Source organism: Erythrolamprus reginae, chromosome 1, assembly GCF_031021105.1.
Source record: "Erythrolamprus reginae isolate rEryReg1 chromosome 1, rEryReg1.hap1, whole genome shotgun sequence".
Taxonomy (NCBI): Eukaryota; Metazoa; Chordata; class Lepidosauria; order Squamata; family Dipsadidae; genus Erythrolamprus; species Erythrolamprus reginae.
In genome coordinates this window covers 310,684,055-310,828,233 of record NC_091950.1, presented here as the reverse complement: position 1 = coordinate 310,828,233, position 144,179 = coordinate 310,684,055, and the positions used below count along the sequence as shown (strand labels likewise).

Genomic DNA, 144,179 nt, shown 5'->3' with positions numbered 1-144,179 from the left:
GATTATTTACATAGGTACATAACAATGGGATTTCTGCTGGAAACATTGTTTAGCTATTGAACGGCCTGGATTTTCCTTTCAATGGAAATTTATAAAGTTGAAAGCTTTCTTTAAAAATAGTAAAAGCAAAATCTGGCTTGACAAAGAGACAGAAAGGAGAAGTTGCTCCTTTTTTGAAAGAACAGAAGGAATTTATCTCTGTGTCTGTCTTTCACACACACACTCTCTCTCCGTATGTGTGTGTGTTTAAGAGAGTGAGTGTTGGCAGGAACATTATAGTTCACTCAGTAATTAGATTTGTGCACATTTAAAGATGTTAACTATTATTAATAGTGGCTGTGTAATGGAGTTTCTGCCAGCAATATGAGTCCCCAGAGTCACTGAAATAGAAATCAAAGTGGGTTTGCCATATGGTTTCATACAAATATAAAAATAACAGGAAGAAATATGTGCAGCCAACACTATCTCATCAAAAATTCAGAGATATGACCTAATTATTCTAATTTCTATTTTTGCTAGGAGGCAAATAAGAATTGGCATACATTTCAAATATAAAATATCCATGATGATTTCCCACCAAACAGGATAGATTAAGCCTGTGCTTCTCAACCTTGACAAGTTGAAGATACGATGTGGACTTCAACTCCCAGAATTCCCCAGCCAGCAAATCTTCACTTATGAAGATGTTGCATGCAGACTTTCTGCAGTAAAACTGATTGTTTGCCACTGCACATTGGCTCCTACCAAATTGCTTTCATCCACAAACTCCGAGACATGCTCCAGCTGACTTTGTTTAAAAACATTGATCATAAAATCAAAATTTTAATAATAATTAAATAGAAATAGGGTTGATTCCGGAAATGTATTGCCTTTGCTCAGAACCATGTATTCAGATGAAGGGGTTGGAAATCCCAGACTTATGCATGCAATATTTCATGATTGTCAGAATAAACTCACATCTACCTAAGAATTTGAAAAGTAATTTGATGGAGAAATGAGTTTGACTGCTGAGTTTTTAAAGAGGGAACTGGTTATGTTAGAGGTGAGAGGACTCGGTGAAGAGAATATTGTAGATAACAACATTTGTTTCAATTACATTGTTCTTCATGCACTGGTGGATCTTGACAGTATGAATATGGACAGCATACTTAAAAAAAATTGTCATATTATCTCTATATCCTGCTAGATATATCAGTTGGGAACTATAGGTTTATGTCAATTGACTTGGTATAAAAGGGAATGAAAGAAAAAAACTTGCTCAAACGTACGATGGGGAAGAATTGAGGAGGAGGGGGCTCTAGGAAGCAAATGAATTGGAGATAGCTTTAAAAATCATTTTACACAGCTACCCAGATGTAGTGCAAAAATATCTATTTATTCTCTTACTCTCTCCTACTAATCTCTCAGTGTTTCCTCATGATTGTCAGTTAACGAAGTCTTAAACAGGCATATTGAATTATTTTTAACACTGGGTGGTATAATCCTTGTGTACCATTTGTTTGAAGCTGGCTGCAAATGAGGATCCCCTAACGAGAAGCAATACTGACTAGTGTATTCTCTTTTAATAGTACCACCTTCTGTTTCTATGGAAACAGCACAACTTGTTTGCAGCTTGCAAGACATGGATTCGGCCCTTATTAAAATAGATTGTACACTGTTAAACATAACCTTTAAAATTCAGAGCTGCTTCCTGCTTTAGGATACAATTATTATTATTCCATACATACGAAACAAAATCTACAAGTCAGATGTGACCCATCATTATTGGTAATGAAAGATTAAGAAGTTCTTGTCCAGGCTAATGGTCTACCACAAAGCCACTAAATTATTTTATCTACTGTCACACTTGGGAGATTCCTGATAATTCAAATGGAAACAAGAGTTTATAAAGGAAGTCACAAAGGGCATATGCCTGCACAGTCTCACATTTCTAAATGAATTCTTCTACGTCATTTCACTTTTTTTCCTGCAAAATTCTCAGTATTTTGTTTTAGAATTATATACAGGAAATAAATATGCTGAACTATTTTTAAGCTTGCTAAACAGCGAACATATTTAAATAACAACTCTTTTCTTGCTATGATACCAAAATATAATACACTGTATATGTGTGTGTATATGCGTGCGCGTGTGTGTGTATGTGTGTAACATATTTTTGCAGAATTTGAAAATGAAGGGATATGTATGTGTATATATGTGTGTGTTTTTTTTCCCTGTAGAATCAACCTGGTATATCGAAGGAGCACCACAGCTTTTTGCCTCTCGGCCCAACCCAGGGCCATTTCCAAGGCAGTTAATTTATTCATAGCTGACAAACTATATTCTGTATGTGTCACATGTTTTTGCTGAATTTGAAATTTCAGGATTTCAAATCCCAGTGAGGATATGGCTAGCTGATGAGGCCAGAACAAGGCTGAAATAGATCTATCCTATTCTCCCTTAATTTTCAAATTCAGCAAAAAAACATGTGACACATACAGATAGAATTGTCGGCTATCAATAAAATTAACTGCCTTGGAAATGGCCCTGGGTTGGGCCGAGAGGCAAATAAGGAGCTGTGATGTTCCTTCAATACACCAGGGTGATTCGACACAAAACTATGTAACTCTTCCCTGGTGCAGAGCTAAAGGGATTGGATACTGTAGCCTAGAGGATAATTCTCTGCCTTGCAAGGCAAAGGTTGCAGGTTCAAGTCCCAGTGGGTATGGCTAGCTGATGAGGCCAAAATAAGGCCAAAATAGATCTATCCTAGTCTCCCTTAATTTTCAAATACAGCAAAAAAACATGTGACATATATATATATATATATATATATATATATATATATATATATATATATATATATATATATGTTTTCGTAGATTTTCACGGGTACAGGTATGCTGGTCTTGGTATATTCGGGTTTCTTCCTGTGTAGGATTTGGAAATTTCTGGTGACGTTTCGACGAGGTCCCACTAATCATCTTCAGGCTGGTGTTTCTGTCCTACATACATACATATACATAATTATCCTATTTTATAAAGCAAAAATAGAAGATCAATTATATGGGAGAAAAAAATGGAAAAGGATGAGGGCGGGGAGGAGATTCACCCAGCAGCTGGTTACTGAACCAATTTAAAATACTTGAGCTGAACAAGTAAGCTTGAAACTGCTTCCATACCCCTTTTACCAGTTGGACGTCTACAGAAAACCTCTTCTATAGCAAAAGTTCTGCTACAGAGATGAGTCCTTCTTTTCTGTTGACACATTATATAATAGGAATACTTGAAAAAGAGCCTCCTCTGAGGCTTGCCGGCATAAAGAGAACTAGGTCTGGAGATAGTTATGTCTTTCCTAAGAATCACTAGTTTGGCCTGTGAGGATATACGCAACCAGCACAAGTTTTTTAGTTTTGGAATAAAATGATGGTCCCAATTATGATCAAAGCAACTACATTCAACCCAAGCTGAAACTTCAAGTTGTCTTCAAGACTAAACATCAACATAGCTGGTGGATAGCTCTTGTTTCATTGTCTCTGCTAGGAAGTTTAGTTTTTCATATGCAGGGGTGGGCTGCTGCCCGGACCGGGGGGGGGGGGATCGCAGTGGGGTCACAAAAATGGAGTTCCACCCCGAGCACCCAATTTGCATTGAAAGATGTTGAAAGAAAATGTAGGGCATCCTGCATAAGCCATGGCCACAGTGTGGTAGTAAAAATCACTGATCATACGGAATGAATTGAAATGAAGAATCAGCCTTCTACTGATACGATACAGAAAAGCAGAGTAGCTGTCATCAAAGAACATTAGCAGCTGTTGTATATCAAACACAAACTTCGTTTCTAACAATTAATGCTCAAAGCTCTTCTGCTCTTCTTCTTCTGCCCACTCTGTGTAAAATGGTAAAAATAAAAACTATTTTTTCGGGGACACAACTTAATTTGGGGGGAGGAAAACAAGAAAAAAAGGAAAATCTGCCTCTGCCTACCAGCATCAGGATTAGTGGCATCCTCACTTCCACTTGGATATTGATAGCTCAAATATTAAATATATACATGAATGAATGAGTGAGTGAGTGAGTGAGTGAGTCAGTGAATGAATGAATGAATGAATGAATGAATGAATAAATAAATAAATAAATAAATAAATAAATAAATAAATAAATAAATAAATAGCAGCACAGATCTTTTTATCTGTTAATCACCCTTTCTGCATTTAACTGGAGTGGGTGGGGTGAGATGGGGGATGGGGTATGATTTTTCATGGGGGCTCCGCATGCTACGGTTTTGGATTCGGGGAGGAAAGTATTTTGCATAGAAGGAAAGGAGGTGGGGGGGTTGATTGGTTGTTTGAAGGAGAGGTGGAAGATGCACACTCTTAACTTTGCACGCCGTGGTTGGTGATGTAGGAGGAGAGGCAGAGAGGTGGAGGAGCTGGGCATGCTGATGCTTGGCCCTGTACCCTCTGTCACACCGCTCAGGCTGCCCCTACAACTTTATCTCCCTGAAATGGATGCATCAGTGGCTGGACAAATCAACGTCCTCCCCCAAAGCAGCAGAGATCTCTGCTGGAGAAAAGAGTAGGCGAATCTTCAGAGAAGGAGGGCGCGCAGCTCTATGATATGAACTGGGGAGGGAACCACCCGCCACCTGAAATGTGATGCACTTTTTGGGCCTCCACATGTGCCGTTTTTGGAATTGGGTGAGGATCGTGGTGTTGTCACCCCAAAACATTTCATTTAAAAGGCTTGTGGAAGGGAGGATCCCCGCCACCAGGAACCACCCAAAAATGTGAGTGGACAGCACTACATTCGGTGTATAAGACACACCCAGATTTTCACTGTCTTTTGGGGGGGAACAAGGTGCATCTTATACTCTGAAAAATATGATTTTGGGTAAAGAAATCAAATTCATATCTGTTGATTGTTTTTTTTTAAAAAAATATATTTTTATTGATTTTTTTAACAAGTTTAATATACACACAACATAAAACAGTGCATATTTTTTAAAAAATGCCCACCACCCTGACACACACACATACCTCACCACCATATCGGGGGTGTTTCTTATATAACCCACTGTAAGCCAAGAGCAAATTATCTATTTACATATTATAGAGTGATTCCAATTTGTTTCTTGTAGCTTGGTCTCAGATTTTACTCATCATATATCTTCTTACTTTGTCCCACCATCCCATCAGTTGATCTCTTGATTGTTTTGACAATGGCTTAATCTATTTATTTTTAACCATCACTATATGAGAACTAATTTTCACCTGTAGAGTTCTACATTAATAGGATATATACTTCCCTATCATATGGTTTAGACTACCATCTTCATAATTCCAAACCAGAATTGTGTCTCAGTTTCCCCTTTTCCTTTCCTTCTTATCCATTAGGGATCAGGTTTTAGTTATATGGAATATGGAATAGTTAAAAGATATTCACGATTGGAGAAAAAAATATTAGATTGTGTACAGATTTTACTCAGTTGAGTCCTATTAATGTAGCATAATGTCCTGTTGAGATTATGCAGAAAACATAAAGGACAGCCACAAATTATTTTTTGAAGAAGTTGTTTTCCCTTGATTACATTGGCAGAAATGTTCTGTTCTATTTTGTACCCTGTGAGATAGAAAATAAAATAATAGTGAGCATACAGGCCTTTTCAAAATAATACAATCTGAAATCCATCCCACTTTCACTAATGCTTGACTTTGCTTGTAAACAAAGAACTAAGGCACCTCCTGTAAAGGCAAAGACATTGTTTGAAATCCTTTTTTTATAAATCATCTTACAAAGGAGGATTTTCTTCTACTTTCTTTTTACTGGCACATGTCTGATTCATCTGATTACCTCTTTCTTCCTCCCCACTCCACTCCATTTCTCCTGATCCTGTTAAAAGTTCATTGTGCAAAGAACAAGTTAAATGGTGGCGCCCTTAAATTGGTCATTGTACACCCACAGTCGGAAGCCACAGAAATGTGTTCACATGTGGCTGCTTTGCCTTTCAGATGTAAATTCTTCAACTGGGCTTTTATGCCGTTGAAGTCTTTCAGCAAGAAAAAGGCTTTTCAGTTTTTGCAATGTCAAATTGATCAGCTTTTTCTCTGTCACTCTTGTTCAAAAGTTTCTTTTGGCGATAGGGCCAGACTTTACGTTCATCCGTTTAGCCAGGCTTCCTTTTTATTTAGAGCAACAGAAAGGAGGGGATCCTTCCATAACGTGTATGCAAAACTTCATTGAAGTCAGAAGTTTCCAAACTTGGCAGTTTTAAGACTTGTGGACTTCCTGAATTCCCCAGTCAGCATTCCTCAGTTGAAGTTCACAAGTCTTAAAGTTGTCAGGTTTGGAGATCCTGGATTTAAGTTAATAAGAATGTCTAACTGTACACAATTAGATATGCTAGGAAATATTAAAAAGGCAGAATATTATACCTCCCTGCACAGAGGGCTTCTAGCTGGAATGCGAAATTGGGCTCGCCGTCACGGCTCGTAAGTGCTTGCTGAGCCAGCTCGATTTTGCTTCTGTACCTGTGGAGGTAGCAAAATTGTGCATGGAGCCACAGGTGCACCCGTGTTTTGGTGAGGGTTTTTTTTGCGTCTGCACATACCGAAACATGGGCACACCTGTGGCTCCATGAGTAATTTTGCTACCTCCACAGGTGCAGAAGCAAAATCACGCTGGTCCCGCAAGCAGTGTTCCCTCTAATTTTTTGGGGGGGTAGGCAGAAAAGTATAGTGTCTGAGTGGCAGTCCCTTTGGGACTGGGCGGCACAGAAATAATAAATAAACAAACAAACAAACAAACAAACAAATAAAAAACCCACCCTGTTTTGCCTCAGAGAATTTCAAAATAAAATACTGTACTGTGTGTCTATAACAGTGAGCTCATAATAGGGCAACCCTATTGTTGTGGTTCAGCCTGGGACCCCTCCGGGAATGGCTGATTTGCTGTCGGTGTCCGGCTCAGAGGATGAGGACCAGGAGGGGCAGACTGATGAAGAAGCTGAATCCCAGGCTGAAGATGAAGGACAGCCAGAGTTCCACCAGGGGGAGCTCTCCCCAGCAAGCAGCCTGGATTCCCTGGGGGAAGATGCTAGTGACTTCATAGATATGCGACAGAGGAGAGCTAACGAGAGAAGAACGCAATTGGCCAGATATTTCCAGCATTAGGGGTCGCAGCTGGGTTTGGGTGTGGTGCTTGGGAAAGGATAAAAGGCGGCCCCACCCTTCCTGGCTTGTGGAGTTTTATCTTGGAGATTCGTGAGACCTGTTTGTGAACTTTGGTGGCTACAATCCTGGTTTGTGCCTTGGACTCTTGAAACCTTGGGGGGGTGTGCCAGCAAGAAGCTTTTGGAATTGACTGGACATCAGGACCCTGTTGTAAAGTATTGTAACCTGTCTGCTGTGAAGACAGGTTCTCCTTTGTGCTTATTTTTTCCTGCTATAAATTACTTTTGGATTTTACCAGAGTGTCTGGCTATTTTTCAGTGGGTGTGGAGGTCTGGGAAAACCCAGACAGAACACCTATCAATATCAAAATGCCATTTAAATAGTTGAGCTAGTTTCAAACTAGATTTTGATTTTCTTTCTCTCTTCCTTACTCCTATTCTTTTTCTTTCTCTTTTCCTTCCTCTCTTTTTTCTATCTGTTTCTCTCTCTTCCTCTCTTCCTCTCTCTCTCCTTCCCTCTCACTCTTTCCCTCTCGGCTTCTGGGCAGGTTTGGAAAACTCTGAGTTGATGATGATTTTTAAGTGAGCGATTGCTCACTGCTCAGCTTAAAGGGAACTATGCCCGCAAGTACTCATGAGCCACAACAGCAAACCCAATTTAGGGTTCCAGCTAGAAGCCCATCCTTGCCTCCCTGGAAGAAAAAAGGAGATACAGCCCACACTTTTGTTAATATCCCCAGAAAGACTGGTGGCAGCCTGCAAAAGATCTTCACCCTCAGGCAGGGGTGGGTTCCAACTTACCTCACTGCTGGTGCACTACCTCCCATGCCATGTGGATGCACCTCATGGGTGTGTATGTGAAGAGTGCGTGCGCATGCACAGTAACAAAAAATCCAGGAAAAAAACCAAAAGCTGGAAAAAAGATGGCGACCGCATGTATATTGCTGGAAATCAGATTCTGTGCATGCTCACAAGGAAAAAATAATATTCTTTTTTAAAAAAATGGTGGTGCCCACGGACCGGCACCAACCAATCTGGTTCAGTGACATCACTATGACATCACCAGCAGGTCACTACCGGTTTGGGCAAACTGCTCTGAACTTGGAGGAACCCACCCCTGCCTTCAGGACATACTGTACAGTGATACCTCGTCTTACGAACTTAATTGGTTCCGGGACGAAGTTTGTAAGGTGAAAAGTTTGTAAGACGAAACAATGTTTCCCATAGGAATCAATGGAAAAATGATTAATGTGTGCAAGCCCAAAACTCATCCCTTTTGCCAACCGAAGTGCCCATTTTTGCACTGCTGGGATTCCCCTGAGGCTCCCCTCCCTGGGAGACCCCACCTCCAGACTTCTGTGTTTTTGTGATGCTGCAGGGGAATCCCAGCAGTGTAAAAATGGGTGCTTCGCTGGCAACGGAAGTCCGGAGGTGGGGTTTCCCAGCGAGGGGAATCTCAGCGAAATTGCAGCATTGCAAAAACATGGAAGTCCTCCAAACCCCACCTCCGGACTTTCGTGTTTTTGTGATGCTGCAATTTCGCTGAGGCTCCTCTCACTGGGAAACCCCACCTTCGGACTTTCATTGCCAGCGAAGTGCCCGTTTTTGCACTGCTGGGATTCCCCTGCAGCATCGCAAACAGAAGTCCGGAGGCGGGGCATCCCAGTGGCAGCGGCTTGGGTTTGTAAGGTGAGAATAGTTTGGAAGAAAAGGCAAAAAAATCTTAAACCCTGGGTTTGTATCTCAAAAGGTTTGTATGATGAGAGGTTTGTAAGAGGAGGTATCACTCTACTAGGATTAGCCCTCTACCCATCTTACCACATGTCACCAGAAAGATTGCATCACTCAGCAAGATTCAACCAAGCCTGGGATTCAAGACAACCTACAAAGTTACCCCTGCATGACCCCATGGGAGTTTGACAACCAATCAGAATACATTTTTACACAGGAACAGGAAGCTCCAAGGTGGGGCCCAAGAGAAGTATACATCTCTCTCTTTCACCCATGTGCTCATTTTACCCAGGACCTCAAGACCTCAAACCATGTGGTCCTGTCCACCATTAAACCATCTTTCCAAATAGCCTCCATTTTCCAGTGTCTTTCTCCCCACTTGGAACTGAAACCAGATAGACATTTTTTCCAACACAAGATATAACTGGAAAAAATAAGTCCTGGAAAACATCTGAGACATGTTTCTTGACTTTTACTTAGTTTTAACATACAGACTCAGAGCAAAGTGAGATCTTTTAAAAATCTATGAATAAATCCCAGAGGATTGCACTCCATTATTTCTAGAGCAAATATGCTCTAGTAAGTGATATTTTCAGTCCTTGGAGAAAACGTTTACATGGAAATACAATTAATAGAATTAAAGCAACATTCTGAAAGAGACTTTTAAAATCTAACACTAATGAAAACCTTTATATTCCATTAAGTATGTAAATGTGTGATTGAACTACTTGATTCAAAACAGCAGCTAGGAATGCTTTCCTTCTGGCAAAAGCTTTCTGGAACCAAGTTTCAGATTGAACAATTTCAGAAACAAACGTGGCTTTTGTTAGATATATGGTATCTCAAATTTTGAGTCATGAGAAGATACCTTGACATATGTAAATTCACTTTTTTTAAAAGCAATAAGGAACCAAAGAGATCCACCAGTTAAAAAGTTATTGATACTATGTGTGGATATTGAAGCTAGGGAAATGAGTTTGGATTTAGAAAAGACTATTCTATAAACATAAATTTGATGAAACAAACAGGCTGTATGAGAAATTGACTACAACCAGTCTGCTAGATAAGGCAAGTGAAAGAGACAGCAGCTGAAATGTAGGGTAGCAGGGTATGTATATTTGTGTGTATGTATGGAAGGATAGAAACTTCCCTGATCATACATAGTTTCCTATTGAGGTTGAGTCTCAGCCCTTAATTTCTTTAAGCTAGGGCCTATGGATAGTCAAGACCCCCTTAGGGGCGAGCCTAAGACACCACGGCCATCTCACCACAGCCAACTCACCACATCATCATCATCATCGTCATTTATTAGATTTGTATGCCGCCCCTTTCCGAAGACTCGGGGCGGCTCACAACACAATAAACAATATACAAATCCAATATTAAAAAACAGATTAAAACCCTTATCATAAAAATTAATCACACAACCCAAGCAAACCATACATAAAACATAGTAGCTATGGAGAATATCAACTTCCCCAAGCCTGGCGACACAGGTGGGTTTTTAGGAGCTTGCGAAAGGCAAGGAGGGTGGGGGCAGTTCTAATCTTCAGGGGGAGTTGATTCCAGAGGGCCGGGGCTGCCACATAGAAGGCTCTTCCCCTTGGTCCCACTAGACCTCATTGCTTAGTCGATGGGACCCAGAGAAGGCCAACTCTGTGGGACCTAACCGGTCGCTGGGATTCGTGCGGCAGAATGCGGTCCCAAAGATATTCTGGTCCGATGCCATGAAGGACTTTATAGACCACAATCAACACTTTAAATTGTGACCAGAAACTGATCGCAACCAATGCAGGCTGCAGAGTGTTGATGAGACATGGGCATATCTGGGGAGGCCCGTGATTGCTCTCGCAGCCACATTCTGCATGATCTGAAGTTTCCGAACACTTTTCAAAGGTAGCCCCTAGGTAGAGAATGTTACAGTAGTCGAACCTCAAGGTGATGAGGGCATGAGTGACTGTGAGCAGTGACTCCCGGTCCAAATAGGGCCGCAATTGCTGCACCAGGCGAACCTGGGCAAACACCCTCCTCGGCACAGCCGAAAGATAGTGCTCTAATGTTAGCTGTGAATTGAGGAGGACGCCCAAGTTGAGAACCCTCTCTAAGGGGGTCAGTAATTCCCCCCCCCCAGGGTAATGGATGGACAGATGGAATTGTCCTTGGGAGGTAAAACCCACAGCCACTCCGTCTTGTCAGGGTTGAGTTTGAGCCTGTTGACACCCATCCAGACTCCAAAAACCTCCAGGCACTGACACATCACTTCCACTGCTTCACTGACTGGACATGGAGTGGAGATGTATAACTGGGTATCATCAGCATACTGATGATACCGCAACCCATGCCCTTGGATGATCTCACCCATCGGTTTCATGTAGATATTAAATAAAATATTAAATATTAAAGTATCCAATTCCACGCAGAATAACTCAACACAATTAGTGTTATCTGCCACTGTTTCTTTAACATTTTTTTCATTTTTGCCAGTGAAAATAAACAGCATCAAAGAAACAGATGGCAGATAACATTTATCATGTTGAATTATCTCGTATGGAATTGTCCCATGTCATGTTGTCCTGTGGTGACTTGGCTGTGGTGAGTTGTCCTGAGCGAACTGACCACAGTGAGTTGGCTGCGGAGGCTTGTCCATATTGAGTTGGCTATGATGAGTTAATCTCATTCTATTGGGGACAATTATATCCAAGGGTGTGATCTTTTAGTCTCCTTTTTTCTTTTTTTCAGGCATGATTTTTAAATTTATTTAGTATTTTTATTAGCAGATTTTGATTATGGGATTCATTAGGATTCTAGTTTTCGTTTTCCTTCTTCAATTTTTTGCTATTTAAAATATGATTCCCCCCCCCCCCTGTAGACCTTTTAGATTAGTTAATCGTTCAGGGATGGTTATTTAGCCCCCATGTAGCTCCGAAAAAATAAATTCTTCTAGTTTTCTAAGATTAATTTTGATAAGTGTCATATTGTATTTTATGTTTTGGTTCTTTTTGTCTTTGAATTAATTTTCCAGACTGGTTTGTGAAATTTCATCCAAAACTAGAGGAATCTGTTCCTCAAATCTTTGCAGTGAATTACATTCCCTCCCTCTTTACGTTTTAAACATATTTAGAAGAAGGTAAATTTATCAAGTGAAAGTTGAGATAGAAATGAGTCAATTATAAAAAATAAACTTGCTGTTAATACAACTCATCATAATTTTCTAGAACAAAAATTAAAAGTCAATTAATTGTAATTGTTGCATATTAATACTTAATTGATATTTAGAAATGCAATGCTCTTTTTCATTTCTCTTACCTGAAATTCACTTGGGTATAATATTCTTTAATTTCTTTTCCTAATTATTTATTCTATATAATGCATTCGCCTTTCCTATCTTGAAGGCACCCACTGTTTATCCAGTTAAAATTTTTAAATAATATTTTCCAAATGTTTGGTGAGAACTGATTACATATCTAATCCACAGGGGCAGATGGGAAACTTCATTTTAATTTACTGCTAGAAAATAAAACCGGGAAGCTGTTCATGAAGCAACATATAAGAGGCCCTGTAGAATCATTAAATGCAAAAGAAAAGACTGTAATCATTAGATACTAGGAAAATAAATAAAGCTATGCATTATTTAAGTCAGTGTTGCTATAAAGTTGGAAGTAAACAAATCAGGTTATTAGTGACCTATTTTAAAATTATGGCTGTTTTGCTTTAAGAAATATTTTACTGGCTGGGGATGGTCATGACTACAGACACTTGCTGTACATTATAACTACAAAATACAGTGGTACCTCATCTTACGAACACCTCTTCTAACGGACTTTTCAAGATACGAACCCGGTGTTTAAGATTTTTTTGCCTCTTCTTCCAAACTATTTTCACCTTACGAACCCAAGCCGCTGCTGCTGGGATGAAGGGGTTTCTTTTTTCCCCCTTTTTTGAAGAAAGAAAAGGGAGGGGCAGCTTGGAGGAGTAAAGATTTTGCATGCTTGCAAAGGCACTGAAACTGTGTCTTTTGAAAAAAGAAAAGGGAGGGGCGCCCCCTTGCCTTTCTTCCTTCCCACTCACCCTTTAGCCTAGCCTTGCTTCTTCCACCCGCCCTCTTTTGCTGCTCCTCCCTGCCCTCTGTTCGCCTCCCTTCTAAAGTTTGGGATTTTCCTGAAGGATTTGCACGCATTATTTGCTTTTACATTGATTCCTATGGGAAACATTGTTTCATCTTACAAACCTTTCACCTTACGAACCTCCTCCTGGAACCAATTAAGTTCGTATGATGAGGTACCACTGTATACTACTTTAGTACTTAGAACCTTTCTGAGATTAAAAACTAGATTAATAAATATTGGCCTAAATAGTGTTATGCAATAAAAAGAAAATGTGTTTTGTTTCAGACATGAAATAAAATAGCTCTATTTGAAAATTCCATTGGAATAGTCTGAGTTACTTATATTTTGAAAGAATAAAACTAAAACTATATTCATTGTTCCATATTCTGATAGAGCAAAACTCAAAAGGAGGGGGTCAACCTATTTTCCAAAGCCAGACAAGGAATAATGGATGGAAACTGATCCAGGGAGGCCATTTGAAGGCCAGATAAGGAATAATGGATGGGAACTGATCCAAAGAGAAATTCAACCTAGAAATAAGGAGAAATTTTCTGACAGTGAGAGTAATCAATCAATGGAACAGCTTGCCTTCAGAGGTTGTGGGAGCTTCAGAAGTTCTGGAAATTTCAAGAAGGACTGGACTGCCAGAAATGAAAGAGGGTCTCCTACTTAGATGGGGGGTTGGACTAGGTCACCAACCTGTGGTTCACGGACCACTGGTGGTCTGTGAAAAAAAAATTGGTGGTCTGTGGAGAAATCTTGGCTCCTGGGCCACATATAGCAGACAGCAGTTAATCCAGTCCAGGAAAGGAAAGGAAAGGAAAGGAAGAGGAAGAGGTAAAGGAAAGGAAAGGGGGAGGGAGGGGAGGGACTACAGCTATAACTCTGGAATACGGGACTGGCTTTGAAAACATGCTTGTGGTGGCAGGCCTGGGGCCGTTGAGCGATGGCATTCTGCTCCAGCCAATAGTATGAATGAATGATTGATGGTTGTATGCTTATTTTATATTGGATTTTAAATTTTGTATTCATTTTATTTTATGTACAGTACTTGATATTTTTTAAAATCTTGGTATTCATCTTACTGTTGTAGGCCGCCCTGAGTCCATCAGGAGAGGGGCGGCTTACAAATTTGAATAAATAAATAAATAAATAAATAAATGAATGAATGAATGAATATGATTTTGTTATATTAAATAGGTGCATTTCGTATTACTGGTAATGAAATTGAAGTTCTCTATTTATTATTTAACAAATGTATTTATCTTTTTAAAAAATCAAAAATTAAAAAAGTTTGGGGACCCCTGGACCAGATAACCTACAAGGTCCCTTTCAACTCTATTATTCTGTTCTGGGTGCATTGTTTTTACCCCTTTGCTTTCAGGGTGACAAACTGTAGCCCATGTTGACTGCCACTAGCTAGCAATTATCAGAAAAATTAATGTAGCAAATTATTTTGGAATAAGCCATAAGTGACGTAGTAGTTAGAATGCAGTACTGCAAGCTATTTCTGTTGACTCCTGGCTGACTGCATTTTGGCAGTTCAATTCTCACAGACTCAGCCTTCCATCCTTCTGAGGTGGGTAAAATGGGAACCCAGATGGTCGGGTATTAGATTCACATGCAATTGAAGATGCGAGCCGCAGTAACAGGTCAGCACTTTATTTTTCTCCAAGCTGTAGCGGTAGCAGAACTGCCGGCAGGTTCCAGGCAAGCTGCTTTTAAGGGTTTGCCTGAAGGCTGCTGGCCATTGACAGTCATTTAAAAGTTCCTGCCCCTTGATTAGCCAATCAGTGGCTAATATGCAAATAACCCGCATTGGGGGCAATATGCTGACTCTGTAAACTACATAGAGAGGGCTGTAAAGCACTATGAAGTGCTATATAAGTGTAAGTGCTTTTGATTTGAATCCATTAAAATATCCTATAAAAATATGAAAGCAGTACACTGTTTCCTATACTAGCATCCAGAGTTGTTGTTGTTTTTTAAATTGGGAGGATAGTAAAACTAAAAAGAAAGTGGAGTTTCTTTCAAGAACCCAGAGAGCAGATCACCTAAATTTAGTCCCAGTCAGTGCACTTAAATCCACTTTCTTTTTAAAATGTTTCTTTTTAAAACACCACTTTAATCTGTGACTCCCTTGCACTTTCAGCCAGCAGTTCAAGTGTTTTAGGGCAAGCTGACCATCATCTGCACCACTCAATGTGTTTATTTTATTTGCTATTTTAGTCTATATAGTTACTTGCTTGCCATACAACTCATGGTAGCTAACAAGGAAACAAACAATGCATATCAAACCAAAGTATCAAAATAGATCATATTGAAGATAGTGCATACATTCAAACAAAACCAATTCACATTGTCTCCAGAAAAACAACTAGTCTTAAAAGCTATTTGAATGGCAGGATATTTATTTATTTATTTATTTATTTATTTATTTATTTATTTATTTATTTATTTATTTATTTATTTATTTATTTATTTATTTATTTATTTATTTATTTATTTATTTATTTATTTATTTATTTATTTATTTATTTATTTATTTATTTATTTATTCATTCATTCATTCATTCATTCATTCATTCATTCATTCTATGCCACCCAATCCCAAGGAGACTGCCGCTCAGACACTATATTTTTCCGCCCACCCTGAAAATAAATTAGAGGGAACATTGCTGGGCGCAGTGCCAAAGGATCTCAGCGGATACTTGAAAACCATAGGAATTGACTAAATCTCCATCTTTCAATTGCAAAAGGCCGCTTTATTGGGATCGGCGAACATAATTCACTGCTACATCACGCAGTCCTAGGTGCTTAGGAAACGCCCGACTGGTGATGAAATACGAAATCCAACATAGTGATCTCATTTGCTGTGTCGTATTGACATAATAATGATGATGATGATGATAATAATAATAATAATAATAATAATAATAATAATAGACGAAATCCAACATAGTGCTGTGTTGTATTGACACAATAATACATGGAATCATGCATGGAAGCAAAAAATTGCCCAAATCACATGTGCATGAACATCCCCTTGTGAGATTCGCGAGCTACCGAATTAGCAGGGTGCATGCACAGTGCACCGATATTTGGCTAAATGGAACTCACTGCTGATACTGCCCCATAATGTTTTATGGCACTTTCGGAGTTGTTTACAATGTCAGCATATTGCAGGTTTCCTCCCACCCCAACAATCTGTGTCCACGTTTTACCACTCTTGGAAGAATGGAAGGTTGAATCAACCTTGAGCCCCATCAGGATCAAACTTCAGACTGTGCTGGAGCTCAGCCAGAATTGCAGCTTCTATAGAACCAGCATTAGTGATATATTAGTGCTGTTACATTGGTGTGCCAATGTATACCTGCAGCTGGCAGCTGCATTCTAGACCAGCTGCAATTTTCAAATGGTCTTCAAAGGGAATTCCGTGTATGGTATATTACAATAGTTTATATGAAAGATGACCAAGACACAAGCTTCCTGATCCACAAATTGTACACAAAATCCCTCCTATCCATAGCTGCAAATTGCTCCTTGAGCAGAAGCCATGAATCTTGGAGGACCTCAAACTTTCCCACTAGAATTAAAAATGGAAAATCTCCAGATCTAGGTGACTCCAAAGTCTTCAGCTACATATTCTTGCTGGGGTTCAGCTTGAGCCTTTCCCTCCCCATTCAAACCAACTGCCTCTAATTGCAGAAGAAATAACTTTGGTTATTTGGTTCTATGGTTCTTCTAAGAAAGAACCACAAAGACATCACTCGACCAGTCTTGACTTGAGATGTGTCATTGGCTATCATCAGCACACCAATGAAACCTAACCCTATGCCAATGTATGACCTTATTCAGCAAATTCGTGTAAATATTAAGTAGGAGTGGAGGGAGAATCTAGCCCTCAGGCATCCTATGAAACAAGCACCTAGAGCTGGATCTCTCTCTCTCTCTCCTAATTCCAAATGGAAACAGTCCCAGATGAAGGAGGAAAGATTCCCAAATCCCACTGGTCAATCTAGAAGGACATTGGGATTGATGATATCAACAATCCCCAAAAGAGCATGGAAGATCAGAATGGGTGCATAACTCTTATCCTGAGCCTGATCTAGCTCATCAATAAGCACAATCATTGATGTCTCAAGATTGTCCCCAGGGCTAAAACCTGACTAAAAATGATCCAAGGGTTTCCTCTAGAGCAGTGATGACGAACCTACGGCACGGGTGCCACAAGTGGCAGGCAGAGCCATATCTGCGATCTGTTGCCCTAGCTCAGCTCCAACATGCATATATGTTCTGGCCAGTTGATTTTTGGCTTGAACAGAGGCTGTGTGAGGGCATTTTTGGCTTCCAAAGAACCTCCAGGGGGATGGGGAAGGGCGTTTTTACCCTTCTTTGGCTCCAGAAAAGCCTTTGGAGCCTGGGGAGGGCAAAAGACGCATCTATTGGGGCCACCAGAAGTTGGGAAACAGGCTGTTTTTGGCCTCCAGAGGTCCTCCAAGGGGCGGGGGAAGCTGTTTTAACCCTTCCTAGGCATTGAATTATGGGTGTGGGCACTCGTGCATGCGCAATAACAGACACACATGCTTTTTCGGCAACCAAGGGAAAAAAAGGTTCACCATCACTGCTCTAAAGTATCCTGAATGTGCCTGTGTCAACTCTGAAGCTGACCTGGTTGAAGCCATTTTGGACGTTAGTGTTACCACACTGGAGTTGAGGGTTAGGGAGGGGGGAAATAGAGAATAGATGGGGTTTTGTAACCAAAACAAAATATTTTCTCGTGGGAACCAAGGACATTCTCACACCTGGTCAGAGAGAGAGGAGTGACGTTACCAGGCAACCAGACAGCACCCTGATTGGACCATGTGACTGACTGGGGAAGGGGATATTTTTTTTACTTTTTAATTGGGTGAAAACCGTGGGAACCTTCAGAATCAGTTTTCACCAGAACTGCGCCAATATGATATATCCAATAATATTCTTTGAGGAATTTACATGCCTCAGAGTTTTGCTTCCTATTCAATTATTACTTGGAACCCTGACAGCCTGACCACTTTCTCAACAATCTTTTGCTGGAATAAAAACTAAAGAAGTAACTCACAGCAAGTGTTAGTTCCCTACCCTGGAGACCAAAAAGCCTCCATGTCTGACTATGTGCCTTAACATCCTGAGAACTGAGAACAAAAAAAGCAATAATGAATCATGCACCCCCTTCCCCAAAACTATTATACTTGAATTGCCCTAGTGTTAGAAGAACTCAACAAACAAGCGAAACTAACACATTCAAACATGCCTTTGCAACAACATTCATTATGGACTGCATCAGTAGTGCACAACAGCATGAACAATGGAATGAAAGAGCCTTCATTTTTAAATGCACTTTAAAATATCTACAAACAGCATGTCACAAGATAATTCAAAGTGCAGTAAACAATGGAAGCTTAGCAAGTCAATCAAACACAATATAGGGCATTTTATCTTAGCTTTTTAAAAATGCATTCATGCTCCAAAAGAGCCAACACTCAGCCAGCCAGTTCTTTATGTAGTCTTCTATCATGTTGGTTGTACAGGTTTCAGAATGCTTTTGAAGACGGAGACTACTTTATTTTTCAAGGCATCCTAAAGCTCAACAACAACAGAACAGAAGAATGTAACTAGTTCACACGTGGGCAACTGATCTGAAGAAGCCAAGGTCATGAGTATTATTTGCTTTTCCATACGACATTAGATGTATTAGGTTGATTAGAGCAAACTGTAGATTTATTGGGACTATTCTGTAAATATCAGAAGGAGAGTTAGCACCTGTTTCTGAAGTTGTATCAACACTTTTGGGTGTTGGTAATAATAATATAGCTTGGGGCTATTACAAGATCTATTGACACAGACCATGCTGAACTTCAGCTCATATTATTAATTTCTGATAGTGTTGAAAAGTTGGGCAAGGCATAAATATGATTGATTTCAAGCTGATTCTTGCATCACATTTTTGGCCTTTGAATTCTTCCTGCTATTGTCTTGAGGTTCTGTTTTAGGAACATTTGATATTTTTAAATGAATTATGTATGAAGTTTGCAAGGATGGGGATAATTAAAAATGGAGTGTTGTAGGAGATGCGCCTTACATCAAAACATTGGGAGAACCTATCTCTCTCATTTACTTTTTAGATGCTTAGGGACAAGTCAACACACAAGGAGCAAAGCAAAAAATGATAGCCAGGGAAAGAAGAGAGGATGGCTTAGGAATGACAGGTATGGAGATATAGAAGCAGAGATGGTCTGGGACAAAAGAGACAGGGGTGTAATATCTACTCTCAGGATAAATAGGAAATAGGGGCAGGAGAGTAAACGGAGAAGCAAGAAATAGGGACACATGTAATAGGGATAGACAGATATTCTGATACTATTTATTTATCTATCTATCTATTTATCCACCTACCTACCTACTTACTTACTTACTTATTTATTTATTTATTCCAATACACAATGAGGGTTTTAGTGGGTATATATATATTCAGCTTAAACATGTGACACATATATATATATATATATACACACACACACATAGTAAAATACATGATGAAGGTTATAGAGGAGATACTCATAGTAAAATATATCTAAGAAAGAATAGAAAAGAAGATATAGTAATAGAACATATCAATGAAAGAATAGAAGAAGAGATATAGGAATAGAAGAAAGGTATAGGAGGTATAGGAGAGCAAGAGGACAGGGGACGGAAGGCACTCTAGTGCACTTGTACTTTCTTGATACCCAAGAAAGGAAGACCAGGACTGGCATTTATTCAGAAAATCAGGAAAGGGATGGTTTTGCCTTCCTAGTACAAATCAGTTGAGGGGTTTTCAATGGCCACTGTGACTAAGGATTCTAAAAGCTGCATTTTCAACACAACTAAGACCTATCCTGGTAGGTAAAGCAATATGATCATGCTGCTATTCAAACATTCTTTATGATTCAACCACCACAGGTTTATTGGACAATTGGTGACTGCTGCTTTGAGTTTTTGTAAGCATACCCTCAGGTGATAGTATCTACCATATCTACATTCCCGTCTACAGGTCTGAATTTTGACTTTGTTTTCATTTTTTCCAGGCATCAGAATTTCTCCAGTGATGCTTGCCTTTGATCTACTTGTCTATTTTTTAACTACAGTGTTCCCTCAATTTCCGCGGGGGATGCGTTCCAAGACTGCCGCGAAAGTTGAATTTCCAAAAAGTAGAGATGCGGAAGTAAATGCACTATTTTTGACTATGTACAGTATCATAAGCCTTCCCTTAACACTTTAAACTTCTAAATTGCAATTTCTCATTCCCTTAGCAACCATTTACTCACGTTTATTTATTAAAGTTTATTTAAAAAAATATTTATTAAAGGTGGATGAAAGTTTGGTGATGACATATGACATCACCGGGCAGGAAAAACCGTGGTATAGGGGGGGAAAACCACGAAGTATTTTTTAATTAATATTTTTGAAAAACCGTGATATAGACTTTTCGAGAAGTTCGAACCCGCAAAAATCGAGGGAACACTGTATTATGAATGCTTCCAGTAAAAAGTAACAAAATATACCAGAGTGTTGAATATAAGAGTTTCCAAGGCCACATAGTAATGAATTGCGTGGAATTTCTTAGATCTTGAAACATGAATGTTTTTGGTTAAGGATATTTTTTTGTTCATTGGCACAATTGTTTTTGGTTTGTTTGTTATTGTTAAAGATAAATCAAAATTATTATAAACAAGGTTGTGAAATCATGCAAAGCACAGCTTCTGGAATTATTTCCAGCTCTATAATATAGAATCATAAGAGGATTCAGTGTTTTCTTAGATGTGATTATGAGGCATGTTGTGCTCTGTGAATGTGGGATTTCTGTTTTTTCCTTTTATTTCATGTTCGTTTGTGCACATAAATGTGCAGAGAGACACAAGGAAGGCTGTATATGCTCTTTTCTGAATTATATGAGCATCTGAGGATTGTCCATACTGCTAACCTGATCCATGATACAAAACGTGGTTTTAGAATTCTTTCCACTCCTTTAATAGAAAGCAATTGATATATTGGTTAAGGTTCAGGACTACAAAGAGGTTCAGATACCACTCCCTTCATGAAAACTCATTGGCTGACTTTTTCTCCCAACCCAAACTTCCTCACCTTCTTCTGGGAAACAATGGGATGAAGAAGCACAATGTATGCTTTGAGCTTTGTAGGATAGTCAAGATTTAAATGTGACAATAGAGATGTTTTGGTCACCTAGTAGTAGAAATAGTATTTAGACTTATATACCACTTCACAATGCTTTACAGCCCTCTCTAGGGCTGTACAGAGAGTAAACATATTGTCCACAACAATCTGGGTCCTCATTTTACTGACCTTGGAAGGATGTAAGACTGCGTCAACCTTGAGCCTACTGAGATTCGATCTGCCAAACTTCTGGCAGCAATGATCAGCAGAAGTAGTCTGCAGAGCTGCACTCAAATCATTGCACCATTGAGGTTCACATGACCCAGAAGAAGGAGGGGGATGGAATAGAACAGAGGTGTCAAACTCACTTTGTCATGGAGGCATCACACAACGTATTGGAACTTCCCACCCTTTGCTAAACCAGGCAATGACATAGCTACTGTATAACTCATCCAGGCCACGGGTCACAAATTTGACAACCCTGGAATATGAGGATCTTTTTCTGGAATGCTTTTCTCTGTAGCTCCTTTGCATATTTAGACCTACTTTCAAATCAAGATTTCTTTTCTTGGCTTCTCTCACCCCAAGCATGGTTCTATTTTGTTCAGTTTCAGGAAGATTTGATTGGATTTGATTGGATTTGTATGCCGCCCCTCTCCGTAGACTCAGGGGGGGGGGGGCTAACAACAGTAGTAAACAACATATGACAATCCAATATAAACAGTTGAAAACCCTTATTGTAAAACCAAACATACATACAGACATACCATGCATTAAAATTGTAAAGGCCTAGGGGGAAAGAGTATCTAAATTCCCCCATGCCTGGTGGCAGAGGTGGGTTTTAAGAAGCTTACGAAAGGCAAGGAGGGTGGGAGCAATTCTAATCTCTGGGGGGAGTTGGTTCCAAAGGGCCGGTGCCGCCACAGAGAAGGCTCTTCCCCTGGGTCCCGCCAAGCGACATTGTTTAGTTGACGGGACCCGGAGAAGACCCACTCTGTGGGACCTAACTGGTCGCTGGGATTCATGCAGCAGAAGGCGGTCCCTGAGATAGTCTGGTTTCTAAGATGATTAGAAATAAATAAGAGAATAAATAAATGAAGGGCTTTATAGGTCATAACCAACACTTAGAATTGTGACTGGAAACTGATCGGCAACCAATGCAGACTGCAGATTACTTTACTGAGGGACAGCTATACCAACTACACCAAATTATAAGGGCAGGAGTCCCTTATAATTTCTTTCTCATGTTCTATTGTATGGGAAAAATTAAAAACCAAAAAGAAAATTTTCAGGAATACTATTACTACTATCATTATAAAATCACTATATTTGCATGTATAAATAAATAAATTAGCCAGGAGGAAAGTTATATGTCTCACATGACTGGAAATATTTGCTATTAATTCTTGCAATCTTGCTAAACTGAAACTTTTATAATGTCAAACTTTTAAATCCATTGTTTTGCACTTTAAAAAAAAGTAGTGAGAGCAAATTCTATAAAAAAATTCCCTGAACAATAATTCTGCAGACTAGCAATTTCTAATTAGCCTCCTCTGCATCTCCCCCCAGTTGCTCTATCAAATTGTCTCAGTCCTGTCCATGTTCTTAAGGGAGAAGTAGAAGTTTTGATTGTCAATTTAATTCTTGGATTCTCACTGCTGCTTCTAGCTGGACTGCAAATTAGTTCAGCATGTGATAAGGTTACTCTTGTCCTGCCATCACTGGCCACTAATGCAGCCAACATCTTTCCCCAAGAAATTGAATTTCTCTCATTAAGTGAATTGGAATAAGCCCAGATGTATGGGGTTGCATCCTGTAGGACAGAGAAAATGAATCATCCTCATCCTCATCATCATCTGATACTGAAAAATTGACAGGTACTTTGTGAAAAATTACCGTAAACTTTTTGTTCCTAATCTGCATGCAGCACAGGCAATTTATTCTGTGCATTGAGGCTGTTCTCTCTGTGTGGTTCTCTTTTTAAATACCACTTGAAGAGCATTTGCACCCTAAGAGCCAATAGTATACAGAAATAAACACATCCCTATTGAAAATGAATGGCTCCGTGTCAATCGATTTCTTTCTTCTTTTCTAGCTTCAAGTGGCATCAAATAAATGTCAATCATAAAAAAAGAAACAGGAATATTATAAAAAAGACATATATAACAGCAGGAGGTTGCAAACCAGTGCGCTGTGCACCTATCCTCTTGATTTGGGCATGCTCATGCATGCACCTGTACGCACATCCTGTGTGTGCTCACATGTGCATCCCTAATGCCATTTTGCTTTTGTGCATGCGCAGGAAGCAAAAATGTGCCAAAATCTCACACACGTGAGCATACCCTCATGAGATTTTGCTTCTGCGCATGCACAGGAAGCCAAAAAGTCAAAAAATTCAGGAAAAAAGATGGTGCCACTGATGAACCAACATTGGAGCGGTCGCGCTTAAATTGCACAATCTAGCGGCCACTACCGGAACGGAGTTGCCTACTGCACCGGTAGGAGCCCACCACTGATATATAGCATCTCTGCTGCTTTGGAGCTGTGAAATTCATTTCAAAATTGGTTTCTCTGTGATGAGATTCCTGAACCAAAACATACCACACAGTTTGGTTGTGTTGTGTGTTCCACCCACCAGTTTATTTGGGACTTATGTTGCATCGGACCAGAATATCTCCAGGACTGCCTTCTGCTGCACGAATCCCAGCGACCGATTAGGTCCCACAGTGTGGGCCTTCTCCGGGTCCCGTCAACTAAACAATGTTGGTTGGCAGGCCCCAGGGGAAGAGCCTTCTCTGTGGCGGCCCTGACTCTCTGGAACCAGCTCCCCCCAGAGATTAGAACTGACCCTACCCTCTTTGCCTTTCGCAAACTCCTTAAAACCCACCTTTGTCGTCAGGCATGGGGGAACTGAGATATCTCCCCTGGGCCTATATAATTTATGTATGGTATGTTTGTAGGTATGTCTGCTTAAAAATGGTTTTTTTTAACTATTTTAAATTTTAAATTGTAAATTATTAGATTTGTCAGGAAGTGTTTTTATTGTGTTATGAGCCGCCCCGAGTCTACGGAGAGGGGCGGCATACAAATCTAATAAATAAGTAATAAATAAATAAATAAATGTTTTCACTTAGGATCCATTCTCAGTTGAAGTACTGGTTTATACTTAAATTTAGTCTGAATTATTGTTGGATTAAAACTGAATCATGCACCAGTCATTCAGCCATGCCTATTGAGATCTTACTTAAATCTTGTGCCATTATGATAGTCATGACACCCACAGAAGTAATTATAGTTATAGCCAGGGGTGAAACTCCAGCTGATCGGCAGCAGTCACTTCCTGGATTACCAGTCTCGGCTCAGCTCTCCTTTTATTCCCTGCTGCTGCTGCATCTGCACTCCTTGCTTTTTTCCTCTTTCCTCCTTCCTGGCCTTGGATGAGCTTCTCTCTCTCCTGCCCGGCTCCCCTCCAACCTCCCGCAGTCACCTCCCGCTTGAGGTGCAAGCAGAAGGCATGGGTGGCAGCGGCACTGGCAGCATTTATGCTCTGGCAGCACCCGTTCGCCTAGCTACCAGCCTATGGCAGGGGGCCTGACCCAGGAAGGAGAGCACAGGAAACACAAAGCAAATTGTCACCCCAGCGAGCAACACTGGTAAGGTTGTAAGTTGAGGACTTAACATTTCACTTGAACGATGATGATTGTTCAAGCCACTCCCACCTGATCACATGGCTGACAAGCCACTCCTACCCAGCCACATGACCATTAAGCCACACCCACAAAATAAGCCACACCCACAGTGTGGAAGTAAAAATTTTGGCTGCCCATTACAGAAATATAGTCAGAAATACTGTGACGCCAGCAGTGGGTTCCAACTTACCTCGCTGCTAGTTTGCTTCCTCCCATGCTGTGTGGCTGTGCCTCATGGGGGAGGGGCATGCTTCCTATGTATGTGCAATGCAAACCTCTATGACAAATGCAAAGAAAAAAGGCTGACACATGCAAAGTGCCGGAAACTCAATGTCTGCGCATGAACAGAAGAAAACATTAAAAAATGCAATAAATAAATAAATAAAAGATAGCGGCACCCATGGACTGGCATTGACCGATCTGGTTCAGTGACATCATCATGACATCACCAGCAGGTTGCTACCGGTTCAGGTGAATTGGTCCAAACCAGGAGGAAACCACTTCTGTGTGAAGAATATGTTTTATTCTTCTTATTTGAAATTGATTTCACTTTTCATAATTAAATTAGCTTTACAGGGTTCTTCAGAGACTGCTAAATTGTACAAGATGTTATGAGGAAAAGATAAGCAACCAAATATAGGACACAAATAATTATATTAATTTGCTAGAATGCAAAAATATCAATTTATTTTTAAAAAATCCAAAACAGATTTGACTGCAGTTGCATACATTGTTCTTCTAATTTAAATTATTTAAAGTAAACTATAAGCTCTTTAATGTAACCCAGAAATGCTAGCTGACTTATCTCCAAAAACTGGAAACCTGATTTCAATCTTGAGTCAGTTTTACAAACTACTCTCATTTATTTTATTTATAATAGCAATCCTACATTTTATTGTAAAACAATCGTATAACATTTCTGTATATGATCTCTGTTGACCATGCAGTGAAGACTTTCTTCTTTCCATACCTGGCAGCTAGAACAGCAGTATTGATTTAAAATAAAATATATATTTTAAAATGATGCATAGGCAAATGTGTGATTTGTATGAAAATATTAAAATTTCAGGAGATACTTGTAGAATAGATGCCCAAGATCAGAAAATATTTCCAACCTCTTTATATTTTACCTTCCTTATATTAGCTTTTCCAACCAATATGGTCCCGAGCTTTATTTTGTCAACTGGGTTGAATCATATTTGTAGGAAACATGTGGAAGAGACCTTCATCCTGCTGTGGATAAACAATAGTGGCATATTGTTCCACCTGGCTATTGTAATTAGCCACCCATGAGCCTATAACTAAGTCAAACACACAGCAGGAGGGCAGTTGAATCAAGAAAGTCTCTTTTATATACAAAGGCTAAACGCTTGCTTGAATGCAAGACCAATTACTGTTTTACAAGTCCCAAAAGGTTAGAGCAGGGAAAATAAAGCAGAAGTCTTTCAGACCCTATGATCAGATGGGTTTCTGAAAAGTCATTCTCTGCAGCTTGTTAGCTGCCTCAGATGTCCTTAAGTAGACTAGGGGAGTGGCCAATTTATCCCCCGCCCCCATCTTACTCCTGAGGAGACTTCCTCTGGAGTAACCATTCATGTCTCTTGGCAGCTTTGCAGGATCTTGCATCAAGAAGAAGAGAAACCTCTTCTTCCTCATCACTCCTCTGAGGTGCTGAAGATTCCGAAGGTCCTGGTTGAACCTCTGCCTCTGGCACCGAGTCCTCGCCATCCTCCCCACTATCCAATTTGGGTGCCAGGTGCACAGGCCACTGGCACATCACCAGCTGCATGGGCTTCTGGCGGGCTACAACAATGGTTCCCATAACAAAGAGAACTTATCTACATGGACTATGTGAGAATCTGGTGGTTTGGCTGGAAAATTTCTGTTTAATCAGGGGTAGGCAATTAATTTTGCTATGGGGCTGCATGAGAAATTGGGATGGTTTTAGAGGGCCGGACTAATATAATTAACTCAGTTCTACCCTCTTCCTTGTTTTCTTCCTCCCAAATTAATTTAATAATAATAATAATTTATTGGATTTGTATGCCGCCCCTCTCCGTAGACTCGGGGCGGCTAACAACAATGATAAAAAACAACATGTAACAATCCAATAATAAAAACAACTAAAAGCCTTTATTGTAAAACCAAACATACACACAAACATACCATGCATAACTTGTAATTACCCCCCCAATACACACACACACAAAGAACGCAAACTTTCCCCCTATTCCTTATTTATTTATTTGCCTCAGCAATTGACCCCCCCCCCCAACCTGCTGCCTTTTGTCTGGCACCGCAGAGAGGAGAGAGTTGTGAGGAAGGAGGGATTGTTGCTTTCCTGTGGCAAAATGGGACCAAAAAGAGCGACCCCGATTTGTCCCGCGATGATGGGGCTCTAAGAGAGCCTTGTTGGTGGGTGCTTTTTTGTCCTGTTCATTTGAGGTACTTGTTCCCCTCCACTCCATGGCTTCCTCCTCCAGGAAACCGGTCACAGACAACAGGCGGGCCGCATATGGCCTGTTGGCCGCCCCTTGCCCAGGTCTGCGTTTAATTCTACAAATTGGTGTTTTGTAACCTGAGACTTAGTTTTTCCCTCAATATTACCATGCAGTGTATTCAATAAACAGTAAGTTATTCTAAAGTGGAAATGATCTTAGAGTTTCATTTGGATTCTCAAGCTGGATGTTGACATGATAATGACATTAGCTTTTAAACAGCATGTATGAATGTCCCACCAGTTGTATACAGTGATCTCTCGGTTAGCGCGGGGGTTACGTTCCAAGACCTCCCGCGCTAACCGATTTCCGCGTTATACTGGATGCGGAAGTAAAAACCACCATCTGCGCATGTGCGCCATTTTTTTCATGGCCGCACATGCGCAGATGGTGGAGTTTGCGTGTGGGCGGTGGGGAAGACCAAGGGAAAGTTCCTTCAGCCACCCAACAGCTGATCTGCTCCGCAGCGCGGAAGCAGCGAGGAGCCGAAGATGGGGTAAAGGCAAAGGGGAAACCCCATCTTCGGCTCCTCGCTGCTGCCGCGCTGCGGAGCGGATCAGGTGTTGGGCGGCTGAAGGAACCTTCCCTTGGTCTTCCCGCCGCCCAGGCAAAGGGGAATCCCCAAGATCGCTTGCCGCTTGCCGCTTTGCAGCTTGGAGCCTTGCTTCGCCTCCTTCGCTGCAATAGGCAAGCGGCAAGCGATCTTGAGAAAGAGAGAGAAAGGAGGGCGACTTGCCAGTCCACGCCCCCCTGGATGAACAGCCTCGCATGGCCCCAGCGCCGGGCTCCGCTGTTGCCTCCGCCCCCATTCGGCTCTGCAGCTGAGAGGCCTTCCCGGCAGAGCCCTCCCCAACAGCTCCCCAACTAGTTACCAGTTTGGAAAATCAACAAAAGAAAGCACACAGATCCCTAGAAAGAGACCTTGCTACGTGGGGAAGAAAATGACTGCTGGGGAAGGGGGGATCCTGCGCGTGTCTCCCGTCTCCCAACGAAATCTCTCCTGGTGACACATTCCATTTAGTGGAGGGGGGGGGTCAAATGAAAAGAGGAGTTCTTGGGACAGCAACGTCCGAAAGAGGGGGCACAGGGAACCATAAAAATGCAGCCACCGCTGCTGCTGCCCTCATAAAAGTAGATTTGGGAGAGTTAATTGTTGAAGAAATGTGTAGTTTATTTTTTAAAAAGGCTGCTTTGGGCTCAGCTGCTCTGTCCAGCCCCAAGGACGACAAGCCCTTCCTCAAATTAGTTTTTAGCCTATCAAATCCGAAACTGCTTGGAATGTCAAAATCGAACATCCCGAATTGGGTTTTCAGATCACATGAATTATAATCCCCAGGTGTCCATCTGCTGTCCAATTTCAAGACTGGAATTACTCTGGACACAATGTAAACATTTATGTTGCCTCACACAAGGAATAAGAGTGTGAGAGAGGAAGAAAGAGAGAGAGAAATGATAGAAAAAAGGGGAGAAAAAAGAGAAATGAGAAAATGATTGAAGCATAGTGACAGGAAAGAAAGAGAAAGAGACAGAGAAGTGACTCTTGGTGATGACGTATGACGTCATCGGGTGGGAAAAACCGTGGTATAGCAAAAAAACCGTGGAGTATTTTTTAATTAATATTTTGTGAAAAACCGTGTTGTAGCGTTTCGCACTAATCGAGACCGTGCTAATCGAGGGATCACTGTACTAGTAATACAGAAGTGAGATGTAAATAGTCTAAGTAAGCCATTCATGACCAATGCAAGTTTTATATTCTTAGAGTATTATTGATTGATTGAAAGAGATGACTTCAATCTGATGTCTGAAAATATCTGAGAACCATTGTTATCTCCTTTTGACCGGAAAGTTAGCTGATTGTGGAAGAAGTGCTGGAAAAGAGCTGAAGGGTACTTTGCTGAGAGTAGAAGTTCAGCAGGGGGGGATGCTTTGCCAACTTAACTTGCTGCTGGTTTGCTTCCTCTCGCTCTGGGCGGTGCATGCATGCGCAGCACAAAAATCCCCCCAAAATGCAAAAAAAAAACCACCCAAAACAAAATGGTGATGTATGTGCAGTGTCGAAAACTTGGCTTCTGTGCATGTGCAGAAGAAAAATTTTTTTTTAAAAAAAATCCCATTTTTTAAAAAAATCAAAAAAAGATTGCAGTGCCCATAGACCAACACCGGTTCAGTGATGTAATTGTGACATCACAGCGGATTGTACCTCTTCATGTGAACCAGTCTGAACCAGGATGAACCCACCTCTGCACCCAAGAGAAGAAAGCCAGCTATGCTGTCAGAAATAACATCCTTGAAGTCTGAGGCAAAGTCTCTGCTTTTCTAAATGGGTTGATTGTTGCACATCACATTACATTTCAGATGTCGCTCGCAGGCTCTTCCTGTCATTGCTTTCTTGTATATTCTATTTCTTCATCAGGACATCAAAGGCAAGTAGCACCTCTCAGTATTAATGAGCAGGATGTCTATAGGTTTTCATACTTATAAATTGGATTTGCTGGGATTTAAGAATGTTAAGAGAACAGGAGGAGTTGTCTTGAAAGAATTGGGTTTGTGTTAGGCAACCTGAAATAGAATTTTCAGCTGAAATGAACTTAGAGATAGTGGGAAAAGGCACTACGGGTGGAAGTATGAACTGTGGAAACTCAGTCATGACTAGCCAGTACATATTTTCACACATAACTATTGTTTAGCACATTTATTGGTAAATAAAATGCTATTCCAATTGCTCTTGATGGTTAAACATTGTTAGCAGAGCAGTGCCATTCTTAGACAAGTCAGTTCTGTGTATGCATCTGTCATCCAATATACTCTCCAGGTTAATTCATGTAGATATATTAAACCAAGTGCTGGATTTGTAAACTTATTTCCCCACTAATACATTCAATTGAAAGCTATTTGTTTGCATATTGTATGGTGGCTCGCCTCAGGCATTAGGCATCTCAGGAAATAAGGAATAATTCTCTGCCAGGGATTTGTTTCTGAAATTTCTTTTGTGGACCTAATGCATCTGGGCTTTAAAACTCCGGAAGACCCCTAGATAGCAGCAAAGAGCGAGAGTTCCTGTGTCTTGGTGCTGCCACCCAGTGGTCATCTGGAATAGCTTGCCTTCAGAAGTTGCAGGTGCTCCAGCACTAGAGGTTTTCAAAAAAAGTGAAGGAAGTATACCCCAAAAGGACAGTGCCCGGAACCACTAAAACAATGCAGAAAACAGCCATTCTCCTTTTTTTTAAAAAGTCAACCCCAAAGCAAATGCAGCAGCTGAGAGGGAAACTAAGAGCAGCTGCTCAGGCTTATTGAAATCCTGGGCATGCTGCCCCATATTGATCTCTGAATGTACAGGGATAAGCCCATGATTGTCATAGAAGCCATGAACTCCCACTCCTAGAAAGGCAGATTGAGGATTCCCAGCACTATAGGCCTAGGAAACTCCATCACCAATCCAGAAATGGAGTTGAGCAGCTCAGGCAAGGAGATTTCTATGCAGCAAGGAGGTTGGCATGTGTAATAACTCTCTGATCAAGCTGAGTTTGTTAACAGGTTTATTGTTCTGACAGGAACAAGGTATCTTAACAGGGTCTATTCAGTAAGTGTGTATTGAGAGCGCAATACATAATCTGTTTCAGTATTTATACAAACTAGCCCAGCAACAGGCAACTTTTACTTTTGCTACAATTTTACTGCCAAAAGAGGTTAACCAATCAACAAGCAATATGCAAAAATCAGAACTTTTGACTTTACCCTAGCAACTGGGCAGCATATCTAACAGTATGTATTGTAATTCATGGCATTTATGTGATGGCGTTATAAAATACTTGCTGTCATTTGTCACACCTTACTCCATGGTGGATGCTGCTCTTAGCCAAATAACTAAATATGACAGATGTACCTTCTGGCTGACAAGCTTCATCAACACCTCTTCTCCAGTCAGGATTGTACATCCCAGCCAGGATACTTTCTCTAAAAGTAAAAATTAAAAAAAAACGAAAGTTAGGTTTGTTTTGTTTTAGTGGCGTATACTGTAGTAATCCTTCCATCAAGCTACTAAGTTACAAGGTATTGAAGCATGATTCAACTTTTACCAACATGATGCAAACTGTAAAGTCATCATGGTATTAATCATCTCCAAGGTGATCTGTATTTCCATGGAAACTGTGATGTTTGTATTCTGTATGTTGGCTAGTGTTCAAAGTTTGGAATCTTTCAGGAAGTAAGCCAACTGATTAAAAATGTTAAATCCTCATCATGAATTTTTCAACGCATCTGTAAAACTGAGTCAGTCATTTAATAGAATAATGACTAAATCATAAGGAAAATTAAGTAAGTAGATGGGAGAAAAAGTCTTCATACTGAATTTATCCATAAATAAGCAGACATGCGTATGCAGTAGCACACAAGGTGAAATTGTCAATTATAACTGTTATCTCTTAAAATGTTTTGGATATCCTTCAGGCTTCATAATCACAGCAATAAGAAGTTATTATTTTCCCACCCCCCAAGGAGTGTATATGTTCTGTCTGGGTTCCCCCAGACCTCAACACCAACTGGAAAAAACAGCCAGACACTCTGGTAAAAGCCAAAAGTATTTTATAGCTGGAAAAAATAAGCACAGAGGAAAACCTGTTCTTCCCAACAGACAGGCTATAATACGTTACAGCAGGGTCCTGATGTCCAGACAATACAGCAAGCTTCTTGCTGGCACACCCCCCTAAGGTTTCAATAGTCAAAGGCACAAACCAGGATTCCAAGACGCCAAAGTTCACAGCCAGGTCCCACGACTCTCAAAGATAAAACTCCACAAGCCAGGAAGGGTGGGTCTGCCTTTTAGCCTTTCCCAAGAGCACCACACCCAAACCCAGCTGTTGCCTCTTTAATGCTGAAAGTACTTAGCCAATTGATTTCTTCTCTGAGTAGCTCTTCTTTGTCGCAGATCAATTATGGCTTGTGCATTTTCCTCTAAGGAATCCAGGCTGCTTGCTGGGGAGAGTTCCCCCTGGTGGGACTCTGGCTGTCCTCCCTCTTCTTCAGCCTGGGATTCCTCCTCCTCGTCTGTCTGCACCTCCTGTTCCTCAGCCTCTCCCTCTGAGCTGGAAACCGACAGAAGATCAGCCGTTCCCTGAGGGGCCTCAGACGGAACCACAACAGTATATACAGACAAAGAGGCAGTTCTACTGCATCAAGAATTCAGAACCCACATCCATGAAAGATAATTACTTGGGCTACAAAACTTAAACTGGTTTTGATTGGATCCTGCAATATGTTTATTGTTGTAATTACACAGATTATTTTACTAACATTTTGATGAGCCTTTAAAACAAATAAGCAAATATCCTAGCTTAGATTAATATTAAAACTTAAGCAAACAGTTTTAGCTGCAGATACTGTATATAAAATCTAGTGTTCTTTCCTGTAATATACTGATTGCATGGCATTTTCACCTGTCAAAAGTGAATTTTAAAAAGTGAAGTTAAACTTTCAGTATGCATATACACATAAACAAATACAAAGATATGTTTTTAATATATGAACGTTACAGGAATTTTGGAAGGATTGGACTGATTCTTTAAAGCTGCTTCATGCAGAAAAGTCTATGCCTAAAGAGGTGAATGCGTTTTAATTTATGAATTTAACTGCTTTTTATTGACAGTAATGAATAGAACAGAACAGAATTCTTTATTGGTCAGGTTTGATGGGACACACAAGAAATTTATCTCTGGTGCATATGCTCTCAAAGTACATAAAAAGGCAAGATACATTCATGAAGAATCATAACTTAATGACTTAATGATAGCCATAGGGTACAAATAAGCAATCTTTTTTCAATGTATTTTTCTCTCTGTTGCAAGAAACAAAGTAAGCTAATCTGACTGAAGCTCATATTAAATAATCCCGAGGTGCCTACTTTTCATCAGACTGGCTGACAGGGAGGCATGATACAGAAACTGAATGTAAGAAATAATGTGCACATCAATGGCATCTTTGAGTCCTACATTCTGTTCATGTTGCAATTAAATTGGCCCAAATCTGACCCTTAGCTCACCTTGGCTTTCCCAGCCTGGATGCTTGTTGTACATAAAGGCAAGGAAGTCTCATTTACACCAGATACCTGCATTTGCTTATCTTTGTTCAGTGCAAATAGATGTGCTGTTAGAGAAAATCACCACTTTTCCATTTGATGACTTGGTCTGATGCTGACTGGTAGGGCTGAAGTTCTTTCAGGGCCAATCCAGTTTGGTAGAGAGGTATAAATATATCTGGATTTTCCCAAGGCTTGTGATCAGAATCATCAAAGTTGCCATCTAAGATCCTTTTTAATGTGATAGAAAAGAGAAACAAGGAAATGAAAGAGGAACTGCCCACATTTCTGTATCCTAGCCCTGTTTGCGTGGAAAACGCCATACACTTTTGTTTTAAACCAAAGGGTACATGTTGTTATTTATACTTTTGTAAAATGCAGGTTTGAAACAGGGTCCCTTTTATTTGGATGGGAAAACCTTTGTGTTAACTCCCAGCTACAGTCTTGGGTCATGTAATAGTTTACCTGGGTTTTCATCTCGCCCTAAATGCATGGTTTCAGGGAAATGCCATTCAGGCGAAAGAAACAAACAAACACATGAAGATCAGAAACTGAACTTCAAGCAGTGTCCGGCATGGCTGGTTTGTTTAAAAAGAAAGTGCCAATTGAAATATGTTCATTCATTGCCAGTCTTTTCCCTGAATGTAATAGCACTTGTATTTCTATTATACAAAGTTACTGGTATATGCAGATTAACAATGTTCTCAAAACAACAAAAACATTGCTTGCCTTTAAGATCAATTTAATTTCCTGGGAGAATCTGTTCTGGATACTCAACATAAGTCCTCATGGCAAATTTAGAAATATCTTTAATAGTAATGTTGCTATAAAATTGACTAAACAATTAAAGGAATAAAGAAAATATATATATAAAGTGCGTGCCTTCCGTTCCCTGTCCTAATGTTTCTCTCTTACTAGTATCACATATATAAACATTGTTATATCTTTGTATACCACCAATATGTACTTGACAAAACAAATAAATAAAATAAATAAAATTTTAAAATGTAAAAGAATGACTAAGAATTTACAGGTAGTCTTCATCTTATAATTACAATTGAGCCCAAAATGTACAGTTGCTAAGTGAGACATTTGTTAAGCGAGTTTTGCTACATTTTATGGCTTTAATTGGCCACCATTGTTAAGTGAATCACTGGAGTTGCCAAGTTAGAAACATGGTTGTTAAGTGAATGTGGTTTTCCCATTGACTTTGCTTGTCAAAGGTTTTACAAAAGATAATCACATGACCCCAAGACACTACAATGATCATAAATATGAATCAATTGCCAAGTAACTTTTGTTCATGTGACCAGAGGGATTCTGCAGAGGTTGTAAGTGTGAAATGGTCATAAGTCACTTTTTTCAGTGCTGTTGTAACTTTGAACAGTCACTAAATGAACTCTTGTAAGTTACATGCAAAACTTACAGGTCTTTTTCTGCTGTCAACCTTCTATGTTTCTATGTAAATTGAGAACTACCTGTAGTATAAAGAAATACAGTGACACCTTGTATTACAAACTTAATTGGTTCTGGGATGAGGTTCTTAAGGTGAAAAGTTTGTAAGACAAAACAATGTTTCCCATAGGAATCAATGGAAAAGCGATTAATGTGTGCAAGCCCAAAATTCACCCCTTTTGTCAGCCGAAGCGCCCGTTTTTGCCCTGCTGGGATTTCCCTGAGGCTCCCCTCGCTGGGAAACCCCACCTCCGGACCTCCTTTGCCAGCGAAGCGCCCGTTTTTGAGATGCTGGGATTCCGCTGCTGGGATTCCCCTGCAGCATCGCAAAAACATGGAAGTCTGGAGATGGGGTTTCCCATGGAGGGGAGCCTCAGGGAAATCACAGCAGTGCAAAAATGGGTGCTTCGCTGGCAACGGAAGTCCGGAGGCGGGGCATCCCAGCAGTGGCGGTGGGTTGTAAGGTGAAAATAGTTTGTAAGAAGAGGCAAAAAAATCTTAAACCCTGGGTTTGTATCTCGAAAAGTTTGTATGACGAGGCGTTTGTATGACGGGGTATCACTGTATTTTAAAAATCACTAAATCACAAGCAGCGCAAAAACATTAGTAAGTTTTCACCTCTTAAAGTACAACTAATCACTTCCCTCATATCTCTGATTAGTAAAGTTTTTTATGGGTTATCAGAGATAACAACATATCTTTTTAAATCTTAATCAAATAAACCAACTTTATATCCCTCTCTTTTGCTTTTAACAATTTTGGTCTTTAAATAAATCCCTAGAACTTGATTTTTTTTTCCTTTGTCACTTCACACAAAATTCTTCAAAGCTTTAAGTCTCTGTTATAAATCCTTTGGAAACATTTGGAAATATCAAATGAATATTTGAGTACATGTTCAGCTGAGCGATGCTCGCCTGTAGCAAAGAAATGCCAATGGTTGGCATTTGTTTATTTCCAAGACCACAGTAGGCTAGGAACAGCTTTAAATAAAAATGCTGGGTGTCTGATTCATTCAAGGGCATGTGATCAAGACAGACTTAATTACCATTCTTGGGCACACTGAACAGGTCATAAATCAAACAGGAAAAACTCATTATCAAGATACTGTACAGAAAGCAATGCATCAAAGTTGAAAAATTCAGGTTACTTCCTAATGAGTCTCATGTATTTTCAGAGGAATTTCAGTGAACGTATGATGATGTCCCTTCTCATCAATTATGAGGAGAAATACATGTGGGAATTGGAATTAGGACCTCTTTGTTAAAGAAGCATTTACACGTCTGTATTATATTTAGAGGAGTCTATGCGCATATCAGTGGCGTGGTAGATTCTTTGCACTTCTTCAATCTGCCTTAGATGATGTAGGAAAGCCATTCCCCACTATTTTGGGAACAACGGAGCACCTTTTGAATGCTGAATGTACCTTGCAAAGTGAGCCACAGTGGCACAGGGGTTAGAATGCAGTATTGAAGGCTACTTCTGCTGACTGCCAGCTGCCTGCAATTTCACTGGCTCAAGGTTGACTCAGCCTTCCATCATAGGTGGGTTCCTCCCTTCCTTCCATCCTTCTGAAGTGGGTAAAATGGGAACTCAGATTGTTGGGGGCAATATACTGTTCAAAGGTTCAGCTGGGGTGGTGGTGGTGAAGAAACATTTTTTTTAAAAAAGCAGTACCTGCACAAATAGCCTTGTTGAGGGATATTGAAGGAGGTGTTCATCACTTAACATATCTTCATTATGTAGCAGAGGTAGCTTAGATCCTGCTGTCTGAAGAAGAAAGGCAAATAACTTTCTCTCCTCCAGGTTAACATGCACAACGTTTTAACTCCTGGGAAAGAAAATACAGATACTTCTCTTTAAAATATGAGTGCTAGAATAATGATGCCATCATCTCCATAACCAAAATATCTCACAAAACATAGTTAGTCCTCATTTAGTGACCACATCTGAGACAACAACTCAGCTGTTAAGTGAAGCGGATGCTATGTGAAACTATGACAGTACTTAGGATATTACTGTAGTTTTCCCTTGCTTTAAAGACCTGAGAGCATTGTAATACAAGGATTGCGATGCAAGGTGCAGTAGTTTTGTGTGTAGTACTGCAGTCTACTTCTGCTGACTGCCAGCTGCCTGCAATTTGGTATTTCAAATCTCACCAGGCTCAAGGTGAGGTGGGTTCCTCCCGGTTCAGACTGGTTTTATGGAACTGGTAGCAACTTGGCAGCCTGGGGCACTGGAACCGGCAGCAATCCAGACTGTGATTCTCTCGGCAGTGCCATTTAGCTTTTTGCTTCTGCACATGTGCAGAAGCTGGGGTTTTAGCACTGTGCATGGACCCTTATGGCATGCAACTTACATGTGACCACAAGGCATGTCAGGAAGCAAAGCAGCAGCAAAGAAAATCAGAACCTACTCATGCCTTCCATCCTTCCAAAGTGGGTAAAATGAGGACCCAGATTGTTGGGGGCAAAATGCTGACTTAGAGAGGGCTGTAAAGCACTGTAAAGCGGTATATAAATCTATGTGCCATTGCTATATGCTATTTATGGTAGAGTTATTTTTTTCACCACTACTGTAATAGGTTCCTGAATAAAGTAGTTGCTACCTGTACTGGGCAGAAAGACAGCTTTCTATGAAAACTGTTATTGTCTTAAAATCTGCTTTCTATTTGCTAAAAAAGATCTAAACCAAAATTCCCATGTGGGGCTTTTTATTTGTAATTAAATAATACATGCAGCAATCAAATTTTCCCCCTCAAATGTCCACAAAAGAAGTGAGCAGATAATTAGACTTGCCACATGTTTAATTAAAGCTCTAATTATATACAATCTTTTCAGGCTAAAACTGCAAAAAACAATCCACGCTGCGTAATGGAAGCAGCTCTCACTTCCAATCAGTAGTCTGATGATTCACTCATTCATTTCTGTAAAGGTTAATAGCAATATATTACCCCACTCTCAAACACTGGCTGAGGGTGATCTGCTGGACGTTGTGAACCTTAACAAAATCGTTTATCCAAAGCTGTTAAGTAGGAAACATGGATTGTCAACTGGATAAAAGAAAAAAAGGAAAGCAGATGACGGAATTAAATTGTCTATTTTCACAATGAAGGGATGCAAAATTTACATTTTATTCATGAAAGTTTTGAAGATGGAGGGAACTACAGGACTAAATAATTAACAATGATTAATAACACAAATTTATTGATGATGGTGATAATGATACAGAACATTGTGAAATGTGTTTCAAGATTTTTTCCAAAATGGCAACAATGGTTTTACTATTGTGATAGGGCCCACGTCTGAATTATCATAGAGTGCTAAGTCAAAATTTAATAAGCTTTATTAAATTTAAATGATTATTAAGTTTTAGCAGGTGACCAATTTTTTCTCTTTAAAAATACCACATACAAACTCCCTCACAATGATGCCATTGTATAGAATCTCCTATAGTCCTTGGAGGTTAAAATATTCCAGGAAAAAAGGAAGCCTAAACCAGAACAAAAAATGTTTTGCTTTCCTGCCTCTTTGGAGTTTGCAGGTTATTACACAAATATAAACAAGCTGTGTGTCCTCAGCAGTTGGTACTGACAGAACTGCTTCCACAAAATACAATGATACTTTGGTACTCAACAGCTTTGAAACTCATTGAATTTGGTCCTCAATGCATTTTGACATGAACATTTTGTTCCCATACTCATTTGTTTGGTACTCAGGACACAAGCTTTAATTTGTCCATGTCAGTTGTCTCATAACTAGCACATTATTCCTTACGGGAAAAATTGTTTGATGCTCATTGTTTTTGATAGTCATCTCACTTCTTCTAGCTCAGGGGTGTCAAACTCAATTTAATTGAGGACTGCATCACATTTGTGTTTGACCTTGCGGATCTGGGGAGGGGCATGGCCAGGGTGGGCGTAGCTAGGGGGGCATGGCCAGCTTGACATCACTCATGTCAGGACTCCTGTGGCAGCCTGAATATGTGGCCCTCCTGAGCTACATTTTTGCTGGCAGAGATACTGTGGGCTGATCCTTTGCTGTTTCCAGGATGGCCCTGAAGGCCAGATCTAAGTACCCCGTGGGCCAGATCTGACCCCCAGGCCTTGAATTTGACACCTCTGTTCTACCTCATGCTTTTGAATGATTTATGGTCTTTGATTCTCTCATGTACAATAAGTCTTAACTAGTGCAAACACTGCCTAATGCAACTGAAGATCTATAGCTCTCCATGGTAGGTGGAGCTAGCCTCCAAGAATGGGATGACCTTTTCCTATGGCCAAACAGGACTGAGTCTGAAACAATATAAATATCGTCCTCATATCTCTTTTGACTCAGTCCTAGTCCAGGACGCGTGCTTTTGCTGCCAAAGGAATTTCAGTCAAAGAATTTAATCTGTCAATCATCTGTCAATCTTATTGTGAGTGCCATTCCCCCTATGAGCTCCCAAATGAACATGTGTCCTATTGTTGGGTTGAAGGCAGTCTCGGGCATCAGCCAAGCTGTTGCTTGCACTCAAGCTATGATTTATACCTTGCTTGCCAGCATACTGACATAGACAGCTGTCTACATCTATTCACTGCCCATCATTGTTTCCATTTTCCAGTTTTTTCATCTCAGAAGGTGTTTAAAGCTTCGTCCATAATGCTAGTATAATATCTGATACTGATGCTGTCTGATTTATCCTTTTATTCTATAATAATTATGCCCTATGATGATTTAAACTGACCCCTATTCTCAGATCTCTACTAAGGCAAATAGATATAATTCTGTTTTGGTGTCTATGTGAATAGGTGAAGGTCCAGAAAAAAAGCAATTGCTACAAGGTATATTTTACAACTTTGTTTTCTGTATCTTGAATCCTATCATAATATTTGATTGGATGGCATTTTTTAGTACATAAGAACATAAGAAGAGCCATGCTGAATCAGGCCAAAGCCCATCGAGTCCAGCATTCTGTGTCACACAGTGTCCCACCACTTGTCCCTGGGGATCTTGAGCAGAAAGAGAAGCCAAAAACCTCCCTTTCCCTTGTCCCCCAACAAGTGGTACTCAAGGGAATCCTGCCTGCCTCAACCAACATAGAGGCAGCACTTGGACATCCGTTTCAATAACCATCTATATGCTTGGCATCCATGAATCTGTCTAATCCTGCCTTGAAGCTATCAAGGCTGACACCTGTCACAACCTCTTCTGGAAGTGAATTCCATAAACCAACGACCCTCTGGGTGAATAAATATTTCCCTTGATTTGTCCTCACTTTCTTACCCATGAGCTTTAGGGAGTGCCCCCTTGTCCTAGTATTGTGTGATAGAGAAAATATTTTTTCTCTATCCACCTTTTCTATCCCATGCATGATTTTATACACTTCGATCAAGTCACCCCTCAAATGCCCCCTTTCAAGGCTGAAGAGACCAAGGCGTTGCAACCTGGTATCATAAGGGAGGTGCTCCATTTCCTTTATCATTCTTGTTGCCCTTTTTTGCACCTTTTCCAGTTCCAGTGACATAATATTATGTGAAAAGCTTGTGCAGTGGGGAGACATTCATTAACCACTTTCTCTGCTTGCTCTTAAATATCTGTGATATGCCTTTATACTATCATTATAATTTTTTTTTGAAAAAAACTATAACATTTGATTCTTTTTATTACTATTGTGAATGATTACTGGATGAAAATGATAATCATGATATCAGATTCTGCTATATGTAGAGCTGCTAATTCTCTTTAGCTTTGTGTCAGGCTGGAAGAAGTGCTGTAAGAACTGTAACCATGCATGTTTCCTTTCTTGTATCCTTAGAAAGGGGATTTGTAGCTTACAAATAGAAATGAATAGCTGAAATCCTTCCTGGTTGCATATACTGCTGAGTGGAAGAAGCCTGTGGAAGAAGCCTTCCCCAACCTAATCACTCCCAGATGCATTAAACATCTGTCCCCATAATTTTGCAGTTGCAATACAACTTGTGGCAAAAAGACAGCAAGTATTAAAACTGGGAGGGGCAGGCTTAGCAATAATAGGCAAAGTTTGAAAACAGTCAGGGCACCGACATAAACCACCCCCTGGAATAAAGAAATTTAATGTTCATCACCCACCAAGTCCTTTTCTGACCCTTCCTACCATTGAATCCTGATCTGCCCTCTGGTTAAAAGCAATACAACTATGCCAGTGAATGAAACTGAAATCTTGGTTAATTGTTAATATGTCGGGTTTATTTCTTTCTGAGCATTTATCTGGGGTGGGCTGCTGGGGTTCGCAGGGATTCAGAAGAACCTCTAGTTAAGATTCTGTGCAGTTCAGAGAACCCCCAAATCCTACTCCTGGCTGGCCAGTCCCACCCCACCCCTCCCAGGAGTCCCCACATGGCCCATTTTGAATGCAGGTAAATGCAGTCCATGTGTGGAAGCTTGGGGAGAATTAAAAACAGGCCTACTGGAAGTTCAGGTCCATTTCCAGCCTCCAGAGGGCCTCCTGGCATTTTTTTATCCCCCGAGGCTCAAGGAAAGCCTCTGGAGCCTGGGGAAAGCGAAAACAACTCCACATAGTGCAGAAAGCAGACTAGGCCACACCTATCATGGCCACACCCACCCAGCAACCGAGCATAGAACCCCTTGTTAAAATTTTTGAAGCCCCCCTCCATTTATCTCTGTAACCCAAACCAAGAAGCAAAATAAATATTTGATGGAAGAATTGGAAAGTCTCTTTCCATCCATTATATATATGGCAGGGGCAAGCAAATCCCTTGGAATATTTAATAAAGGAAAAGATGAGCTCATATGTTGTCAGTACAGTGACAAGTTCTCTTTGTGATGACCTATAGCCTTTATTTGCATATACATCCCCCTTGTGCAAAGTGGGAGGCTGCCTGGTGTATTCTAGGTGCCTATTTGAGAACACAGCATGTTGTGAACAAAGAAATCCCTCTGGGTAGCAAAGTTCTGCTGGAAAATACAATCGGTTCCAATTGCAATTTAAATAGGTCCCTTAATATTTTCATAGCTCTGTGCGATAGTTTTCTGCATTCATCATACAAGACACTGTGGTTAGCTCTTCCAGGGTAATAATCTCTAATGTTACACAAAAATTTGCTTCTGGCCATAACATGGCCCAATAACTGAGCAGTTGAAAAATAAAAAGCTTCACACGTGAAGATGATAAAGAAATGCAATATATTTTCCTTCAAGTCACAGGACTTGAGGTCTCACAGATCAAACCCTGGTTGTCTGAGGCCTCACAGTGATGACAAAATAAAATGGAAAAGTACAAAAGACTTCACAAACAATGCATGGAATAACTTAAAAAAACAATACTGCAAGAATTGGGAAAAATAGGATTAATTAATGGAAAACAGTAAACATCCAAACCATCTTAATTTTATTCAATTACTAACATGAAGTAGTTGAAAATAACCCATTCTTCTAGCTAAATGAAAACAATTTCTTCCAAATATAAAGTGTTGTATTATATCAGGTAGAATTATAGCAATTATATCAAGTAGAATTACATCAAGTAGAATCCACTGACAACTTATTAATATATTTTTTTTATTGAGGAACCTAAATGTATATGCTGTATTAAATATAAGGACACCTAATACATGCTGGCTGGGGAATTTTGGGATTCACACATATCCCAAATTTGCCAAAGTTGAGAAACATTTCTCTAGGAGAATAATTGTCTGCATTTGCTTACTTGGCTGCTGATGTTAAAAAATGATGCAAAACATTTGCCATCAGCACATGATAATAATTATGTTGAGTTGTGGGAATAACAAAAGGAGACAGGCTTCAAAGAAACTTCTTTTACTAGGCAACTTCTCTCTACAACCAGCAGCTTGCAGTCTCACAGCTAGTCCTTTAGAGCAGTGTTTTTCAACTATTGTGCTGCGGCACACTAGTGTGCCATGAGACATGGTCAGGTGTGCCGTGGGGAAATTAAATATGGGCCCCCAAACTACAGCCTGCGTGCTGGATACGGCCTGCAGAGGCCATTTATCCAGCCCACTGCCAGCCGCCTCCATCCGAACATAAACATTCCCCTCACAATCCCTCCAGCTATCAGTGACAGGAAGAGTGGAGGCACAGGGAATGCTCACTGACCAATCACCTTCTAGAATTCATCCCGACCACTAGCGATGAACCAATAGCAGTCTGCCTCTCATCCACATCCAGGAAGGTCCCTGCTTGGGCTGTCGCACACTTGTCATTGCGTGGTTGCAGTGAGTAGTTGAAACTGCTAATCCTCCCCATGGTCCTGATTTCTAATCCTGGTCAGGACTGGAGGTAAATGTTGCCACCACTAGATGAAGCCTCAGCCTCAGCTGGTTATGTCTATCCTGATGGGGTATATAGATATTTGACCTTTTTCTTTTTATAAGAGGCCCTTGCAGAGGGTGATATACAATGCATCACAATGTTATCTATACTGTGTTAGAGTGTCATTTTGTGTCATTTTGGTTGGTGGTGTGCCCCAGGATTTTGTAAATGTAAAAAATGTGCCACAGCTCAAAAAAGGTTGAAAATCATTGCTTTAGAGCAGTGGTTCTCAACCTTTCTAATGCTACGACCCTTTAATATAGTTCCCCATGTTGTGGTGACCCCCAAACATATGCCTAGCCCCAATTCTCCCAACAGAGCTCTAAGCTGATTGGCAGGAAGATCAGAGGGACACCCCCCACTGTAAACGCCTGATTGGTTGGATTGTAAAAATATGTTCCAAGGCGCCAGAATAGAAGCTTTAGTTCCTAACACCAACAGAAATTTGTTTTTTTCCCATGGTCCTAGGCGACCCCTGTGAAACAGTCATTCGACCCCCAAAGGGGTCCCGACCCCCAGGTTGAGAACCACTGCTTTAGATGGACCTGTCAGATGCATCAACGTTTGGGTATTCTCCTGCTTAAATGCTGAACCTAGGGCGAAACCATGTATACAGTTAATACATAAGAAATTATTTTAAATATTATGAAAAAAGAGAAACTATATTAAAGAACTGTACATTATCCCCCCGCCCCAGCAAGTGCACACTTCACCTAAATTTATTTCTCTGTGCTTATTGTCTCTGAATAGTTCGGGGGGAAACTTCACTTCTAAGTAGGCACCCAAAATAAAACGTGCAAATCAAACAAACACAAATTTGCGATGCATTTTAATCACAAAATAAATGACAGGATAGGCTGAGATAGTACCAGAAAAACATATGTCATTTGAATATATCCATATGCATAAATCAAAACAACAATATTTTTATAAGGTTGGGTTCTTTCCTTTAAAACAACATTGAGAGTTACCACTGGCTCTGTGTTTGTTTTATTAAACTTTGTAAATTAGATATTAAACAAACACTATCTGCTGTATAAAGTAGTACTTTTTGACTATTGAACAACAGCATCAAAAATGAAACAATACCAAACAATTCCCAGATATTCTTGAATTTTGTGTCTGAATTAAATGGATGCATAGATAGATCTTTAAGATACTTTTCAATTCTATCTTTCCTTGACTTTATGATAGGTAGTTCCTAACTTTAGGGCTTTATTGAACTTTCTTACCTGGATTTATGATCCTTGTCATTAAAATGTAAATGTTCATTAATAATATTAAATGTTAGTGTTTCACATTCATAGTCAGACTTTTACCAAATAAAGTGGACTTGAATGATTTGGAAATTCTTTCAAATATGGGCTCAGCTTCTTATTAACAGGAATGGATACTTTATTATCGGTATTTTGTGCTGCAGATATGTGACTTTCCTTTAAATAGAGGCCACATGGGAGCATTTCCATTTGCACCCTTCGATCTTTGCAAGTCACCCTTGGAGCAATGTCATTCCATAACCCTTCTTGGTTTATAGCTCTTTCTACACATTTATCACCACCATTCTTTCTCACAGACTGCTTGGGACTCAAGAGGCTACATGACTGGCAAAAATTGTAACTTAGTGCAGTATATCAGAAGGGTTTTTAAAAAAATTTAAATGATAATAAAACTTCAGTGGGAACAGGGACGGTTTCATTACAACCCGCTCTCAAGGTCAGCCTGTACTTAAAAAGGCAGGCAACATTATTTTCCGATGTGTGTTGACTCAGTGACCGAAGCCCTTGAAAAAGATGCAGCAGTGGGCTCTCTAAACAAGTAACAAAATCAGATCAAGTGCACAAAGAATGCCTGCGTCAACCTAGCAATAGCTCTTTAGAGATGCAGTGTGTGAAAAGGTAAAACAAATACCCAGATGAAGATGCACAAATGTCTGTTCTTGGTCCATGATGAGTTTCAAATTAGCAAACAGTCATGTGATCCTGGGGCAGCAGTAGGTTGCTACCGGTAGCAGCTACCAAATTGCACAATTTGCACGCGGCTGCTACCAGTGCCAGTCCTATGGGCACCGCCATCTTTTTTCTTCAATTTTTTGTATTTTTCCTTCATGTGCATGAGCAGAAGCAAAATCTCATAAGGAGACTCATGTGCACATGAGATTTGGGTGGCTTTTTTGTTGCTGTGCATGCGCAGAAGCAAAAAAAACCCGCTGAAATCTCATGCACACACATCCCGTCATGAGATTTCAGCATGTTTTTGCATCCTGTGCATGCGCAGAAGCAAAAACATGCTGGGAGGCACACGCATAGCACGCACACACATGCAAGAGAACTGATGCATGCACAGTGCACTGATAGCAGCGGTAATGGCAATCTGCCCCTGTCCTGGAGTCTGTGTTTTGGGAATGATGAGTGGGATTTAAGGCAGTGGCTCTCTCAAATGGGCAAGATATGTTGTGAGCCGCCCCGAGTCCACGGAGAGGGGCGGCATACAGATAATAAAATAAAATAAAATAAAATAAAATAAAATAAAATAAAATAAAATAAAATGAAATGAAATGAAATGAAATGAAATGAAATGAAATGAAATGAAATAAATAATAAAATAAAATAAATAATAAAATAAAATAAAATAAAATAATAAAATAAAATAATACAAAAAACAAAACCACAATCATATCTACTGATTACTGGAACTCCTCGACTTACAATCACAATTGAGTTCCAACATTTCTGTTGTTAAGCAAGACAGTTGTTAAATAAATTTTGCCCCATTTTACAACCTTTCTTACCACAGTTGTTTACTGAATCACTGCAATTAAGTCAAAAACAAGAACTACGTAATGTGTATCTGGCTTCCCCATTGATTTTGCTTGTCAAAAGGTTGTAAACGGGGATCACGTGACCTTGGGACACTGCAACTGTCATAAATAGATGCTGGTTGCCATTTTGATCACGTGATCATTTGGATGCTGCAATGGTGGTATGAAAAATCATCATAACTCACTTTTTTCAGTGCTGTTGTTATTTTGAGCAGTCATTAAATGAGTTATCATATGTCAAAACTAGCTGTAATTGTCATTTCTTCCCATGTCTTCACTTTCAGTGGAAACTGTTGCAAGGAAAGGACAATGTGGAATAGATTTTACACAATTTTAGGTATTTTATCCACAATTTTATGTACACACATAAACCCACAATTTATGTGTAAACACACACACACACACACACACAGATATACACACAACATCTGTGTGTGCTGTCAGTGGTGGAATTCATTTTTTTTTACTACTGGTTCTGTGGGCGTGCCTTGGTGGGCATGGTGTAGCTTGGGGGGCATGGCAGGGGGAGGATACTGTAAAGTCTCCATTCCCTTCCCACTCCAGGGAAGGTTACTGCAAAATCCCCACTTCCTCCTGATCGTCTGGGAGGCAGAGAATAGATGAGGGTGGGGCCAGTCAGATGTGATATTTACTGGTTCTCCGAACTACTCAAACTTTCTGCTACTGGTTCTCCAGAACTACTCAGAACCTGCTGAAACCCATTTCTGGTCTCTTTGTATGTGTGTGTGTACTATCCCAACACAATTTATGTACTTTACTATGACCCTAGTAGGCAACTCTGAGTTGTCATATTTTTGTGTTGTGACTCATATTTCAATATTTTCTCATCATTGCTATCTCTGCCTGAGGCATAGGCCTTACACTGGGGTTAGAAAAGGGATGAAAAGGCTGGTCACACACATAAGACGGTCAAGATTACTGGATGTTATTTTGAAACAGTGATTTCATTGTTGTAGTTCATGGACTGATATCTTTCCTTGCAGATTCTTTTTTTCTATCCGCTTCCCTCTGAAAGATCTCAACAAAGTTAAAAACATGAAAAAAGAAAAGAAATAAAAAGGATATCTATTGAAAAAAAATGGTTGAACATTCTAATTTCTGACAAAGCAATTAATAAAAACCATAATGAAAGTTATGCAAATCAGTTGCTTTTATCACTGGTTCTTTTGTTAGGAGAATTAATAGGAATAATTAATAGAAGGAAACTCAAAAGCAGACCACTTACAATTGATTAAAAACATTCACATTTAACAGGTAGGCCATTGAAAGGAAAATCATAGGTCTAAGTGAGATGGTAGCATTAGCCTACCCAGGAAGGGAGCCAAAAATCAAGATGGCAGCTATGCCCATGCGATCCAAATTCCCATCCCTTTGATTACACCCTGGGTGGTGGTCCTTTCTCCGTATAAGATAAGTACTACAAAAGCAGCAATCTGGCTTAGTTCACTAAGGAGTACAGAACACAGTATTCATCCCATGAGGCATTTTCTGTTAGTTTTGAGGCCTCCACTAGCGCATTCAGTAGAAAAGATTGAGTGCTCCAGGAAGTAACCAGAGTGGTGTAAAATAATGTAATTGTGTTTGTTCTTTTTGAAATGGGAAAAGGAGATTGCTTTGCAACCTAGCTTCAAAGCAGTGGTGAAATGCTACCGGTTCAGCCCAGTTCAGGCATATTGGTAGCAGGGGTGTACTGCTGCCCAGATGGGGGGAATGCAGTGTGGTAGCAAAAATGGAGCTCCACCCCAGAGCACCCAATTTGCACTGAAAGACGTTGAAAGAAAATGCAGGGTGTCCTGCATAAGCCATGCCCACAGTGTGGTAGTAAAACTTTTGGTAGTCTTTCACTAACTGGTAGTGGTGGCCACTGGTTGGCCACTGGTGGTTTGGAGAACCGGTAGCGGAGGTAGGGCAAAGCCCCGCCCACCCACCTAGATGCCACCATTTTCTTTTTTTAACCCTCTGTATATGCGCAGAAAAGGCGCTTTGGAACTGGTAGGGAAGGTAAGTAGATTTCACTTCTGCTTCAAAGGCTACTTTGCTCAAAGCTGTTCATGCTTTCATGCTACTAACAAAGCACAATTAAAGTCCAATGGTAATTGTAAAGTATTGTTGGCCGTGTCAGAATTCTGATCTTAAATTGTTTGAAATTGAACATAAAGAGCAAAAAGACCATATAGATTTGCAGAACATCACACTATCTGAATGTAATGATGTTTTCCAACATCACTCAAGTACTAAGACCACAACAGAACAGATTTTTATGATATTTGGCTTGAATCTAGAGGTACTAAGAATAAGTCTCGGTTCACAACAGGGTGCCCCTGGCAGAAGGGCAGAGAGGCAATTTTAGGCAATTTCCTTCCAATTTATCAAAAAATTAGTTCTGAACGATTGGGAGGATCTTTTCATAACAGAACACAAGGTGCCATGGAGGGAGTCAGCAAAAATCTTCTTTTTTAAATATCTGCCAGTGGGAGTTCTTGCTTCACTAAAAGCCTTTCCATTTATAGAAAGAAATCAAGATGAAGTCATAGACAACTTTGAATGGTATACAAGTTTTCACTTAAATTCTTATACTCTCCTAAAAGCTGCCTTTGCAGGTGTATTAATTCTGGAGGACCAGAAAAACTAAATTGTACATCTGAAACCAACAAGGCTACAAGGATACTAGTATATGTTATTAAAGTAACTCTGGCCCTGATCACTTCCCGTCTTGATTATTGCAATGCGCTCTACATGGGGCTACCCTTAAAAAGTTTTCAGAGACCCCAAATTGTCCAGAACGCAGCTGCGCGAGCTGTCATGGGTGTACCAAGGTATGCCCATATAATACCTACACTCCGTGAGCTGCACTAGTTTCCTCCAGGCACAATTCAAGGTGTTGGTTATTACTTATAAAGCTCTACATGGCTCAGGGCCAGACTATTTATGGGACTGTTTTTTGCCATATACCTCCCAGAAACCTATAAGAGCACACAGAGTTGGCCTCCTTCAGGTCCCATCAGCCAAGCAATGCAGGCTGGTGAGACCCCAGGGAAGGGCCTTCTCTGTTGATGCCCCGGCTCTATGGAATCAACTCCCCCCTGATGTCCATACTGCTCCCACCCTATTGGCCTTCCGTAAGGCCACAAAGACCTGGCTTTGCCGACAGGCCTGGGGGCCATGAACCAACAACAACAATGGCCAAATTGTATGAATGTTTAGTATGCATGTTGGGTTAGTTTATTATGTTTATTAGGGGCTTTAATTAATGGTTTTATAACTTAGTTTTACATTTGACTTCTTTTTACTGTCTTGTATTTTATATTGTTGTCAGCCGCCCTGAGTCCTTCGAGATTGGGTGGCATAGAAGTCGAATTAATAAATAATAAATTAATAAATAAGTTTGTTGCAAACATCAAAATGGTGGAGGGATTATTGGTGTTGGGCACACTTTTCTTTAAGCTTTTTTTCTTTTTCTTTCTTTTTCTTTTTTTGTTTGTTTGTCGTGGAAAAATTTAATAAAAAAACTTATTAAAAAAAAAAGCAAACATCAAAACCAAAAATGCTGGATGAATTGGAAATAATTGTGCAGTCCTTCTAGTACAACTCTTGCTAATAAGAAGCTATTGATCCATCTGCAATAAATGACTTCATTTGAAAACTTCCAACCAGGAAATCGACCACTGTTATAGACAGACCTCTCCACCGTAAGAGCTCTCGTGGTTAAGAAATTCCTCCTAACATACTCAAAAGTGATTTACATTTCTTTTAACTGCTTGTTCTACTTCTGCTCACCTTGCTCTAGGTTCAAAGTTCAGGAAATGATTTTAGAAAATGAAAAAAAAAAAACCCCATTGACTGCCATCTTTCCATTTGTGGTACTGTCAGTCCAATGTAATTATTATTTGGAGTAAGGTGGCAATGCAAAACAAGCAAATTATTGCAGTAGTAATTAGGTTTCATTCTTGGTAGTTGGTTCAAATTCCCGGAGTGATTTGGCAAAGATATGGGTCTTTACATAATGTGTTTTTCAGGTTGTAAATTGTCTAGATTTGTTGCCACTTTTTTGTCTGCTTACTACCGTTTATAGTTATTTGGATATTATTATGTCATCTGCACCTCTATAACTGTCTGGTTTGGTGCTGCAACCCAACAGGACCGACACAGACTTCAGAGGATAATCAGAATTGCAGAAAAAACAATTGCTGCCAATCTGCCTTCCATTGAGGACCTGTATACTGCACGAGTCAAAAAGAGGGCGGGTAAAATATTTACTGACCCCTCGCATCCTGGACACAAATTGTTTCAACTCCTACCCTCAAAACGTCGCTACAGAGTACTGCACACCAAGACAACTAGACACAAGAACAGTTTTTTCCCGAACGCCATCACTCTACTAAACAAATAATTCCCTCAAAACTGTCAGACTTTCTACTAAATCTGCACTTCTATTCTACTAGTTTTTCTCATCATTCCTATCACCCATTTCCTCCCATGTTGACTGTATGACTGTAACTTGTTGCGTATATCCTAAGATTTTTATTAATATTGCTTCTTCATTGCTTATTTGACCCCTATGACAATCATTAAGTGTTGTATCACATGATTCTTGACAAATGTATATTTTATTTTATGTACGTTGAGAGCATATGCACCAAGACAAATTCCTTGTGTGTCCAATCACACTTGGCCAATAAAAATTCTATTCTATTCTATTCTATTCTATTCTATTATTATTTTGTTCAAAAAACCCAGTAATACACAGCAAACAAGATTGATATGCTGGATTTTGTATCACAATATCACAAGTCGAACACTTCCCAAGCATCTAGGACTATATGATATATTTTGGTATGATGCGTGCGGTGACCTTTTGCCACTGACATATCACAATTTTGTCAATGTTTATTGTTTTCAAATGCTAGCCGAGGTCCTTTGGCACAGCACCTAGTGTGCTGATTACTACTGAGACCACCAGTACTAGTTTATGCCAGAGTTGTTGTAGCTCGATTTTAAGATCCTAATATCAGCTACGTTTTTCTTGTTGTTTTTAATCAATTCAAAGGTCCTACAAGATCTTCCCCTTATTTTTGATAACTTTTCCCACTTTATGTTCCTATGACTTTTTGGATACAGGTAAGTTGTATTTTTTACATAATGACCAGTGGATTAGTTTAGCAACTCCGTCATTTCCAGCTTTGTAATTAGTTTGTGCAATTTTGCTGCATTCACATATTAAATGTGAAACAGTTTCAACTTTGTTGTTGCAAAGTAAACAGTTTTGATTGTGGGTGGTTTTTTTGTATCTTCACTTTCATGGCATTTGTTTGTAGTGCTTGTTCTTGAGCAGCCAGTATTAAACCTTCCATTTCTCTCTTGATAGTTCCCATCTTAAGCCGTGCCCATGTAAAGTTGTCACCACATTTTCTTTATTTTTATTTTTTATATTATTATTGTTGTTGTTGTTATATTTTTATTTTTAATTGTATTATTTTTTATTTGCACAAAAATATGAAATCAAGCTGCCAGAGCTTTAGCCAGGGTTGGCTTAGAAGTGAATCAGGTTCTTCTGAAGAACCTAAAATATCATAAGGTATTGATGTAGTATAAGTGCAAATCTAAGCAGTATTGCCTTTTGTTATTGACAGATGAAATTTTTGTCAATACACCAGAATTTGATATTTGGCAATCTTTTCTAATAATTTGTGTTCTATTTTATTATCTTCTAGTATTACCACATCCGTTATTTCTTTCTTCCTTTCAACCACAGTTAAATCTGATATGTTATGAACCAAGACTTTATCCATTTGTATTCAGAAATCCCACAATATTTTAGCATGATTAAAACTACTCTTTCTATGCCCTAGAATTTTTTGCACATGATAATTTTTGCAAATTTTGCAGTGAATCATTTTTGGCAACTATGTTATGTTGTTGTTCATAATCAGTTTATGCAATACTTTTTCACAAGCTATGTATATGGTCTACATTTTCTTTTGCCTCTTTATATAATTGCACTTTGAATTTGACAATTTTTCAGTTCTGGGCTTGATTGCATTATTTTGAATAGCTTGCTCTTCAGCAGCCAAAATCAAGCCTTCAGTTTCTTTTTTTAATATTTCAGTTATAAACCATAACCAGGTTTAATCTTTATCCACTTCCCACTCAATCTTTTAGAGAAATTGACCATGCGATGCTTTTCCTTGCCAGCATTCTGTTCTTGTTTTATGTTTTATTTCCTGTACATTCAGTAAGTTCCAATATTTAACTTACAAACAATGCTTGTTCTTACCTTTTAGAGTATCAGCCAATTCATCCTATTCTTCTTCAATAATTTGTTTGACTTGGAAGTAAATCTCTGCCTCCATTTCTGCAGGGCAGGTATAATAAATATATCAATATCACTATGGGGAAGTAATACAGAGTGAATAATTAATTTCTTCTTTTTTCAATCTAATCTGTACAGTCCAGTTGTGTCCTATTAATAATTCCAGCCGTCTATCACATTGACTGATGGGATTTTGTCAATCCCATTGGTGTTCAAATGGTGGTTCAGGTATTACTATGTGTTAGATTTACAGTTAAATTTAGAGTCTAAGATGGATGGAAACTTAATAATTCACATTTTAGCCAAGGATCTAAGAATCATTGAGTTATTTTAAGCAGGATGCGTTTTTGGAAAATTACAGTGTTCATGAAAATTCAATATCTTCACATTTCAAGGAAGTCTTCGCTATTGCTCTGGGGACTCCAATCATTTTGGTGTATCAAGAGATTTCTGCCTCCATGAGTGTTTCCCTTTGATCTGCAATTGTAATTTTCTTTAATTGTCTTTCCTAGCATCACCCAGAACAGCAGAATCAATGAAAAAGAGTCTGTTTTCAATAACTGTTATGTGAATTCAATAACAAGGTACTGTATGTGAAATTGAATCTCTGTAATGTGTGGAAAAACAATAAAAATTTATAACAACACCCCCCCCCCCAAAAGCCATCAATGAAACAGAAAGTCTGTTTTCCATAACTGTTATATTAAGTATGTTATGAATGAGATGCCTTTCTGTTTGGATCTTAACCCACTTATTTTCCAAAACCTTCTCAATTTGATGGTCCCAGTAGTTTTTCCTGCATTCAAATAAAAATATCTGACAAAGTTTCCAAAGAATAATTCTGGCGACTCAGTTATTATAATTATATATGGGTTAACTATAGTTAAATTCAAGGTGTTATTTTGGGATCACAAGGGAATAGCATGCCCCTAGATAAATCTACTGCTCTTATTTTGATGTTATTTTTTTAAGTTGTAGAAAGTAGTATTTTCTAGAACTTGTTAATGTTTTTATAGTACAGTACTGTTTTTTTCCAGACCTAGTATGGCAAATTGAAAAAGATTTATTGCTTTTCTTAAACTGTATTGATGATGGAATTGCTTACACCTCATTTTTTTTTACATAAGTTATCACTGTTTTTTTTCCATCACTGTTTTACTAATTGCTTTTTGAAAATCTAAATAAAGGTTTTATTTTGCTTTTTGAATAGAACAAAGATAAAAGAAGATAGGGATGGATGTTGTACATGTTTTCAGTTACGTTCAAAAATAAAAATACGGTAGGTTCTGGCAGAATTCAATAAAAATACAATATGAATAGAGTAGAATGGAATGGGAATAGGGTAGGGTAGCGTAGAGTTGGAAGGGACCTTGGAGGTCTTTTAGTCCAGCCTCCTGCTCAAGCAGAAGAACCTATACTATTTCAGATAAGTGGCTGTCTAGTTTCTTCTTTAAAATTTCCAACAATGGAGCACCCAGAATTTCTGAAGGCAAGCTATTCCACTGGTCAATTGTCCTGTTAGGAAGTTTCTCCTTGATTCCATGTTGCTTCTCTTTGGTTAGTTTCCAACCATTGTTTCTTGTCCTGCTTTGGTATCCTGTAGAATAATTTGACTTCCTCTTCTTTGTGACACCCCCTCAAATACTGGAATGCTATCATGTTGCTTCTAATTCTTCTTTTCTTTAGACTAGCCAAGTCCAAATCCTACATTCACATGTTTTAGTCTCCAGGCCTTTGAACATCTTGGTTGCTCTTCTCTGAACTTTTTTTTGAACTATTTATTGGGCTTTACTTTGTCAGATGTAGAATTTTATATTTGGGACTATACTTTTAGCATATTTTTCAACTTCTGAAACCAGAAGTCCTGGCTTTGGTTTCCCATTCTAATATTAACCAATTTTAACCATTCCTATCTTTTAAGGTATCTTAGGATAGAAATATGCATTTGAATGGTGCAGCCACCTAGAAGTGAAGATACTCACCTCCTACTCAGGTTGAGAGTTCAATTCTCAGCAGTGATAGATGTTTCTCTATCAAGGCATAAAGAGAAAATATCTGCTGTTAATTCCATGTAGGCATCAGGAAGGGCATCCTGCCGGTAAAAGCTCAATTCCATTCAGTTGCCCCGACTCCACCCCAATAAAAAGGGATTGCAAAATAGTAAAATAAAGAAAAGGGTAGAAATGTGCATTATAAAGAACATCTCCTTCAGATCCACATGTTTTTCTTCCTGGGAATTCCCAGAGATATAATCCAACATGGTCAGAAGGTATCAGATTGGAGAAGAACTTCTAGTTCATTGAAAATTGACACATCAATGAATGGATCAAGTTGAAGAATATGCAGTGATGGGCTCCTACAGGAACACAGTTCCAGTAGCAAAATCTGGAGCTCCACCCCAGAGCACCCAATTTGCACTGAAAGATGTTGAAACAAAATGCATAAGCCACGCCCACAGTGTGGTAGTAAAAATTTTGGTAGCCCATCACTGAGAGTATGCTACTGGATAATGTGCCTTGATAGAATCATCTTCAGGAATAATTTTTGCACTATTACAACAAATTACATTGGGAAAGAGTAGGCAACAAGAGCATATATCAAAGTGAGAAAAATGAGCCAGTCCTTCCCCTCTATTAATGTAACAGCAGAACTACTGAATACTAAGGAAACACACATTTACCATACATGCAGTGTTGTATGTTTTGCTTTTATTTAAAAAAATAGTAAATGTAATAAGAACACTGACCAGAAAGTTATTAAAAGCTTCATAGCAAAATATTGAGTCAACTCTGTTACAATATTTAGGCTTAAAATTCTAGTAAGTTAACACTATGCCTCAATTCACTGGGCAACTAATGCTTTTGTCACAAAAAGAGTTAATTATTAGAATACAGAGCTGGACAATCATAGAAAAAATATCTTTCATCATCAATTAAAGTACAACATTTTGACATACTGTATAGCTATTTTGGGAGACACTAGTAAATCAGTTCCTGAGTTATTTATATTACGTCCAACGTCTTTTAACCAATTAATACTGTGATCTTGTAGGCAAAACCACGAACAAGGACGGACTACTGCCTATTAAAGAATAGGGTAGCCTTAATTTGATGCCATATAATTTTAGGCTTCTAATCTCGGATAGCATGGACTTTAATTTGCTGGCTGGAAAAGCATCTACAGAGCACCAAATTGTGAAAAGCTTCCCAGAGGGGCATATGAATTTATTTCTAATGAACATTCACCTTACTAATTTAACAATATTTTTCAGTGCCACTGAGTATTGCTGTCTTTGTGGAATTTCACAATCTAATCTATCACTTAGCTGTGTTTCAATACAGAAACATGGTCTACAGGAGCTTTATAATGAATGGCGGTAGGCATCTTGAATTTCTTTTTCATGTTCAGAAAAATGACACTGGGCAGCAGTGTTGTTTAAAACATTCATCTGGATTCACTGTCTTTGCATCGTTTCTAGGAACACTTTGTGTAGGGTGTCTGCATTATAGAATAGATTGAACCTGTCACAGGAATCAACTGAGGTTCTTATTTAGCTATTTGGAAGTTACAATAGCAGGCTTAATTTTGGAGTGAGGCAACTGTATTCAACTTGGGGGGGAAAATGGGGGGGGGGAGATTTTTAAAAAAATCTGAACAGCGATCTTCCATTAAAAATTATGAAAAGCCAGAAAATCTGAACATCTATGATCTTCCACTGGAAATCATGAAAAGCCAGAACTAGACAGAATTCTAGACAGAATATACACTTCTCAACACATGAAGCCTAACAAAATTTCATGTAAATAATTGTAACAATAAAGGAGAATAGCTCAGTGTTGAAATGAAGGGCAGTCTCTTAGCTTGGTTGTTTTCTTGCAGAAGTTTCACTAGCCAAACTAGATAACATCATCAATGCAACCAAGTTCAGAGAGAACCGAGGACCTCCCTCAAATAACTGTAAGGCTATATATGTTGTTATGGGTATGAGTCCTAAAGTACTTTAAGCATTATTTCTATATTCCAAAAGGACAAGCTATGTAAACACTTTTAAAATGCAAAATTCCCTTCCCTGGAGTTTATATGGCCCTCCTGAGGATGAACTCCTATAATCTTCGAGACTTCAGAGAGAGGCGGCATACAAATCTAATAAATTATTATTAATTATTATTATTATTATTATTATTATTATTATTATTATTATTATTATTATTATTATTATCTTCAACCAACTTGTGGATTCTGAGTTAAAGCTGTATGTTTTCAATAAACAGATTAATATGGTGGATAGGTGGCATAGGGTGGAAAGAGATAATTCAGCAGGAAGTAGTGATAAAGTAAGAAGAGATTAAAAAAACATTTGTGAATACCTCTCTGTTGGTCATTTTTACCAGAACAATAGATATTGCTCCTTGATAAACTGCTAAATAAAGAATACCTTTAAACTGTTAAACTGCATCAGAAATAATTTTGGGAACAGAATGATAAAATTGTTTCAATCTTCTTCCACCCAGACCTGATCTAGTTGTATGTCCTTCGATGTAATAAATCCAGAATAATGGATCTTCGTTCACAAAATAGGAATTTGATATTTTCAGAAGATGTACATATTATTTTTAATTTTCATATTTCTCTTCATAAAAATCACAATTATCTAATGGTATTTCATTGTAACAACATTTTCCCTCTATATAAAATAAAAATGGGTGCAACCCATTTTAATAAATGAAAAGTAACTGAATAGGTGATATTTTGGCATTCTCCAACCATATGCCTTCCAGGTGTGTTAGAACTGCTACTTTCAATGCTTGCTTAATATTCCAATGAATGTAATGGGGAAATTATTATTATTTTGGTGAGTTTTTCAGGATAATAATTTTGGGTCCTCTGCTTGTAACATATTTGGCTTAAATTCAATCCACTATGCAATTCTCCATGCTCAGACTAGATGTGGACTATTGTTTTTTGAACAGTAGCAACTGAGGCAAGTGACAATTCTCTCTAGTAGCAGATGAAAACTTTTTGATACAGAAGAGTGGGCAAAACAAAAAACATCCAGAAATTTGTTCTGAGTTCACCTTAAGTACCTTTGTTGATACTATAAATACCAAATACAACCTTGTTGCTGCAGACTTTATATCCATTTCCATCATAAGCCAAAAAACATCATTCTTAAAATTGCAGTCGCTGATGGTTTTGAACACTGAAACTTATTTATTCAGCTACAACTGTACCTTTAACTGTGAAAAACAAAGCAAAACAAAATATCTTTATTCAGAAGCAAAGAAGAAATTACTAGAAAGCAATCTGCATTTAGATCACTCAAATATGTTGACCGATGATAAGTGGCATAGTAGCTGTAAATTAAGACATTATCATTTCTTAATCCACCATAGAATTACCACCCAATGCAATCACTAACCAAATAACATTATGTCAGGGACATGTTTTCATGAACAAAACACTTAAAATTAAGCTTTTGGCATTGTGGTGATGAAAAAAGTAGTATTTGCAAACACAAGTTTAAACCAGAGAGAAATATTAGACAAAAAAAATGCATTGAAAAGGAATGAAAGAGAGAATTTTAAATGTTTATTTTATAAAATAAATACTGTCAAATATATTAACCGTAGTCATCTGACCATCAAAATCTTGTTTCTGAAGTCCCACGCTTTAAATTGTTACTCAAAAATTCATCATGCTCAAAACTCAAATTATTGTGAGATCTGGAAATCATCAACAATTTTTCTTTATTAGTAAAATCCTTCTTCGCTGTAGCTGGTGGTACGAGAAGCCTGTCCATAGGATCTTCCTTGTTTTCTAGTTTCACATAACCTTTGCTGTTACTCCGGTCCAAACGTGGCCAGCTTGGATGTTTCCTTTGTTCAACTTGGACAGTGAGAGTAGAGGGGCCTCTGTCCAAGTCTAGGGACTTTGAATGTGCAGATAAGAGATTCAAAGAGGTGTTGGACCCAAACTGTTTCCTGGCTGCACCAGGTGATAAAAGCTGTCCAGTGCTGGCTCCAAACGTCATTGAAGATTTGAACTCACTGAAGTCTCCATATAAATTGTTGCGTGGTAACAAAGCATTGGCAGATTTGTAGCTATTGCTGGTATTCATTAATGGGAGAGCTAAAGAATCCATGGACAAATTTCTAGGTCTGTCTCTGCTCCTTGATGAATCCTCAGTGATGTTGTCAATACTTGGCTCATCAATAACACAGTTATTCAGTTTGATTACAGGTAATGTGAAAGCATTAATGGAAGATGACACGATCGATTTTGTTTCACACTTCAGAGAGCCACTACTCCTTTCATCCTTGGCTTTCCCAGAGTGAGGGTAAAGGCCAAAGACTGAACCAGATTGTTCCATCAGCAAAGGTGACATAAGATTTGGGATTGATTTTTTGGTCTCAATTCCAGCAAATTCATCCTCTCCATCATTGCTAACCATGTGGAAGTTGCTTGCAAAGCCCGAGAAAGGAGCAATTGTATTTGCAGCCAGCCGTGATGCACAAGAGCTTCCACTACGCTTGACTTCATTCTCTCCTGCTAATCCAGTGTAGGCACCGTTCAGCTGCCTTTGCTCACTGATTCTCAGAGCATGGATGTCAATTACAGTGGAATAGATGTCCCTCATGTGTATAATTTTTGTCTCCTTGTCCCGGTTTTCATGGAGCATGGCATTTGCACAAATAAAAATAAATATTCCAATCCCCATAGTGAAAGGCCCCAGCATCTTCATTTTGTCGGAATGTAAATGCTGCTCGAGGAAGCGCAGAACAAATCCATCTCCTTTTCCTATTAACTGAGTCCCATTTAGTGACAAGCTGTCTTCAGGCTCTAGGAATGAGTCTTTTGGAGGCCAGTAACCAAGAATAGCCATAGCAATTCCTAGGAAAGAAATCAGCACTCCCAGGACAAGGAAGAATCCCGATGGGGAATATAGACGGATTTTGCCTCGGACCACAACCACATCTGTCCTTGGTCGACGTTTGGCTGGTTTCTGTTCCTCGGGAGCTGGTGATGTTGCACGATTCAGATGGTGTTGGGACCTGGCAGAATCTTGCCTTTTTAAGGCAGCCAGTCCTGTTATGACTCCCCCGGTAGCTATCATAATTCTCTATTTTGATCTGAAATTGAAAGCAAAAACAAAAGCATTCAAAAAGTTACAAATATGAAGCATTCAGCACTTCTAACCCTTCAAAACTGTGTAACTCTAACCTGTAATTTACTATACTCAGAACTCTTCACAATACAAAGATTGAGTGTTTCACATAATATATGCTGAATCTATTATGAAACTGCCTTATGTAATTATAAAAAAATACATTTTAGTTGTAAATCACTACAGGTATCCCTCAATAATTGAGCCCAAAATATATGCTGTTAAGTGAGAAGTTTGTTAAGTTTTGCCCAGCTTTATAACTTTCTTGTCATATTTGTTAAGTGACTCACTGCCATTATTGCAATGTTCCACGGTTGTTAAATGAATCTGGTTTTCCCATTGACATTGCTGGTTAGGAGGCTACAAAAAGAGATAATATGATTTTGGAACACCGCAGTCATCATAAATGTCAAGCATTTGTGCTATGTCTAACTGAGGGTAGTAACTGAATCTTGACTCATAACTGGGTTCAGTCACATTTGTTAAACACGATAGAGAACAACTCATGAATAACATCCGAGTTACAGCTCTTGACAGCTCTTTAAATAGGCAGCTGTCTGATGGAACAACCAATCACTATTCACCAACAATTCCGCCTCTAGAGCGGTCTCTAAAGGAACACCAGAACACTGCAGTTCGAATGTAAATTATGTGACCATGGGAATGCTACACTGTGCATGTGTGAAAAATAGTCATAGGTCACTTTTTTCAGACCCATTGTAACTTTGAACAATTGCTAAATAAACTGCTGTAAGCTGAGGACTATCTATACATGGATTTCCAGCAGAGCAAAGAAGCAACAATAGAAATAGAATAGAAATAGAATAGAGATAGAATAGAAATGGAATAGAAATAGAATAGAACTCTTTATTGGCCAAGTGTGATTGGACACACAAGGAATTTGTCTTTGGCGCATATGCACTCAGTGTACATAAAATAAAATATACACTTGTCAAGAACCATGAGTTACAACACTTAATGTCCCTAGTAAATGAAATACCAGGTGAATAGAAAAATATCTTATCTAGCAAAATCAGTAACAAAGAAGAATATGGCCTTTCGATGCCAGTCCGGAAAAGAGTTGTAATACTATTTCTTGTTTATTTCATAAGATCCAAGTCATTAAAATAATCAAATCATTTTTATGAGCATTGGAAAACCACTAGGAAATTTCTATTTCATACAAGATGAGACCACACAGGTATAATAGTAGTAGTACAAAATCAATGGATATTTCTTTCTCTTCAGGGATTATTTGCACAAGTAATGTAAGCCTATCTCACCCAGCAAGGAACAGAAACCTATTAAGAATCGATTTAGGATTGCCAAGCTATTCTAGTAAACAGTGGCTAATTAATCCAATTAAGACTCAGAACCAAGAAGCAGAAGTTGCTTTAAAGAAAAAAGCAACAAGATACCTCTACTTAAAGGGCTACCTGGAACAAAAAGTATAATAGCATTTTGGAAATTAATGTCAGATAACTTGACATTGCATGAGGTTTAAGAGCAATATCAGCTTAAATTAAGACTAAAGGAAGCAAAAAACAACACCCTTAGAATATGAAGTTATCTGGGTTCTTTGTAAAAATTTTCATTGTGATGAAATGAGTAATGAGAAACTCACCATTTAAAATTACACAACAATCCAAGCCCAAACATTATCCTTTTAAAAAGCAAAGAAGATTTTGTGGCTGAAGCCATAAACATGTCAGATGGCATGGAGCTGATATAATAGATTGAAATGAAAGCACGCTTCAATGATTTATACTAAAAATGAAAATAGGAATAACCCAATTTGCAAGGAGATGTAAAAATAGAAAAAGACAGTGAGCAATTGGCATGTTTGGGGAAAAGATTTCTATGCTGAAACAACTTTTCAAAACTTGAGACTCTTTATCTCTTTGCACAGACTTTTATTATATGAAGTACAAAGAGCAGCCGATCTGTGAATTCATAAGATGGGCTGGATTCTATGAAGTGAATAGCAGGTTGCGGCTCAAAAGGACTTTTAAGAAAACACTAATGCTGCCTGGAGCAAGCACTGCAGATGCTTAGCAACAAGAGAACACCAACACGGAGCCTACAGGCCTCTTGGTAGGCCTGGTGGTACAGCAGGTTGCCATGACAGCAGTAGCACAAGAAGAAGAGGTAGGTATACTACTGTTGGCCAGCCTCACAGCAGGGGCACAGATTCAGAACTTGGCATATCTTCTACAGAATTACTGAGACTAAAAACAGAGCTAAGGGTGACACATATAATCCTAGCACTGCATGGATTCGGGCTAATTCACACTTTAAGTGTGTCAGTATACGTCAGGACTTACAAGAGAGGGGGGAGGGAGGGGGGAAGGGACGAGGGAAAGGGAGGGAGAGAGGGATGGGGAGAGAGTGAGGAGGGGAGAAGGAGAGAGGGGGGAGGGAGGGAAAGGGAGAGAGGTGTAAGGATGGTGATAATTGATCATGCACCTTTGAAAAGTCAAAGACTTTCCTGACAGGCCACACACTTTACACAGAGAAATCTTGGTAGCTCCTGATGAGGGTGAAAAATCCTATCTCAAACCTGAGGGAGATGTACTAGCCAGTATATATAGCACTGGATTAGATAGATCAGTAATCTGATACACTCTTCCTAAACTCTGAAGACACTTGCTGTGTCCTTTCTTTGGACAAGTCATTGTCCCATCTAATCTGCAGAACCCTCGATGGCCAATAGATGGGAGCAAAGTGTTAAGATTATGTCTTTGTTGCCATTTCATGGTCATCTGGATCACTTCATTTGGTCTTGTCACAACAAGACATAGACCCCAAAACATTAATGTGCATCTCTAACTGAATTCCTCATGCTAATTCAGTAGTGAATTACTGGATGAAAGATGTCTAATTGAGTCATTCAAAGTAGATTCTGAATTTGCTCTGTTTTCAAACAACCTGCAAGGAATAAGACTATGTGTACATACCAAAAATGCAGGAAGCCTTGACACAGGTTAAATTTGTATGGTATCAGTTCAGTGATTACAATTTAAAATCTAAAGACTGGGATTAAAGCTCCAGTCCTTTGGAATCAATTCCCCCCAGAAATTCGCACTGCCCCTACCCTCCTGGCCTTTCGAAACAATTTAAAAACACATCTCTGCCGGCAGGCCTGGGCCCATTGAGCACTGACATTCTGCTCTGGCTGATAGTATGATTGCAATTGGATGAATTTGGTTGAATGGTTTTAATTGGCTGGGGTTTTAAACTTAAGGTTTTATGTTTGGGTTTCACAAATTTTGTATTTTGTATCCAATTTTATCTTGTAAGTTGCCCTGAGGCTGCTGGAGAAGGGTGGCCAAGAAATCCAGATAGATAGATAGATGGATGGATGGATGGATGGATGGATGGATGGATGAAGGAGGGAGGGACAGAGAGAGAGAAAAAAATTCTGCAAATGAAAGTCATAGGTAAGCCTTGATCCCAATGTATCCAGACCAAGGGCTGTAAGGGATGTGGAGACTAAATCCTATAGGTATGTTTAGTCTAAAAAAGCCAAAGCTAAAGGGAGATGTATCAGTTTTTTAATACATGACAAGATGTCACAGGTATTTGTTTTACAAAGCAACCAATAGATGGAAGCTCTACAGTAAGAGATTCAAACTTGAAGTAAGAAAGAATTTCTTGTCTGTGAAAGCTGCCATAGATGCTCCATCAGTTAATGTTTTCAAGGAAAGACCTGATAGCCATTGGTCCAGGATGGTATGAGGATCTTGCATTGGGCAGTGTAGTCAGTGAAATTCAACATTAAAAAATTGAAAGAATGCTATGATGCCATGATGTACTGTTCTTTGTATTACATAGTGATACCAAGGAAGGAAGGAAGGAAGGAAGGAAGGAAGGAAGGAAGGAAGGAAAGGAAGGAAGGAAGGAAGGAAGGAAGGAAGGAAGGAAGGAAGGAAGGAAGGAAGGAAGGAAAGGGATGGTGAAATTATTATTTTTACCTGGAGGCTAGTAATTTGAGGAAAGCTATTACAATGATAGTCTTATTTCACATCCATGCTAATACTTGGTTCATTGGAGACCAATTTTTATGGGCCATCCTTGACATTCAGCATGAAGGCATCCATCTCTTTTCAGTCCAATGAGATCACATTATTTCAACTCCAGTTTATCTATGCCCATTATAGAAATTCTTATTCTCATAGCTGAATAAGGTGAAAAGGAAATGATGGCTTGGTTGCCAAAATTCATTAGCAGAAAGATGTTCCTGAAAAGAAACAACTTTCTCCTCCTCTTCTCTCTTTCTTGCATCTAACTGAAAAAGATGAATCTCGGAATAAACAAATCTCAAGAAAACTACAGTATTTCCTCTGTGCATTCGAATTGAAAAACTCTGTAATATTATTTACTCTCTCTTTTCTCTGCATGTTAGACTGTCACACAGAGTCAGGAGAAGTTGTGGCTCTTTATTTCCCTTGTGCCCAGCAAGCACAGTCAATTGCCTGGAATTATTCTAATATATTCTACATCCCATGTATATAAATATTAGCAATTTCTCCTCATTTTCTTTTATTTTTGTAATTTTAATTTTAGAGTGAAACAGGGAGACCATGAGTTGTAGTCACTCTTTGAGCACAAACCACCTTGTGTAAATTTGGGCCAATCACTCTCTTAGTCCTAGGAAGAAGGCAGTACCAAAGTGAAGGGACTAGTCCAAGCAATTGCCTAGAGCAGTGATGGAGAACCTTTTTTCCCTCGGGTGCCAAAAGAGTGTGTGTGTGCGCACTATCGCACAACCATAATTCAATACCTAGGGAGGATGAAAACAGCTTCCCTCACACACACACCAGGAGGCCCTCTTGAGGCGGGAAACGGCCGTTTCCCAAATTCTGGCGGGCCCAGCAGGCTCGTGTTTTGCCCTTCCCAGCTTTCCTGGAGCCAAAGGAGGGTAAAAACGCCCCCCCCCCTGGAGGCTCTCTGGAAGCCAAAAACGCTCTCCCAGAGCCTCTGTATAAGCCAAAAATCAGCTGGCACATTGGAGCTGAGCTAGGGCAATGGCTCATGTGCCAGCAGATATGGCTCCATGTGGCACCCATGCCATCGGTTTGCCATCACTGGTCTAGAGTAACACTGACTTGAAGTTACTAACAAAGAGCAAAACCTGCAAATATACTATAATGTTTCATCAAAAATACTTTAAGAGCCGGTCAGGAAAGCAATAAATGTTTGACTATGTGCATGCTCAGTGCAAGTGTTGTCATAATAAGGAACCTTAAAATGCCTGCCATGAAAAAAAAACCCCATTCCTTGCTAGCTAAAGTATTGGATAACTAAAAGGTTTGGGCACCTCTAATTGGTTGACATTAGATGAGCAAACTTGAGCTAACATTCTGGTAAGAAGCCCTTCCCTGGCGGCTGCTGCTGCTGCTGATAGCCAACTGCTGGTGACACTCTATTGTTGGGGCTGCTAGAAAATATACTGCTCAAAAAAATAAAGGGAACACTCAAATAACACATCCTAAATCTGAATGAATGAAATATTCTCATTGAATATTTCATTTGCACAACTATTCCATTTACACAACAGCATGTGAAATTGACTGTCAATCAGTCTTGCTTCCTAAGTAGACAGTTTGATTTCACAGAAGTTTGATTTACTTGAAGTTATATTCTGGTTTTTAAGTGTTCCCTTTATTTTTTTGAGCAGTTTATATTCAAGGAGACCAAATTATACAAGCTTGACCCATGAAACCTTCTCTTTTTCAACTGAGGCATGTACAATATTATCCTTTTGAAATCACACAAGCCATTGTTGTTCCTTTCCTACTTCCTAGCTCCTGCCACCCTCATTCTTGATGTACTTACCCCCACACAGGAACTATTAAAAGACTGTCCCTTCAAACATCATTTCTCTTCAGAACCATCTGTGGTGACAGTTGCATCTTGTTGCCTGTAGACAGTCGCTCCTCACTGTCCAGCAGTTATCTGTAAATGGAACACAAATAAAAAACAAAAGGACAACCATTTGTATGAAACACAAGCTCTCCTGTGGATTGCCCTAAGCTCCTTAAATCATGACACTTCTTTCTATTTTGAGATAAATCTTTCTCCACCACCCCCACCCCCAATCCTGATTTCCATATACCAATCTAGTAGATATGCTTTTACCGTAATAAAAATCACAGCAATAAATTAAAAAAGGAAGTAGGGGTAGGAATTAGTACACTTGTTCATCCATCATGCCTTTATAAACTAGTTAGATTAATATGAACACCATATTTATCTTCCTTAAATGAGATTAGCAGAATATTGCTTAAAAACCACCTGCTTTTTAATTTGCTTAGAGCATAATTACATTTTTCTTATTCTAAAAAGCATTTCAAGTTTCAAAAGGTACAGCATTCACCGCAAATCAGCTGAGGAGAAGCCAAGAGGCAAAGAGAATAACACAATTCAGTAGCTTAAAGGCAATTATAATTGCTCTCTTCCCAAGCAGGAATGTCAGTGCCAAAAGATATGCACAGTGTACAATACCAAGCTTTTTAGGAATATAAATGTGAATATTATTACTGCAGTGTAAATGAAATTAAAGGTCAAATGTACTTCTAACCATAAATTTCCTATTTGGCTGCTCTTTAACCCTTCCCATCTCAAGATTTCCCCCCCACCCTTTCATTTCTCATTCTACCTAACAGATTTGCTAAGACTGATGTACAATTGAAACCAGAGGCTTTTCTTTTGGGACTGATGAATAAACAGCTGGGGAGAAAAGTCATGGAACTTAAAAAAAAAAAAAACGATAACTGCAGGGAGATTGTTAAGTGCTCAAAAGTGGAAAGGTCTAGTATTGCCCAAAATGGAGGAATGGCTGATGAAGATGATAGGACTTGCAGAAATGGCTAAATTTACTTCTTTGATTAAAAGAAAAGGCTTCTTCATTTGTTGCTGACTGGAAACACCTTAAGGACTTTTGCATGCAAGAGGAAAAAAAGTGAGCTTTTGTTTTGTGGTTTGATGATTAAAAGACATAAATAATAGAGAAAGGGAGAGTTTTTTTGTAATCCCAGAGTAAGAAATATTTTTTTAAATCATACTTATAGTACATTTGCTACAAAGGAAATCAGAAAACTTTTCTACTTTTTATCTTGTCTTTTTTTGCACTTTTTCTCCCTTTCCGTTTTATTTCCTTACTTTGCATTAGTTTTGGTTATTTTTAAATCTTCTTTTAAAAACTTCTAATAAAATGTATAAAAATAAACAACACATTTACAAAGGCAAACAAATCCTTTGCCTTGGATAAACATACTTTTAGAGTAATAAAAATATTTTCTGGTGGTAGGTTAAAGTCAGATCTAGCCCAAGGAAACAATGTGTTATGTGTGGTTATCAAAATCAAATGATGCTGTGTACCTCAGCAATCATTAACTATTCTTCTTCTAATTCTTTTAATTCTAATCTTCTAATTCTACTATTATTCACTAAATCCCATTGAATGATTAGTGTGTATAATTAAAACTCATCATTTTCACTGTTTCATTGCTTCACCTCTTTTTTAGTATCTTCCTTCAACCTTCAATTGTTAATCCCATGCATCTATCATCTACTGTATAATAAATGTGTCATCACCGGCTCAACATTTGAATGGAGGAGACATATATAAAGTTAATACCCTAATGCATATATTCTGTATGCTAGATAGAAAGAGAGATTTCAGCCTTCCCAACGTAATATCTTACAGATGTTGTGAACAATAGCAACTTTCATTCTGCATGTGACGACTGCCAAATTATGGGTTTATAATATGAGACATTTGTAAATTGGAAAAAAAATTGTATGGTTCCGACTATTATATAGATGTTCAGGGAAGCAAAAAGGTAGAATGGAAAAATGTAGAAATGTAAACGGAAACCTACAAGATTGCCATAATTACATATAAATTACATATTTATATTTCTTTTTCTAAGGATTGAACATGTCACACACAATTCCTATTTTTGCTTTTATTATTCTCAGATTGATTTTACCATGTGGCTTATGTTGAAAGCTAATGATTTTTTTTTAAGAATACAGAGTATGGGTGAATTGAGATTTGAGTGGTTACTCAAGATTGCAAATATACCAATACTTGCCCTTTTAAAATAAATAATCCATGAATTTAAACAGCAAAAGCACATTAATCAAATTGTGCATTATTACATTGGATTGTTCATTATCTGTCATGAAATCAAATTTTTAAACAGCATCCTATTTCCACATAGGTGACCAGTGGATGCTACTAGAAATACGGACTTCTACTGTAGTAATATTTCTAAGCAAGCATTGCTAAAAGACATAACCTATTACCATCAAGACTACTAACTGATGTTTTTCTCTGTATTAATCCCTATCAATTTATTTCAGCAAAATTTACACTCTGAGTCATATGCTCTGTGAAAGTCTTTTTCTTTGTCTCTAATCTTTTTTACAATCAACTTAATTAGAAGATGGCTATGAGAATCAGGGGCATCATTGTGATTTCCCATATACAGGTAGTCCTCAACTTACAACCATGATGGAGACTAAAATTTATGTTGCTGAGTGTGACCTTTGTTAAGTGAATTTTGCCCATTTTATGATTTTTCATGACACTGTTATTTAGCAAATCACTGCAATTCTTAAATTAGTAACATGGTTCTTAAGTGAATCTGACTTTCCCACTGACTTTGTTGCAAGGTTGCAAAAGGGGATCACATGACCCCAGGTCACTGCAACTGTAATAAATACATGCCAGTTGCCAAGTATCCCAATTTTGATCACGTGGCCATGGGGATACTGCAGGGGTTATTAAGTGCAAAAATGGGGATACCATATTTTTTGGAGTATAAGATGCACCGGAGTATAAAACGCACCCTAGTTTTGGGGCAAGAAAATAGGGGAAAGTGTTTGCTTACCAGGTATTCATCTGGCTAGTGTCCTTAGTCTGGTTAGCTTCAGCACATTATTTTATCCCCTGGTTAGGGCTTTAAAAATACTTTACTCGGAGAGAGTAACAATGAAAGAGCTTGCAAGCCAGTAAGAGCTGGGAACATCATTAGCACCTGGAAATAAACATTCAGAGCAAGTACAGCAATGGGAAAACCCCTGCAAAGACTTAGGGGCTTGGAAAACATTATTCACAGACAGTAACAGTGAAAGAGCTTACAAGCCAATAAGAGCTGGGAACATTGTTAGCACCTAGTTAGGGCTGGAAAGAAACATTTAGAACAAGTAGAGAATGAAAAAAACCCTACAAAGACAGGGCTTGGAAAACATTCTTCGCAGAAAGTAACAATGAAAGCTCTTGCAAGCAAGTAAGAGCTGGGAACATTGTTAGCACCTGGTTAGGGCTGGAAAGAAACTTATTCAGAGCAAGTTAGAGCAATGAAAAAAAACCCTGGAAAGACTTAGGGCTTGGAAAACATTCTTTGCAGAGAGTAGCAAAGAAAGAGCCTGCAAGGTAAGAGCTGGGAAGATCACTAGCAGCTACTTATGGCTGGGGGGGAGCTACATTCAGAAATAAGACACACCCATATTATCAGCCTCTTTTAGGAAAGAAAAAGGTATGTGTCTTATACTCCAAAAAATAAGGCAAGTCACTTTTTTCAGTGCCATTGTAACTTTCAACAGTTGCTAAATGAAGTCTACCTATACTTTCCCAAGGGTCTCTTTGCTATCTGAGATGTGAAGCATTCAAAATGTGTAGTGTAAGCTTTGATATAGGCTTAAGGCTTAAAACACTCTCCAGGAAAAGCTAAGAAAAAACAGCAATCCTGCTCCCCCACTACTCATGTGGTCCTTAAGTCCTCCAAGATGTATTATGTGTAGCCATTGAAAGGTTTTACTCGAGTTTGAAAACTTCAGTTTGACAGATACATTTTCAGCAGATCAAGAAGGCTCAAAAGATTACAGCATCAAGGAAAATCCAGGATAAAATCTTGCTTTAATAAATCCCTCTGTAAGAATTCTGTTTTATTCCATAAGCAGAAATTATTTCAACTTTGAAGGCTACAAATGAATGCCAAACCCAGTATCAGGGAATGCATAATCATATAGACTATATGGATATTGTCATGAGTGTGGATGTGGCAAGGGAACAGAACGTTTAGTCCCAGGCTACATAGAAGCCCTTGCAGAGCTACAGATTATTTTTGCAATACAAATTATAAGAGGACTGGAAACTAAAACATATGAAAAGCGGTTGCATGGCACCTCTGGTGAAGAGAAGGACCAGGGGTGACATGATAACAGTATTCCAATACTTGAGGGGCTTCCACAGAGAGGAGAGAGTCAGGCTGTTTTCCAAAGCACCAGAAGGCTAGACAAGGAATAATGGATGGAAACTAACCAAAAAGAGATTCAACCTAGAAATAAGGAGGAACCTTCTGATGATGAGAGTGATCAACCAGTGGAACAGCTTGCCCGCGGAGGTTGTGAGAGCTCCAACACTTGAGATTTTCAAAGGGAGACTGGACTGCCATTTCTCCAAAATGACCTGGCGCAGCAGGTAGGCTGCTGTACTGCAGGCCACTGAAGCTGACTGTAGATCTGTAGGTCAGCAGTTCAAATCTCATCAGCCGCTCAAGATTGACTCAGCCTTCCATCCTTCCGAGGTGGGTAAAATGAGGACCTGGATGGGGGGCAATATGCTGGCTCTGTTAAAAAGTGCAATTGCTAACAAGTTGTAAGCCGCCCTGAGTCTAAGGAGAAGGGCGGCATAAAAATAGAAAAATAAATAAATAAAATAAAATAAAATAAAATAAAATAATAATAAAATAAAATAAAATAAAATAAAATAAAATAAAATAAAATAAAATAAAATAAAATAAAATAAAATAAAATAAAATAAAATAAAATAAAATAAAATAAAATAAAATAAAATAAAATAAAATAAAATAAAATAAAATAAAATAAAATAAAATAAAATAAAATAAAATAAAATAAAATAAAATAAAATAAAATAAAATAAAATAAAATAAAATAAAATAAAATAAAATAAAATAAAATAAAATAAAATAAAATAAAATAAAATAAAATAAAATAAAATAAAATAAAATAAAATAAAATAAAATAAAATAAAATAAAATAAAATAAAATAAAATAAAATAAAATAAAATAAAATAAAATAAAATAAAATAAAATAAAATAAAATAAAAAAATAAAAATAAAATAAAATAAAATAAAATAATAAAAAAATAAAAAAAATAAAATAAAAAAAATAAAATAAAATAAAAAAAAATAAAAAAAATAAAATAAAATAAAATAAAATAAAATAAAATAAAATAAAATAAAATAAAATAAAATAAAATAAAATAAAATAAATAAAATAAAAAAAAATAAAATAAAATAAAATAAAATAAAATAAAATAAAATAAAATAAAATAAAATAAAATAAAATAAAATAAAATAAAATAAAATAAAATAAAATAAAATAAAATAAAATAAAATAAAATAAAATAAAATAAAATAAAATAAAATAAAATAAAATAAAATAAAATAAAATAAAATAAAATAAAATAAATAAAATAAATAAAAAAAATAAAATAAAAAAATAAAATAAAAAAATAAAATAAAAAAATAAAATAAAATAAATAAAATAAAATAAAAAATAAATAAAATAAAATAATAAAATAAAATAATAAAATAAAATAAAAAATAAAATAAAATAATAAAATAAAATAAAATGGTGTAGAGACTCCTGCTTGAGCGGGGGGTTGGATTAGATGACCCACAAGTCCGTTCCAACTGAAACAAACAAACAAATGAACAAATACATAATCTATTTCTAAACTAAATTCTTTTGAGTTGTGCTGGGGACCTCTTTTGGTAGATGATGGGACCTGGAAAATAAACTAAATTTAATTTAATTTCACTTACATTAAATATCATTAAAAATACTTTCTAGTCAGGTTTGTGTGTGTGCACGTGTATAATTTATACATACATATATATACATACATATGCATATACATAAACACACACACACACACACAAATGACTGGCTCAAGATCACCCAGCTGGCTTTCATGGCCAAGGTGGACTAGAACTCACAGCCTCTCACTTTCTGGCTGCCTTAACCACTAGACCAGATTTTTTCAAACTTGGTAACTTTAAGATGTATGGACTTCAATTCCCAGAATTCTCCAGCCAACATAGATTCTGGGAGTTGAAGTCCATAAGTCTTAAAGTTGCCAAGTTTGGGGATCCCTGTCACTAGACTAAACAATTTACCCTCTTTCCTATTAAATACAACAAATTGAAAGCTAATATTCAAAAGGTACCAGCCCCCCAAGATATCTAGGATAGTACTCAAACTTTTTTGACTATTTTATGTAATGCTGGGGCATCAGGTTGTATGTATCTAACCTAACCTTTAAATTGATCATTTAAACTTCCTCTCACATAAGAGTATAGAATCAACTTATAGAATCAACCCTTTTCCCCCCTACAAGCTTCAAGGCATACAGTCAGAAATAATTCAGCAGATTTGAAATCATGGTTTAAAATGGAACTAAGTATAATAATGTTAAAAATTAAGACTGCATGCAAGTTGAAGTGAGTTGGATTTTTTTTAAATAAAATATTCATAGGAGAAAACTGCACAACTAATTTTATTTGTAAGCAAGTTCTGTTGAACACTCATTTCTCCTGGTTTTCACAAACCACTAGGAAAAGCCTCAAGCCAAATTTATTTCTGTTCAGCGAAGAAACATTGAAACAATATTGTGAGATACCAATTGTCTCTTACCTTGCACACCATCAGGTCACAGATTCATTTTCAAATGTCGAAGACTGTAATATGCATCAAGTAAACAATCCCTAAAAAAAAATTCTGTATTTCCGCAAGGAGCAATACGGTGTTCTGTTTCTTTTTTCATTTTCAAAGCAATTTTCTGAGACAATATTTTCAATAATGTAAGTTCTGTTTACAGTGGTGATTTTGACTGATTTCAAAGTTGCGAATTGATATTGGCAAGCAGAGCTCATAAAAAACATGTTGCTGCCAAATTAGACATGCTTTTGCTGATACAATAGATGTAAACTACATTGCCTGGGCTGTCTGAATAGGCGAGTCCTGTTTCTGGAAATGTAACCAGGCAGGAGTAAAGCTTTCCTGCTGGCTGCTTTGAATACATTCCTCTACAGCTTTTTGCTCTTGAAGAGTTCTAAGTGAGAAGCACTGAAGCAGGCATGCACTTTCACATCTCTTTAATCTTCCCTCCCTGCAAATAAGTGAAACTCTTCTCAAAAGGCAGAAAAATAGATCCTTAAACCTCCTTTCTCCATCAAGAGTTCCAAAGTAAAGCATATTGAACTGGATATTGAAAGGATTATACATAAACCCTGCTGCACTCCCCATCTATGCGTTAAATTATATATAATTTTTTTTAAAGCATCCTCAGAGTTATCCTAGTAGCTTTAGTATTTTAGTATTATTCAATATTATACTGTATTTTCCAAAGAAAAATAAATATACTAGAAGTAAAAGATTGGAAAACCGTATCAAGAAATGCAGAGGTAGAATGTAACTTTTTGTTGTATTACCACTTTACAGTTGCAGGATTGATTTAATCGAAGCCAATTAACACATTAGAACAGTGTTTTCTCGACATTAGCAACTTTTAAGATACGTGGACTTCAACACCCAGAATTTTGCAGGAATGCCGGCTCTGGAATTCTGGGAGATAAAATTCACTATTCTTAACATTTGAAAAACATTGCATTATAAAAAAACTCAAACCCCCCCCCCCCTATCTCTTCACGCCACTTCTGCATGTGCATATACTTCATGGTTCTGTAGCAATATTTGAATATGGGAGAATTTAAAATGTTGCCCACTGTGAAATTAGCAGCTTCAGAATTGTTATCAGTTCAGAAGTTTGTATTAAGAATAATCTGAAAGTGTAAACTTATGGTATTTTATGTAAGGACAAGTAGCTTGAGGAAAAGCAAGTATTTTGAAAAAGATTTTGCTGTGTAACTGTTTTAATGATGCCACTGTTAAGCCTTGAAACATGTAGTTGAATTATCAATGGGCAGCTATTTGCCTACCACAAGTCTGATATAGTACCTGTTTTTAGAAGCTTTTGCAACAGCCTTTTCAAACTTCATGCTATGAATAAATTAATTGGCATGTGTGGTCTAGATTGATCTCTTTTATAGATACATACTATGCTATTCTTGTCTTTTTTGGGACACTATATGAGCAGAACTATTATATATAGGTTTATATAAACCTTCCACCCACAAGTTCTCTAATATGTAACAATTATGTATATCTAATGTAGAAAGAAGAGTTGTCCCAAACTGCAAAAGGGCTGCATATAAATTTAATAAATAAATAAGTAATAAAAGAGTGCCAAATGAAGCTTTATTTTACTATTCAGTGAAAAGGACCTAGAGCATGGCCAGAAAGAAAGGTATTTTTCCCCCGTGTCTTCACTTCAATCTAGTGGTTGTTTGGATTTGGGAAGCTTAAAACTAGTAACCATAACTATATTAACAGGACAGAGCCAAACTTTATTCTGTACCCTTTACAAAAACAACAACTGAAATAATACAGCAGTTTTTAAAATAAGCCTTGTAACTACAGGCCCTTGCTTGATTATTATGGAACATTTAATGCTTTAAATCTTTCAGCTGACTGATGCATTTTCCACCAGCCAAAGGTTAATGATTGCCATGTATAAATCATATCTATTTGTGTTATTCATTTTTATGATCTCTACAGTTTCAGGAAAATTTGTCAGCAGGGCAGGAGGGACGGTGAGACTCTACTGTAATATGGCAACATAGCATGTGCCCCAATCAACCTCCTGAATATTATTCATCTCTTTATCAAAATTTAATGGCATGCAAGGATGAATTTAAATTGAGCTCATCTGGAAATAGTTTGGCATGAAATCCACTGCCTTGTTAAGAGTCATATCTTCGGTCTAAACATCTGTTCTTGTGGGGAGAAGAATAGCACACCAAATATGGAGCTTAATATTTTCTTATGAAACACTTGCCACAATAAAGTTTTTAAAAACAGATAAAAAAATTAGTATGTCCAGCTGCACTGCTATTTTGCAACAGTTGTCAAATAAAAATTTTCATCTTGTTTACAGAGATGGCAATACCAGTTTGTGTCATGGACCACTCCTGCTTATTTATTTTTGGAGTAAGCAATGATATGCAAAGCTCAAAGAATAGGCCAGGGAAATTAAATACATGAGATAAGAAAAAGAAAGGGAAATCTGCTTTACATGAACACCATTTATTATGAACACCATTTATTATAGTGCCGTGGATATTGCCTACCTGGACTTCAGCAAAGCCTTTGATACGGTTCCACATAAAGAGCTGATAGACAAATTAGTGAAGATTGGACTTAATCCCTGGATAGTTCAATGGATTTGCAGCTGGCTGAAGCATAGACACCAGAGGGTTGTTGTGAATGGCGAGTATTCTGAGCAGAGTCAGGTTACAAGCGGTGTGCCACAAGGGTCTGTTCTGGGTCCTATTCTTTTTAATATGTTTGTGAGTGACATAGGGGAAGGTCTGGTAGGGAAGGTTTGCCTATTTGCCGATGACTCTAAAGTGTGCAATAGGGTTGATATTCCTGGAGGCGTCGGCAATATGGTAAATGATTTAGCTTTACTAGATAAATGGTCAAAGCAATGGAAACTGCAGTTTAATGTTTCCAAATGTAAAATAATGCACTTGGGGAAAAGGAATCCTCAATCTGACTATTGTATTGGCAGTTCTGTGTTAGCAAATACTTCAAAAGAAAAGGATTTAGGCGTAGTGATTTCTGACAGTCTCAAAATGGGTGAACAGTGCAGTCAGGCAGTAGGGAAAGCAAGTAGGATGCTTGGCTGCATAGCTAGAGGTATAACAAGCAGGAAGAGGGAGATTATGATCCCGCTATATAGAATGCTGGTGAGACCACATTTGGAATACTGTGTTCAGTTCTGGAGACCTCACCTACAAAAAGATATTGACAAAATTGAACGGGTCCAAAGACGGGCTACAAGAATGGTGGAAGGTCTTAAGTATAAAACGTATCAGGAAAGACTTAATGAACTCAATCTGTATAGTCTGGAGGACAGAAGGAAAAGGGGGGACATGATCGAAACATTTAAATATATTAAAGGGTTAAATAAGGTCCAGGAGGGAAGTGTTTTTAATAGGAAAGTGAACACAAGAACAAGAGGACACAATCTGAGGTTAGTTGGGGGAAAGATCAAAAGCAACATGAGAAAATATTATTTTACTGAAAGAGTAGTAGATCCTTGGAACAAACTTCCAGCAGACGTGGTAGATAAATCCACAGTAACTGAATTTAAACATGCCTGGGATAAACATATATCCATCCTAAGATAAAATACAGAAAATAGTATAAGGGCAGACTAGATGGACCATGGGGTCTTTTTCTGCCGTCAGACTTCTATGTTTCTATGTTTCTCTCCATATTTCTCTGTCTTTGCAGAGCATCCTTACTTACATCATATCCGGACTACTTCATGAATTGTCATTTGTCCGTTTAAACCTCTCACACATGTCTTTTGAGAATCTCATCAACTCATTGCATTGCAACCTGTTTTGCTCTTCCTGTTCATGGCTGATTAATTCTGCCTTTACATAACATAGTGCTACAGGAGTGGACAAAGAAATGGAAACACTTGACTTTTTGGCATCACAATGTTTGAACATGTTCAAATCAATCAAAACTTGACATATGTTCGAAGGGAGCTTTACAAATCTGGATTCCATGGGAGAACTGCAGTTAGAAAACCTCTGCTGTCAAAGACAAATGTTTCAAAGCGTTTAGAGTGGTGTAGAAACCACCAGAAGTGGTCCCTTGAGCAGTGGCAAAATGTGTTTTTCTATGAAGAATTATCGTTTACCATTTTTCCGACCTCCGACCATGTTTACGCTTGGAGACAGCCAAAAGAATCATTTCATCCAGACTGCCTTCTCCCAACCGTCAAACATGAGGGGGTTCAGTGATGATATGGGGTGCTGTTTTTTGGAAATCCTCCAGGCCAATGATTTCCCTTCATGGAAAAATTAACAGCCATCACTATTTAGGAATTTTGGCCGACCAAATTCATCCTATGGTTCAATAACTGTTTCCAGAGGGAGATGCCATCTTTCATGATGATAATGTAGCAATCCATAGAGCAAGAATTGTTAAAGAATGGCATGAGGAACATTCTAATGAAGTTCAACATCTCATCTGGCCACCACAATCACCAGACCTCAACATTATTGAGCATATTTGGTCGATTTTAGAGATTCAAGTAAGAAGTCAATTTCCACCACCATCGTCTCTAATAGAACTGGAGGGTGCTTTAACTGAAGAATGGGCTAAAATTCCTTTGGAAACAATTCACAATTTTTATGAATCAATACCTTGGAGAATTGAGGCTGCATTTGCCACAAAAGGTGGACCAACACCATATTAAAAGATATTTTGATGATTTTTCAAGATGTTTCCATTTTTTTGTTCACCCCTGTACTTTCCATGTAACAGTAAACTAGTGCCACTTCTATTTAGCAGCTAACGTGTTTAGTAATGCAATGGTAATTTTTAAAAAAACTCATTTACAAGCACTTAACATCCAAATTTCTGCACTTAACTATGGCAACAATATCTGCTACCTGCCTGTCTGTCTCTGTCTGTAGCCCTCTCTCTTGCATGTGTTTGCTTGATAATAATTTCATTTAACAACCATTTCAGAATGGATTGTGGTTGCTAAATGAGAAGAGGATGTACTTCTTTAAGTATCCCCTTAATCACTCCATTCAATTTATTTGTATATTGCTCCTGATACACCTACCAATCACTTTTATCTAATAATGTACGGGCAAAATGTATGTATTGCCCTAGCCACTTCTCTTGACAAACATTAATTTCTCACAACTGACCACTAGGACATAAGAATGTCTTAAGCATAAGAACAATATTTTTAAGAACCATAACTTATTTATACTATTTGGTATAAATTTGGTACACCTCTAAAAAGCTTTGATGATTCAATGTAATGCAGAGGGGCTAGTGTTAAGATATTGGTATATATATGGAATAAACAGCATCCCTGGATTGTTTGCATTTTATAACATTTGTAAAAAAATTGAATAAATTGATAAAAATTGATAAAATAAAAATAAAACAAAATGGATGAATCCCCTAGCAGTTTTGAACTGAAATAAATATAATAGAAACCTATGTGTTAAGTCAGTAATTACGCTGAGTCCGTTGAAGCTTAACTTGTATTTATTTTACAAGAGCTGTAACGATAACCAGTAACGAACAACTAACACATCCAACAACCCGCGCCGGCAATCCGTTGTTCTATTTATACCCTTTCAAAGTGGCAGGAAAATACCGAGACAGCCGTTTATTTTTGGTAGCATTGTTCCGGCCATTCAGCAGCTGTTACCGACAGCCAATCAGATTGTCTGATTTGATTAAACTGTCAGACATAACACTATGTGTTATAAATTATTATAAAGTCATAATCTGATCTGAAACTTATCAAAGAAAAAATCCAATCTAGAACTAAGCAGAAATTTCCTGACAGTGAGAACAGTTAATCAACGGGAAGCCTTGATTTTAGAAGTTATGGGAACTCCATCACTGGAGGTTTTTTAAAAGAGATTAGATAGATATAGTATAAGGTCTCCTGCTTGACAGAAACGTTGAACTAGAAGACTTCACGACTTCCAAGGTACCTTCCCACTCTGTTATCCTATATTCTGAAAACAAGGCTTTTATGGAAGTTTAGTAACTGCTGAAGTTCTTATAATCCTACAAAAGAGTTTAGTTGGTTTGGCTGCCCGGTTCTAAACAGAGTGCTACATGGTTAACAAAAATATAATATTGTTCTTACTTATCTCTAACACTTGCATCATTGTTATTTTTTAGCACCTATTGCGCTCTCTCCATTGTGATCCCTGAGGAATCATTTTCTCCATATTCAGGATTTTTTGCCTTTTCTTTCTGCTTCTCGAGAATGTCAAGTTTTGCAAAATCTTTCATTAAACAAGACAGTGTCTATTTTTCTGTAGGCAGGGCTACGGACATGGGCAGGCAATTTTTGCTCGGAGGAAGATGCACAGCAACAACATCTAATCATTAATCTTTTCACTGGCCTTTGAATACATCCCTAAAAATAAATGCTAAGTAAACAAACTGTAAAGAAGCAGTAATTCTGGTCCTTTAAATTTTCTTCCATTTATGTTTAACATACTCTTAAGTAGAGAAAGTAATAAAATAATCAGGGTGTGCACAAGACCAAAATAAATAACCAGGTGTTCTTTCACATTAAGCATGTTTAACCTTATGCATTTGGTTGCTGTCATTTATGAACTGTGGTTTCAAAAATTGCCAACAACTAGGCAGCTGTGGCAGGGATGGTACACAAGGCATGTTATAGAAGCAGACCAATTTAACATGATAGAAGGTTGCTACCCATTCTTACATCGCTACCATCATTTCATTCCTAAAGCTACCAGCCAGATGCTGCTGAAGCTCTTGTGAACGTGTTCCTGTTTGCCCTCAATGCAGGCTTGTCATTAAGGGGTTGCCTGGTTACCACAGGTGAGTAGAAAATGCCCCTTGGGTATCCTGATTTAAAGCTAATTGCCCAGCTGTAAAATTAACCCTTTTTATTATAAACATTAAAAATATCATAACTTAAAAATTGTCGGTCCAGTGTTGTTTGACTTTCAGCAGTTATTCAACTATGAACTATGATGATAGTAGCAGTCTTCTCTGATTATTGCTGACTGTTAATCAGATACCCTTTCTTTCCCTTCTGGACCAATAAATTAAGGCAATAATAACCAAATAATGCAAGTTTTTTTTTCCCTTTGGGAGAAGCAATTGTATCCTTTTAGTTACCTTTGCCTTGTTCTAAGGCTGTCACAGAGAAAGTAAGTAGAGTGAACAGTAATAGCTATCCTGTTTGCTGCACCTGTATTAAGAGAAAATAACCTGGAAACGGTTTGGGCATGCTTTCCTAGGTTTATTGAAGCCTGAATATTGTTCTTTGTTGCATTAACTGATGTACAGAGAATTTTTTTTTCATCTGATGAGCAGATTATGATATCTGCCCAAGTCTAATTTAAATGACATTTTATAGTTACATGCTGAAAAGCAACTATAAACCATTAACTGAATCACAAAACTAAAGACTGCAAGTCTAAAGGACTGACATCTGTGCTTGTATGTTTTGCAGGTTCTTTCTGAAATAAATTTTCACTCTGCCTGTGGCACATTCTGGTCTACAGTAAACAGGAACACAAACAGAACTTTTAGTCATTTTGGAAAAATAAATTGCAGTTCTTGTATTTTTCCAGAATCTTTGCCAAGTCTAAGCAAATGGCCAGACCACATTTAAGCAGGCAAAAGCTTTGAAAAAGCACAAAAAGAAAGGCTTCTAGAAGTTTCTTTTCCCCCAAATTACAAGGAAACTTAAAAGTTATCTTGGTTGACACAAGAAATCCACTCTCTAAGAGATAAACCATACATGGACTCCTTGATTCTTCTACTTTATCCTAAAGAAGGTGTTTGCTGCTATAAACCGCCCACAATCACTCAAGTAAGATGGTGCTGTATTTATTATTATTATTATTATTATTATTATTATTATTATTATTATTAATTAGATTTGTATGCCACCCCTCTCCGTAGACTCATAACATATAACATGCAATAGATGACATATTTGTTGATACATCTTTTTCTTAATTTTTTGAAAATGTCTACAACAGGTTGATCTAAACCAAAGATTGTAGAAGACTATAACTACATTGTCAGAAGAAAGATGGAAGATAATTGGAACAGAATTAGAATGAAAGATATAGCACAGTTGACTGATGACGATGGGGTTTGGCTTTCAAGTGCCAAATTCCAGAAGGACTTGAATGATTAAGGCTTCAACAGCCCCAATACACTCAGCCACCTGCTCCAATCACAATGCTTGTCCATCTTTGGCAGAAATGTGAAGTGAATGGCTATTATCTGAAGATGTAATTAGTTCATTTCAAGGATTATTTTTCCAGTTTCATTTATTAAAGTATCTTTAAAGTTCCATTTTAATGTAGTCATTTCTTGCTCTGCTTGAGCCCTGTTTGATTTGTTGAATGCCAAAGGAAGATTAAATAAACATCACTCACATGCTAATTTTTCGGTTACCTGGGGAAAAAACTGCCAACTCTTATGTACATTTTTGCATAAAAATAACACCAACAAAAAGAAACCTGTGACTTATAGTTTTGATGATTAGACATTATTATTATTAAAAGGATATATAATGTAACTTTAGAGAAAGAGGTCAAATATATTTGTACTTATAACTGCTGTGAACAATATCCAAAGCCACTTTTTTGCATCTTCCTTTTCTATTTTTATTTTTATTTATTTCCTTGCACTTTTGAGTACTTTCTTTTCCTTTTCTTTCCTTACTGTCTATTAGTTTGTGTTAGATTTTACTTTCTTATTTAAAAGTTTTAATAAAAATTACAACTTAAAAAAATAAGCGGTTCAGGTCCTGTTCATGATGTAGTCATAAAGAGACTCAACATTTTCACCCTAACCACCTGAATGGTAAGCTGGACTGTAGGGATAAAAGTAATAGGTTTACTAAAATGTCTTTAGATTTATTTCTTTCAGCAAATCTTGTATAAGTCAACACTGTGGGAATCTTGTCTTTGATGAGTGGGCAAGAATAGCTTGACAGCTGCATTCTTTGCAAGTATCTTTTTCTTTATAAATTCGTTGTATCATGTCTTTCAATTATCCTCATTTTCCAGAGCAATTGTTCCTTTATACCTATTTCTTTTCATCTACAGCCCTTTTCAACTAAACAATCCACCAAATATCCATTTTCATACTTCCTGTTGCTGTAACCCATTATGCTTTTGTGGCACTCTGCAATTTAATTATTTTCACTCTAGAAAGCTAAGCCATTCTGTTTTGGAATCCATTGTATTCTAGATAGATAGATAGATAGATAGATAGATAGATAGATAGATAGATAGATAGATAGATAGATAGATGGGTGGGTGGGTGGGTGGGTGGGTGGGGTGGGTGGGTCGGGTAGGTAGGTAGGTAGGTAGGTAGGTAGGTAGATATACAATGCATTCATATTTGCTATTTCTCCCTGAATATTCTACATGGCAAGAATGGTATAGGAGTGTTTTACACAAAAAGTTATTAAGATTGCTTTTGTTTAGTAGCTGTCTAATTTCATGGCCAGTGCAGTTATGATGGTGATGAAAAAGAAGCTTTACAACCAATCCTTCCATTTACAACCTTCCCAGATCTGTAAAGCAAAGGAAAGCTTAAGACCAATCTCAGCACAATCTCAGTTTCACTTAGCAACCACTTCATTTAATGTCTGAATTGCTCATCCCAGTTGTGATCAGTAAATGAGAACTAACTATATTGCCAATTTTTCTGTATCTCCAAAAACAATATAAGACCAACCGTTAGATCTACCGGATCTGTGATGGGATGTAGGAAGTATCAGATCCAGTGAAGTGGAAAGCAAACCCAAGTTCTGTGGGGACAAAGTGGGGTAAGATTAGGGGTGTTGATAGATGGAGAAATATTATAGCATCCATGTGGGTGATCGTAAGTACATGGATTGCCAAATGCTCAGATTTTGTTCACATGGCTGCAGGGACTATAATGAGCCGAGGTGGCACAGTGGGTAGAGTGCTGTACTGCAGGCAACTAAAGCTGACTGCTAGATCTGTAGGTCAGCAGTTCAAATCTCATCTCCGGCTCAAGGTTGACTCAGCGTTCCATCCTTCCGAGGTGGGTAAAATGAGGACCCAGATTCTGAGGGCAATACACTGGCTCTGTTAAAAAGTACTATTGCTAACATGTTGAGTCTAGGGAGAAGGGCGGCATTAAAAAAAAAATTGAATGAATATATGAATAAATAAATAAATAAAATAAATGGTGGAAGGTCTTAAGCATAAAACCTATCAGGAAAGACTTAATGAACTCAATCTGTATAGTCTGGAGGACAGAAGGAAAAGGGGGGACATGATCGAAACATTTAAATATATTAAAGGGTTAAATAAGGTCCAGGAGGAAAGTGTTTTTAATAGAAAGTGAACACAAGGACAAGGGGACACAATCTGCAGTTAGTTGGGGGAAAGATCAAAAGCAACATGAGAAAATATTATTTTACTGAAAGAGTAGTAGATCCTTGGAACAAACTTCCCGCAGACGTGGTAGATAAATCCACAGTAACTGAATTTAAACATGCCTGGGATAAACATATATCCATCCTAAGATAAAATACAGAAAATAGTATAAGGGCAGACTAGATGGACCATGAGGTCTTTTTCTGCCGTCAGACTTCTATGTTTCTATGTTTCTAAATAAATAAATAAGGCTGCATTACTGTTACTCTTCTCATCATTAGGATCACCCATCTCCACCCATTTATGACTGTATGACTGTAACTTGTTGCTTGTATCCTTACGATTTATATTAATGTTGATTAATAAAGAAGAAGGGCGGCATAAAAAAATAGAATGAATAAATAAATAAATAAATGAATGAATGAATGAATGAATGAATAAATGAATAAATAAATAAATAAATAAATAACTTTGGTCAAGTTCAGCATTGTCATAATTTCAAACAGTCTCTGAATGAGTGGTCATAAATCAAGGACTACCTATATGTTATCTTCAACCTGTGGCTACAGTCTTTACAAGTGGGTTCGCTTTTCAACTCCTTGAGCTGCATTGTGGCACCTGGCAAGGATGATCCTTGTGTTCTTTAATATTTCATTGAATCCTTGAGCCCTTGACTTCATTATTTTAATGACATGTTGCCATTTGATACTAAATATAAATTACTGCCATAGACAGAAATCTGTGTGAGCGAGCATGGGGTTTGCTCCCTGTGTCTATGCAGCAACATGCCGTACCAGTTTGATGGGGTGTGATTTGCTCCTTAGTAGTTTATTTATTTATTTATTATTTAGATTTGTATGCCGCCCCTCTCCGCAGACTCGAATAATGTTCCACGAATAATGCCTTCTACCTGATGGGTTGTCTGGTGTTTGTCCCTGCTTATCTATACATGGGCTCCTAGAGAGGGAATGAGATAAAGCATAACTGCACACCATTCAAAAGAGACAATGAAAAACCTAGGAAGGAAACAAAATGAAATGCCAACGAAGTGAGCCTTGGTGGCGCAGTGGTTAGAGTTCACTACTGCAAGCTGCTTCTACTGACTGCTGGCTGTAGTTCACCAGTTCAAATCTCACCAGGCTAAAGGATGAGTCAGCCTTCCATCTTTCCAAGGTGAGTAAAATAAGTACCTAGATCACTGGGGGCAATATGCTGACTCTTTAAACAGTTGTAAAGGGCTGTAAAGTTTAGAGGGCTGTAAAACACTGCAAAGCGATATATAAGTCTAAGTGCTATTGCTAAAATAATAACACCAGATCCTCATTCACACTAAGGGTGTTGCCTAGTTGAGTAATGAAATGACTTGAAACAAACATCCCATCTCAGAGAGCAGTAAGAACTTCAGAGTTCAACCCTGAGCTATTGTCTCTTCAGTTGGAACAAGATATCTACATCTGTATCATCGATGTCTATATCAGATAGATAGATAGATAGATAGATAGATAGATAGATAGATAGAGACAGACAGACAGACAGACAGACAGACAGACAGACAGACAGACGTCTATTTATACTAGATGTATACCCAAACATAATCAGATGCACCAGTCTTCCTCTCTTGCAAGCAAGGAGGATATGATTCCCTTTCTGTGTTTGAAGAAATTTTAAGCCTTATGACTAGGATAGCACTTTGAGAAAATGGTAGTTTCTAAGTTCCATGCCTGTTTGAGGCTCTGTATTCCCCAGATATTCCTGGGCCCTATTTATCTTTATGAATAACAAACAGTTACATACATACATAAATACCCTACATCAAGCCAAATAACATTGTCAGAGTGCAACTTGAAAACTATGTTCTAAATGTTTCTGGAATATGTTAAAACTTTTCAAAGTCATATTGCCCTGCTTCACAAAAACTGCACCAATCCCTCCTTAAGCATTTTAAGATAATATAACCATTGTGAACACTCTGCCAGGAAAGAGAGATGTGCTCCACTTAGAAATCTTGCACAATTTGAACAAGACAGAGTGAAAAGAGATGAGACCCCAATTATTTCACTGAAGAAAGTCTCAATGTATGCACTTCACGCTTTCATACCCTGGAATAATGAAGGCAATGGTTATCATCGCAATACTGTAATGTATCATTTTCTTCCTCTCTTTAAATGCTTCCTGCTGAGATTTTTTTAAAAAAATATTTTTTTCTGAGATCAGTCCCATTTTAATTTATCGCCTTACCCTCATTTTTTTCCCCATTTACTTTTCTTTTGCCAAGTTTCTGCATAGTGGGTGCATTTGAGTCACATGAAGGCATTCTCAAGCATGTTACCTTCAGATGTGTTGAGCATCAGCTCCAATCATTCCCAAAGTGATTAAACCTGATGAAGGAATCATAGCAGTTTAAGTTCCAAATCCTGCATGGAAAGAGTAATTTGAAACTTTTGCTTTATAAACATCTTTTGAATGAAGGACAAGGGGGATGGGGGACATAGTTTATTGATGTCCTATTTTTTCCTTTTCTTTTGTTTCAGTGAAGGGCTGAAAAACACTGTAAAGCAGTGTACAAGTCTAAATGCTATTGCTATGGTGCCTTGAAATGCAATATACTTTTGAATTGTTCTTTCTCCTCATACTCCTTTTTCGGTGTATAAGACACACCTTTTTCCTCCCTAAAAAAGTTTGATAATTAGGATGTGTCTTATACTCTGAATGTAGCTTCCCCCCCCCCTCCAGCCCTAACTAGCTGCTAACGATCTTCCCAGCTCTTACCTTGCAGGCTCTTTTATTGTTTCTCTCTGTGAAGAATGTTTTCCAAGCCCTAAGTCTTTGCAGTTTTTTTTTTTTTACCATTGGTCTAATTTGCTCCAAATGTTTCTTTCCAGCCCTAACCAGGTGCTGATGATGTTCCTATCTCTTACCCACTTACAAGCTCTTTCATTGTTACTCTCTTTCAGGAATGTTTTCCAAGCCCTATCTTAATTAATTAATTTATTTATTAAATTTGTATGCTGCCCCTCTCTGTGGACTGTCTTGCTAGATTTTATTTCCATTGCTTTACTTGCTCCAGCCCTAACCAGGTGCTAACAATGTTCCCAGCTCTTCCTGGCTTGCAAGCTCTTTCATTTAATACTCTGTGAAGAAGAATGTTTTCCAAGCCCTAAGTTTTTGCAGGGTTTTTTCCATTGCTCTACTTGCTCCGACTGTTTCTTTCCAGGCGCTAATGATATTCCCAGCTCTTACTGGCTTGCAAGCTCTTTCATTGTTACTGTCTCAGAATAAAGTGTTTTTTTTAAGCCCTTAACCAGGGGAGAAAACAATGTGCTGAAGCTGACAAAATTAAGAACGCTAGCAAGATTAACACCTGGTAAGCAGATTATTTTCCTATTTTCCTCCTCAAAAACTAAGATGTGTTTTATACTACAATGCGTCTTTTACTCCGGTATATTGAATTGTCATTTCTTTCTCCTCCAGTTTCACCAACAGTTTGTATCTGCATTGGGGTGAAATCCAACAGGTTCTGGAGAACTGGTAGTGGAAATCTTGAGTAGTTCAGAGACCTGGTAGCGGAATTTTTGAGAAGTTCAGAGAACCAGCAAATACCACCTCTGACTGGCCCCAAAGTGAGGTGGGAATAGAGATTTTGCAATATCCTTCCACTGCCATGCCCACCAAGTCACGCCCACCAAGCATGCCCACAAAACCATTAGAAAAAAAATTGGATTTCACCACTGATAATCTGCATATGTACAGATTTACAGAGGAATGGCTGAGATGGTAAAACCTAACACAGGTTATCTCTTTCCTTCCTTCCATAGGCAGATATTTGTCCCACCACAGAACCAGGCAATATTATGGGAATGAATGTCATAAGTATCTGTAGAACAAGTGAGTAGAAGCAGCAAATCAGAATCAAAATTTTGTTTTATTGATCTTTCCTACATGAAACTCCAAAAATATTCAAGAATGAATATTTCCTACCACATTTTCTCATGTTTGTCTGTGTGCCTATGAGGAAAATAGGAAGGAAGGAGGGAGTATTAAGTATGTTGTTTATAAAAATAATAAATAATAAAGTCAGGACAAACAAACAAACAAATACAGACCAGAATTAGCATAGCAGCTAATTCCAACACTCCCATTAGTTTCACCGGGAATAAAATTCTGTCCTGCCGTGTCCTATTCTTTGCAGATCAAGTGGGCTATAGAATCTGACTCAACAGATACATCCTGTATCTAATGAATGGAACAATGCTGCTTTCCCCCATATTCAGTTACAATTGCTTAGAGCACTTCATTTTTTTCCTGAACACATGAATAGTTTTAAAGGTCTTTGTCAATATAATGTGAAATTGAGTCATTTGTTTTACCTATACACTATACAAACATACAAACACATACAGGGATGAATATGCATAATCATTGCACATTATCAATAACTCAACTGTGAAAAGAAAATCACATTTATTCAGCAAAAGAAATAATTAAATAGTTATTCTACAACTAACTGAAAATTGTTGAAAATTGTACTGCTGTCTGAAAATTGTTGAGCAAAAAATAAAAATGCAATCTTTCCATATCAACAAAAAGAGAAACAATGTAGTGATCTCTTGAATTTTATTATTGTAATGACCATACTATTGTAAACTTGGAGATATGCAATGTCTTAGAAAATAATATTTCAATCAAAATAAATTTAATATTTTAATTACCGTATTTTTCTGAGTATAAGATGCACTTTCCCCTCCTAAAAGGGGGTGAAAGTTTGGGTGCAACATATACACTGAATGTAGCCGCACCCACCTGCTGGCCTCCACCCTTTGGCCTCTGCCTCCCAGCAATTTACCTCCTTGCAGCAAATAGCAAACAGCCTATTTCAGTTTCAGTACAGCCTGATTAGCACAAGCAGTTGATTGTCAGTTGGATCAGCCTCCCAAACACCAGCTGTTTCAGACTGCAGGGAGGCACAGGCACATTTTCCCCCTTGTACTAATCAGACTGTGCTGAAATTGAAGTAGGCTATTTGCTGTTTGTTGTAAGGAGGCAAATTGCTGGGAGGCAGAGGCAGATTCTCCTCCCCCCTTTGTTTTCTTCCCCCAAAACTAAGTGCGTCTTATACTTCAGAACATCTTATACTCCAAAAAGCATGGTACCTTCTGTATTGTTTTATTGACTTCAAAATTAATGATCTAAGATATGCTTAGCTTGAACTGATTTAGCTCTTTTTCTCAACTTCTGTATTTTTTAGCATTATTTAATATTGGGGGGGGAATCAAATCTCTTTTGTGTGATGGTGTGTTCAAACAATTAAAATAATTATAAAGAAATGCATTATTCAGTCAAATATATGGTATAATCCAGCATGGTCTCTCGTGAATTATGATAATTTTTAAGTTTTCTTTTAATCCACACTATTTGAAGGAAAGGGGCAGATAGAACTTGGAGTCACCTGTATATCAAGGTTACGAATTCTATATTTGCCCTGTTAAAAAAAATACACTATGTTCATCTCTAAATAACCTAAAAAATTATGGTTTCTGGGAGTTTAATTACAAGGGCAGACAAACACACAAAAGTGAAAATTATCCAAGTGAAAAATATTTTCAGATTATCTTTAAATGTAGAAGGAACCTATTCATCCCCTTGCAATTATATCTTGATGTATGTATAAATACAAAGCATGAAAGAGAATGGCTAGATACAAAAATGTATCTTTTAAAGAACATATTAAAAATGATTCCTCAAATAAGTCAAAACATTATAGTTTAAAACTTGTATTAATGTACTGTAGTTCAAATATATAATCATGATCTTCTATATATTAACAGGGAGATAAATTAAAAGTTTACTTAATAAAGGATATTTCCCTAAAAACAAAAAGGGGAAAGGGGAGGATTACAGATGATGGAGGGTAAGTGTAGAATAAATGGAAAAAAATAGTTTTCTGGCCCTAAAGAATGTTAACTAAAATCTAAGCATAGCTGCATGGCATAAATGTTTAATCGAAGGAAGGTGTAGTCTAACAAAGAAAAGGACTAGAGGAGACGTGATAGTCTTCCAATATTTGAGGGACTGTCACATAGAGAAGGGGTTAACCTATTTCCCAAAGCACCTGAGCCAAGACAACAGGTAGCGGATGGAAGCTTAAAAAAGAAAGATTCAACATAGAATTGAGGAATTTCCAATCAGTGAAAACAATCAATCAGTGGAATGGCTTGCCTTCAGAAGCTGTGGATGCTCCATCACTGGAGGTTTTTAAGATCCTGGACAGCCATTTGTCTGGAATGGGTCTCCTGTTTGGACTAGAAGTTTAAGTTTAAGTTTAATTGTATTTGTATGCCACCCCTCTCTGAGGACTCGGGGCGGCTCACAGCATATACAAAAGACAATAGTAGATCAATCCAATTAATATACATTTTAAAAATCCTTAAAATTCTAATTTTCAAAAATTTCCGTTAACATTCATTCAACAATAAATGTCCTTCCAACACTGTTATTCTATATTCTGTAAATGAGACCACATCTGGGAATATTTTAATGAAGTTTATGCACCTGTAAAATATACCAGCAGCAGCATGTGAAAGGGGCAGCAAAGAAATAAAACTCACTTGGTTCTCATATAAAGTCAAGATTATTTAAACTATTCCTGGTTTAAAATCTCAGAGCTGTGGTGGGGCAGTGATTAGAATGTAGTACTGCAGGGTTAACTCACTGCTCACTAGACGCTGAATGGCTGATGGTTGACTCAGTCTTCCATCATTCTAAAGTCAGAAAAACGAGGACCCAGATTGTTGGGGGCAATATGTTGATTCCGCTTAGAGAGGGCTGTAAAGCACTACAAAGCAGTATACTGTATAAGTAAATGTTATTGCTATTGTGCCATCATGCATTACCAAAGTCAGTCTTCTCTATTTTTGAATGAGCTGTCCATATTACTACAGTGATACCTCATCTTACAAACGCCTCATCATACAAACTTTTCGAGATACAAACCAGGGGTTTAAGATTTTTTTTGCCTCTTCTTACAAACTATTTTCACCTTACAAACCCACTGCCGCTGCTGGGATGCCCCGCCTCCGGACTTCCGTAGCCAGCGAAGCACCCGTTTTTGCGCTACTGGGATTCCCCTGAGGCTCCCCTCCATGGGAAATCCCACCTCCGGAGTTCAAAAATGAGCACTTCGCTGGCAACGGAAGTCCGGAGGTGTGGTTTCCCATGGAGGGGAGTCTCAGTGGAATCCCAGCAGCGCAAAAACGGGCACTTCGGCTGGCAAAAGGGGTGAATTTTGGGCTTGCACGCATTAATCACTTTTCCATTGATTCCTATGGGAAACATTGTTTCGTCTTACAAACTTTTCACCTTAAGAACCTCGTCCCGGAACCAATTAAGTTTGTAAGACAAGGTATCACTGTACTAGAAAAAAGTTTCATATAAAGGAGGCTCAAACACTTATAGTGTTTCTGGGCGAAAAGCAACTATGTTGCTACAAATGCTTCTAATTCTTACACAATTACATTGCTGCCTGAAACAAAATTCAAATAATGCAATTATTAATAGAAAAAATACCTTTCCATGAGAATAATAGCTATGATTAAATGGAAATTAAAATTTAGATTCTACAATCCATGAATAACTAATGAATTTCCTTATTTAAATAATGGATCAACTCTCACAATAAGCATAATGAGGTTTGACATTATAAGAGAGCTGATCACTTTCCCTAATTCATTTGAGCTGACACATGAATATAAAACTTATATTAAATTTCTTTATATTGAAACTTTAAAAGAGCTACAATATAAAACAAGCAAGGAAATTTGGTTCTTTAATTAATCTGAATCTTGTTGAGGAACTGGTAAAACTGCAATGCTTTACAGTTTGATGGGGAATGGTTCAATTTGAAAGCAAATATATATATATCTGTCAAGGCCAGAAATAGTGGAAAGTCTGAAGGGGGAAAAAAACTAAAGATCCCATTCTTCTGATAATCCTAACCAACTTCAGACAGAATGTGACTTTTCTAGGAATCACTTATAGTGATAATCTTTTTTTTAAAGCAAAACCAAAATAATTATCTATCACACCCCATGAAATATTCTTGCATAATATTCTGGCTCATTGACAAACTTTATTTTCCTTGCATTATTCAAATTGGCTCTGGATCATTAATTTCTGGTTAGAAGTCCAAGGCTCTTGCCAATTTAAATCATGAAACTTGGAAAATTACTGAATTTAAAAAGTAATAATATATCCACCTTGTGTTTCTCAGTTACTTGGAGCTATAGTCAATGAATTTTATTAGATCTGGCAACTAAAATTTCTGGGCAAATAAATGCTAGACATGAATCCTAATACCACTAAATTAAACATGAATACAGCCAATGATTTCGTTCTCTCTATTCTTTCCCTAATATTTTAGTTATACCAAATGCCTTAAAAATAATATAATTTAAACAATATTAAATTACACCCAAAAATAAAACTCGCTTGTTTATTAAATACCGGTATATTTATTTTGTACTGATCATTCACTTTGTTATTCAATACACATTCATTCAGTATCAAATTATGCTTGACGCTATTGCTCACTTAATACATTATACATAATTTTAAGTTACTTATTTTTATTTTTACATTTCTTTGGATATACAGAATTATCTTTTCCATACAAAAAAGAAGGCAAGACTTCATACCGCCAATCATTTGCTTATCTTGGAATCTCTCCAATCACTTTACGTCTAACCAAAATACTTAAGTTGATCTGCCTGCTCTTTCCACCCCTATATCACATAACTTGCAATTCAACTCTATTTTCTAGATCCATACTCCAGGCACTATTCTCCTTATATAAAATTATCTACAACTGATTCATATTCTCAGGTAACAAAGCATCATATGCAAACAACCATTCATACTTTCAGATCCCCGCCAATGTACCGTTAATATCAGAATTTCTGTAAATAAATTTTGAAAAATTAATAAGATATCATACATCTATGCCAAACTATACATTAAACACACCATATTTTCTCAAAAATATTCTGTTCCCATTATATCCCACTTTTATTGTATTTTAATAAATACATTTGTAGAGTTGTAGACTTTGAACTCTACAATTATGAAAATATTCTATAATACAATCTTATTCAATTTATTGTATGCTTTTCTTTTAAATTATCAAATTTTCTTTTTCACACTCAGTAATTTCACATTTACTTCTTGAAGTACAGAATGCCGGTCTGTGTAGCTCCAATCTAATATAAAGCTGCAAATTACTTCCTAAATTATTAAATTATTCAGGCAAATATTTCAGTACATCCCATCAAATTCATTGGGAAGTCTTTTTGCATTAGAATTGTAATGCAGAACTGCCAACGAAGTAGGACAAATATTTGGTGCATGAAAAATTAATGAGCTCTATCTACCACAACTTTGGGAAATTCCTGGTTCTTGTACAAGGATTTCTCCAAGTCCAACAATTCAGGAAAATGATTTAAACATGTACAAATAAATGTGAATAGAACTCTTTCCAGATTATCCTGCTCACAGTGAGAATATCAAAAATGTATATGTATAAAGGATATAAAAATAAGCCAAATTTATACAAATTCTGTAATTTCTTTAAAAAATATTGCCATTATTGATTAAGCATGCTTGTGATTCTGTTTGCTGCACAATTATCAAAGATGCTTTTCAATGTTTAATTGTTATGGGTTCACTGGAATTAGTTATTCTTGAAGAAAGCAGAACAAAAGCAATTTCTGACTGTGTTTTGCTGATAGTAGAAAAGACATTACTTAAACCCCATTATTTTAACAAGTTTAACCTCCTCGTTATAAAATATTTTGTGTTCAGGTAACTGATTCTTTGTATTATTACTGGGTAGAGAAATACAGTGGTACCTCGAGATACGAGTTTAATTCGTTCCGGACCTGGGCTCTTAAGTCGAGCAGCTCTTATCTCGAACGACTTTTCCCCATAGGAATTAATGTAAATAATTTTAATTGGTTCCAGCCCTCAAAAAACTCACAAAGTTAGTCTAAATGATGCAGAAAGACATGTTTTTAATGAAGAAATGTATATGTACATATAAATGAATAATGAAGTTTCTTTCACTTAACTTGTAAACTTTCTTAAACTTTTAAATTTACATATGTTCAACTTCTCTGCCACCCAATCCTGTAGGACAGAGGTCCCCAACCCTTTTTGCACCAGGGACCGGCTTTAAGCGATCAAGAGAGGAATGGGTGAATGAATGGACGGAGGGTGGGAAGGAAGGAAGGAAAGAGGGAAGGGACAGGAACAGAGGAAGGAAGCAAGGAAACTTATGAAAGGGGAGAGTAAGAGAGGAATGAGTGAAGGGAGGGAGGGAGGGAAGAAGGTGGGAAGGAGAAAGAAAAGAAGAAATAGAGGAAGGGAAGATAAAAGAGAGAAAGAAAAAGAGCAAGAAAGAAAGAAAGAAAGAAAGAAAGAAAGAAAGAAAGGGGGAAGGGACAGGAACAGAGGAAGGAAGCAAGGAAACTTATGAAAGGGGAGAGTAAGAGAGGAATGAGTGAAGGGAGGGAGGGAGGGAAGAAGGTGGGAAGGAGAAAGAAAAGAAGAAATAGAGGAAGGGAAGGTAAAAGAGAGAAAGAAAAAGAGCAAGAAAGAAAGCTGCAAGCACCCCCCCGAGCCCCCCAGGCCGGCTGCAACCTTTTAAAACACGCGCGCCGCTTCGCAGCTGTCTCCTGAAGCCGAACGCGGAAGTTAGCGTTTGGCTTCAGGAGACAGCTCCTTGGCGCTTGTATCTCGAATTTGGGCTTATTTATTTATTTATTTATTACTTAGATTTGTATGCCGCCCCTCTCCGAAGACTTGGCTTGTTTCCTTTGGAAAGTTTACATGTATGTGTTGCCACAAGACAAAAGATAAACGGAGCTGCTTCCACTTAAAATGTTCATTTCTTCACTTATGCCACACTGGAAATACAAGCTTCTGAGAACCTAGAAATCCTTACAATAATAAATTATGTATGTGTTTTTTTATAAAACCCTCAACCTACTCTTACTTATTATAAAATTACGATTAGAGGCCTTGGATTATGCTTCTTGGTCTAGTTATCATCCTTTATTTTAATTAACATAGCAACCAGTGGTAATAGAGATTTATTCTAGAGACATGTGAACTTGAACATTAAGATCTATCCTGAAATCCATTAATAAATCATTCTAAATTAAATCATTCCAATACCAGCACTCTGAAATTATATTATGGATGAAGGATGTCTGGGATCCTGTCTCAAACTGGTCTTTAACTTTGCTCCTGTGGAGCATGAAATACTGAGCTATTTCATGCTTTTGCCTTGGAAACCAGACATCTATACCACCTTTTTTTGTGGTGCCTGGAGTCCCCTGTAAAACACTGTTGTCCTTTTGCCAAAACAAAACATACAAACCGCAGGTCTCATCTATTTAAACCTGCCTCCTTGAAATATCAAAACTGGTGGAGGAAAAATCACTCGTTTTAAAGTACTACCCATGACAGCCATCACCATGCCATAAAATATGACATGCTGTCCCAATTACTAAAAAAACATACAGGTTATTCAAGAACCAGACTATAGTACATTATATATCAAACCATAGTTTGAAATATCTGACTTGCATTGAGAATGAACACCATTTCTGACTCTATAGTAGCTTGCAATTTGTGATTCATCAAGCCAAATACCTCCTACTCATCATATATTGTAGTTGATAGATTAGAGTTTTGCAGTTCTAGTCAGGCAGAAAATTCACTATACATCTGAAAATACATCTCTCCTTGAAAGGGCTACTGATAACTTCCTGTTTTGCTCAGAATTGAAAACTGCACTGGACAATTTAAACAGGCTCAGATTTCTTCTCAGCTATTAATAAGACATAAATGTGGCCAAGAGTAATATCATCAGTGAAAATGATCAAGTTGCCATCATTTTCTCTGTTCATTCCTAGGATTTAATCAGCATAGAGAGAATTCATCAATGTAGTAGCATGTCCCAATTGATTCAACATACAAAGGAATCTCAAAGAGTCTCAAACATAGACCAGAGCCAAAACCTGCTTAGCTCCAGTTAATTCAGTGGAATCAAGCTTTTTCTCACCATATCTAGAAACTACAGATGCATTGATATATAACTTGATAATTTTCAATAGCAACATCATATGCATTTCATAGATGAGTCAATATTGTACATAATTGGTCAAGAAAATGGAGATTCTTCTTCTAATCATTGAAATTTCCTGGGATCAGATATTCTTCTTCAGCCTAAACTATATGCTCCAAAAATAAACTAGATAAGCCCTTTTACACATTGTGTATAATTCCTTAAAGGTTAATTGTTAAATGTGCTTTAAGCAAATTTAGATGGATTCTCTTAAGAATAGGATGCTTGCTAATTCACTTCTATTACTTATAAGCAAAATTCTCAACAAACAGTAGATTGTAGCAAAAAATTACTTTCCATGTATCTTTTTGTGCCTAGATTCTTGAATTCCAGATATGGTAGTATTAATTACAAGTTCAAGGCTTAAATGAGAAAATGGAAGATCAGTATTTGGGTCTGAGAGTATATATCAATGCTCTTTTGTGGCTTTCACAAATGAAGCCAAGGATAGATCTCAGGATCCAATCTGGGACAGTCATCAGAACCAGCTTTGCTGGAGTCTACCCTCAGGGAACTTCTCCCTCACCAGAATGTTTTTGTTTTATCTCTAACTGGTTGTCCAACTGCTCAACTTATTGTAAAAGTTGTTCTGGCTATGCCATCTGTTCTAAAAGATTTATTTCTCTAAAGAAATCCTTTAGAAATCGTTTGCAGTTCTCTAGCTACAGAAAAATATATTTATTCCCTCACTTCTGTGCACAATTCCCTACTTTCCATCTTGAAAAAAATCTGTATTTTTCCTACATTCCTTTCCGATCAGGTCAAACATTAAGAAAAATTCTGCTGCTGTCTAGAGTGACATTCCTTTGCACTTGCATAGCAGTTAAGTAATAATTGCTTTTATAAACTGACAAACAAGAAAAGGACATCAGTAGAGACTTAAAAAAGCAGAGTTGGAAGATAAAAGGACAGACTGCCAATAAACAAGAAAGTGCAAATCTGTTTTCAAAACAGAAAAGTTCTACTTTAACAGAAAAATACCTTGAGTTTTCACAACATATACAGACAAGCCCTAGTTTGTCTAGTCACCATAGAGTGCCTTAAATCAATTTACCAGGAAGTTTAAATAATGGGATCTTGCATTAAGATCAGGCTGAAAATGGTTTCCATGCAGCAGCTGCATCTCTGTTAATACAGATGTCTTGTTGCATAATTAAACTGCAAAGTATATCTCCTTCTGTTCTCAAAGTCATAGGATCTTAAATCAAAACCAGTGGCAAGAGCAACCAGCTATCTTCAGGAATGCAGTACTTTGTCATTTGTTCTAACCCCTCGGTATACACTATTTGACACAACAGTTAATTCAGTCCAATGGCAGGAGTGACTTGTTACATACATCAAGTGTCCCAGCCTCAACCAGTCTGAAAAAAGCCAGTTTGGTATAGCGGTTAAGATGCTGGCCTAAAAACCAGTAATCTGTGACTTCAAATAGAATATAATGGGATAGGAGTAGGAGTAGGAAGGAATAGAATAGAATAGAATAGAATACTTTATTAGCCAAGTGTGATCAGACAAACAAGGAATTTGTCTTCAGTGCATAAGTTCTCAGTGTACATTACATAAGAACATAAGAAGAGCCATGCTGAATGAGGCCAATAATAGAAACTAATAGAAAATAGAATATAATGGGATAGGAGTAGGAGTAGGAAGGAATAGAATAGAATAGAATAGAATACTTTATTAGCCAAGTGTGATCAGACAAACAAGGAATTTGTCTTCAGTGCATAAGTTCTCAGTGTACATTTCATAAGAACATAAGAAGAGCCATGCTGAATCAGGCCAAAGCCCATCGAGTCCAGCATTCTGTGTCACACAGTGGCCCACCAATTGTCCATGGGGCTCTTGAGCAGAAAGAGAAGCCAAGAACCTCCCTTTCCCTTGTCCCCCAACAAATGGTACTCAAGGGAATCCTGCCTGCCTCAACCAACATAGAGGCGGCACATGGACATCCGTTTCAATAACCACCGATACACTTGGCATCCATGAATCTCTCTAATCCTGCCTTGAAGCTATCAAGGCTGACAGCTGTCACGACCTCTAAACCAACGACCCTCTGGGTGAAGAAATATTTCCTTTGATTTGTCCTCACTTTCTTACCTATGAGCTTTAGGAAGTGCCCCCTCGTCCTAGTATTGAGTGATAGAGAAAATATTTTTTCTCTATCCACCTTTTTTATCTCATGCATGATTTTATACACTTCGATCAAGTCACCCCTTAAACACCGTCTTTCAAGGCTGAAGTGACCAAGGCGTTGCAACATGGTATCATAAGGGAGGTGCTCCATTTCCTTTATCATTCTTGCTGCCCATTTTTGCACATTTTCCAGTTGAATTATATCCTTCTTGAAGTGCGGTGACCAGAACTGTACACAGTACTCCAAGTGTGGTCTCACCATCGATTTGTGCAGAGGCAATACAACACTTACCGACTTATTTTTGATTTCCTTCCTAATCATGCCAAGCATGGAATTTGCTTTTTTTACTGCTGCTGCGCACTGGGTTGACATCTTCATTGAGCTGTCCACCAAAACCCCAAGATCCCTTTCTTGGGTTGTCTCATCAAGAATCGTAAGATACAACACTTAGTCATAGGATAATAAACAAAGATCTGGGACTAGCTCTCCCAAAAGGAAGAGTGAACTTTCTACTTTGTGGAGTGTCTCTTTTGAGACTACTCAGCAGCACCTTCCTTGCCTGACTGCTGCAGAGAGCAATCTATGTGTCATATGGAAAATGAGGCAGCAGGTGGTTTATTGTTCAGTCAAGCAGGCACCCTGGAAAATTGTGGAAGCAGCTGGCATCTCTGGAGAGCTTCCCACTTTCCTATCTCCTTTAAAGAATAATCATCAGGTCCAAAAACCTCACTTTGAGGGCTCCTTCCTCAGAGTAAAGTATTATTAGCAAGATGGACACACAGGTAGTTTCACAGCATAAGTTGTTTCCACAGATGAATGTATCTTTTCTTTTATATACACTGAGATCATATGCACCAAGACAAATTCCCTGTGTGTCCAATCACACTTGGCCAGCAAAGATTTCTATTCTATTCTATTCTATTCCATTCCATTCCATTCCATTGACACTTGAGCTACAACTAAACTTGAATTAAATTTCATATAGATGTAAAGCAAGTAGGATGCTTGGCTGCATAGCTAGAGGTATAACAAGCAGGAAGAGGGAGATTATGAGATTATAGAGGTCGACCCCGAGGTTTCTCCCTTGTGGGGTGCCTCAGGGGTCGGTCCTCTCCCCCCTGCTATTTAATATCTACATGAAACCGCTGGGCGAGATCATCCAAGGGCATGGGGTGAGGTATCATCAATATGCCGATGATACCCAGTTGTACATCTCCACCCCATGTCCAGTCAACGAAGCTGTGGAAGTGATGTGCCGGTGCCTGGAGGCTGTTGGGGCCTGGATGGGTGTCAACAAACTCAAACTCAACCCAGACAAGACGGAGTGGCTGTGGGTTTTGCCTCCCAAGGACAATTCTATCTGTCCGTCCATTACCCTGGGGGGGAATTATTGACCCCCTCAGAGAGGGTCCGCAACTTGGGCGTTCTCCTCGATCCACAGCTCACATTAGAAAAACACCTTTCAGCTGTGGTGAGGGGGGCGTTTGCCCAGGTTCGCCTGGTGCGCCAGTTGCGGCCCTATTTGGACCGGGAGTCATTGCTCACAGTCACTCATGCCCTCATCACCTCGAGGCTCGACTACTGTAACGCTCTCTACATGGGGCTACCTTTGAAAAGTGTTCAGAAACTTCAGATCGTGCAGAATGCAGCTGCGAGAGCAATTATGGGCTTCTCCAAGTATGCCCATATCACTCCAACACTCCACAGTCTGCATTGGTTGCCGATCAGTTTCCGGTCACAATTCAAAGTGTTGGTTATGACCTATAAAGCCCTTCATGGCACCGGACCAGAATATCTTCGGGACCGCCTCCTGCCGTATGAATCTCAGCGACCGGCTAGGTCCCACAGAGTTGGCCTTCTCCGGGTCCCGTCGACTAAACAATGTCGTCTGGCGGGACCCAGAGGAAGAGCCTTCTCTGTGGGGGCCCCGACCCTCTGGAACCAGCTCCCCCCTGAGATTAGGATTGCCCCCACCCACCCTGCCTTTCGTAAACTCCTTAAAACCCACCTCTGCCGTCAGGCATGGGGGAACTAAAACACCTCCCCCTTGCCCATGTTGTTTTGTTTTGTGTGCCTGTTTTTTATATATACTGTTTTTATGAGATTACTAATTTTAAATTGTAATTAGATTGGTGGGCATTGGATTTGGTATTATGTACTGTGCTGTTTTTTATTATTGTTGTGAGCTGCCCCGAGTTTGCGGAGAGGGGCGGCATATAAATCCAATAAATCTAATCTAATCACTATATAGGGTGCTGGTGAGACCACATTTGGAATACTGTGTTCAGTTCTGGAGACCTCACCTACAAAAAGATATTGACAAAATTGAACGGGTCCAAAGATGGGCTTCAAGAATGGTGGAAGGTCTTAAGCATAAAACGTATCAGGAAAGACTTACTGAACTCAATCTGTATAGTCTGGAGGACAGAAGGAAAAGGGGGGACATGATCGAAACATTTAAATATATTAAAGGGTTAAATAAGGTTCAGGAGGGAAGTGTTTTTAATAGGAAAGTGAACACAAGAACAAGGGGATACAATCTGAAAGATCAAAACCAACGTGAGAAAATATTATTTTACTGAAAGAGTAGTAGATCCTTGGAACAAACTTCCAGCAGACATGGTAGGTAAATCCACAGTAACTGAATTTAAACATGCCTGGGATAAACATATATCCATCCTAAGATAAAATACAGAAAATAGTATAAGGGCAGACTAGATGGATCATGAGGTCTTTTTCTGCCGTCAGTCTTCTATGTTTCTATGTTTCTAACTCAATGGTGGGGGAGGTAAAACGTATTTACCTTTCTCTTCTGTTTATTACTAAGCATTTGGCACACAAAGATTATTTTTAAAATAGAAATGCCCTTCAGTACCTTGTTTCTCTTTTTAAACAGTACCTCATGTCAATTTGTATTATTAGCTCACAGAAAGAGAGAAGTTATAAACTGAAAGGAACTGGAATTATTAGTGCAAGTAGAATGTCTTATATGAATAAATTTGAATAAACCTGAATTAAATTTCATATAGATGTAAGATGTGTCACTTTATTTTACTTTTGTATGTTAATTTTCCCTCACACACAAAAGGGAAATCAGAATATGGATTCATGTCTTCAGAGAACAACTAAGAATCTCTCATCTAATTAAATATGATATACATGATCAGAGCTTTTCCTGTAATTTAATCATCATGTCTCAAATGAATTAGGGATGTTCAAATATGATGCTAAACCACAGCCTAGCATTACGTTTAGAAATGGTACCAATCTAGTTCGTACTAACCTCTATTCAATTCCACCTTCCTAAAGAAATAGATGAATAAACCAGGATTTGGTTTCAATTTCCAACTTGCAATAGCAAATGAACCAAGAGCTATTGTTTAAAATAAGTGATATTTTCTGAAATAAACCTGCAAACCTGGCTTCTATAACAATTCATTGGAATTTATTTTAAACCTCTAATAAACCAGAAAAATAAGAAGAAATATAGTTTTACTAATCAAGCTTCAGACAGGTTTTAACACACGGTAGAAGTAAAGTTCAGTGCAAAGTTGATTTAAAATACTCTGGTTTGTTCTGTAATTAGGGAGCCCCAATTTCTAATTCTTATATCAATACATAACAGTGGCTTTCACTTAATGATCACATATTTGCTTAACAACCATAATGTTTCAATTAACAATTGACACACAAACAAACACACACACACACAAAATGTTATAAAATTGGGTCTGGTCTGGTGCCTCGATTTATGACCAAAATGACTTATAACCAAAAATCCAGTTCCAACTGCAGTCATAAATTAATCTGTATGTTTTGACAAGTGGTTATAAAATATCTCAGCTTAGTAAAATGAAATACTGTATGTTGAGTTGAATATGGTCACTAAATCTTATTGGATTACACACTGAATACATGCTGAATAGGATTATAGGATTCACATTTTAAAAATGATTATGAAGTAGTACTTTAGACTTTGCATGACACTTCAATAAAGCAACTCATCTCTTTACTGGCTTCCTCATAAGCTTGAAAAAAGGATGAATTGGTTTAATGGCAGAGAGTTGCTGTGCTTATATGTTGCCCAAAGCATTTCTTCCAAAGCATTTCTGAATTATGAACAGCCTTAATATTAAGATTCTCAAACACCTATGATTCTGTAGTAACGACTGGACAAAAAATATCAAGTCACTTTTAACTCAAGAAACAGGATTTGCATCCAGGCCATTTTACATTTTATGCTGCAACCAGGTTTGCTTCAAGTAAAGCAAAATAATACTATTATGAGGGGTCCTTGGCGCTCTCTAAGCTTGCTTGTTTTCTTGCAGACGTTTCATTACACAAACTAGATAACATCATCAGTGTTAGCGCTAACACTGCTGATGTTATCCAGTTTGGGTAATAAAACGTATACAAGAAAACAAGCTCAGAGAGCACAAAGGATCCTTCATTTCAACCCTGAGCTACAAACATTATTTATTGGTAATATCATTGTGTAAAGTAAAATATGAACAGCAGATATATGCCCTGAATATACACCATCATACACCTGCCATCTCATTTAGATCAAAATTCCCAGACATATGTAATGGGAATTTGAAAAAAAAAACAACTTATTTTCCTACTTCTATCCATATACCTGTGAAATATTGTAAGTGGGGAGGTACTAAAGGTAGGGGAGGGGAGAGACTGTTGTGGTTCCGTCTGAGGCCCCTCAGGGAATGGCTGATCTTCTGTCGGTTTCCAGCTCGAGAGGCTGAGGAACAGGAGGTGCAGGCAGACGAGGAGGAGGAATCCCAGGCTGAAGAAGAGGGAGGACAGCCAGAGTCCCCCCAGAGGGAGCTCTCCCCAGCAAGCAGCCTGGATTCCTTAGAGGAAAATGCACAGGCCATAATTGATCTGCGACAGAGAAGAGCTACTCAGAGAAGGGATCAATTGGCTAAGTACTTTCAGCATTAAAGAGGCAACAGTTGGGTTTGGGTGTGGTGCTCTTTGGAAAGGCTAAAAGGCAGACCCACCCTTCCTGGCTTGTGGAGTTTTATCTTTGAGAGTTTTGGGACCTGGCTGTGAACTTTGGCGTCTTGGAATCCTGGTTTGTGCCTTTGACTACTGTAACCTTGGGGTGGGTGTGCCAGCAAGAAGCTTGCTGTATTGTCTGGACATTAAGACTCTGCTGTAAAGTATTATAGCCTGTCTGTTGGGAAGAACAGGTTTTCCTCTGTGTTTATTTTTTCCAGCTATAAAGTACTTTTGGCTTTTACCAGAGTGTCTGGCTGTTTTTTCCAGTTGGTGTTGAGGTCTGGGGGAACCCAGACAGAACAGAGACAGACAGAGACAGACAGATAAAAATCTCTCTAGAAATAGAAAGATGTACACACAGCAATGTGAGTGTGTGTGCATTTGTTTATCCTGCTGTGTCTACCTTCAGGTCCTGCTATTGTGCTTCATAAAGAGTAGGGATGTCCTTGGGATGAGCAAAGAATGTAGGGACTATACATCAATAATATTTTACACTCCTATTACTTTTTTTTTAACCTTGATTTCTGATTGTGTGTGTGCGTGTTTACTGTTACATGTTTCTTTGTTGCGTTTTTAACTTTTGTTAGCTGCCAATTCTCTTGAATTTGAGATGATCACATAAATAAAAGAAAAAAATTAAAAAATTAAACATTTCATCTAGGTTTTATCTTTCCAGTTAAAGCGAACAGGCACATATATTAGACAGAAGCAATTCTGGAGATGGATGTTCATTTTACAGCCTCCTGCAAAAACATACCTTGGAAGTGCCACCTGCAGTTCTCAAAAGCTCAATTTTTGGCTGTGATGACCTCTTGCAACCTCTGCCAGCAGAAATAGAGCTCAAGAGAGCCACACGCAGCCCTCCCAAGCTCCATTTTCACTGGCAGAGGCACTGCAGGCCAATACTTTGCTATTTTCAGAGTGGCTCTGCAGGCCAGATTTTGGCAATCCGAGGGCAAGATCCGGTCCCTAGGCCTTGAGTTTGACATCCCTGATATAATTGGCAAAATAATGGCACTGCAGGCCAATACTTTGGAGGATGGGCCCCTCAGATCAAATGGGACTTCAGGACATGCTACTGAGGAAGAGCTGAAGAACCTTCAGTGTGTTTATGATATGGTTAGATTGAAATAGGGTTTGAAAAGATTGAAATGGCCAGATTAATAATAATTAATAATAATTTATTAGATTTGTATGCCGCCCCTATCCGAGGATTCGGAGATTGAAATGGTGTTTATGATACAGCTAGGTTGAAAGCTTTGAAACATCTACTTTTCTGCCATGCAGCAAAATATAATCCAGTTGTACAAAGAATTATAGTGGAAACACAAAATGTAAAAAGTATAAATACAGGAAAACTCAACTCAGCAAAAGATAAAGTTAATCAGCTACATACAGATATCTGCATGTTGAAATTGACTGGAATTGAACACTTTCAAATACTATTTGTTATTCAAGACCCTAAAATAAAGCAAGAATAATGTTGCTTTCATTGTCAAAGAGGATATACCCAAAGATAGTACTTTGGTACAATGCAATCAATGACTGAATAATATCAATGCATAACAACTGGCTTTATAATCCTTTAACATAACGGCTACCCAAATTTATGTTCCAATTACTGAGGCAGAATAAGTTGCTGAGCTTTACCATAAAGTTCTACCTGAAATTGATAGAACATTAAGTGAAGACCTAAATCTTTTGAGAAATGTAGTGCTAGTAAAGGAGAAAGGAAAAAGAAAATAACTACAGTTAGAACTTAATTTACTTGTACTTATACTTATTGTATTTAGCTGCCCTGAGTCTTCGGAGAGGGGCGGCATACAAACAAACAAACAAACAAACAAACAAATTTATTTTTATTCTTGTGAACTGTCCTGAGTCCGCAAGGAGAAGAGCGGCCTATAAAATCTATCTATCTATCTACCTATCTACCTACCTATCTATCTATCTATCTATCTATCTATCTATCTATCTATCTATCTTTCTATCTATCTATCTATCTATCTATCTATCCTCTCTCTCTCTCTCTCTTAACTACAGCTCAAATTAACAATGGCCTTGGAACGGGTCTTTTACTACTTCTAACCATTACAAAACATTGCACCATCTTCCACAGTCATATGATTGTGATCTGGGTGTTTATGACCAGTTGCCAAGTATCCCATCATCATATGAGGAACATTTGCAACCTTCCTCACCAGCTTCTCAAAAAAATTCCATGGGTAGACAATGTAAAGCAATTGGCAATATAACGCCTGGGGACAGATCAGATAGGACTTAATAACATGCTATTGGGGAAGAACTGAGAATTTTCAGAGTGTTTAATGATGTGGCTAGATTGAAATGATGATAATGCTTTCTGCTTGGACTTCAGCAATGGAATTTATAAGATGTCCCTGTGGGATTCAGAATGTTGCCCTAGATAGGCTTTTTCCCCCCAGTGGGGCATGTTTTGGAGGTTCTTGGTGCCAAGTCTGTTTGTGGGGAATGGAGCTCATGGAGTAGTGATGGCTCCAGAAAAAATACAGCAGAGCAACAGGGAGCCCAAGAGAAAAATGTTGGCAATGTTTACTTTCTCCTCCTTCCTTCCATTTTTTGCTTTTCAAGCTGGTCTCCTTCCCTCTCTGGCTGGTCTCCTTCCCTCTCCTGCTTTTTTCTGCTCTTCACACTTACTCTCAAACTCATACCTGTTTTACATGCACTAACACACATGTACACTCTCCTCTCTATTTCTGCCTCCCCCCCTCACGCACACATATATACACACTTACCTCCTGGCCTGAGTGACCTTTTCCTTAGCTCCTTCTCTTACTGTCAACTCATTTCCATCCTTCCATTGGCACATTGATTTGCCTCCTCATCTCCCTCTTTTTGCTATCTCTCACTCACCCCTTTTCCCTTCCCCTCTTTCCCTTCTTCCCTCATCTTTCTCTTTCTCCACCATCCGACACTGTGCACCTATTTATCTTATACCCCTTTCACATCCTCAATGCACCAAGTGATGAATGGCTGCAGGAACAGCATCAAATAGGAGAAATTCGTGCAGCCAGCTCACCTTGGGAAAATGCAACAATTCAATTTAAGCATTTAAAATAATTTTTAAAATATTTTAATTGTTGTCATTCACATCTCCTTACATCTCTCTTTTTGAATGTTTTCCATTAATGGTTCTGTTCCACCATTTCTTTGATGTTAGTGTAACTTTTATCCTGCATTGAGTTATATACAGAGTTGGCCATGGCAAACTGGACAAAGAAAGTTGAGTTGGCCATGGCAAGTTTTCCTAGAGACACACCAGACTGCTTCCATTTTGCTACTATTGCCCCTTTGCCCCTTTTTTGGACAGTTTTTGTGGTGAATTTACATGTGTCTTTAGCCACATGTCTCAGAAACGTTTGCCAGATATGTTGGGCCCAAAAATGATGCAAAGGAGAGCTGGAGATATCAATGAGCTTGAGATATCAGTGAGTGAAGAGCCACTTCTGTGTGATCTCCACCCTCTCTCCAAATGCACCCCATGCTCCTTACCTGTGGCTATCCGCTAAACAACCACAAGTGGGAGTGCTTGGATTGTGGTCATTGAGAAAAGCAGTCACATGCTTTCTCACTTAACTAAACCTTTACTCAATGACTGAGATTCTGGTTCCAATTGTAGTCGTAAATCAAAGACTACCTGGTAATGCAAGGTAGATGGACTTAATTACAGAAGTGGTGCATGCAACTCCTGGAAGTATCGAAAGGCTAGGTCAGTGCTAGATCATCCTGGTGAAAATCCTTCTATTTGTCTTGAAGAGCCAACATCAACTTGATGGTACATAATTAATCAATTAATCATACTCTGAGTCTTTACAGTCATATGATATCAAAAGCTATTGCATGTAGTCATGGAAAATCCCATCCACAGATAAGTAATCCTTACATTTTTAACCAACACACCATGAAAAATATACCACCCAATAAACCTGACCCTCCAAATTTTCTTGTTTCTTCAATATATTCTAAAGGACTTATTTTGTTTTCCTATTTTGTATGTTGTTTTCCAGAACCAATTCTGATTTAAATTTGAACAACTGACTTATCTACAGGAGGCACATTTTAATGATATTTTGGTTAAACATTTGAAGGTTACTTTAGAAACGTATAACATATTCACAATTCAGCCCATCTATTCAGCCCATCTATTTACGATTCAGCCTATCTGCAAATAAGCTGAACCCAAATTTTTGGGTTTGTATTAGATCCTAAATTTTTTGGCATATCTATAATTTGAAAAGATAGTGATTCCCGTGACATTAAACAAGTAGTTGACAAAGGCTAAGGATCAGTAGCAATTGAAACACCTGGATACTGTATATGATGTTTACACTGCAACATAATTATGTTATTCTAATGATATTAGAACATGGCTGTTGCTTATAAGGTTCTCTATTAATATTATACTTTCCTCTAACTATTCCATTGGTTACTGTGGCAGTTGCTCCCATGAATTGCTCCCCTGTAAAGATTACACCTCTTAAGCAGCAATCCAACCATATGGGATTCAAGGGGAGTTATATTATTTAACATGGATTTCTTCGCACGGTGGGGCCACCATTCTTTTTAGGAATTAACTAATGCAAAGATTAATTATCTGTCAGTTTTTATTTCCCTACTCAGATAATTTCTTAATTAATTCTTCAAAGTTGTCATAAGTTTAATTAAAAAGTTTTGATTGTAGGAAACATATTGAAAAATTATCATGCTTCTCATCATATGATATTAACTGTTAAAGTTAATTGTGGTACAAAGCAGAACATTGTTAAAGGAATGTGCTCAAGTTCCCATCTCTTCTGTATACATTTTAACTGTGAAATAAAAGGATTCATTTAATATGGCCTTTAAAAACTTTCGATTATTAACGGGATGTTCACTCAGCTATCTTTTGAATAATGCAACATATGCTTTACAATGGTTATGAGACCCTGACCATTTTTCAGAAAATTATAATGATGTAGTTTTGTCAATTATTTTCAGGTTTTTATGGAGAAAAAAGACTTCTGACATTGACATTGTCTTTCCATCACAATTATATGATTCACTCTTTATGTGAAAGCTGAAGTACATCTTTCCTTTTACACAAGAAATAATATCAACCATAATTACTATGCTTGCTACATATCATGGCAATATTAAAACAGCAATGAATTAGAATGACATATAAAAACAACTACCTGACAAAGTTATATTGTATTATATAACTTATTTGGACTAGTGGGTCCATTTTAAAGACCCTGTAGTTAAATAATATAAAAAGAAGTACAAAACATATTCTGCAAATAGCATCACTTTTTATTCTACGATAAGAGATACTTTTGAATTAATAGAAGTTGAACATTTTATATTTGTAAGTATATATTTTATGTTTCTTTTTGTATCTTTTAACTACAACACTTTGAAAAAGAAACCACATTTCCAAAATGTGCTGGTTAATACAATAAAACTTCATTCTGTTCTGTGCCTTACTACACCACAACTTAGTGCATCCTAATCTACAAAATGCAACAGTGCCCATTATTTATATATAAGAAATTAAGTGTTATAAATGTATTCATGAGATAAGAGTACCATGAGTTACACTGGGCCAAGACAAGAGTGATTGGTTCAGAATCTTCCAGTAAGAGTCCATATTTTAAGATGTACATGTGCATGGGGATGATGCGCGTGGGAGACATTGCATTATGAGTGTGGGGATGCATGCATGCTACCACCCCATGCTGCCCCCCCCCCGCTTTTGGCACACAATGACAAAAGGTTTCACCATCACTGTCTTTGACCACACCTGACAATCCAAAGACAGATTAAAGTCTTCCAAGCTTTCAGACTCATACTGAAGCCCATCTTCAGGGAACTTCTCTCTTTCCAGGCTGACATTCTAGAGCAGTGATAGTGAACCTTTTTTTTCCTTGGGTACCGAAAGAGAGTGGGCTTGCGCTATTGTGTATGCACAAGTGCCCACGCTCATAATTCAATGCTTGAAGAGAGCAAAGACAGCATCCCCTATCCCCCCCTGGAGGGCCTCTGGAGGCCGGAAATGACCTGTTTCCCAACTTCTGGTGGGCCCAATAGGCTTGTTTTGCCCCCCCCCCAGTCTCCAAAGGCTTCCCTAGAGCCGGGGTCAGGTAAAAATGCCCTCCCCCATCCCCCCGGAGGCTTTCTGGAAGCCAAAACCGCCTTCCCAGAGCCTCTGTGTGAGCCAAAAATCAGCTGGCCGGCACAGACATGCATGTTGGAGCTAAGCTAGGACAACAAGTTGCGTGCCAGCAGATATGGCTCCGCGTGCCACCTGTGGCACCCGTGCCATAGGTTCGCCATTACTGTTCTAGAGGGAGACAAATTACCTGAGGATAGGCTCCAGTACAAGTCCAAAAACTCAAAAGACTAAACCTTTGGTCCCAGTGACTGACTCACATTGAAACTTACCACATTACCCTGGGACATGTATATCAGTCTTCATTCAACAGGTTAAAGGCTATAAAGTAACTTTGTAGGATGAGATATCTAAAAACATGCTGTGCTTCCACATTTCAGGATGCAAAATTAGAGTATCATCAAAAGTCAAGGTAGCATGCTAAACAAAATTCAGATGGAGATGCTGGGAGTCAGATCATAAATGTAATAAATTATTATTATTGCAATATTATAATAATAAACATGTATTATTATTACCATAACCTTCACTAGCTTAACAAATTTGGTTACGATTTTTTAAGGTTGTCTTCATAAAACTCACATTGAATTACGTTCTTGTATATGTTTTTACTTCTATCAAGAATTTAAGATAAGAAAGGAGGATGAGTCATTTTGCCAAAGTACATTCAGCCATATGCAGAAAAAAAAATAGTACTAATTTACTAATTTTTATGTTGCATGCAATCTTATTTTAATTCCTGTTGGTTCCACATTGAGCTGGAAAAAAAAAATCCTATCCAAAACGTGCAATACATTTATACTACCAATCTTGTATTCTTCTATGTGTCAATCAGTATCTATAATGGAAAAAGTTCTTCCATAAAAATATCCTCTCCCCCCACTCTTCCAATGCACATGTATCAAGAATTATATATTAGTATGCATATTAATGCATGGCATTATTCATACTTACAGAGTCCAACATTTTTCCAACAGGAGATTCATATCCACATCAGAAAAAGTCACCCATAAAGTATTCGATTCCTAATGTCAGCTGTCTTGTCTTAGTTCATGCAGAGAGAAAAGTGACAAGATGACAAAAGAGAATGTACTTCAGTGAGACAATGAGTAGCACTATATAGACACATTCCAGTTTTAAAATTTATAGATAAACAATACTCTTCTGCATGTTCCGGTAGAGCTACTGGACATCAGAACAAACAAATTAATAAAGGCTGAAAAATAGAATTGCACTTCCAAAGAAAAGGCTCACAAAGGGGAACTGTTGATGTGAATCAGCAATATGCTAGGATGTTCTTATCCATGTAATTTAAACTGACATTTTAAAGATCTAAAACTGCATTCTCATTTCAGATATATTCCAGAAGTCAATGACCTGTTTATGGAAATGATGAACTGTTTACGTGACCCACACTTTCCATAACTGAAAGCATAATTCAATTAATGCTAATCTTATCATATTTTCCCATCAGGATTGCACAAATAATCCAACCATGAGCAACAAGTAATATATATTTCAGCGTCAGATAGAAAAAAATGTATGATTTTTTTCTCCAATTCATTTCATTTTCTTCTATATGAACACTGCTTTTTATTCAGAACAAAAACTAATTGGTACTCATGCATTAAATTATCCAAATTGCCTCTTAATTATACTCTTACAGGTATTTTGCTGCAAAAGAAAATAATGGAAATATAGACATTAAAATGCTTCTATTTAGGAATAAAACAAAGAAGTATTGCTGAACTTTTCAACTATTCTCTTTGATTACAATGTAGCTTTTCTCTTCCTTTTTTTAAGTAGAGCTTCTTCAATTAATTATCAAAGCGGAAACACTTCTATTATTCAATGCATTTTACATGTTATCTGCCAAAGTTGGAATATTAGAGCATGTTCCAGTTTCAAAGTACAAAATAACATATCAAGTAATAAAATTTTAAGAAACTTCAAGAAAATTCCAAGCCACTTGAACATTTTTCCTTTAATGGAATCCTACAACATTAGCTGTGGCCATAAATAGTAAAATAATTGATGTTTCAATAGCCCTAAGGAGTCAATGGAAAACCACTTCTGAAAATCCTTGCCAAGTAAACAGCAGGAACTCATTCAGGCAATATTAAAGAATTGGGCAGGATTTAACAAGGGGAGGGACTATTATGACTAAAACACATCTTCAGAACTATATTTGAATTGAGAATTTTTTAAAAAAAAATTATATTACAGAAAGACCAGCATTAAATATACTGCTCAAAAAGATAAAGGCAACACTCAAATAACACCTTCTAGATCTGAATGAATGAAATATTCTCATTGAATACTTTGTTCTGTACAAAGTTGAATGTGCACAACAGCATGTGGAATTGATTGTCAATCAGTATTGCTTCCTCAGTGGATAGTTTGATTTCACAGAAGTTTGATTTACTTGGAGTTATATTGTGTTGTTTAAGTGTTCTCTTTATTTTTTTGAGCAGCATAGATCCTGATATTTCTCTAATTAGATGCAGAATGTCTGAAGTCTTCAATTTATTCAGAATTTTACCATCCAAGGTTTCAAGTTTAGTTTTCCAGGGACTTCAATTTGCAAAGACATATATGTCTGTTATCTTCTCCAACTGAGTATTAATCTCTTTGCAAACACTGGATGCAACTTCCATCATCTTTAGCCACAGAGGTAGTCCTGTGACTTACAACTACAATTGGGACCGGAACGTCTGCCTCTAAGCAATTTAATTTTTCAAATGAATCATCACATGGCCATGATCAATTTTATGATCCTTCTGCCAGAGCTGTTAAGCAAATCACATGGTGGTTAAGTGATTGCCTTTCCTTACATGAAGCTCACTGAGATTGTTACGGATGATGATCACATGGCCTGAGGACATGGCAACCATTATAAATACTGGATGCCAAGAACCCGAATTTGGATCATGCGACTGCAGGAATCCTGAGATGGCTATAAGAGTGAGGAGCAGTCATAAGTCACTTGGATCAGCATCGTCGTAACTCTCAATGATTGCTAAATGAATGGTCATAAATCAAGGACTACCTGTCTTGGTGAATGACAGAAATTGACTCAGCCTTCCAAGGTGGGTAAGATGAGGACCCAAATTGTTGGGGGCAATATACTGATTCTGTAAACGGCTTAGAAAGGGCTGTACAGGGCTGTACAGAGCACTGCACACCAAGACAACTAGACACAAGAACAGTTTTTTTCTCTGAATGCCATCACTCTGCTAAACAAATAATTCCCTTAACACTGTCAAACTACTTACTAAGTCTACACTACTATTGCTACTAGTATTTTCTCATAATTCTCATTACCCATTTCCTCCAACTTGTTGCTTGTATCCTTAAAATTTGTCTTAATATTTTTTCCTCATTGCTTATTTGACTGCTATAATCATTAAGTTGTACCTCATGATTCTTGTCAAATGTATCTTTTCTTTTATGTACACTGAGAGCATATCCACCAAGACAAATTCCTTGTGTTACCCTTGGCCAATAAAGAATTCTATTCTATTCTAAAAGCACTAGGAAGCAGTATATGGTTCTAAATGCTATTGCTAAGTTCAGATTAACATATGTAGGAGGTATTATATTTTAGAAAACTCTTCCATAACTTGTTAACTCATGCAAATCAGAAAAATCCTGTAACTTCTCCCAAACACTACAATTAAGAAACTTGTTTTACGCTCAGCTTTATTCCTTGTTTTATGCGTAAAACTTGTTTTCATGCTCACCTTTATGTTCAAATTTACGGTCCATTTAAACTCTTAAGCAGGTCATCGGAGCGTGAACGATCTGTTTCAGAAGCGGGCTGGTTTAAAAATCCGACGAGACCACAACCCCTAGAGCCATTCAGGACGAACCGAAAACGCCTCACGACACGTCTGTCAACCCAAGTACAGCCGGTGTTCTTTACTCGGATCGTCTTTGGCTGTTAAGGAAAGCCGGAGAGCAGAACAAACTGTTGGTTGTGTGCATATGCGCACAAACACCCAGCGTTTTTAAAGCCTCTTTAAACGGAGAGAGAGAGAGAGAGACAGAGACAGAGAGACAGAGAGAGAGAGATGTTGAAACTATCCCAATCAACCCATCCCAGACGCTTCTTCCCATTCCCATGCCTTTAAGCAGCTTAGCTAAAAGACCCCGAAGGGAAGAACTGGCCAAACGTTCGCCAGTCAAACAAAAGAGGATGTAGCAGCTGCAGGAGAAGACGGGCGGACCCGAAGGAGACCAAGCGGCTCCCCCGAAAAAGGCGGGAGCGCCCTATTTTATTTGGGGCGGGGGGGGACGCAAAACCTCGAGCCTCCAAGCCCCGCCCCTCCCTCTCCCGCGAACCTTTCGGCTCTTCCCCCCCGCCCTCCCCCCGCACACGGATCCGTAGAAGAACAAAAGAGTTTATTCCTCCACACCGCGGGAATCCCTAGGACGCGATGACGGCGGCGCCCGCCCTCCTTCTCCTCTCCCTCAGCCGCGGGTGTAGCCAGAAAGCAAGAGGACCCGGGAGAGAGGCGTCCTTCGTCCGCGCGCCCCCCTCCTCTCGTCTCACCTGGCATTTTTACCTGGCGGGAGACCTCTCTGGTGCTTCTGCCCTTTGGGGTGGGGGAAAGGGGGCTCTTCGAAGGCTCCTCCGCCCGCCTCGGCTTCACGCAAGCGACGGCTCGGAGGCAGCCAGACCCGCAACGCTTCCTCCCTTCCCCCTCCTCATCCTCGGAATTGCTCAGGAGGGAAGCGAAGGAAGGGGAAAGCGCGGGGAGTGGAAGCAAAAAAAAAAGGCGCGCGTGGCCAAACGGCCCCGTCAGGTTCGGCCAGAGTCGACCGAACTGAAGCTGTTGGTTCCAAGGACTTCCCTGGAAAGTCCTGCCACGCCGGCCGACGGGCCGCGCTGGCTCCTCTCTCACACCTCAGCCGGCCAGATGTGGCAGCCGCCGCCTGCTCCTCAGTGGGAGAGGCAAGAGGTGGCCTCGGTGGGAGTTTCCGAGGGGCGGGGCCAGGCGGTCCCTCCTCGGGGGCGGTGGGAAGCGTCACTCAAAAGGAGCGGCGAGAAAGGAGGAGCAGGAGGGGACCGAAGCGGTTCCGAAAAGTTTTGCGGCGCTCCGGTTGACCCGAGGGAAAGCGCGACTCTGACGGGCGGGAGAACCTTCCCCCACCCGCCCAGGCTAAAACCAGCTCCTGGAGAGCAGTCCAGGTGTGCAACAATGGAGCCTCGCCGTCTCTGGCTGTGAAGGAGCTACAGCTGTCACCTGTGCGTTTAGGCAGGTGTCTGGACGGGAATGCCGAAAAAGGAATTTGTCTCCAGACAGTAAAGTTTAACCTGCTGCACTCGTGTGTTGTGTGTGATGTTGTTGGCAGCAACACCGACCCTCCGATTAGTACACACGGACTTTCCTTTAGGTGTCGCGCTTATTATTGCGAATTAACACCTACAGTCGGTAGCAAATCCTCGCTAAGCGTGCGTGCGTGTATGACAGAGAGAGAGAGAGAGAGAGAGAGGAGAGAGATTTACCTGTTTGGGAGGGGTGTACTTGAAGACGGACAGGCGAATGTGTGTAGGTAGGAGATGCTCTCTTGATCGCCGTTAATCGAACGGGAGATGCATCCGAGCCAGGCTTAAGTTCTGTATCTTTAAGGTAGCCCCAGGGTGGGAAGAGCAAAGTAGGAGAATCCAGTTAGTAATTCAAGAAGGGGAGGGAGTAGGAAAAAGCAGGTCAGCTCCTCCTCCTGGGGCAAAGTATATTTACAATGGTGGCAGCTGTACTTTCAGAAGAAGAAAATAACGCCTAAGTGGAAGGAAATTCCATTTTAAAAACTTGGGGTTTTTTTTTATACTCTGCTTCATAGTGTGGTCTTTTCCCCCTATTCTGGGGTTCAAACTAAAACAATTGGGGCATGCATAGGGGCACTTTGTACCTACCGTACCTGTCCAAATGTCTTTTTTATCTTTTCTATCCCTACTTTATACTTATATTATGTTAAACATAATACAATACAATACTATATTTGTATGACAAATAAAATAAATAAAAATAAATAAAAACCTAATGTCTAACCAAATAACACGGTAAGTCTGTGCTAGGGTGGCTTTACAATCCTACAACAAGGCATTTGACGACACAGAGGTGATGTGCAGTGTTTCATGACAAAGAATCTTACCATTTCCAGTAAAATGGGGAAAAGCTTTACACTCGCATAAGAGTCTTCTAGCACAATATTCTAATATTTAGGGGGCTGCCACAAAGAGGAGGGGGTCCACCTATTCTCCAGGGTGCCTGAGGGCAGGATGGGAAAAAATGGATGGAAGTTGATCATCAGGACAAAGGCAATCTGGAATTAAGGAGAATTTTCCTAACAATGAGAACAATTAACCAGTTGGACAGTTTGCCTCCAGAAGTGGTGGGTGCTCCATCATTGGAGATTTTTCAAGAAGAGATTGGACACCCATTTCTCTGAAATGGCATGGGGCTTCCTGTTTGAGCAGGAGGTTGGACTAGAAAACCTTCAAGGTCTCTTGCAACTGTTAGTCTGTTAGTCAGCTCTTAGGGACAGACAGAAACAACTTCTTCAATCTTTGGGAACTGTTGGAAGAGCAATAGCACTTAGTCTTATATACCACCTACCTGTTAACGACTACTTCACCTTCAACCGCAACAACACACGAGCACGAAATCGATTTAAACTAAATGTCAACCGCTCCAAACTTGACTGCAAAAAATACGACTTCAGCAACAGAGTAATCAACGCCTGGAATGCACTACCTGATTCTGTGATTTCTACTCCTAACCCCAAAACCTTTAACCTTAGACTATCTACAATTGACCTCTCCCCCTTTCTAAGAGGTCTGTAAGGGGCGTGCATAAGCATGCCATGGTGCCTACCGTCCCTGTCCTATTGTCTACTTTTTATCATTACTTATCTAATGTTTTATATGTACAAAGTATCACCCTATAATTGTTTGACAAACAAACAAACAAATAAATAAATAAATAAATAAATAAACAAACTTTACAGTACTTTACAGCCCTCTCTAATCCATTTCCAGAGTCAACATACTGCCCCCCCTCCCCCCGCAACATTGTGAGTCCTCATTTTTCCCACCTTGGAAGGATAGAAGACTGGGTCAACTGTTAGCCTGGTGAGATTTGAACTGCCAAATTGCAGGCAGCTGGCAGGCAGCAGAAGTAGTCTGCAGTACTGTACTCTAAGCACTGCGTCACCAAGAAATGTGGCGGAATGTGGCCACTTCACTTTCAAGAGACAGAAAGAAAGTATTTTCTGAAGTGTAGCTTTGAAATAAAGCTTAGAAGCAGATAGTCCTCAATTTACATTTAGCTTAGTGACCATTCACCATTACAACGGCACAGAAAAAAGTGATTTTTGACTACTTTCCTTACTTATAACCTTTCCAGCATCCCCATGATCACCTGTGATCAAAATTCAGAAGCTTGGCATCTGGTTCATATTTATGGCCACTGTTGTGTTGCAAGGTCCTGCCATCACTTTTTGAAATCTTCTGATAAGCAAAGTCAATGGGAAAACCCGATTCAATAACTGGGTTACTAACTTATCAATTGCAGTGATTCACTTAAAAACTGAGACAAACAAGGTCATAACATGGGGCAAAATTCACTTAACAGAAAATTTGGGCTCAGTTGTTGGCATAAGTCAAGGACTACCTGCATATATTTTCATGGAAGTAAAACACTCCTTCAAAGCTCTGTGCAATTTTTTCACAAAGTCATTGCTACTGGTTGCTATCCAGTTAGTGTGTGTGTGTGTGTGTGTGTGTGTGTGTGTGTGTGTGTGTGTGTGTGTGTTGAAGATCGGAATTTAATCAGTCAGGGGAAAAAGCATTAAAAATAAATTCGTATCTGCATTGCTCAGCTCTCAGCCAAAACTTTTAATATCACAACATTTAGAGTCTTCATGGAATGTGAGCGGCCGTTTACGAGAGAATAACCAATCAACAGAGCTATTAAAACTAAGGAATCAATCCCAGTTAGGGTGGTTACGAAAGAAGAAACACTGCCTGGACAATTTCATGTCAATGGGAATCTTTCCAAACTATTTGAATCATATACATAAAGTCTTCTAGAATAAGCATTGGCCAAACAAAACAAAGCGTTGCTGGAAAAGGACTGAAGGTAACTTGAGAGAGAGCAATATGCCTTATTCCAAATCTCTAAGATTTAGTGAATTTGGAGGAAGGAGGAATCGTGAACCAAGGAATCTCAGGATCATAAATTCTTATTTCAGATGGGCAGATCTCCAGCAAATGACAGAAGATATATTTTTAAAAAACTGTTATTTTATATACTGTGTGGGGAATATGATTTATCTATAATTCTACTTCAGAAATATATGCCTTTTTATAGACATTGACATAAAAATGTGTTTTTATGATTTGGGAAAAAAGTTTGTGTTGTGTCAAGTTATCTGGGATATGGGAAGAATAACAAGATTGAAAGATGCCCATGTAATGTTGGATCATAAGAACAAAAATGTGTAACTAACTAATCAAAATATGAAGAACATTGACTTTATTAACCATGACATATAGTAATAAAGATTGAGGGAAAGACAGCTTTACTTCCATATTGCTCTCTGCTTTTCAGCTGCTTTGGTATGTAGGTAATGGAAAGTCTGCCCAAATAATATTATATTTTCCCCCTTTTATTGTATTTTCTTTCCTTTATTTCTGTATAACAAAACTTTTTAAAGACCACATCTATTCCAAGAAATTTGAAGATATACATAAAATACTAGTTAAGTATTTTTAGTAATTACAAAACTAATCACCTAAAGAGATCATAGAGGATATTTTTGAAATATACATTGTAATTCATGAATGTATGCTTCTTGATCTGAATCTTCAGGTGTTTATAATCTTGGAATGGCTTAGAAAGGTCTCAGTGTAGGACTGACAAGGATAATTGGTGGATGGATTCCTGGGACCTTACTACATTCTTTTGCACACAAAAAATACATTTAAAAAATTGCACCCCACCCCCCACAAACTACCAAAAAAAGAAAATAAAAAGACAAAAGTACAGAAAGAATAAAGACAAAGAAATAAGAAGAATGAGCTTCCCATTCCTTTGCAGCAAATTTAAGTACAATGACAAAATTACCTCTTACTCGATGATTAGAAAAGGAAGTTCATTTTCTATTATCCAGTATTTTGTAATCGTAAAAACCATAATTCATAGGTGCATTTCTTTCCATTTTATGAAAAAAGGCTCTAAGGGGTTTCCAGTCAGATACAAATGTAGATATTGGTAATCTTAGACTTATGACCACAATGGAGCCCCAAATTTATGTTGTTAAGTGAGATGTTAGTGAAATGAGTTGTTCCCCATTTTACAACTTTCCTTACCACAGTTTATAGATTAGTAACCTAGTGAATAGATTAGTAACCTAGTGGCTAAGTGCATCTGGCTTCCCTGTTGACTTTGCCTGTCAGAATGTCGCAAAGGGAGAATCACATAATCTTGGGATGCGTCGAAGGACATAAATATGAACCAGCTGCCAAGCACCTGAATTTTGATCACATGGCCATGGGGATGCTGCAAAGGTGGTAACTCTGAAAAACTTAAATCACATTTTCCAGTGCCATTGTAATTTTGAATAATCACCAAATGAACTGCTTTAAGTTGAGGAGTGCCTGTATTGTTTTCTTTCTAAGCAAAGAAGTTAATTTGGCCATCTCTGCAGGTTCGGTCATCTTCTCTGTTATATACTGGACAAGCTCAGAGGTAGAAAAGTTCTTACTTTATTGTAGCAATAAAACACATAAAACCACCCAATGCATAACGACTAAAATAAGGAGAGAGCATCTGTAAAACCCTCCTACAACTCCTTTTATAACAGGTTGTCACAGTGAAGGGCTACCAAAATTTTACTACCACACTGTGGGGGTGGCTTATGCAGGACACCCTGCATTTTCTTTCAACATCTTTCAGTGCAAATTGGATGCTCTGGGATGGAGCTCCATTTTCTCTACCCCACTGCGTGTCCCCCCCAGTCCGGACAACCCCTGGGTTGTCATTACTCAACAACCAATCAGTGAGGCAAGATTTCCCACTGTTTTAGAGAGTCTACAGCTATTCTCCCTGCTGTTGCTGGGGACACAAAACCCTCAAGCCATTGAGTGTTATTGAAACTTTCTACCTTTTCCTTTAACTGAGCCTGGAATTATGGTTGCACCAGCTTTTAAGTGGATCACCACATGACGGACCTGATTTTGCAATGTTTTATTGTGATGATCGAGCCAATGTAGTCATTAAGTGAATCTGTGGTTGTTAAGCAAGTACTGTACTCATTGTCTGCAATGGATCTTTTTCACCGGAAACCAGAAGTAAATATGAGAGGTGGATGAGAGATGGATGAAATATAAATAAATAAATGACAGTTTTCAGCAAAAATACCAACCTTGTATATCACAGTCACATGACTGCGGGATGCTGCAGTTGGCCATAAATAAGGGCCAGTTTAAAAACATTCCAAATGGTCATGTGGGAATGGGAGGGGTAGTCCCCCCTAAACATTTAATTTGGTTTGTAACTGCCTTTTTCAGTCCATCATAACTGAATGTTTATTAAGCCACCAGTCATAAATCAAGGACTATCAGCAGCAATGGGTTGCTACTGGTACGGATCGGGACGACACATTGGTAGCGAAAGTTGCGCTGCGTGCATGGCTTAACTTCATTTGCATGCACGCACGCATGTCCCAATGGGCTTTTGCTTCTGTGCATGTGCAGGAAGGAAAATCTTATGAGGGGACACACACACAAGAGAAATTTCAGCGGTTTTTTGCTTCTGCGCATGTGCAGAAGCAAAAAAAATGCTGAAATCTCACATGCACAGAAGCAAAAAAATTGCTGAAATCTCACATGCACAGAAGCAAAAACATACTGGGACACGCATGCGTGCATGCAGGAGAAGTGAACATGTGCACATAGCAGCAGGAATGGGAATCTGCTCCTGACTACCAGTATATCTTGTTCCTTTATTATGTGTATAAACTATTCTAAGGGTTAATGTGAGTGTGAGTATGTGTATATGCAGAAGGCCAATCTGTTTGTGATAGCAACTGCATCTCTGTGTTGCTGTGCAGCGCACAGGGTGTATTATAAACCATTCATAGTGATCTTATTGCTACTTAACAGCTGCTCTGGGTACATAATCCTTCCCTGCTGTGGTAATAAAAGCCTAGCACATATCTTTGTTGACTCAGGAAGCAAATAACTTGTTCAAATAACAGGAAGCAAATGATCGTGTTCAAATATCAAGAGCACATGTGGCCTTCTACAATAGGAGATGTTATGCACTTCTTTCTTTTCAGTTATGTCTATTAGTAGGAGAAATATTTACAGTGATCACCATCCATTTAGAAGACATTGAAGCAGAATCCTATTTTTAAAATTTTTCCCCTATGAACGACATGGCATTGCAGCTCACTCTCTTTAGCAGGATGGGGAACTTATTCTGCTAAAGTGATTTCTAAAACTTTAATAATAATGAACAATCCTAGCCAGAGGTTGCAATAAACATACAGGGGGGGGGGATTGTGAGAAAGTGGTTAGGATTGCTCATGGGCTCATGGGTTTTTTCCCCCGTTAGCCGTGATTTTGTCACATGTCCTCTGAAATATGAAAATACAAATTTTTACTCTTCCTGAAAGGCAAACTAGTTTCTATGGAGTATTATGGTGTAAGAAATAAGAAAATTCAAAAGTAAAACAGTAATGAAGGCAATGGTAACAAATGGAGGGGCGTTTATTATTTATTTATTTATTTTATTTATTAAATTTGTATGCCACCCCTCTCCGCAGACTCGGATTATGCTATAATCATTTCTTCTATTGTACAATATATTATGCTGTTATATTATTATTATTATTATTATTATTATTATTATTATTATTATTATTTATTAGATTTGTATGCCGCCCCTTTCCGTAGACTCGGAGCGGCTCACAACACAATAAAAACAGTTTATAACAAATCTAATAATTTACAATTTAAAATATTTTTTAAAAAACCATTATTAAACAGACATACACACAAGCATACCATATATAAATTGTATATGTAATAGTTAAGCATTTATAACACATATACTCCTGTAAAAAACATATGTATGAAAATTATCTCTGTCCTGCATTATAAATCTTTTTAGAAGAAAAAATACCATAATATTTATAAATATCAATATCATCAAAATTGTCATTGACAATGAAAGTCGCGTGACGCCCAGAGACTATTTAGGTTTTGTAGAAACTATCCTCCCATTTCTCTTGCACATTTCTTAGTTAGCTGGCTGAGAGAAGCTACATAGACAAAATATTTTGATAACAGATAGGTACAGGTAGGCACAGGATATGCTGATGATTTAGTATTTTTAGGTGTACCGGATTAGCTGTAACTCCAGAGGGCCTATCCAATAGGTCCAAAGGAGAAGGGAATTGAGCTGTTGGGGTAGCAACTGTATCTAAAGCATATTTTTAAAACCTAAGGGTATGGCTTCCTGGCTGAAGCTCCTTGTTAATCTCTGCTGGGATACCCACTGCATTTTGCAAACCGCTATTATATTTTATTATTCCTTTTTAATAAAATCTCTTTTCATCGATCCATGTTTTATTGGTTCATTATTACCAACAATGGGAAAGCCACTAAAAATGAAATTGCAGGAGGAAACATCAGTAACCTATTCTGATAGCTAAAAATAAAAGTGATTTGCAACTCCAGTAATTAAAGTGAAGAGCATAATGAAAATATGGCATTACGCTAAATCTAGAGAAGTCCAAACTAATGTATCAGGTATAACATTAGCAACCAACTTTAGACCAGACAGCAAATATTAATTCAAGTGGTAGATATTTCCTGCCTTTTTAAAGATCCACCATCCACAGTAAAGGAAGCAGTAGTCTTATCAGACCTGCGCCACATGGCATCTCCTTCCATTTTAAGACTCCTTCCATTTACCCAACACAAGGATGGACATTCTCCTCTGAAAGAATTGCTGATAAATTATAGGAGTTATTTAGCATTTGCTTCTGCTCATTTGAAAACAAGTAAATGGGAGAATGTTCAAATAGCTATAGAGTAGATCAGGGATGTCAAACATAGGTTCAACAGGCTGCATCCAGCCTGCGAGCCCATTCCGCATCTTGGAAAATGTAAGGGACAGGCCAGCATGGCTTCGGCCCAGTATACCCAATGTGAAGAGGAAACATCAGGCCAGCATGGCTTCGGCCTGGTCTATTCAGTGCCAAGAGGAAACATGCCAGCAGTTTGGGGAGTGGTGTCTGCCCATGCCCATCCAGTGGGCGACACCCAGTGAGTGGCATTAAACTGGATATGCTCACCCAGATGGCCACACCCACCTGGGCACATCCAACCACAGCCCTCAATGAAATTGAGTTTGACACCCCTGGAGTACACAAATTTAGAAGATTAAGCTAAAGACTAATATTCATTGCTTATGACGAGCTGCTTGCCAGGTGAATTTAAACCTTTTAGTAACATCTCAACAGGTCTCCCCTTTTATTCTCCCTGTTGAAAATCTTCCTTTCTCCTTTCCTTCCCTGAGGCTAGCTTTTCCTTTTTTTTAGTGCAGCTCTATATTTTATTTTATTTTATTTTATTTTATTTTATTTTATTTTATTTTATTTTATTTTATTTTATTTTATTTTATTTTATTTTATTTTATTTTATTTTATTTTATTATTTTATTTTATTTTATTTTATTTTATTTTATTTTATTATTTTTTTATTTTATTTTATTTTATTTTTTATTTTATTTTATTTTATTTTATCTTATCTTATTTTATTTTATTTTATTTTATTTTATTTTATTTTATTATTTTATTTTATTTTATTTTATTTTATTTTTTATTTTATTTTATTTTATCTTATTTTTTATCAAATTTCCAGGCCGCCCGTCTCCAGGACATAAAATCAATACAAAATTACAGATAAAATTATAAACCCTACTCTAAAACCGAAGACTTAAAATTCCCAACATTAAATCCATTCATCCAAATTCATCCAGTCCTAATCATACTGTTGGATGGAGCAAGATGTCAATGCTCAACAGCCCCATGCCTGCTGAGAAAGGTGTGTTTTCAAAACCTTATGAAAGGCCAGAAGGATGGGGGCAGTGCGAATCTCTGGGGGGAGTTGATTCCAAAGGATCAGAGCTGCCACAGAGAAGACCCTTCCCCTAGGCCCCGCCAGGCAACATTGCTTGGTTGACGGGACCTGGAGAAGGCCAACTCTGTGGAATCTAACCAGCTGCTAGGATACTTGAGGCAGGAAACGGTCCTGTAAGTAATTTGGTCCTAAACTATGTAGGACGTCTGTCAAGTATGCTAATATACATAGATATAACATTGTTTATATACATAAGATGGGTACTGATAAGAGGGAACATTAGTACAGGGATGGAAGGCACGCTGGTGCGCTTATGCACACCCTTTACTGACCTCTTAGGAATCGGGTGAGGTCAACAGTGGACAGTCTAAGGGTAAAGTTTTGGAGGTTAGGTGATGAAACCACAGAGTAAGGCAGTGATTATTATACATAATGTTATCTAGATATTATACATAATATTATCTAGATCTTCCCCCATCTTTTGTCTTTCCTCCACTTACTTCTTCTGATGGAAGCTTTGTGGGTGTTTATTAGTAGTTATGTTCCATTGTGTGACAGTGGTTAGTGTATGAGACAATGATTGGTATATGCAGATAAGGCATAAATTAAGGTACAAATAGACTGTTTAATCAGTGCCTAGTAATCCAATTACAGTACTATGCTATCATGAACCTGCACTTTTTTGAAATGTAACTTCTGAGAGAGATATAATGTATATATTAATCTATCAGAAACTACTTGTGCATAGAGATATCCAGTCACACAAATACATGTACAGTGTTGATTTATATGTGTGTCACATCTTCACAAAATTAATTTCAGCTGGAGGTGGCCACATCAGCCAGAGCACAGGATATTTTTGCCCTGTTGATAATTTAGTGCCATTCCTTTTGGGTGGCTCCTGGCCTTGAACTGGACAGAATTGTCAAGGCACTTGAAGCAATCTGGCTAGATAAGAAAACTAATTTCCACAGTTGATTGTCCACTTGTCAACATAGAGTGAAGAGAGTTCTTGTAGTTCCAGTGGTTAATTAAGGCATTTCCTCCCCCACCCCATGCTGTTTTTCACAAAGTTTGATACTGTATTTAGCCCTACATTTTCTTTTTTTTCTCAAATAAATTTTATTTGTTTTTGTTCCTTCAACATCTCATGCCATGAGGATTTGCTTTCTTGAGTTTCATACATCCATACAATATTCTTAACAATATTTCTTGTTTTTTTTTAACAAAATTACAATCCATCATCATTTCATTTTCAATACATCTCACATTTCTTTTCCTCTTAATATCTGTCTTTAGTTTTTTTCCCCTCTTACATTTTTTTCTTTATTTTAGTTCCAACACACAAAGATGTGGTCATTTCCCAACTTATATATTCCTAATATTAATATATTTAACTTCACTTATTTCCTAAACATTAATCAAAAATCAACTTATAACTTCATTATCCTCTTTTCCACATCATTATTTTCCCTTGCAAAATATATTTCAAAATTACATATTTCAATCTTCATATTTTCTTCTATTTTTCCACCTTTATATTTTCTATTTTATAACTTCATTTCATATTATTCATACATATATTTTATCCTTATTACAATTTATTCATAATTATATAATAGTAAATTGACTAAACGCACACACATTAACACTAATTATTATCTCTTATATCCCATTTCTATGTGTTTCTTATTTAAATGTTACATATTTTTAATCTTCATCTTTTCAAATATCAAGCTTATTCAAAAATATATTGCATATTTAATCTTTATATTTTTCTATTTTTCAATCTTCATCTTTTCTTATATTATGCTATAACATCATTTCTACATGTTATTCATAATTATATTTTATCCTTATCTCAATAAACAATTTTTAATAATTATGTAATACTAAATTAATCAAACATCTGTCATGTTGACTTATTTTTAATACTTAAATTTAAGTATTAAAAACAGAAACTAGTAACCTACTGCTAACCTTAATCACCTGTACATTTGCACTTCCAGCTTTGATCATGATTCCTTTGGCCATTAAATATTAATGACAGGTGTACAGTTTGTGATGTTCTGATGCATTCCAAATGCTGGGGAAGTAATCAAGCAGAACATATACATTCTTGACAAGCAGTGGGTTGAAAATCTTATGAATTTCAACTCCAAATATGGCAACGGTTGAATAGTTCATTCTATCTGGGTTGACATACTGATTCATTAACTGCATCTTCTTCATCATAAAATGTTCAATAAAGATTCCCAGATAGCTAATGTACACGAGATGATATGTTAAGATCAAGTAGTCTTTACAGTTTTAAAGCAGCCTTCTAAATGATGTACAAAATAGGACACTTAATTATGTCTTTCTATTTTTAAAAGATAGTAATAAAGCATGAACCCACAGTCCACTCTTCCCAGACGGTTAACAAATTCAGGGTTTCTGTGGCAGAAACAGCATCAGGATAAAAAAAAGTTCTCATTTTTTAAAATTAACCTTAGAGGCTGCTTATATCTAAAAACTTGAGCAACTGATATGGAAGATATAAACGAGGAAGATATAAAAGGAAAAAACAACAACTTACCCACAAATTTGGAAACAAACCCAAGTTTTAAATTTTGTTTGAAATATCATCGGGGTGAGGTTACTGTCTGGACATTGTTCCAGGAGTAGGTGCTGTGATAGACAAGGTACATTTTAAAGGTCCTGATGGTTGACATTGTTTAACTGAAGGTCTCTGGCATTCCTTCACTCTGCCTGATCTTATTAGATGGGCAGAAAATACTTTAAGAAAGGAAGTCCCTTCAATAGTTAGGTTTTATATCTTGAAGCAAATGTTTCAGCTGAAGCATTTTAAATGTTTAAATTGGATAAATCCACAATATTTTTCTTAGGTGTATCAAACTCAGTTTCAAATATCAATTCCCCCTTTTATTAAAAAAAAAGTTTTCATACTTACTCACACTTTCAAAAGAATTAAATTCTGTGTTATTGGAGAAACTGATTAATGTTAATATAATTAATAAGCCTGCTAAAGAGAATAATAAATTTATTTTATTATTATTATTATTATTATTATTATTATTATTATTATTATTATTATTATTATTATTATTATGTCAGTACAACACAGTAAACGAGATCACTATGCTGGATTTTGTATTTCATCACCAGTCGGGCGCTTCCCAAGCACCTAGGACTGCGTGATGTAGCAGCGAATTATGTTTGCCGATCCCAATAAAGCGGCCTTTTGCAATTGACAGATGGAGATTCTGTCAATTCCAATGGTTTTCAAATGTCTGCGGAGATCCTTTGGCACTGCGCCCAGCGTGCCAAGGACCACTGGGACCACTTTCACAGGCTTATGCCAGAGTCGTTGCAGCTCGATTTTTAGATCTTTGTATTTCACTAATTTCTCTAGCTGCTTCTCCTCAATTCTGCTGTCTCCTGGGATTGCGATGTCGATGATCCATACTTTCTTTTTCTCCATGATCACAATGTCTGGTGTGTTATGCTTCAGAATTGAGTCAGTCTGAAGTTGGAAGTCCCACAGTAGTTTTGCTTGCTCATTTTCGACCACTTTTTCGGGCTTATGATCCCACCAGTTCTTTGCCACTAGTAAATGGTAGTTCCAGCACAAGTTCCAGTGGATCATCTGTGCCACAGCATCATGTCTATGCTTGTAGTCAGTCTGTGCGATCTTTTTGCAGCAGCTGAGTATGTGATCGATTGTTTCATCTATTTCTTTACAGAGTCTGCACTTTGGATCGTCTGTTGATTTTTCAATTCTGGCTTTGACAGCATTTGTTCTAATGGCCTGTTCTTGTGCCACCAGTATTAGTCCTTCTGTCTCCTTTTTGAGTGTTCCACTTGTAAGTCATGACCAGGTCTTTTCTTTATCCACTTATTATTATTATTATTATTATTATTATTATTATTATTATTATTATTATTATTATTTGTATGCCACCCCTCTCCAAGGATAATAAATAAATAAATAAATGCTTTTTAGTCTTTTAAAAAATAAAAATAAAATGAGAGAGAAGACAGAAAAAGGGGGAGAAATGCAAACCCAGGCTACATTAAAAAAAACTCTCCATTTATGATACTTTCAAGTAGTTTGTAAATAAAAAAGAAGCTTTGCGAACAAATATAAAACAAGCAGATGTCTAATGAAATGCTGAATATTGCATCTCACATTTCTCTCTCTATTCATCTCTACTGCTGACAGCCAAAGACTGTGTAGTTTTCACAAGCCCATTAAGGACAGAAAGGCCCTGGTGAATGTTTATTGCAAGTCAATATGACAGTATGCCATCAAATACAATTGGGAGAGGGTTTTAATCATTTAAGAGCTACTGTTTGTTTAAGGACTTGATTAGAAACAGATAACAAGTCTCAATTTAATTGTTGGAGCAATTATTCTTTTTATGAATGAAATTTATGACATCAGGTCCTCAACATTCACAGGCAATTTGCTCCATTTTCGTAAGAATAATAAAAGAGTTTTCCATGGAATAAATCAAAGCCTATTGTGATTATTACGGTACCTATTCAGAGAGCTTAGATACTGGTTTGAAATTTTAAAAAATGAATGAATGTATCATTTATGAGGTAAACTACAAGAAAGACATTATATATGCATATTCTTGGGAATGTCACTGTGTAAAATCTTTTTCCTGAATTTTTTGTGTGCCATTCTTAGGATTGATGTACTAATGACATTACAACACAGTAGTAAAGCAACTGTCTTGCAAAAAGAAGGTTCAGAACCTATATGATCCCGCTATATAGAATGCTGGTGAGACCATATTTGGAATACTGTGTTCAGTTCTGGAGACCTCACCTACAAAAAGATATTGACAAAATTGAACGGGTCCAAAGACGGGCTACAAGAATGGTGGAAGGTCTTAAGCATAAAACGTATCAGGAAAGACTTAATGAACTCAATCTGTATAGTCTGGAGGACAGAAGGAAAAGGGGGGACATGATCGAAACATTTAAATATATTAAAGGGTTAAATAAGGTCCAGGAGGGAAGTGTTTTTAAAAGGAAAGTGAACACAAGAACAAGGGGACACAATCTGAAGTTAGTTGGGGGAAAGATCAAAAGCAACATGAGAAAATATTATTTTACTGAAAGAGTAGTAGATCCTTGGAACAAACTTCCAGCAGACGTGGTAGATAAATCCACAGTAACTGAATTTAAACATGCCTGGGATAAACATATATCCATCCTAAGATAAAATACAGAAAATAGTATAAGGGCAGACTAGATGGACCAGGAGGTCTTTTTCTGCCGTCAGACTTCTATGTTTCTATGTTTCTATATTTAGTTTCTGAAAGCTCCATTCAAACATGATCAGTGGTAGGAAAAAGAATTCCCATCATCTTGTAGAACCTTGTCAGTTAATAATACAACTTCTGAATGTTTTTCATAAGGTCTGGCTAATATATTGATCCTGCCCAGAGGAATAAATTGTACCTTTATTAGACTAGAATGAAGGCATACCAAATAATTTTAAAACAACCCCAGAGGCTTAAAGATGGCAATATGAAGAGTTGAACTATGTTATAGTACCTGCCTGGAACAATTTTTGATACAATTATCATATTTGATTTTTCCTCATATACAGTACATACACATATAAAGTACTATTTTCTTTATGTGTAGCAAAATCTAACAGAATAGTTTAAGACAAGGGGTGAAATAGGTAGAGTCATTTCACACTTAATGTAATTAAATTTAACTAAATTAAACTCCCAGGTCTAAGACAGAGGCTAGCAAAGAGAAAACCAATACCATAGTAGTATTCAGACTAGGCAGAATTATTTTGTAAACATGAACAGAAGGTCCCAAGGAAGTAAATGATTAAAAAAAAACTAATTTAAACTCTGGAGCAAACACAGAAATAGGATTGGATTTATGTGAGTCTGCAGGAGACTGATCATCTTTGTGCACATAATTTCTATCTCACATCCAAGAAAGCAGCTTGCAGTGGTGTTATCACCTTAATAAGCTTCATTGTAAGCAAGTCCTTCAATATGGGATAATAATGTCTACAAACTTGAGATCTATTGCCTTTTGGTAATATGAAGTTTGTCAGCAGCCACCCATAATTTACAAGGAAATAGCCTCATATGAATGAAGCATCATATGGGACTTTGCTACTTATCCACTCTCTGTTTATAGGGAATCCCATTCTATGAAATCACAATAATCAAGGAATCTGTATAAGTTGCTTTTGTAGTCATGTTTCAGCTGTGATGTTCACCTCCGTTTTCAAAAAAACTAGAACAATATTCAAAATTTAGCAGAAAATTAAGGGAGTCCTTTCTGTACTCTTAATGCAAAGTTCCAAGAACTGAGTCGCCAATCCAGGGAGCTATTCTGAGAAATCGACTTCAACAGGAACCTCTTCTACAGAACCTGCTAATAAAATTTATTTATTTATTGTTTTGTCAAGTACATATTGGTGGTATACAAAGACAATATATATATATACCTCTGGGACTGTCTTCTGCCGCACGAATCCCAGCGACCGGTTAGGTCCTACAGAGTTGGCCTTCTCCAGGTCCCCTCGACTAAACAATGTCATCTGGCGGGACCCAGGGGAAGAGCCTTCTCTGTGGCGTCCCCAACCCTCTAGAAGAAGCTGCCCCCAGAAATTAGAATTGCCCCCACCCTCCTTGCCTTTCGCAAGCTCCTTAAAACCCACCTCTGTCGTCAGGCATGGGAGAATTGAGATATTCCTTTCCCCCCAGGCCTATACAAGTTATGCATGGTATGTTTGAGTGTATGTTTTGTTTTTTTAATAAGGGTTTTTTAATGATTTTTTAATTATTAGATTTGTAATATGTTGTTTCTATTGTTGCTGTGAGCCGCCCCGAGTCTGCGGAGAGGGGCGGCATACAAATCTAATAAATAATAATAATAATAATAATAATAATAATAATAATAATAATAATAATACACATGATACTAGTAAAATAGAAACATTAGGATAGGGAGAGAGAAGGCATGGTGGTTATTTAGGATACCTTAATTTTCACTCTCAATGATGCCATACATCATTCCTAAGATTTCTTGGAATTCTCTAAAGGAATACACATTTGGTCTTCGGAATGGGGAACAAATTATTAGGGGAAGAAATTCTGAAAATATTACTCAGTCCTAGAAACTCAAAGTAACCAAGCCTTGTTTGGCTTGGTATAAGTTGTGATACAAAGACACTGCTAGACTTTCAAGATTCTATTATACCCTCAATAATAAATAGTCCATCTGAAATCCCTGCTGTTCCTGTTCCTTGGCTTTACCTATCTTGAAGGGACCTTTATCTGTAGCCCCCAGCAATTCAAGTAATATTAGAATACCAAGAAGTCCAAAACTGACAGAAGAATTCTCCTTTGAAACCCTCTTGTGAATGATCTCAGAAGGTGGGAGAAGCCAGGGAAAGATTAGAGAAGAATAAATATCTCCAGAGGTTAAGACAGGGCCAACGCTCTTATTCTTGTCTTTGCCAAATCAGAAGTGGCATAAATGTTCAACTCTCTGAAGGATAAAGTACTTTCAACATATGCTTTGTGTTTGCATGGAAAATGTCAGCAAGCATCTGGAGCAGGTATGTGACATCAATTTTGACATACTGAACGCTGTCAATGAAAGAAATAAAGATTTATCTTGCTTTTCTAGAAAGGTAGAAAATGTATTGTGTGGTTTTTTATATATATAACTATCATAACAACAGAATGCGCACACATCAAAATGTCATGAGCAGTACGAAGTTGGTCTTTGTGAAGAAAAGAAAATCTATCAGGGGTTTCCAGTTGGTCTGATGAAATCAAAAAATAAGTGAAATATTTTCTCTCTGGGAATAGATGTGACTTTGAGAAGCATGGAAATTATTCTTCTCTTCTCTTGGTTCTTTATATCTTAAGCATGTCATCATATGGTATTAGTTCCTAATTAACTATTTCCAAGTGCAGTGCTGCAAATTACCTACAAAATTTGCATAAGTTGAAATAATTCATATTGTTAGTTCTTTAAAAAAAAGAAGAAATGCTGACTTCAGGCACTGATTTAGAACTGCGCTGTGACAGGAAAAACATATTGTTCTTGTTATTGTCATGAATAATATTTCCATAGTTAAATATTCCTCTTGAAATATCTCACCAAGAAATAAGTTTTCCTGAAAAAGTGGAGACCAGCTGATTTGAGCCTTACAAAACATACATTGAGAACTACAAATTAGAGTGAGGTGCAAGAATTAGGAAAATATTTTGAATTAGGCATTTGTTTGGAATAAAAGAACCAAACACAGCTCACAATCCCTTTACACAAAACTCATTCCTGATTACTGCAAGCTTTCCTTAATGCAATGGTCGAATGGCATCGTTTGTTGCTACTGTAGCCACTAATAAACAAATTCCTTGTTGATTCCTTATGAATCATCACACCTCTGTCAACAGGATAAATACAAACCAATAAAAATACCTTTAATGGCCTTGTTCTAGAGTAGTTGGCAGTTTGAAACATACAATGGATCCCACTTGGTAAAAAGCAGCTATGAAAGACAAGATGAATTGATGACATCAGCGAGTAGTGTGGTCCCAATTGGCAAAAGATGGCTCAAGACCATATAAGTTGGAAACAAGCAGAAGAAGCCTTCAGCTTGCAGTGGATAGACAGTGACTAAGATGATGATGATGATGATGATGATGATGATGAAGAGGAAGAGGAAGAGGAAGATAACATGTTTTCAAAAACAAGTGAAACCTAAGTAAAGAGCTTCTATAAAATAACAGACAATTGTTAATTGATTAAGCATCTCTGATATTGTAGTTTGTTTGTGTATACCCTGCCTTTATTCTTTTTACAAACAATCCAAGGCGGTGAACAAATCCAGCACATCTTCCTCCTTGTGAAGGAAGGACGACAACCACTTTTTGAAATGGGTCGGATGGAGACAGTGACTGGCTCAAAGTCACCCAAGTGGCTTCCATACACTGGCTAAAGGCAGGACTTGAACTCACAACCTCTCACTTTCTAGCCTGATGCCTTAACCACTGAACCCAAAGTGGCTCTATTTGTTGTTTGATTACCTTGTCTTGTCTGTATATTTTGTAGTTTTTATAGCCACCAGGGAGTTAATTTTAGCAGTTTCAGTAAAAACAAGCTAGAAAAAAAAGCTGCTCCAAATTATAGGGTCTTTTGTTTTATCAGTAGACAAGACACAACATTTTCAGACCTCCTGGCTCATTATAGAGATTAATCAGGGGGAAACAAGCATGTTGTGATCACAATCATACCACTGTTCTGTTAATTTTTACATAAACAGGCTAAAAGTGTTTTATTGACCAACCTCCTGCTGGCACAATTCTGAAAATGCTTTTGATGATTTCATCTGTGTATAGACATACCAACTGGGTATATGTGTTTGCTTCTGGCTAAATATTTTAGGATCGGAAATCCAAATACATTTGGGACAGGCAGGTATAAATATATGCTATTTGCCACAAGTTCAATAGAACAAAAATGTATAAAGTCAGCAAAAAGCATTATGTAAAGAATTTAGATTTATATACTACTACTTCACGGTGCTTTACAACCCTCTCTAAGAGGTTTACAGAGAGTAAGTATATTGCCCCCAACAATCTGGGTCCTCATTTTACCGACCTTGGAAGGATGGAAGGCTGAGTCAATCTTGAGCCTACTGAGATTCCATCTGCCAAACTGCTAACGACTGGTGATCAGCAGAAGTAGTTTGCAGTCAGCTACTGCACCACTGAGGCTCTGCACCATCCAACAGAGATAGATTCAGGGGTGGGCTATTGCCTGAATGGGGGGAAATGCAGTGGGGTAGCAAAAATGGAGCTCCACCCCAGAGCGCCCAATTTGCACTGAAAGATGTGGAAATAAAATGCAGGGCGTCCTGCACAAGCCACGCCCACAGTGTGGTAGTAAAAATTTTGGTAGCCCTTCACTTGATAGATTATGTACTTGTAAAATCTACTTCAAAAATCCTTTACTATTGTTCTGTATGGAGAACCAGAGTGGGCAAGAGTTGAGGCAAGGCAGGTTGTGGAAAGTAAACAGCCTTTATTATTAACAGACATAACAAGACAACTCAGAATGGCAGCAAGAACATGGGACGACTGACAACTCCTTTATATAGGAGCCGTCAGACAGGTGGACCAATAGCGAGGCTTTATTTTCCCGCCTGCCGGCTGCTCGCATCTTTACCAATCAAGAGCGACCTGCAGCCAGCATAGCTTTTGACAGCAGTGTAAGTCCAAGGACTTAACAGCTATAGTAATAGCAAAATATTTTAAATGTATTGTTGTAAAATTGAAACAATGATTAAAGGTATAATATAGGAGCAGAAGAAGCATAGCCAGCACAGACCTGTTAAAAAGCTTTGCTCCAGCATCCAAACCTACAATATTAATATATCGAAAGGCTTCAGAGAATAGATAGAAGAGTTGATGTCAGTTGGTGTCAGTTTTTTAATGCTTATTGCTGTTTGCAATACTCAGTCTGGGAGTGATACAAAACAGAGCATTTTAGGATAGAGTTTCAGAAGTGTGATTCAAAGTCCCCTGGACTTCCCCAAGTCTCTCTCAAGGATCCACGAAGGACCCACTATTTGCCAGTCTATGTTGAAAAATAATAAAATATTAATGTCCCTTCAAACAACTGTGATAAAGGGTAGCAGCAGCAGATGTGTCATTTTTAATTTTTAATATAGTAAATGTTAATAAATATAACCCAAACAAGCAAAAGCTCTTTGGGATTCTTTATAATTTTTAAAACCAAGAAGAAAATTGTCGGGAAAATATTTAAGAAACACTGTCTTAGATTGTATCATATAGGACAGTGATGGTGAACCTTTTTTTCCTCGAGGGCCAAAAAAGTGTGTGCGTGCGCTATTGCACATGCGCGAGTGCCCACACCCATAATTAAATGCCTGAAGAGGGCAAAAATGGCTTTCCCCCACCCCCTGGAGGTCCTCTGGAGGCCAGAAACGGCCTGTTTCCCAACTTCATGTGAGCCCAGTAGGCTCATGTTTCACCCTCCCCAGGCTCCAAAGCAGACCTGGGCAAGGGGCGGCCCATGGGCCGCATCTGGCCCGCCCACTGTTTGTGACTGGCCCACCGCTATCTGTGACTGGTCCACGGAGGTCGGGGTCCACTCCAGTGCAAGGATGAAAGAGCTCACCGTGTCTGCTGGGACTCCTCCAGTTCCTGCTTTCCTGATGAATCATGGGGAAAGCAGGAACCGGAGGAGTCCCGGCAGACGCCGTGAGCTCTTTCATCCTCACACTGGAGGGAACCCCGACCTCCTACCGAGAGTGGCCGAACACAGAAACCATGCAAACACACTAGTGCAGTGACTGTGGTGCACCGTGTTGCCGTAAAGCAAACAATTAGGGATCTGTAGAGTGGGTCTGGGTGTTTAGGTCAGGCCAGGGTCTGGGCCTTTACAGTACTGGATAGAACTGAGTTAATTATATTAGTCCGGCCCTCTAAAACCATCCTTAAAACCCACCTCTGCCATCAGGCATGGGGGAACTGAAACATCTCCCCCTTGCCCATGTTGTTTTGGTGTTAGATTGATTGTGTGCTTGTTTTTTAATATTCTGGGGTTGTTTTTTATTATTTTTTTAGCTTAAAATTGTAATTGGATTGGTGGGTATTGGATTTGTTATTATGTATTGTTTTTTACCATTGTTGTGAGCCGCCCCGAGTTTGCGGAGAGGGGCGGCATATAAATCCAATAAATCTAATCTAATCTAATCTCAATTTCTCATGCTGCCCCATGGCAAAATTAATTGCCCACCCCTGCTCCAAGGCTTCCCTGGAACTGGTAGAAGGTGAAAGCACTCTCCCCCATACCCCGGAATACTCTCTGGAAGCAAAAAAAAAATACCACCACCACCAGTCTCTGTGTGAGCCAAAAATCAACTGGCCAGTGCACATATGCAGGTTGGAACTGAGCTATGGCAATGGCTCACGTGCCAGCAGATATGGCTCCGAATGCCACCTGCCATAGGTTTTGCCATCACTGATATAGGAGAAAGCATATACAGTGGTAGTTGGCTAAGAAGAGCTTTCTGTGTTGAACTGGCATTTAAAAAAAGAGATAGCTTCAAAAAGATTATTTATTTATTTATTTTATTTATTTATTATTTAGATTTGTATGCCGCCCCTCTCCGCAGACAATTATGTTATATTATAATAATGATTATAATATATTTTATATATTATATAAAAAAATAATTTATTTATTGTTTTTTAACTACCTTAAGAAAATCAGAAACCCAATAAATGATAACTTGCTGCTAAGTAACACCAGAACATGGGCTGCACATCTAATTCCATCTGCTACTCACCCTCCTCGTCCTTCTTTCCCCGGACTGGAATTATAATGCTTCATTAGATTTTTAATAGTGTTGATTTGTTGACAGCCTTAAATATAAGAAGTCACAGCAATTTTCTTCCTTGTGGTGGCAAAGAAAATACTGAAACCCTGCCAGGACAGTCTTCAGTGATGCCACACAGTAGCAACGTAGGAGGTGATGCATCACAAATGTCTACTTGTGTGGAGTGATTTTAAGTTATTTCTTACAAGGTCTCTCCATAGGTCTCAAGCAAATATCACTGTGCATTGGGACTTGCATAATTAACTGAACCAAACTGGAAATGTTGAACTCTTGTGAACAAACTTTTTTGAAAAGGCCACCATTCTTAGAGTTATATGAATGCTCTTTGCCTTTCATAGAAACATAGAAGACTGACGGCAGAAAAAGACCTCATGGTCCATCTAGTCTGCCCTTATTCTATTTTTTGTATTTTATCTTAGGATGGATCTATGTTTATCCCAGGCATGTTTAAATTCAGTTTCTGTGGATTTACCAACCGTGTCTGCTGGAAGTTTGTTCCAAGCATCTCCTACTCTTTCAGTAAAATAATATTTTCTCATGTTGCTTTTGATCTTTCCCCCAACTAACTTCAGATTGTGTCCCCTTGTTCTTGTGTTTACTTTCCTATTAAAAACACTTCCCTCCTAAACCTTATTTAACCCTTTGACATATTTAAATGTTTCAATCATGTGCCCCCTTTTCCTTCTGTCCTCCAGACTATACAGATTGAGTTCATTAAGTCTTTCCTGATAAGTTTTATGCTTAAGACTTTCCACCATTCTTGTAGGGGGTCTTTGGACCTGTTCAATTTTGTCAATATCTTTTTGTAGGTGAGGTCTCCAGAACAGAACACAGTATTCCAAATGTGGTCTCACCAGTGCTCTATATAGCGGGATCCCAATCTCCCTCTTCCTGCTTGTTATACCTCTAGCTATGCAGCCAAGCATCCTACTTGCTTTCCCTACCGCCCGACCACACATTTCTGTCAGAAATGGTCATTAAAGTGAGTGCATAGCGTGCCATCCAGGTATGGTAGCTGGTATCAGGGGCTGGCATTTGGTACAAGTATTGAACGGAGTCATTTGATTCATATCTTCAAATGTGGTGTTATGATTATAGTTCAACCCAAAGTTATAGTTTGTTTTGATGAGTATTCCAAGGCTTAGGAGATTAATATATTAATATAGTATGTATTATCTGTAGCAGTAAATAACATAGGCAAATCAGCCATTGCTTCTAACCATTTACTCACAGCATCATAATATAAAACTAAAATGTTTATGAAACTAACTAAAGGGTGTGTTTTTACATACATATTTACCTCTCCTCACTTATTTGTCATTTAACCACACTATAATTTCTAGGCTGCTTTTTAGTCATCTTCCATCTGTTCTGTCTGGCTGGATCAATTATCTGTAATACAAAGGTGTACTCAAAGGAATGTGATGCTCGCCACATTTCTGCCTTTATCAGCAAAGTCTGGGATGCCAACCAGAATAAAGTCATAAATCTCCATCAGTGATGTCTCTGCTTTGACTAATTACTCACTCAGTCTGGCTATAGTATATTTTTCAGCTCCAGTCAAAAGCGGGAATCAAAATCCAGGGAAATAGGAAAAGCTCTCTACCCTCTATTCTTTATTTAACTTTAAATTAATTATTTTTTTAAAAAATCCTTGTTCACTTATCTTCAGAACTGGAACACAGGAGTAAGATAACTCTATACCAGTGTTTTTCAACCTGTGTGCCGTGGCACACTAGTGTGCCGTGGGGAAATTAAACATGGGTCCCCAAACTACGGCCCATGTGCCGAATACGGCCCACGGAGGCCATTTATCCGGCCCGCCAACAGCCGCCTCCATCCGAACATAAACATTCCCCTCACAATCCCTCCAGCTATCAGCGACAAGAAGAGTGGAGGCAGAGGGAACGCTCACTGACCAATCACCTTCTAGGATTCATCCCAACCACTAGCGATGAACCAATAGCAGGCTGCCTCTCATCCACACTCAGGAAGGTCCCCACTTGGGCTGCCACGCACTTGTCATTGTGTGGCTGGGGTGAGTAGTTGAAGCTGCTACTCCTCCCCATGTCCCGATTTCTAATCCTGGTCAGGACTGGAGATAAATGTTGCCACCACTAGATGTTCATCGAAACAGGCCCAGGTTTCACACTGAGTATAAATACATTTAGAAACTATATTATTAACTATATGTATAATATGTACTGTGTTAGAGTGTCATTTTGGTTGGTGGTGTGCCCCAGGATTTTGTAAATGTAAAAAATGTGCCGCAGCTCGAAAAAGTTTGAAAATCACTGCTCTATACAACCTAAAAATAGGAAGATGTCTGTGATATCAGACACCATGACTTAAAGAGGAGGAGGAAGAAACCCATACTTAGGTGAATTTGACTTAGGATGGCCACCAAGTCACAAATGATTACAGATCAAATGAGTTGAAACTTTGGTTAAAAGCCATGGATAAGTAATACCATAGGAACACTAGTTTATGAAAGCTTTCACATTTGTTTAGAAAAACTGCTATTCCGTGCACATTCCAAGCTAGTAAATGTAAAGTGGTAAGAGCATCATGGTCCAAGAAGGCTATGCAATTGAAATAGGAAATTTTATCACTCTTCATCTTTCCCTTTCTTTCCCACCCTAAGCAAAAACAAAACACACCCCAAGATTTCAGTTTAGTTATGATTTTTATTCTTTTTGGGGGGTTATCTTTTGGGGAGTTTAAGGGGAACAAATAAGACTAGGAGCAAAGTACTCCCATTCTTAAACCCCCTAAAAGCCAGGAAAATATCAAAAAGTCAACTTAAACCTTATAATTTTCAAGTCACTTTTAAGGTTTAAATAGTTTTAAAACTTTTTTTAAACCTATGATTAGTTTCCCACTCTTGTTTTCACCAGAAAGCAAACATTTTAATTCCAGCCACAATTCTCATAGATACATTCATCTGTGAACCTATGGAAGCTTAGAAGGTTGTCTAAGCTTCCTCATATTTATGATCCACTCAAAATGGATCCACTCATCATAATGTCATAAATAATTCCATCACCACTGTCAAACTATTCACTAAGGCTGCATTACTATTACTCTTCTTATCATTCCGATCACCCATCTACACTCACTTATGACTGTATTACTGTAACTTGTTGCTTATATCCTTACAATTTATATTAATGTTGTTGTTTCCTGATTGCTTATTTGTATCCTATGACAATCATTAAGCATTGTACCTCATAATTCTTGACAAATGTGTCCTTTCTTTTTATGTCCACTGAGAGCATATGCACCAATGACAAATTCCTTATGTCTCCAATCACACTTTGCCAAAAAACTTAATTCTATTCTATTCTATTCACAGAGGAAAGTTACAAAGTTTTTACTGAGACCATATATTGTTGAAGGGTAGGGCTTTATTTTTTGCTCCCTGAAACTTTTTAAAATAGCCTCTCATTTACTGCAATAGCCAGAACTGCAATTACAGCTGACATTTGTGCCAATTTAACACTCATTATTTTCCCCCCAAGAAGTGGGAGATGCGTCAGCTCCAAAAAGCACTTATTTTAACTGTCTGAGGAAAATTCCTCCTGCAAATTGATGGATTAGTGACCTCTGCCATCCTTCTAATCTTTACCATCTCACCTGGGCAAATTTAGGTGTATTGACACTGGCGTGCTGCTTAAATTCTTTGGGTAATTACGTGTCACTCAGCAAGGTTTCATCAGCAATTTTAATTTGCTGGTGCTAACAGTTCAGCTCGAAGTCTTATGTTATTGGGAGAAAAAGAAACTTTTTTTTGTACAGGACATCACTTGTTGAATTTGATTGATGGGTAAGTCACATAGACAAAATTATTGTTCTTTTATTGTGTTACAACTGGCACTCTATACAGGAATGTTTTGTTGCCACTGAGCCCTATTGGCCTGTTTCACAATAACTTGGAAACAAGCATATAATCACTAAAATCTTGTTATGGTATGTTAGAAAAATCTTGGGAGACAGAGGAAAGAAATGCTGCCTAGGGATCAGTCAGATAAGAGAAGACGTTGCCTGCAGCTGTATAAAGAATGGGGGAAGAGACTTAAAAGGGACCCTCCCTACTTTATTTTTTGGAGTATAAGAGCACCTGAATATAAGATGCACATTAGTTTTGGGGGAGGAAAACAAGGAAAAAACAAATCTGCCTCTGTCTCCCAGCAATTTGCCTCCCAGCAAGCAGCACAGATGATATACACTGTTTGCTGTGTATTTCTGTGCATGTAAACAGAAATGACTCATAGAAATAGCAAAGAATTGGAGAAATGTACATTATGGCAGTATATTAATGCCAGTGAGTTTTCTTAAATGTAGGCACACTAACTCCTCCCAATTATTTAAATAGATCTACTCCAAAATCACTAAGTCAGGGTTTAACTCAGCTGCCTTATTAATATTAAACAGGGCCACTGTGGCATTTCAGATTATACTTTTACAGATCCTGTTAAAATTGATGTGGCTTTTCTGGAAGTATAGTTATTCTCTACTATTTAAAAGAAGATATGAATGCTTCAGATCAAGCATTTATTTTAAAAACTTCTTCCTTTTGATAGGTTGTTGAGAACAATAATAAAGCAATCTTTATTATAAAGAAGTCTTATTTTATTTATTTATTTATTTATTTATTTATTTATTTATTTATTTATTTATTTATTTATTTATTTTGTCCAATACACAATGAGAGTTTTAGTGGGTATATATATATATATATATGACACACACACACACACACACACACACAGTAAAATACATGACGAAGGTTATAGAGGAGATACTCATAGTAAAATATATCTATGAAAGAATATAGTAATAGAACATATCAATGAAAGAATAGAAGTAGAGATATAGAAATAGAAGAAAGGTATAGGAGATATAGCCTCATAAAGAAGTCTAATAATTTGAACATTCTATAGGCATTTATAGTTATTGACTTACCTCCTTGCAGCAACAACAAACAGCCAGTTTCTGCACAGTCTGATTAGTGCAAGAAAATAATATTCTGCCTTGCCTCTCCCTGCCAGCAATTTGCCTCTGTGCAGCTTTAGTTTTACATTTCATTTTAGCATGTGGGTTTATCTGCAGCTTCAATCAATCAGCTGAGGGTTGGGGCATATAATCAGTGGCTTGTGCTAATCAGGCTCTGGGCTGCTTGCTGCAAGGAGGTAAATTGCTGGGAGGCAGAGGCCAAAGGATGGAGGTGGCTGGGGAGTATAATGTACTAGATGGACCCATGTTTTCACCCTCTTTGGGGTAGTAAAAAGGTGCATCCTAAAAATTCAGTAATTTCTCAGGCTGTAAAGGAGATGGCAGGAGATTTGTACTTTCAGACTTTCAGCAAGCTTCTGTTAAAGTAGCTTTAACCAGGCATTTAATGCAGATAGTACTCAACGTATGACCATAACTGAGTCCAAAATTTATGTTGCTAAGCGAGACAGATGTTAAATGAATTTTGCTCCATTTTATGACCTTTCTTGCCACAGTTGTTAAGTGAATCACTGCAGCCCCTAAGTTAGTAACATGGGTTCAGTGAATCTGGCTTCCCCATTGACTTTGCTGGTCAGAAGGTTGCAATCCAGGATCAATGCAAGCATCATGAGTCAGTTGCCACATGTCTGAATTTTGATCACATGACCATGGGAATGCTGCAATGGTCATACGTCACTATTTTCAGGGCCATTGTAACTTCAAATAACCACTAAATACACTGTTGTAATTAGAGGACTACCTGTTTTCTTATGTTGTTAAAAGGGGGAAAAGAAGAAAACAGGTAGTCCTCTAATTACAACAGCGTATTTAGTGGTTATTTGAAGTTACAATGGCCCTGAAAATAGTGACGTATGACCATTGTCTGAAATGTTCAGAAAGTTGCAACATTTTAAAACCATGTTAAATTAATACCAGAATCCTCAAACATGACACGCAGTTTGCCTTCCTAGACATAACATAGAATCAAGAAGTTATATAAAGAAAGAGAGCGTCTGTACCCCTTGCGATTACGATCAAAACTATTTACAAGGCCCTGGTACAGACCTTTTGTCATCCAATTTTGCTTCCTGGCAGGATAAAGGAATATATCATCCCCAAATGAGCAATACCATAATTTAATCAGGAGATCTGGCTGAAATGATATACAGTGAGAGGAGAGTTCAAATAATGTGTGACCAGCAGCAAATCCCTATGATTAAATATCAGAACCAGACATCATGTGGGAAATGAATTTAACCCACTAAATGTCTCTTTAATAATGAAAGGGAGATACGAGGGAGACAATAAATGTGAACATCATATTTAAAACCCACAAGACATTGGGGGATTTTTTTAATTTAAAAAAAGGTTCAAAAAGCACATTTGGTGTTTATGGGAAAAGACGATGGCTCCGTTCCATGCCGAAAGGACTTCTTATGAAACCAAAGGTCTAACTAATAAGAAACATAACTATTAGCTGATTGCAGGTCAGGCAGAATAGGGAGCAAGAGCAAGCTGAGTTTACAGGCTGACTATTAAATCAGGTAATTACACTGCTGAGTAACAAGAGGGAATGTTAATGCAGACAAGATGGTACTTGAAAACTATTATTAATAATTTAGGATTCGGAAAAATTACATGGCAAACATGGTAGCGCTGCACTTGGTTCTTATAAGGACAAATCCTTTGTGAGGCTAAACTGCTTTAGAATGTTTTGATGTAGGGGTGGGTTCTAACTTGCCTCACTTTATTTTATTTTTATTTATTTATTCATTTATCCAATACATAAATACATAGGAAGAAAATAGACATGTGATAATATAAAAAGAGGGTGAAGGTGAACTTAGAGGAGAGGATATATGAAAGGAAGAGAATATATAAGATAGGTGAAAAAAAGGAAAGACAATTGGACAGGGGAGGAAAGGCACACCAGTTCACTTCATCCAGTGCCGTGTAGCCGCACTACATGGGCGCACACGGGCCTTTTTAAAAAATAATTTTTATTGGGTTTTTTGTAATAATAACACATACATACTACATATAGCACAGTGCTCAGTGATCCATGCTCCCACCACCCAACAACATGCACAGTGGCAGAAAATCCCCCAAAATCCCCCCCCTCAAAAAGCCAAAAAACAAGATTGTGCCAGAAACTCAGCTTCTGAGCATGTGGAGAACAAAGAAAATAGAAATCTTTTTAATAATCCCAAAAATAAAAAAAGAAGATGGCGGCACCCACTTCCTGGCACTGATTGAACCGGTTCTGTGAAATTATCATGATGTCACCAGTGGTTCACCAGTGGTTTGGCTAAACATATCTGAACCAGAAGGAACCTGCTATGTCCCACTTCTGTTTTGATGTTATTATATTAGAACAGAGGTCCCCAAACTTGGCAACTTTAAGACTTGTGGACTTGAATTCCCAGAATTCTTCATATTTGAAGACCTCTGTATTACAATTATATTTAATGTAAGTAGGGACAAAAGCTGCTTCTAAGAAAGGTGGAAGCCCTTTTTAGCCAGAAAATTGCATTTTTTTCCAAGGTTAACTTGAAATGGGGAATACCAAGTGATGATGCAGCCAGACTTAATGTGGGAGGTTCAAGTGGAAGGACCAACCCACACTTTTACATAGGAAATAAGGAGGACTATTTCTATTTCCATTTCCTTCCATTTCTCTGAATATTATTATTATTATTATTTATTAGATTTGTATGCCACCCCTCTCTGCAGACTCGGGGCGGCTCACAACAACAATAAAACAGTGTACAAATAACAAATCTAATATTTAAAAAATATCTAAAAACCCATTATTTTAAAAAACATATAACACAAGCATAGCATACATAAAACTATATACGCCTGGGGGGAAATGTCTAAATTCCCCCATGCCTGATGGCAGAGGTGGATTTTAAGGAGTTTCCGAAAGGCAAGGAGGGTGGGGGCAGTCCTAATCTCCGGGGGGAGCTGATTCCAGAGGGTCGGTGCCACCACAGAGAAGGCTCTTCTCCTGGGTCCCAGCAGATAACATTGTTTAGTCAATGGGACCTGGAGAAGGACAACTCTGTGGGACCCAACCGGTCGCTGGGATTCGTGCAGCAGAAGGCGGTCTCGGAATATTCTGGTCCGAATAAGTTAATTAGTTAGTTAGTTAGTTAGTTCCTCTTTCATTTATGTCTGTCCTATCTTGCCTACATACTATGCAGGAGAGATTGCATCAGATAATTCTGGGATATTGGAAGGGAAGGATGAACTTAACTCGGGGGTTGTAGCAATCCTTCCCTGATCTGCAGGATAACTGGATGGCTGCTCAGAGGTTGTTAATCGCCAGAAATCAAGATTCTGAAGATTTTGCTTTAAATTACCCCTATGGCTTTAACATTCCATATTACTTTTGTAGCACCTACTTGTCATGACCTGAGGCATGGCACAAAAGCAACACAACCAGAGAACAAATCTGACTCACCCTTATTGCTCCCACTGTACTCCCAAATGTTCCCACATTCGCTACAAATCCTGGAGCAAAACTCTCAGATGTACCTTCAGAAACCTCCAGCTGGGAGTAGCCAGTAAGCAAAGTTAGTCACACAGTAATCAGGGCCAGCAGTCCAATAAGCCAGGTTAGGCAAACAGCAACCAGGACTAGCAACTAGGTTAGCCCAAACAGTAACCAGGGCAAGCAGTCCAATAAGCCAGGTTGCAAGAAGTTCAGCAAAGCAGGCAAACTGGCAAGCCCCAGAAGACAGAGTACAGAAATTCAATGCTTGTTCCCAACAAATGCCCCTCCCACCAGTACCTCCTTACATCTCAGTCCCCAGGTGTGCCTTGTGAAAGCGAGTGGGGCACTCTCCTCCCTTGTAGCTGGCTCCATCTGTGTTGATCTCGCCTTCTCTCTTCCCTCCTTGTTCTCGGATCAGGAGGGATTAATCCTTCCACTTCTCCTGAGTTCTGGCCCTCTTGCTCCTCCCTGTCTGCAGGCCTTCCTAATTCAGAAAAAGACTTCCCAAGACTGACTCTGCCCTTCCTCACTTTCCTCCAAAACCAATGGAGCCACCCAGTGATGGGCTGCCCATCGCCAGCACTACTGGTATGCTCCTGGCGACGGGCGTGGGCATGCATGCACCCGGCATATGCACGTGTGCACGCCGATGTGAGATTTGGCTTCTGCGCATGTGCAGAAAGCGAAATCTCATGTGGTGATGCTCGTAAGAGAGAAATTTTGCTGAATTCTGGTGATTTCTCTGCTTACATGCATGTGTGCAAGCAAAAAAACATTGCCAAAAATTGGTAAAATCTCACGTGTGTGAGAATCCTCATGCAATATTTCACTTCCTGCCCATGTGCGGAAGCTGAATCTTGTGCGGGTGTATGCGTGCCTGCATCAGGAACATGGAGATGCAGGGGCA

At 38.2% G+C, this 144,179-nt stretch overlaps 1 protein-coding gene across 3 annotated transcripts; it reads right to left on the bottom strand.

The window, feature by feature from the left end:
* Positions 1-57,917: 57,917 nt before the first annotated feature.
* On the bottom strand, positions 57,918-143,557 carry TMEM200A (transmembrane protein 200A). Of its 3 annotated transcripts, XM_070733497.1 has the most exons (6): positions 143,240-143,557; positions 113,694-113,810; positions 111,925-112,121; positions 109,136-109,225; positions 65,354-65,473; positions 57,918-59,480 (listed from the first exon to the last, which is right to left on the bottom strand). In XM_070733497.1, exon 6 carries the CDS (start codon positions 59,462-59,464, stop codon positions 57,992-57,994), a length of 1,473 nt encoding a protein of 490 aa, XP_070589598.1. In that variant the 5' UTR covers positions 59,465-59,480; positions 65,354-65,473; positions 109,136-109,225; positions 111,925-112,121; positions 113,694-113,810; positions 143,240-143,557; the 3' UTR covers positions 57,918-57,991. The 3 variants fall into 3 exon arrangements, with proteins under 3 accessions (XP_070589598.1, XP_070589596.1, XP_070589597.1); XM_070733495.1 differs by lacking the exons at positions 113,694-113,810; positions 143,240-143,557 and adding an exon at positions 112,737-113,404; XM_070733496.1 differs by lacking the exons at positions 113,694-113,810; positions 143,240-143,557 and adding an exon at positions 112,750-113,136.
* Positions 143,558-144,179: the final 622 nt, after the last annotated feature.

What these genes read in the sequence shown, in the direction of transcription:
- TMEM200A (XM_070733497.1), bottom strand. Translation starts at nt 59,464, where the DNA reads ATGATAGCTACCGGGGGAGTCATAACAGGACTGGCTGCCTTAAAAAGG.